At 43.0% G+C, this 144,179-nt stretch overlaps 5 protein-coding genes across 13 annotated transcripts; 4 read left to right on the plus strand and 1 right to left on the minus strand.

Annotated features, from left to right (window-relative positions):
* Positions 1 to 3,291: 3,291 nt before the first annotated feature.
* pkib (protein kinase (cAMP-dependent, catalytic) inhibitor beta) lies at positions 3,292 to 23,696 on the minus strand. 2 transcript variants are annotated; one of them, XM_056418155.1, is made up of 3 exons: positions 23,489 to 23,696; positions 6,904 to 7,054; positions 3,292 to 5,240 (listed from the first exon to the last, which is right to left on the minus strand). In XM_056418155.1, exons 2-3 carry the CDS (start codon positions 7,043 to 7,045, stop codon positions 5,158 to 5,160), a joined length of 225 nt encoding a protein of 74 aa, XP_056274130.1. In that variant the 5' UTR covers positions 7,046 to 7,054; positions 23,489 to 23,696; the 3' UTR covers positions 3,292 to 5,157. The 2 variants fall into 2 exon arrangements, with proteins under 2 accessions (XP_056274130.1, XP_056274139.1); XM_056418164.1 differs by having other exon boundaries at positions 23,436 to 23,696.
* A 3,350-nt stretch (positions 23,697 to 27,046) lies between these two features.
* serinc2 (serine incorporator 2) lies at positions 27,047 to 33,017 on the plus strand. Its single transcript, XM_056419104.1, has 10 exons — positions 27,047 to 27,154; positions 29,326 to 29,487; positions 29,833 to 30,020; positions 30,182 to 30,261; positions 30,692 to 30,829; positions 30,970 to 31,139; positions 31,396 to 31,486; positions 31,595 to 31,754; positions 31,921 to 32,136; positions 32,215 to 33,017. Exons 1-10 carry the CDS (start codon positions 27,116 to 27,118, stop codon positions 32,351 to 32,353), a joined length of 1,383 nt encoding a protein of 460 aa, XP_056275079.1. The 5' UTR covers positions 27,047 to 27,115; the 3' UTR covers positions 32,354 to 33,017.
* A 2,311-nt stretch (positions 33,018 to 35,328) lies between these two features.
* On the plus strand, positions 35,329 to 70,327 carry hivep3a (HIVEP zinc finger 3a). Of its 3 annotated transcripts, none has more exons than XM_056417100.1 (8): positions 35,329 to 35,422; positions 35,820 to 35,927; positions 56,216 to 60,392; positions 61,089 to 61,267; positions 63,776 to 63,948; positions 64,024 to 64,098; positions 65,485 to 66,038; positions 69,050 to 70,327. In XM_056417100.1, exons 3-8 carry the CDS (start codon positions 56,571 to 56,573, stop codon positions 69,539 to 69,541), a joined length of 5,295 nt encoding a protein of 1,764 aa, XP_056273075.1. In that variant the 5' UTR covers positions 35,329 to 35,422; positions 35,820 to 35,927; positions 56,216 to 56,570; the 3' UTR covers positions 69,542 to 70,327. The 3 variants fall into 3 exon arrangements, with proteins under 3 accessions (XP_056273075.1, XP_056273088.1, XP_056273079.1); XM_056417113.1 differs by lacking the exon at positions 69,050 to 70,327 and adding an exon at positions 66,594 to 67,166; XM_056417104.1 differs by lacking the exons at positions 35,329 to 35,422; positions 35,820 to 35,927 and adding an exon at positions 51,978 to 52,057.
* A 10,838-nt stretch (positions 70,328 to 81,165) lies between these two features.
* On the plus strand, positions 81,166 to 84,879 carry edn2 (endothelin 2). The gene is made up of 5 exons (XM_056414557.1): positions 81,166 to 81,681; positions 82,282 to 82,435; positions 82,617 to 82,733; positions 83,274 to 83,357; positions 83,471 to 84,879. Exons 1-5 carry the CDS (start codon positions 81,438 to 81,440, stop codon positions 83,568 to 83,570), a joined length of 699 nt encoding a protein of 232 aa, XP_056270532.1. The 5' UTR covers positions 81,166 to 81,437; the 3' UTR covers positions 83,571 to 84,879.
* Positions 84,880 to 107,214: 22,335 nt separating this feature from the next.
* Positions 107,215 to 134,174, plus strand: phactr4a (phosphatase and actin regulator 4a). Of its 6 annotated transcripts, XM_056419490.1 has the most exons (16): positions 107,215 to 107,560; positions 108,463 to 108,518; positions 115,970 to 116,014; positions 122,436 to 122,606; positions 122,686 to 122,766; positions 122,882 to 123,964; positions 124,960 to 125,340; positions 127,965 to 128,096; positions 128,559 to 129,129; positions 130,181 to 130,413; positions 131,080 to 131,245; positions 131,432 to 131,487; positions 132,092 to 132,153; positions 132,251 to 132,388; positions 132,798 to 132,874; positions 133,010 to 134,174. In XM_056419490.1, exons 3-16 carry the CDS (start codon positions 116,002 to 116,004, stop codon positions 133,023 to 133,025), a joined length of 3,180 nt encoding a protein of 1,059 aa, XP_056275465.1. In that variant the 5' UTR covers positions 107,215 to 107,560; positions 108,463 to 108,518; positions 115,970 to 116,001; the 3' UTR covers positions 133,026 to 134,174. The 6 variants fall into 6 exon arrangements, with proteins under 6 accessions (XP_056275465.1, XP_056275389.1, XP_056275317.1 ...); XM_056419414.1 differs by lacking the exon at positions 108,463 to 108,518; XM_056419342.1 differs by lacking the exons at positions 107,215 to 107,560; positions 108,463 to 108,518; positions 115,970 to 116,014 and adding an exon at positions 116,286 to 116,614.
* Positions 134,175 to 144,179: the final 10,005 nt, after the last annotated feature.

The raw sequence follows: 144,179 nt of genomic DNA on the forward strand, positions 1-144,179 counted from the left end.
TCATCTTTCCTCCCGAGGCTGCTGTGTGTCGGAGATGGCACGTTGACTTCCACGTGAAGGCTTTTCTATTTGCCGGGCTGCCCGCCTGCCATCCTCTCTGTGACCCACGTCTGCCTGGCCTCAGTAGCGGTCTCATCATCCATCCCTCCTCCCTCCCTCTATCCCTGTTTCTCTCTTTATTCCACTACAACGCTGGTTGTCTCCTCCACAACAGATCATACACTGTCGCCTGGTCCTGATGAGAGACATGAAGACAAAGAGACATGGAGATGGAGAGAGTGGTAGAGTGCTTAAAGGCTGCTGCTATTCACTTAGCTTCGATTGACAACGGATCCGTTGCCTACAACTGAGCAACCGCTGTGCATCTCTGTGAGGCAATTCCTTGAACAATTTCCTCGAGGAAAGCCAGTAGCTAACCGCTGATAAACCACGCTATTCAATTATGTAAGAAAACAGAGAGCTTTGCTCTCTCGCTGCTCTTCTTCTCGGTGGAGTTAGAAACACGGCGTCTTGTTATGCTAGATGTGTAAAAGTATGCACGGTCCGATTCACAGAACGAGAGAATAATGTCAGCGTTTAGGGCTTGTAATTCGCTATTGTTAATATTAATCTGATTTATTGAAGGGACCGTAATGTCTAGGTTCCGGCAAAACATCAGAAGAGACGGCACTTTGCCTGTGAGGAGACAGAGATATTGTGTCTGCAGCTCAAGGGCAGCTACACGCCTGACAGTATTCAACCTTCACACATGTTATCAGTATTTACACATACCAAGAGGGGCGCACGGCCAACAGACAGCCCCCACCCGGGGGTAAGAGTGAATTATCATGAGAAGATAAGAGTCAAGGAGATCTCAGGGGTGGGGGGGGGGGGGATATGCACCTGTGATGAGATCTGTGTATAAAAGATTGAATCTTGATGTGGTCGAGGAGAGTGTGGTTTTTGGGCCTCGACTTGCATGTTGAGGAGAGCTCCCCGTGTGATTGCAATCGCAGGTGAGCATTTGTACTTTGCTTTTGATCAGTGAATAAACATCTCCCTAAAGGAGAGAACTACAGCAGACTCGTATTATTGTAGAAGCTCTTCCAGGCTGCCAATTCTGAATTACGTTACACTATTCAACCCAAAGTGTTTATAGATACTGCTTAGCTTGTATATGTTATTATAATAATGACAAATTAGGAGGAAAACGGTTCATTCAGTCGAGGCTAACATGGCCCAACCTCTGATATACCCATCATGCATATGGCACTTGTCCTCATTGCAGCCTTCAAATCAATTCTTCACCTTCCCTCGTGCTCCATAAAAGCATGACTGCATACAAGGCAACGAGGCCCAATCTTCTCTCCGTTACCCTAGCAACCAGTTAAGTAGAGGCTGCCTGGGCGAAGGAGCTGCCTCGGAGGAGAGCGGGCTGCCGGAGAATGGAGGTGAAGACAGACGGGGATATTTGAGCAAAACCAATAAGTCTGAAATTGGATTACACATTTCAGTTTTTTCGTAAATAAATGGCCACTATTACCACATGCAGTAGAGCCATTGCGATGCTTATTTATACATGATGTTTCTGTTACATCGATTCACAAACCACAGCATCAGCTAACACCCATGCCTCACGCCCAAGTGCTTTACTGTGGCTGCACACAGACAAAGAGCCTTTGGGTGTAAGTGAGCATGGTTTCATCTCCTGTCAACGGGGAAGCTGGGACGCAGCCAGACAACCAGTCTGCATGATCACAAAGGTTCAAAACACATTGTGTACACACACAGACGCACACGCTCACTCTTCATCATCAACCTCCACAGGTTAGGAGTGACAGTGGAGCGAATTCAACCCAGAACTAGTTCGGACTGCGTCAGCCTTCGTCAAGTCGCTCCCATCTGCTGCACGATCATCGAGACAGCACAGGGTGTGTCCAAGTCCAACTCCTTACTGGGTTTACGCCGAAATATTTGTGCGTGAATGTGAACCCAGAACGTCCAAATCATGATTTGATGCACCGTATTTATGTAACTTACTGTATTCATTCAAATATTGTTTTAAAAAATTGAATTTAAGCCATTTTCTTTATACCAGACATAACAAAGAAATTCCCTCATGGGTGTGGAAGCATGACATGACATGACGTGGTGTGAATGATAATTTGGTGAATGTCTCCATCTGCTGCACACCCAGAAGAACTACTGCATTATGTAACGGGAGTGCGACAACATGGCTATTGTGTCTGGCCTTGTGCTCCCTTCAGGTTCTCCTGATACACTCTTACTCAACACATTAAAAAAGATCACATCAAGTAGCATTTATCATAAATAGTGACTGTAATCATGGAATAGAGCAATGTAAGAGGAATACGTAGAAATGTGTATACTTGGTGTTGTTATTTACTTTAGCTATTACCGATAGCCACATAAGCTACATTGTGATAACTTCAAAAGAAAAACAATAACATATCATCAAAATCATAATTGGACATGCAGCCATCATTCATCACTATTTAAAGAGCGATTTTAAATATTCTTAATGTGTTCCACCGATAATTCCGCACTGCACTCCTGTAACATTATCGAACTCACGATGAACAGTTTTATTCTTTAAAACAAAATCAAAATGAATGCAGCAGAACCAGAAATATCTCTTTCTATTTCACTCATTCTTCCTTTTCAAAACTTGGCACCAGCATTACCGCACTATACCCACAATGCAACTGGGACGCCAACAGTTTGGACTGTGTTATGCTATTAGCGGCCAATGTAACTATGAGCTGCTGGCCTCAAGCAGAGATAAGAAGCGGACTGCAGAGGTGTCGTAATCACATTTCTAACTTCACACATCCAGATGTGTTTTCGTGACATCAGGTATGTTGTGAACCGAAGCACGGGAAACATTTTAGACTGCGGTGGACGTCGTCGGATCATCTGTGTCAGTGGACTTTTTCCATGGCAATACATTCAATTCAATTCAATTCAGTTTTATTGATACAGCCCAATATCCCAAATTACGAATTTGCCTCCTCAGTGGGCTTTACAATCTGTCCACATATATACGACATCCCTGTCCCATCCAGTAGCTGTTGAGCGAATTCAGTGTGGACCAAAGTGGCGTTCTGACAGACTGACCTCCACACAGAGGCCTGACGCTACTGTGGCAAAAAAACAAAAAAAAGAAATCATATTATAATCATTTTCCATATTATCCTAGTTGCATTCAACGTATCGTATGTATGCTCATATGTAAAAACCAAGCACCGGGACTGAGGGCCTCGCGTAGAAATGAAACTAACCAGCACACAGTTGTATATGTAAAGCTTGTGGTTTTAATATGGCAAGTTTCACCACCAGATAGAATCGACACATGGGATTCAAATCCAGCTGAATAAAATATATGAACCACTTAGAGATCAGGACACTACAAAATACACCTCTGAGTCACCGAACCCCTCCCCCCACCACATAAAGTGTTGATCATACAGCGTGTGTAGACCTTGAGCACACAAAGTACAGCATCAGACTGTCCTTGTTGCATTTGTGAAACACATCCACGTAAAGAGACACAGCCACCGGTAAAACATCTTCAAATAGAGACAATTACAGAACAGCATTTCCTATATGGCGACAGTATGAATACAGTCTGATAATCATACAAGCAGCATGTATGACACACACACACATATGGGTTATACTACAATACACTATATATATATATATATATATATATATATACATACACAGTAGCAGTGAGTGGATAGCTGCTTCTTCGCGATCAGTCTCGCATCCTCTTCACAGCTCTGTTTGTGTTGATGAGTGTGAACAGACTTTTCTCCGCAGAAGGCGAGCGTGAAGCCATTTTTTTCCCCCGGTGCTCACATTGAGGCGGTAGTGTTGCGTGATGCTTGCTCCCGTGCCCGGTCGGCAGGCATATGCTGCCGTTGCAATAAGAAGCACGTGCGAGAAAGGCCCAAGAAGCCCTGCCGATGTTTACGCCCCCCCCCCCACAAAAAAAACAACGAAAAAAAATGCTTTTCCTGACAAAGTGTTGTTTGGTTCTGCAGATGCAAAGTCATTAGAAAAGAGTTTCGTCTTTCATTAACAGTTCAAGCAGTAAATATGTGTTAATGGTACCTCCTATTTAAAACTGAGGAAATATCAGCAGCCCAGAAATAGTGGGTAACAGTACATCACAGAGAAAGAACACCACACACGTTTTGGGGGTTGTGAGCTGGCCACTAGGCACATTTTCAGAGGTTTTGGAAAGCGAAGAGACTTTTAAAAGCAGCTTTGAGCAAAAAAAACAAAGGAAATCTCTCTTCTCTCTGTGTTATAATGAAGCAGCGTGTTCATCGCCGGCAGTGGGACACTATTCTCTGAAGGAATGTCTCAAGATATGGACGCTTCTTCCACCTCATCACCTCTCACCACATGGACATCTTTTTTTTAAAATGGATCAAATCCCTGTTCAGTTTTACCAGGATCAAAACAGTCTGCAATGAGGGGTTTAAAAACTCTACATTTACAATGTGGACACACTGTACAAGAGCCTCCCGGTTGAAAACATACAGTAGACATTTAGTGTAAAAGCCGGAGACGACACAAAGATTTTACAATTTTCTTAAATCTACTGTTTAACCTATGTGACATTTGATTTTGCATCCAGCTGGATTCAAAAGCTTTAAACCACTTGGAGCTGTGATCAAAGTACCCTCCTAATGTTATCCATGTTTAATAACACACACATCACTACACAACAGAAACCAGCAGGAAATGGACCACATTACAGTTTGACTAATGGGTTCCTGTTTGTCTTTAGTGTCAAATAAATCATTAAAAAATAGTGTACAGTGTACAATCTGTCATGGTCCGTTTGATTCTCAGCGTAGTGTCCGCGTTGAGTGTATAACACACACACACACACACACACTCTCTCTCTCTCGCGGGTTCATAACTAAGGGACGTCTGACTCTTTTCAGATCGTGCTGCCGAGTGCGAGGCTCCAGTCTCAGGGGAGTGGCGTCGCCGCTCTCCCTCCGTGGTTCAGCTGCTTCCCAAACAGACCGACGCTCCACAGATAATCGCTCTCTTTCTCCCACAGGTCGCCCTCTAGCTTCGTCGCTCTCAGGTTATCGTTGCAGGTCTCCGGGGAGTAAATCCAGCGAGCCCCCTTTACGATCCCTCTTTCCCCTCCGAGCTCTCCGGCGGCGCTGGAGGCCCCTCCGCCGCGGGTGACTGGGCACCTCCCGGACCATCTGCGCACAAACACACACACACACAAAAAGACACGAAAATAAATCGGTCGCAGTGACTCTCAAGGGACAAAAAGAAAGACGTGTGGAGTCTAAAGCTTTTGTTGATCGCAAAGCCGGTTTCAAAACCACCAAAAGTAGCGTTGCAACAATTGCTTTAAAGGAGCAGTGTGGAGGACTTATCGGCAGAAATGGAATATAATAATCATTACTATGTGTAGTGGCCATTTGTCCAATAAACTCAAATAGAATTTAAACAACAATCACAAACTAAACTAAACTAAAACTAGCATTAGAAAAAAGCTCTTCTAATATATCAAAATTCACCAAATTCCATGCGATTCAAGAATATTTTGACCTGGTCATGACCTTGACCTTGACCTTTGACCCGATCGATCTTAGAATCTAATCAAATGGTCCCCGGATAAAAACCAATCATCCCACCAAAATTCATGCGATTCGGTTTAATACTTTTTGTGTTATGCGAGTAACACGCATACAAATAAATAAATAAATACACGGCGATCAAAACATAACCTTCCGCATTTTCAATGCGAAGGTAATAAGCAATGAATAATCAAGATTACTTTACAATAAAACTAAATACAAACCTCAAAATAAATAGCTCCAACACTGTTTTCATCAGTGTACAATGACCTGAAAATAACAATAGTTATTGTTTTGACACCTTAGAATAACCCGTTTATATTTACATAGGGAGCAGGTTCTTCTACAGTAGCCCGGAAGGGACAAAACGAACGCTGGCTCCAGAGGGAGCTGTTCATGTTTTTTGCGTTAGCTGGAGGCCCAGCGTAGTTATTTTGGCGTGCTTGTAAAGGGAGGGCAGAGCGGAGGGGTGATCAGCTGGTTGCAATCTGCAAGCTCATCGCTAAAGGGCCCTAAATCATGCGTTTCTTACACATCTGGGACTAATTGAAGCTGAAGGGGGGTAATGAGCTCCCGCATCCCGCGTCATGGGGACACAATGCTTAGCTGCGCTAGTTCGTAGCTACTTACAAACACACACGACGTCGGAACGTGAGAGAGCGCACAGAGAATGTAAGGATAGAAAGAAAGAGTGAGTGATGCCAGACTTGTTCTCAATTTATTTTTGGAGCATGCGAGACACATTTTTATTATTATATAGGGATTTAGCAGCATGGACATGTTTTTGCTATCCATGCAGTCAAAAGTACTGAACCCAACAGTGCTTTAAATGTGGCACGCCTAGTGGATACACTCATGCCAGTGGTGATAAATGACTTAGGATAACTCTGGCATGGAAGAATACAGTTAGAGCCAATTCTCAAGTGACAATTCGAGCCAAAAGACGGCCCGAATGCGTCTTACAGGAGCCAATTCTCCAAAGTTAAGTCCTCGGTCGTAAATCTTTGCCGTATCTGGCAGCCAAGTGGACCACAGTATTTCCCGGTGTTTCCCCATCATCTCTTCTTTTTTCTTAAAGAATCATACATGTCAAACACCAGACGTGGTCTGTTCGACCCACGTTCATGTCAGGCAACTTTTCCCAGACTAAATGACTCAGACATTAGCATGATACCAGGACTTGAACTACAAATTCAATTTTTTTTAAAGCTGATTACAGTTTGAATTAGCCTCCGTGCTCACTATTATAACGAAGAAGAGAACATTGTGTGCTTTTTACCTGTGAGGGACATTTCAGCCAGCTTAAGAGGCAGGTCGCCGGGGTTTACGCCTGCCGGTGAGCCCAGGATGTCTGGTAGGGCATTCCTCCTCCCCGAGCGCCCCGAGGAGGCAAAGTCCAACACTGGCTCGACTTCCGTCATCTCAGGACCCTTCAACGATGAAGAGAGGGACAGAGTACACTGTGACATTTCGTGCCTCGCCGTGAAAACAGAAGGTACTATTTGGTTAGCTTAACATTTGGGCAACAGGTAGGACTCAAATAAACCCCTGGATTGTTCCCAGATTAAAAGCGTGTACATTATTCTCGTGTTATTTCATTAATTTCACAAAAAATCCAGTATATCTTTCTGTGCTAACATGCAATGTAAACAGACTATATTTCAATGTCAATTAAAGTGTGTTAACCCTTCTCTGCCTCTGATTGGTCAGTACTTATTGCCTCTGTTGGTTGGAGGAGGGAGATTGGTTCAAGAATATCAGGGAAAGCCAATCAGAGGCAGAGCAGGGCGGGTCATGCCTTTGCCATCCTAGGCACATCAAGTTTCAAGTTTCAAGTTTCAAGTTTTTATTGTCACATCCCCTTTTATACAAGTATAATCGGTTCGTGAAATTCTTATGTGCAAAACACCCGACAGCAGTAGCAGACTAAAAAAAGAATAAGAATGAGAATAAACTATACAATATCCACACACAAAAAAAGAAGAAAGTATTAACAATATATATATAAAACAATGTAATAGAATATACATCATGGCAATATATATATATAAAACAATGTAATAAAATATACACTTTTTTGAGACTATATATATATATATATGTATATACATACAATATATATATACAATATATATATATATAAACAATGTAATAAAATATACACCATGGCCATAGATATTCACAGAATATGTTCTGGTGTATAGTGTTAATGAGGGTCTCAGTCCTTGTTCAGCAGCCTGATGGCCTGACTGAAGAAGCTGTCCCTCAGTCTGTTTGTCGGCACTTGATACTGCGGTATCACCTGCCTGACGGTAGAAGGGTGAACAGTTTGTGGCCGGGTGGTTATTGTCTTTCATCATCCGTTTGGCCCTGGCCACGCACCGCTTGGTGTATATGTCCAGGATGGAGGGAAGCTCACCTCCAACGATGTACTGTGCCGACCGCACCACCCTCTGTAGTGCCCTACGCTCCAGGGCGGTGCAGTTCCCGTACCAGACGGTGATGCAACCTGTCAGAACACTCTCGATGGTACTGGTGTAGAATGTTCTGAGGATGCGGGGGGCCATGTTGAATTTCCTCAGTCGCCTAAGGAAATACAGGCGTTGTTGGGCCCTTTTCACCACCCTTTTCACCATCCCTGTAATGTCGAAGGAGGTTTCACACAGTGGCACATTCGGCTCACACAGGTAGAAGCTGCCCGTGTGTTACGTAACAAGGGCGAGTTATAAAAGCCTTTGGATTTCAGCGCCATCTCAGGTCAAGGGCTGTTTATCGAGCGGATGCAAAGATTCTATGAGTAGATGAGGACAGTTTCTTTTTGTAAGCTGTGAACATGTAACATTTCTTGAATTAATTAGAAGAGCTCATAGATGTTGCTATCTTGGCTAATTCTAAACATCAAGCTTCAAGAGAAAAGATTTATCACGAAAGCGGAGGATGTGTCCGTCTGGTCTCATGGCAACCAGCAGCTGGGGAGTCAGCTCATGGCTACACTGGTGACAGGCAGAATTACATCCCTTGTAACACACACACACACACACACGCAGCAAACCCCTGTTGCTATGGCAACGCTACAGAAAAAGCACCACTGGCAGGTAAACACATGCCTCAAATCCATTCTCTCACTATCTCACTTTCTCTTCCCAGTCTGCTTCTTTGAGTCGTGTCGCCTCCCTTTAAATATCCGTACCATTCTGGGGAGCAAAATCACATGTCCCATCCCTCTCCTTCAACAAAGGAATGACATGCATGTTAATGCGCACTTGCAGCTATAAACTCACACACACACACACATGCACAATCTAGATCTCCAGAAAAAGGGCCACAGGTTGTCCATCTGTTAGCCTCGAGCCGAGTTGTAGCATCGCCATGGAGCTCATAAAAGCCACAGTCAGTAAATTGTGACCTATATTTTAAAATAATTCCATGTGTATTTGAACACATTTCCTCTAAAACGTTCCCATAATCCTCCTCGGCTCTGTACCTAGAGTCAGGAATGGGGAAGGCAATTTAAACACAATGAAATTGTCGTCTTTACGTGACTTTGCTTGATTATTATATGTGAACCTCCACATATAATAATACAATTAATCTACCTGCAATTACTTTAAATGATTGATAGTCTTTATTTAATATCAGAAATAATGTTTATAGTTTTAAATCTGTTTGTCCGTCCTCCCCCCAAAGTAAGACATTCATAATTCTTGCCATAATAACAAATTCATTTGAAATGCTTTGGCACATTTCATTGTAACCTATCGAACACCCATATTGTCAAATTAGGGCCACAGCCAGGATTTAAATACTGAGGGCATGTGTCTTCCCAACGCATTGGAATCTTTTGTTCAGCATTTATTTGTTATAGTTTCTATATATTTTTCCATCTGGCAAAAATGCAATGTAATTGTACTCCATTGTATGTCAACATTGAGAAACGAATGATAAATGGAATATTTATTTTCTTCCACTTGCGAATGGTGATTTTGTGTAAAAAAAAAAAAACACCCGGAAAATAACCTGAATCCATTCAGCACCACCGTGTTACTTAAATCCCCAAAATGAACATAGAACTACCAAGGACATGGCCTCAGTGTCCTCAATGACCAGCATGGCCACTATAATTGAAGTGTTTACCAGTGAACCATTTTGTAGCTGCAGTACTAACTAAACTTGGCCTTTCAGTTGGATCTTAACGGAGGCGTTCTGTTTTCAGTCCAGTTTTCCTTCTCTGGCCCCACGTGTTAAAGCTGCTCTTTGTCCTGCAGCACAGCAGAGACTGAAAGTCGGACAACAGGAGTCTAATCAGGGCCGAGCAGCAGGAGGGACGCCGCTCGTCTCTCCTTGTGGTTTAAGTCCGACATGGCTTCTCAAGATGAAAAACTGACTGTCAGACTAGGATTCATCTGCTAATCTAGATAAATAAAACCAGACTGTAATGTCAGGTCTCTAATGGCCTGACCTGACACTGGCCACAATCAACCCCGGCTGACATGACAGCTGATGTGGCAGCATTTACCTCAGCAGTCTCAGGGGATTTAGTCTATACACTTGAATTAGATCATTCCTCAGTCCATCAATGATGATTCAAATGTAGTTTAGAGGTTTTGTATTGTTATGGGTTAATATGAACCAATGAACAAAAGTATAAAGCATTTGCTTCCAGTAGCAGAACCGTCAGTGGCAATCATAGCCTCCCCCAGCCCTTATACGAACAACTGTTTGGTAACTTTCTTTAAGCCTCCAGATTAAACATTGGACAGGCAGTGACCCATCATCTGCACAGGTTTATTTTAGCTGATAATCCAACAGCAGTTTAGATTGGATTAGCTTGTCAAGAAAATTGACCAAGATGCTAAAATGTGCGCGCCGCCTCAGTCACACACAGGGACAAGTTGCAGGTGTGTGACGCAACGAGGTGGAGCCAAGAAAGCCTTTTGACTGGAGAGCCGTCAGAGGTCAGGGGTCGTTCAAGGAGCAGGTGCAAACATGCCGAGTAGAAAAAAGACAAAAAAGAGCTGTCGCTTCTTTAAAACTGCCAACACGTGACAGCACTTCAATTAAATAAGAACTCATTAATGCTGCAAATTGCTATCTGGGCTATTTCTAAACACAGTGACGTCTATAATTTAGCAACTAATGTACTTGAAACACTCTCTATATTGCAAGGGACGCTGGGTGTAAATAATCACGCAGCTAAAATTGTCTTCTCAAATCTCAAACAATCATGCAGCTAAAATGGTCTTCTGAAGAAAAAAAAAGCCTTCTTCTGTGTGTCTCTGTGAACTCGGACCGCTCATAACATTCAATGTTTAAGGGTAGTTGTGAAGCACTTGGTATGATCTCCGATCCAAGCTAACGGTGCTCCGCTCAGAAGAGGCCTCGGTGGCTCTTTGAGAAGGAGCAGCTGCCTGTTTGAATGGAAATACAGGTCCGAGGAGCAGGAGGAAGAAAGCTCCTCTCAACATACATGTTCTCAGATAGAGAACGCCAGCTTTCAGCACCACGGACAGCGCTAGAAACCGAAAGAGACGCAGAGAGCTGGATAACATGCCTCTTCTTTGTGTGTAGAACATGTCAATTTAAGTAAGATACGTCATTATTCCCTGAGTGTCGACTAAATGGCACTTCTGGAACCTTTCAAAAAGAGTCAGGATCCACACTTCAATTCAGCATACATGGGTGTCGTGTCAAGAAGTATTTTTGTCGTCATTCCACTAAACTTTTGACACTAAAACAAAGAATGCGGAGCGGCAGCAATGGCCTTACATCAACAACTCCATTGTTTCTAAAAGTGTAAAGAGAATGCAATGTGTAGAAAGTCAAATAACATTTTGCCCGGGGTATTCAGAAGTCAGAATGTTGCAACTCTGACACCAACACAATAGAAACGTTTCAGCGCCAATACTTTTAAACAAAAATAATTCTCAAATGCTAATTGTTGTCTAAACACAAGTATTTGTCCAGTAACTTTTCCTGAATTCAGGTCTCAACTTTGCAGAGTTATGAATGAGATTAGAAACCTAACCCCAAAAAAACAAAAAAATCCTAGATTTTGTAATAACTATTCGTTAAATTATTAATTACTCTGAATTTATTTTTTATCTTTTGAAAATGTAGTCAACAAAAAATGTAACGTATTTTTAGAAGTAAAACAAACCAATGAGCTGACAACATATTCCATTTCTTAAAAGCCACCTCTTTAACAACACACATACACAGTAATTGTATCTATTATTAACATACAACTATTGATTAGAGCAGCTTTATCATTGTTGTTATTAGATGCAGCAGTCAGTTTTGCTAAATTGCAAATAATAAAGATTACCAGTATTTTTTAAATACTGGTCAGTTTTATGGAGATAGGCATAACAAATATATCACCAACAATCAGATACAATATCAAAATTAGAATTCAGTAAATTGGTCATTTCTGGTCATAAGTGGAGAGTTTATTTGCGTAAAAGAAGCTTTTAAGGATCCACCTTCTGTGCAAAATAAATGCATGGGCGAAGTTGTTTGAAAATGTCATGTCCATTACAGTCGGTGGTTATGTCAGAATAAATGTGACATGTCCTCTGCATTCTCATCTCCTTGAGTGATTGCAGACACTTGGAACGGAGATGTTTAGCAATAAACCCGGACCCGGCGCTGGGAAAACCACTATCTAAATGGGTCAGGAAAGCTCCATCGTCGGATTCTCAAACATTACATTTTTATAAAGCAGAGAACACTGCAACGACTTAACGATGAAGGTGACATGCACAATCTCAGGCGTTCCTCATTTCTTGATTGAAAATGCGTTCCATCGTGACATGAGTGAAACATATTGAATCCAACCATAAATCCTGTGGGGGTTTTACACCTCTGTGTGTGAGGTGTGCATATACTGTAGGTGTGAACATCAAGACCAACATGAAAACAGTCCATGGAAAAAAATACCTTACTTCGCACCTTTTCTTATTATCTAATTAATTTATCAATTGTCTTGTGTATAATGTGATTCTTTATTCAAGAGCGGAACGTACAGTAATGTAACATAAACAAACAATTCATAAAAAAATGGGTGATCACGAAGATAAGTGGGACATTGAGTAGGAATTGACATGCAAGTGCTCTCTAATGGACAATATATGCAGAGTGGTGCAGGAGTGAGTCCGACAACGCAGAAATGAGTTGGTTAAATTCCTGAAAAAATAGTCTGTGGTTAACACAAGCTGAAAAAAATATATAAATACCCCCCAAAAAGAACCATTGCATCGCTAACTTTCAGGATTGACCCATACATTTCGTGTCATCCCTGCAGCGCTCTATGGTGACACTTTTTCTAAATGATCTTGAACATTGATATTTCTGAACTGGTATTTATTGTCACTTATCTGCCAACATACGTGTGCATGTTGCTCCCACTCTCTGCAATCAGTTAATAATGTCCAATACAGCAGCCTGGGCTCTTTATCAGTCGAGCTCTATACTGACTACCAGATTCTCCAGGCTACATTAAGAATGTATTAAGTGTGCCACATGAAGATTGTCCATCTGTAAATTTCTTAAATTATTGTAGTTCTTTCCAGGAAATGTATTCCAGAATATTAGGATCACATTAAGAAACTACAGATGTGTAGGTTTGAATCGTAAGATCTGAGTGTTTCAGAGGCTTTTTTAGTTAAATAGCTTTGACATAAACTGTTGATACATTACAAATCCGAGCACAACATATAAGCTATTGGAAGCTTCCAGGGCCGTCTTCAACTAAAGACATCTTTTTTTTATTTTGTTGACTAAGCGATTAGATACAGACTGAGTTTCTTCACTCTTCACACTTTAAATTGTGTGTTTACCAGGAGTGTTCTCATAGGTTTTCTTGGGATTAAGTTATTCAGCGTGAAAAAAAGAGAGCATAAAACACAACTAATCAACGAAAGAGATCGAAGTCGACTCAGACCAAAACAAAAATTGTCAAGTAATCGATCTCAAGCAAAAATGTCAGCTCTGGTACCGGCCTTCAGACCACTCAAAGCTTTCAAAGACAATGATATATATCAGTCCTCGCAGCCTCGCAGCCGGGCCCTGCCTGCCGCCCGAGGCTGACCTCTATCCTGCTTCTCATCAGTGTAACGCTCGCCGTGTGACAGTCGCTGCACACACTGCAGCTTCACTCGCAACTCTGCATGACAAATCTCTGCATCTAACAAATGAAGCGGCGATTACGTAACACGAAACGTGATTGGGCGTTCATTTCGGGAGGCGTTCAATTGCAAATTGCCACTGTGGATGTTGTTGTTTTTCAGCGCTCATATCTCCCTCTTTATTTTGCAGCCGTGTTGCAAAGCGTCATCTAAAAATAATTCCGTGCAATAATCCAGAACTGGTTTCCCTCTTCCGGACAACCTCCCCGCAGAAAAATCCAGCCATGACATGCTCATCCGGAGTGTGTTGTTGTTGTTGTTGTTATTGTTGTGTTGCCACTGTATCTCCCCTCTCCCTGTGGTCATGACGGTTAGTCAGTTAGTGGGGGTTGAGGTCAGAATCCGACGTGCCTGCACCACGAGGAATTGCAGAAGAAATGATGTTTACACAGCCGGCGCAGACACGAGACATTTTAGATGAATAAATAATGCCTGGGATTAAGTCCCTTGCTATTTTTAGTCCCTCATACCCTGTGATTATTCCCTGTCCTTCTCCCCACTTTTTCTTCTCCTTTTTTTGTGTGTACTGTTATCCTAAAGCTTAACATGCTCTCGCTGCCATGGTAACTGCACCATTATAAAGCCAGCTATAAAATGGAGGAGGGGAGCGAAGAAAGAAGCAGACTATCTTTGTACTGCATTGTTTAGTTTCTTCAATTCATCTTTTTGCTACGACAACCCCAGATATGATGTGAACAGAGTTTGGGGACACTGGGGTAATGCAGCAGCACAATAAGAACCGTATGTAGGAACGCATACTTATGAAACATAAATAGATTTTAAAAAACGATACAAAATGCAGCATTTATGTTGCAAAAATATAAATGTATGCAGTGCAAAACAATCAAGTTATATGCAAAATCCAGCAAATGAGAAAACATGTGAAGGCTGGAGGCTCATCACGTTCACATGATCAGGTTCACAGAGTCATACATGTGGACAAAGGCTGGAAGGTGAAGCGTAGCGCTGATATCAGTGGTTGATAAAAAAAAAAAGAAGAAGTTAATTTACCGAGCAGCTGTGGGGGGGGGGGGGGGGGGGGGGGAGAGAGAGAGACTCTGATCTCATGAAACAGCGGGATCAAGCCTCCTTTTTTCTCTCTGCCTGCTTTCATATTTCCGAAGCCAGGAATCAGAGACAAAGATGTATCAGCCGGGGGAGGGGGGAGGGGTGGGGGGGGGATCTTTTGAAAGAGAAACCGCCAAAGCCTTGTGCTACAGGTCTGTGCATTTATTGTAAATTGTAAATTGATCATTTGTGGAACACAACCAGCGATTTTCTTAACCGAGCTTAGCAACCGGCACGACAAGGTCTTTCAAGCTTTGTTTTTTCTCTCCGCATGCCAAAGCAAGAGTTTCCAGTTTGGTGTTGTCACCTTAAAAAAGGCAAATATAACAAGAGCAACATTGTGAGGAATGTGTTTGTTCCTCTGGAAGTTTCCGTCAGGATAACTTCAAAGTCGTGACCCTGTGTTGCCAAAGCAAACGAGCAAAGGGTTTCACCGGTTTCTTGCTTTAAATGAGCTTGAAACATTACGAATTCATGGAGTTTATAAACTCTGCGAGCAACAGTTGTGATTTCAAACCAAATTTAAAAAAGGGCAAGAAATGAGACGCCTGCTTTTGGTTACTTCTGTGTGACATCGAGATCTATTGCTTCAAAAATTACAATGAATTTCAAGCAGTAATTTTGAAGGTTACTTTCCGATAATCGGAAAGGTTGACATGCTTAGTGAACGGTCAGTTCTTGTAGATCTTAAATATCTTAAATAACCAACTTCATTATTGCTACTCTAATAAATTAATTTCCTCCTGTAGGTAATGCTGTAACGTAAAAAGTCGGTTGCGTTGTGATGTCATTTCCCAATTATCATCACTCAGCTTTAATCTTCTTCTTTTTTTCAATTACAAGGTCCGATTTTCGATTTCGGAAACAACCCACAACACTAAAAGGGAGTAACAAGCAGTCATTGATACCATCCAGCTACGCTGTTTACTGGTCCACACAGGACCTCCCCCCTGCAGTCCTTCAAATAGCACCGAAAAGCAATCCGCCCTCTATGTAATTAACTGTGTTTTAATGTGCAATAACAACAATCCATCATACAAAATGAGGCCAACAAAGTGCTCCCTCCACGTTGCCAAATATGAGACAGATTGAGTGGGTTTCAGAAGGGTCAATCACAACAACAGAGCACCCAGCTATTTACAGTAATTAGCACACTTGACGGAGCTGAAAAGAATGTCTGACAGGCGGCGCCGGCAGAGACCTCGGGTCCGTCTGAAGAACACGTCGAGCGAGAACAGGCTGTTTTGGACAAAGCACGATTTTCTCCGATCATTAACCGATCCCGAGTCTGACTTGCGCCACTGGAAAAAACAAACATCAGAAAATCACATTGCGAATGTCCTATTTTTAGCCTGGTGGTGGCTTTGATGCATCTATACTCTCCGTTTTATAAGGCAGCAACAGATGGTGGACTCCGACGTCAATCTTCACCCGTAGTGCGTCGGTACAGAACAGGGTAAATCTCACAAAACAACCCCAATGATGTCGGCATGGCTGTTCCACAAGCAGGCAGGGTCCAACACTGGATTCAGCTGCATTATGGGAAGTGAAGGATCCGGCATTACTGGCACTCGACCCACACCAGGAACTGTAGGTCAGGACTTCTGCTTTTGCTGCGTCAAATTTGAACATTAGTTTTTTAATCATTCTCTTAAGAGATCCCCAACTTTGTGGGAGTGCAATACTCAATCATCGGAGCACTATTTTAATACCAGAGTAATGCAGACTATCAATCATTTCGTCAACTTTAATTTAGCTATGGATGATTACCTTCGCAATGAAAATGCGGAAGGTTATGTTTTGATCACTGTGTATTTATTTATTTATTTGTATGCGTGTTACTCGCATAACTAAAAAAGTATTAAACCGAATCGCATGAAATTTGGTGGGATGATTGGTTATTATCCGGGGACCATTTGATTAGATTTTGGGATCGATCGGCTCAAAGGTCAAGGTCATGAAAAGGTCCAAATCTTCTTTTTACCATAGCGCGGTCAATTTTTATCCAATTGGCATGCAACTAATGCCAAAATGTTCATAATTCAATGCCCAATCTTGTGATATGCAAAGGTATGCGCTCTACCGAGTGCCCGTTCTAGTTTATTAGTTAGTTAGTTAGTGAGATGAAACAGTTAAAAAACACAGTTACTATTAAAAAAATTCAAAATATTCATATCTGAGAAGTTGCAGGCCGAGATTCTAAAATAACCTTTTACCAAAGTTTTGACATCCATCTATCCATAATTATAGTCTCATCTCTCAGGACCCATACATCTGCTGCACCCCGGTAGCTGCAGTAAGACCCGGATAAGAAGTCTACACAAGTCTAATATGTGTGACACCGGGAGGACAGTGTGTGCTGCCGTCACATCAATATTTCAACACAAAGCCTGTTGTTTGGAAGAGTGTGACCGAGGCCGCTCTCCACCCCGGGGCCGCTCTCCGAACTAGACCATCCTGGCATCGTGCGGCCGGGTTGCGGCTGCGGACGCACGTACTTCTCCTGCACGCTGGCTGCAACCCATCGGCCTCTAACACTCTCTGACAACAACCCTTGCAAGTGAGGCATCGGCTCAGACACTCTCTCTCACACACACACACACACACTATAATGCTATAAAAGGCAGCACAGACACTGCCGCCCTGCATCACCACGTGTCAAGCTCTTGTGAGTTGCGTTCGTGATTGAAGCGCACTATACGGATAGGGATAAAAAGAGGAGCTACAACAGAAGAGGATTTTGTCTCTAGCAGTAGAAACCCTGGGATGTTCCCTCATCTTTCCATCCTGCCATCTCCCAACTTGTATACAGGTCCGTACATAACAGAGAAGGACTAACATCAATTGAACCAAACACTTCCTTCAGCTTCTCCCGGAAACTCTTACGGCGTTCCCAAAGAGCCCCACCTGCTTCTTCTGTCGGTGTCTAAATTCATCAAACCAGGGCCATGTAACTTTCAATGACTTTCGTTTTAGATTCATCTGCAGATTCTTTTTCTTGATTAATCAACACCCGAGATGGAGGTATTAGAATTCCCAACCAACCAGTACAAAACTCAAGATATTGAGTATTTTTCTTTTAGTCTAAAACATACAAAACCACAAAAATGTGCTAAAAGAGACTAAAAAGCTACCTGCGGGACAAGAGAAGCTAAAACTGGGTGATAAGTATCTTATATACATAGTAATTTGAGTCATTGTTAATATAAAAATATTGATAAGTGCAGTTTTTAAGTTCTGCTGCCGTATATTATCCCCGGTGTTGACGCCATCAATGCTCCTCTCAGAATCCACAGTCAATATGATGTGATTAATTTGGTTTCTGGCTGATGGAAATGTTAATATTTCCCTCTTGCAGCTATTTGAAGCTGCACATGTGCAAAGCGTCCAGGTGCAGCTGTGAAAGGCAGCTCCAGTGACAACCACCTTCAATGGTGCCCATTGAAGCTCAATTGGAGACAGCATTTGCACCTCTCGCCCTCTTCCAGCAGGAGCTCTTCAGATGGTCGATGTCTGAAAAAGAAAAACTTTTTTTTGGGAGATGCCGTGCCTCTTTCTAGGGCAGACGGAATTCCACGCGGTAATTACGAGGATGCAAACAAAGCAGCTGATTCTGTTGTGTGGTCCGATTACGCTGAAAAGGTCACTGATCTGTGGAATGAATGGATGCCTCTGCACTCACAGTTAACCCTTTTGTCTCCACAGAGGAGCCATCCCATCTCACCTACTGTTCCTTTCCCATCTTATATGGAGAGACTGGCAGCAGGAGAGGTGACATTGACGAACCACATAGAGCCGGGCGGAGGCATGCTGGGGGGAAATCTACACGAGTTAACCCCCCCCCCCTTGCCTCTCGCCAGGCTGGGCTGCTGGGAAAACGGGCACGGAGAGGTTGAGGTCGGAGCAGTCGAACACAGCTTCGTAAGAAACACGTCCCCTCTGTTTTTATTTTCATCCCCCCATCATCTCTGCAAAGCACAGTCACTGTCGCACGTGTCCTCCAGACCCGCAGGTGGGGAAAGAATTGACTGACGTGTTTTTAATGGCGGAAAGATAAAAGTAGCCTTGGCCAAATGGCAGCCGGCCAGTGGTCACAGTAAAGGGCAATGGGCTGTGCAGGAGCATCGGCTCAGACTAAACTCGTATAGGTCACTGGTCAATACATAGTAATAATGAATGACTGGAATTTAGCCCGGCGTATCACTGTTTCCATCATCCGAGTGGTCGAGGCCCCACGATCAATGGGAATTCGATTTTCCGCCCGGCGGGGAAATTATAAGCGACGGGCTTACAGTCGGCTGTCTTTCATCTCGCTGCAACGCAAAGAGACACGTTTCAAAAAAGGTGTAAAACACTTTTTCTTTCCTTCAACAGCAATTTTATGGCAGACAGCAAATCGTTCTCTTCCACTTTCCATCTCGAACGACAAGTCTGCCGCAGAAGTGAGGAGGGCCGGGTATCGTTTGAAATTGCCCGTGCCACAATACCGAAGCTTTTTTCGGGGATGATACCAAAATGCCACCGTTTCTGATAACTTTCTTTGGGCGGTATACACATGGTTTTCCTTGTATTTTTTTAACGTTAAAACCAAACTAAATATTCTAAATATTGTCTGAACACAAGCAGCCATAGAAGAACTCCAGCGAAACTAAATACAGTCATAAAGTTGCAACGCGTTGGATACATTACAGTGTGGATTTTCTACATCGGTTGTTTTATGGGGTTGTTATTTGCTCAAAACAATCAGCAGCAACGTATCGAATTGCCGAAATGGAGATTAGACGTATAAGAGAGGTCGTTTCTGTTCATTTGACTTGCAACAAACTGTAAAGCAGCCTAAATCTCATCCAGACATGTCCCCCATGGTTGTGGCTAATCTTCTGCCTCTGGCCCCAATTTGAATTGTGCTTACATCGTTCTGGTTGGGTTGATTACCACTGATTGTACGATGTACCAGTCTACCGATCTTCGGTCTGACTTTTGCTTCCATTTCATTTTTTTTTATCCAGAGGTCTGTAGACAAATAGAAGGCTAAATATCACGCAAGAAAAAGAAAAAAAGCTACCACGTCATAGCTAACCTATGCATACATCAGAACTAGTTGTATGTTTGGCTATTTGTGGTGAACAAACAAAGACTGGACGAACAGCTCTGCTCAAATTTCGCTCTGTGCTCAGTGTGAATGCATTGCAGTCCAAGAGCGACTGCGAAAAATAGACGAAGTCCAGCCGTATATGAACGTCAACACACAACATCATTCTGTCCAAGGATATCTGCATCACGCATGAATACAATCTGGTCAACCACAGTTCATGAGTCCGTCTCGGCTCTTTAATGAGGGAAAGTTTAAGACGGGAACTGAAGATAAGCAGCTCAGTCGTGGGCGAAGCCGCTGGAGATTAAGTGATTTCACAGGTAAGGCAGTTACCCGTTTACTGATTCCGGTTGCCACCTTTGTTCCCCGAGAAAAGATAAAAAGGTTGAGCTGACTGAGGCGGTTCAAGAGGTTAATGATGAAGGCTGCTCCCCTCCGGGACTCCAGAATCAGAACGTGTGGGCGGTGAGCGTCCGCTGTGATGTCATCACCTGTCTGCCGTCGCCCGTGTGTGTGTTAACACACTGTGACATGAAGCATGATTTCCGAGAAGGAGCCGAACAGATGATAGGAAGTCGGAAGATTCACCCAGCGGTGACGGCGTGAGCAAAGTACCTTCATTTCCATGAATAGATGTTAACTAAAGAGAGTTTAAATATGACGAGGAATGAGTGTCGTCCCTGAGCAGCATCAATACAGGGACACAGGCACATTTGAAAGATCTGAATTGTAGCTCTTTGGTTTGCTCTCTATCTTAAGTTTGTATTATATTGTCTGTCAGATAAAAGCTGTACTAATAATTGATTTTCTGTTCAACATGGATGAAGGTATCATGAGTAATGTGAAAGATGACGCCCTCAGTGACACCAAACTCCACGTGCCTTTCAGCTCCTTGATGCTTTTAGCCTCTTTCAGCTTGTTGTTTTGGTTTCATCGCACTGCTTCCATCATAGGTTCTTTTCCAGCTGCAGCGCGAAGATTTCTTTTTTAGAAAAAATATATAAATAATATATATATATTTATATATAAATAATATATATAAATATATATATAAATAATATCTATAAATATATATATATATATATATTAATATATATATAAATATATGTATTTATATAAAAATAGACATTAATCAAAATGGCAGGTACATACAAAAAATAAAAGGTACCACTAGAATAAGTAAATGCATTACGAGTGGTCGTGATCAGCTGTGAACATGGTTCAACCAGTGAGATGCTGTTCAAGATAAGCACACAGACTTCTTCGTTATACATAGGGCCAATGATGACTAACATAAATGCTCCTAGTTTTCCTACCAAGTATGAATGCCATCAAATAATACTCTAAAGCGGTCAAGTTGGGAGCCCATAGCTTTATGCACATTTTCCCTTGTTGAAGTGTTGCTTGAAATATGTATGAAGCTGAAGTTATACCTTTAAAAAGGAATCACTTCACCAGATTCCTTGAATAGTGCGCTTTGAGTCCAAGGACATGACATGTTGAAACTATGAATCTCTAGTGGAGACCAAATCACACAACTGAGTGCTAGTGTTGCTCTGTGCGTCATGGATGTGTCCATGCATGTGGCCATAACAACTGTATGAGGTGATAATATGTCGCAGCTGTGTTGACAGCTCATACGCTGCCCCCGAGTGACCAAAAAAAACAGAACATTTAATGCAGCTTTAAAAGCATCACATTAAAGGTTGGTATTGAATTTGAACCACCACTTCATTGATGCTTGTATTTACTTTATTTACATTATTGCTGGTAGGTATTTCCATGGGGAAAATAACCTCACAGGAAGTGATGTGCTTTGTGATCCCCGTGTTTGTTTTCTTTGGAATAAACAAAGAATAGCTCCGAGGTAAGAAGGAGCAGTGACAGCTAATCTGGCTGAAAACACAAATGTAAGCCAGCCATTGAACCAAGACCAAATAAATTAGACATGCAGGTAATTAACAAAGGGGTAACTTATAAATTAAAATAGGTGATTATTTAAAGCAGGGAGGCTCTTCTAGTATGCCTGCAGACCCGGACTTCATCTCCCTATATACTTGACATTGTGCATCATGGTGATGACTCACTAAAGAGCACAATCAAGAACGACGGGACTATAATCGCTCCACAAAAGAGACGGGCCGTCGTTTTACTGGTCCACATTCACCACAGCATGATGACCGAGGCTTGTTCACAGGCCTCGACGCACGAGGAGCTGAGACTCCTCTGAATGGTGGTAGAAGTTCTGTTAAGAATAAGGACATGAGGCTCACACGCACACGACACACACAAACACACACACACACACAGACAATTCAGTTTATTTGTATAGCCCAATTTCACAAATTACAAATTTGTCTCGGAGTGATTTACAATCTGTACACATAGACATCCCTGCCCCAAAACCTCACATCGGACCAGGAAAAACTCCCAAATAACCCTTCAGGGGGAAAAAAGGGAAGAAACCTTCAGGGGAGAACAGAGGAGGATCCCTCTCCAGGATGGACAGGTGCAAAAGATGTCATGTGACCAGAAGGACAGATTTAGAGTTAAAATACATTCAATGAATATAACAGAGTGTATGAAACACAGACAGACACACAGACACACTCTCTCACACACACACACACGGCCTAAAGATAGTATTCAGGGACAGTTTCCATGAGAGCCTATTTAAGAGTTTTTCCAATAGTGACATTACAACATATATATATATATACACATATATATATATATATATATATATATATATATAATTTGTTTTCTTTATTTCTTTTATTTTTTATTTCCACATTACCGATTTGAGTTTTTCAGTGGTCTAAGTGGTCAACTTTCTTTAAGAATGCAGTCACATATACTGTCAACTAACCTTAGATGTGGCCTTCCATAGAAACTGACCCAACCTTCTAACTTTAGCTCCCTAAAGCACATGGGTCTGAGGGAAATATAACCATGTTATAACGTTCACATTTAGAAAATGTTATTTTTAGACTGGTGAATTATTCCCATGTTTCCACCGCATGGTTCACAGATGTCAGGATCCCCATCTGAAGGTCACGGTTTACGCACATAATCCAGCTGCCATCCAGCTCTTTGTTTGGAGCCCTTTTCATTTAAACAGCTGATACCGACGTGGAAGTCTACATGGAGGTGACAGGTGACCAGCTGCTGGTGACTTGAGCCTATATTGTCCTTTAACATTTGCTCTAGTGTGGAGTTACATTGTCACAACTGAGTCAGAATCAACACATGACTATAATAAATCTCTCACACGAGGATGTTGTCGTTTCAGCTCGCGTTGTTTTTACTTTGTTTTGTCAGTTTCAGAGTATTTAATGTCTCCAGCCTGATTCATATCTGAACTGCACAAAAAAAAGCAGCTTTCTGCTCCATCAGCCTTTTATTGTTGTAGGTGTATGGATACGTAGGCGCACGGCAGCCGACGCCAGTTGGATGACCTACCTGTGGAGCAGAACAGGTGACTGTGGTGAAAGTGCGCAGCGACGGGCACTCACCAGCTGATGTCAGTGCGCTTCGCCGAGGAACAAAAACCGCGGAGTCCGAAGTTGGAACTAGCCACCAGCCACCATCTCCTGCAGGCACGAAGAAGAGTGAGCGCGGAGCGTCAGGGGGTCCGTCCGGTGCGACACGCCACCACACCGCTTCATTACAGCCGACACCGCTGGACCCGCGGCATCGTGGACTACAGCGCGCTGACGCCGCACTGACAGCCGAGCACCGTGCGCTCATTCCGAGCAGCAACAGGGAGGAGCGTCAAGGTGCGCACGCGTAGGCCGCAGGATACAGGACGAGACAAGAGTTGTCCTTCAAAGTAAAAGCGGAACTACTGTAAATATGTCTTTGCGTGACACACATTGTAGGTGGGAAAAACAACAACAAATGGAATCAGCATAGTCACAGAAATAAATTATGAATAAATTATAGTTTAAAGAAGAGGTTGTCTGTGATGGCTATATTGCTCGGACCTATTGACATATGCATATTGATTTTAAGTTGCTTGGTAATGCTCAGTATAGTAGCATAGTGTATCATTCTCTATAGGTCTAAAAGTTAAGATTATTTCATTGGTGGCTTTTTTTGTTTGACCCGAAGCTCTCGCTTGGTTGTGGTAAAAATAATTAATACAATCAAAGCAAAAAAAGGACACCAAGTCTGCTTTTTCAGGTGAACATATAATTTACCATAATACAGTGTAATGCTTTAATAAAACACCATTTTTAAAATTATGTTTCAATATTAGTAACTTCTTTATCGTTTGTAGTAGTCTTTATAACTTTGTAATAGTGATGATACATGAAATAGTGTTCTATCTATTTTATAGAGGTTACATTTTTGTATGTTTTGTTTTATTTTGAAGCCACAGTGGTGCAGTTTCCTGTGTGAGTCTAGCTGTCTTGTCCAGGTTTTGTTTTTGCCGCTGCTGCTCTAAAGCTTGTACCATTGTCTTTTTAGTAAGGGGTGCACCTTTTCTAAACATTCAAATATGAACAAATGGAATCGCCTTTTGTCTTTTGATCGAATCAAATCACTCAGTAATGTGTCCTCGGTCCTCAGTTATAGGCCTAAGGGTAGATTATCGTACCTCTCCTTATCTCATTATTATTACAGGTATAATGAAACTGAGGCCCTTGTATACTACTATGCACCTTCAATAAAAACAGAAAGGCAGTGGTCCATTGTAAGCAATGTCAGCTGCGTTTCACCAAAGGCTGTAATGGTTTCAGCCAGCATTTTCTTTTTCTTTTTACAGCCTTTAACATTTCTTTGCGGTTTATCTCATGGGATGAACAATTAAAGGTATATAATTAACCCGATACATCTGTAAAACACGTCACAATGGACTCCCTCCCATGCACCGACAGGCCACAGGACAGTAAAAGGGTAAACACTGCATAGTTGGTATACTCATAAGGTCCTGGGGTTATTATGAAAATATCAATAATAGAAGAAGATGTGATTTCAATCAATCCCTTGAGGAATACATAATATAATGAAGCTGTTAGGATATTAACATCAAATTCATTAGGCTGCTTATTAACAAGTGCATTCATGATTCAGTTTATTTTTTCATATATTACGAGGCTGCCAGTCTTCAGGGTGAAAAAGAAGGCTCAGAGAATCTTTGCAGTGATTATTCACGGGTGAACACCTTCATGCATCTCTGAAGGTCAGACAGTAGCAGATGGAGGTTTGCCCCCTGTCGCTTTAACATCACTGTGTGACTTTTATTGTCACTCTTGTTTACCAACTGTTTGCTGCTATACTGGTGAAACTTAATCAGTATTGTTCTTATTCACTTCTATATAATTACAGTGTCTTTGCAATGGCCATGAAAGGGCTCGTGCTTTTTCCTAGATGCTTTCTCTTTCGGAGGAAAACAACAATTAGTTGGAATGTGTCATACATAATACTTTAGGGTATTCATGTGTATAGCTTTGATATGTGTATGATACTCCTAACATAGGTTCACTCTCTTACAATGGTCTACATTGAAAATGTGCACATGTACAAAGTATCTACTCACATATATATCAAGAATAGAATAAGTTGAGGGAAGAAGAGCAACATCTTTTTTAGAAAATATTGTACATTTATTGTCAACCTAATGCTGTTCATCTGATTTCTAACTATGAATTAAATGCTTATCTCATGATGTCATTTTAAATCACAATGTAATTCTCTTCTTTGTTACTGTACAGTTATTAGCAGTGGTGGAGTACTCAAAACTAGTCTAGACAAGTAAAAATCATAATACCACAGTGTAAAAATACAGTCTTGCATTCAAAATATGACTTAAGTACAACAGCATTAGTAACAACATGAATTTAAAATACAAAAGTATCATTCTGCAAAACGGCCCATTTCAAAATATATATTAGAATTTAATTTGTAATTATTTGTACATTAAGTAAGTGTTCATCACTTTATTGTTGCAGCTAGAAGGAGGACCATTTAAATATATATACTGCAGGGTAGCGAGTGATTTTCACGACAGTCTAAGATTACATGTTACCTGATCTTAAAATGATATCTGTACATATATATATATTTGCATATGAATTGTGGAGAATAGAATAATTAGGTAACAGGGAAATACAATCCATAAGCACTTCAAAATGAATCACAGGATATACATATGTATTACTGCTGCAAACATCACAACGTTAACCAACATGACTAAATCACTCTGTGTATATTTACTGGCAGAGAACACAAAATAAGGCGCATACCTCATGTTCTCAGCCTGATTATAATGAAGGAGGACAAGGAAACATATGGGGAGGAAAACACTTAAGCCCTGTGGCTGATTTGCTGACTTTTTTACCAACTGGTTTGTATTTCTTAGATCAGAATACTATTATAGGTGATGCTGCAGGAGGCACAAAGCAACAACGTTTTTTATAAAGCAAATATTATTCTGTGGTGGTATATTAACAATAACATGTGTAATACAGTCAATACAATTAATGGCAATATTATTGCAATAAACATTCAACAGCTGCAATTTAGGACCCCATTATTCTTCATACAAGGCAAGCAGAACTTTATTTTAATAACCCTCCATAAAACATGGTTGATCTGAAATTAATTGCTTTTGCTGTGGTTTTTAAAATAATATATAATAAATGTGGCATTGGATATTTGGGATAGTTTTTTTACTTTGTACATTAAGATCCAGTTTATAACACATTTAAGGGGACAACTCGCGAAATCAATCACACGAAGCACGAAGTAAAGTAAAGATGCATTTTTCTTCCAGAATTCACTGTCGGAAGTACAAGTACAGTGTATCTTCCATAAAAATAAAACTGAGATCGTCATCTCAGGCGACAGCAAAAAAAACATTTCAAAACCCTCCAAGCATCCGTGGTGTTCCTGAAGTACATCTATCAAAACAATACAAACCAAAATAATATAATATGCCCCTGATGTGCGTGCGCACGATTTAAACTGCATAAGAGTTCGTACGACCTAGAGCTTTTATTTTGAAGTGAACAAACGGGTTTCCTTCTATTCTCTTTTAATCAGGTTACTTGACATCGCCATTTTGTCTGAGTTTCTTCCTGAACGTTTCGAGATCTCACGACTCCTGTCCGAATTGTGAATTAAACTAAGCCAACATGGGTGCTTGTTTGGCACTGGGTTCCCTTGCCAGTTGTGTAAGTAAACGTTTTTAAGTGGTGTTGTTGCTTCGTGGACTTAACGCGAGTATTTCACGACATGTTTTGACTAGCGTTAATTGAGCGATGCTTTGTTTATCAAAGAAAACATTACGTAGCGAATTAACCGATATCAAAACTGCCTTTACTGTCCACGTATGTGTGAATAGAGTTAGTTGAATAGCGTTACTAGCTAGCTAATGATAACCGCCCTGCTTGTGATCACTTTTAGACCGACTTTTGTAAAGTTTTTTTTTTCTTCAATCAAAAGTGGAAGTACAATTGAAGGGTTTCTGTTTTGTGTGAAAGCAGCTTTGTTATCATTGTGACTTTATTTACAGTTCACGAAGGTGAGTCGTTTGTTAATGTTGGAATGGATACAGTCGACAAGTAAAAGAACAAAATACACCGCTGTCTGCTGGACGTGCGGGCTTGTTCATGAAAATGCGCCATTTCCGGGTTTCCTCTCACCCTTAGGCCACGCCCCTTTTGGTCCAGGGCATTCAATGCTCTTTTTGTGTTTTTACCCGGATGTAACTTTTTACGTCTTTTTATTATTTTTTCCACAAAGAATCCCAGGTTCTATTGAAATTAAATTAAATATTTGTTTAAGCAAACCCCCAGATTGTGAAAAAATGTTAAGTTCAGTGATAATTTAATAGAAAACAAAATCTGTATATAATGTGGTACATGTGATAGATGCCATGATATGGAACACATCCATATCTGGCAAATCTGCTTCTTAAATCACCTTGCAGTAAAAAGCTGCATAATGAAGATCAGGGCACATTACAAACAAATCCACATCAAGGTTATTATTATGACCATGAATACAAGGGAAGGTTACGACATACACTGACTCCTATATCACCGTTCACTAAGGTCACTAAGATGCCTAAAAATGTTGACATTTTCCTTTAATCCACTTTATCCCCTTGACTGCGATGAGGGCCGTGGCAGTAGAGCACTTTTATTATACTTTTTTAAAACTTTCTTTTATCAAAAGAAGCTAAACCTCTTAAATGTTTAATGTTGTCTCAAGACAAGCCTAAAGGCATTGTACACATTAGTAGGCTGAAAGCTGAATTAAATCAGCAAATATTTGATGCTTTGATTAATTTTTTGTTGAACCAGAAAAGTATAGAGTTTTGAAACATGGCCCTTGTCAGATTTGCAAAATAAAACCTGTAAAAAGCACTTTAATTTTTTACATCCTGTGTTATCATGATCAGTTCTTTTTTTAATTTTTTACATCCTGTGTTATCATGATCAGTTCTTTTTTTAATTTTTTACATCCTGTGTTATCATGATCAGTTCTTTAAAAAAAAAATGTTTTAAGATTTATTTTTATTAAAAAAAACAATTTACAGGATATTTGGAGTGAAATAGCTAGCATTTATAGTTTGTTATACTGAAAGTATTATTTTACAAAAAGAAAATACACAAATGTATAACCTTATAGAAACACCACACAAGGATGATGTTTGTTTTTTTAACATCATAAGATGAAAACAAGGAGAAAACAAAACGAGACAAAACAAAAATATTACACAAACTTTTCCCCATCCCACCCCCTCCCCTTGTATGGCTCTCAGTTTCCTTTCATTTATATATCTACACAGTCTTTATACAGTTTACATACACCCATCCGTACATAAACCAATACGGTATTCACAACATATACATCAGTTCTTTTTAATGCTCTTCAGTAAAAGTGACATTCGGGGCATATTCCTCCTCGAGCTCTTTGTTGCCACGGCGTAAGCTAGTCCGAACCATGGTCACGCGATTCTTGTCGTTTACATCCAAGGCCTGTGCACTCTGCTGCATACTCGTGTTTTGTGAAGGAGGGCTGCTCTCCTCTCTCGTCTCCGCCTCTGCGCTTCAGACACCTCTCAGCCGTCTGCATCGTGCAGAAACCCAGTTCACCTCGCTGAGTGAGAGACAGAGATCCGTCACGATGGCAGCTCTCATCACAGGCCCGATGACTGCCTCCGTGGAAGCGTGCAGCAGAAGGAGAAAGATGGTGTTATTTATTCAGTCTATTATTTGTCCCATCAGCCATGCATCCATTACCCTGATTATCCCACACCCCGGAGCCCTGTCCCTGAGTTTCATGAAATATGAATCTGAATGAATTCAGTTAATTCTCTCCCACATCTCTTCCCCAGGCGTCCTGCTTGTGCGGCTCGGCCTCCTGCCTCCTGTCGTCATGCTGCCCGTCAACGTACAACTCCACGGTGAGCCGGCTGGCCTTCTCCTTCCTGCTGCTGCTCGGGACCCTGGTGTCCGTCATCATGATTCTCCCAGGCATGGAGGAGTATCTGAAACAGGTACACTATATTATATTCTATTCATTTGAATGGTCCACACTGGCCTGCTGCATCAAGCACCTTTTTAATAGTTTCCTAAGGCCCATATATCTTTTATTTTTCTTTAGCGACTTATTTCCTATTCAAAAAACCCAAACTGGAAAAGAATAACAAATTGTTTCATAAGGCTGTAACCCAGCAACAGCAATAGCGTAGAGCAGCTGGACAGGATTATGAGTTGTTTTTTTGAACCAGTACTCTCAGAAATAGTGGTCATTCAGTATCATAAAAACATTCCAGTTGACCCAGTTCAATCTTTTCTTGTTGCCCACCCATTCTTTCCTTTTGTGTGCTTCACACTGTCAGATTCCAGGTTTCTGTCTCGGTGGCACGTCCATACCTGGCATCGACAACAAGGTGAACTGCGACATCATTGTCGGCTACAAGTCGGTGTACCGCATGTGCTTCGCCATGGCCTGCTTCTTCTTCCTCTTCTCCATCATCATGATCCTCGTGCGCAGCAGCAAGGACCCCCGAGCCGCCATCCAAAACGGGTTGGTATTGTTCGCCTCAGGACCACGGCCCTGTGTGATGCAGGCCTGCTGCCCTCTGCTGGCCAAACATGGGGACTGCACACCAAAGATAGTATTTCAACAGAAATTAAACATGCCTTTTCTGTGCATAATTTTACTTCTCCCCCCCCCCCCCCCCACAGTTTCTGGTTCTTCAAGTTGTTGTTGCTGGTTGGCATAACAGTGGGAGCTTTCTTCATTCCAGATGGCATCTTTAATACAGGTGTGACGCTCACACATCCAATGAGTAACTTAATACTGGTTCCAGTTTCTTTATTGCCATGTTGCTTTCCATCAAAACCATCCAGCAGCTCACACACACACACACACACACACACACACCTTCAGACCAACATGCTGGGTTCACAAGAGCAACGCTGCAGACTCGAGTAAAATTAGCTTCAACAGTTCTACAAAATATTTGTACCACGAAGTACTACATGCTGTCAAGAACCCAACGTTGGCATTGAATGCTCAGATTTCTTCTCTTTCTTTGCTGAACACTTTAAATTGGATGTTCATATATATATATATAATAGAAGCATCCGTTTATATATCAAGCAGAACTGATACATGTTGACCTACGATGGCAACATGCTGCATTGAGCTACTAATAACCAAATGTGCTGAATTGCTGTTCTGTCTGGCCTCAGTGTGGTATTACTTCGGCATGGTGGGCTCTTTCACCTTCATCGTCATCCAGCTCATTCTGCTGGTGGACTTTGTCCATTCCTGGAACCAGAGCTGGCTGGAGAAGGCGGAAAACGGAAACTCCAAATGCTGGTATGCAGGTAGGTTCAAGCAGCATGGATGAAATGTAGAATTCGACTGGCAACGAATGCACAGGTACGAAGCCTCAAACCACGGTCTCAGAAGTAGAAACCACTGGCTGCACCACGCCACCGCCCTTCGCTTGTGTTTTTCCTCGCAGCTCTGATGACCTTCACCGTCCTCTTCTACGCCTTGGCTTTCACCGCTGTTGTGCTTTTCTACGTGTTTTACACCAAATCTGACGACTGCACCGAGCACAAGGTCTTCATCAGCCTCAACTTCATATTCTGCATCATCGTGTCCATTGTGGCCATTCTGCCCAAAATTCAGGTAATAAGAGATGTTGATCGTTAAAAAAAGATGTATGGACTTAAGCTACTAAAAGTTGATATGTGTGTCCATTGTACATAACACATGATGATTAAACGTAATCATATTACTCTAATCAGTAATATATGTATGTTTAGAAATGTCTGCTTAATCCAGATTACAAGCTAATATGGAATGAACATTTTTCCTCGTGAGAGTTTTGTTTTACTGGCACAGCCATTTATTTTCTAACTGGTCCCATGCCATGTCGCCACAGGAGGCTCAGCCCACCTCAGGCCTCCTCCAGGCCTCCTTCATCTCCCTTTACACCATGTACATCACCTGGTCTGCAATGACCAACAACCCCAGTGAGTGACACGCCTTTTATTCTGAAAGTCGGGACTTTGGGAGTGAGTAGAAAGAAAAGAGAAGAACACGCCCCTGTAACTGTTGTTCTCTGTGTTCCCAACCCTCAGACCGGCAGTGTAACCCCAGCCTGTTGAGTTTGGTCCAGCCCGTTGGTCCAACTCCGCAACCAGGACCTGCTCCGACCGCGCCGCCCGGAGGCGTCCAGTGGTGGGACGCACAGAACATCGTGGGATTGACCATTTTCTTGTTCAGCACTCTTTACGCCAGGTATTCCACTGCAACAGCTGCTGTTCCAAAGTGTCCGGTTCTCAGGATCTGTATTTTATTTTCTATTTAGAAACGACCAGAAGCTCTTTCACGTTAGTTTACATCACGACGACAGGTGTTGTCCTGTCAGCGTCAACATGACATCATGTGCTCTCACCCGCCGCAGTATCCGCTCCTCCAACAACACTCAGGTGAACAAGCTGATGTGGACCGAGGAGGGCCAGGGTCTGACCGCCGACTACGAGTCGGCGTCGGGGGAGGACGGCGTCCGGCGGGCCGTGGACAACGAGGAGGACGGCGTCACCTACAACTACACCTTCTTCCACCTCAGCCTCTGCATGGCCTCCCTCTACATCATGATGACCCTCACCAACTGGTACATGTAAGTATCGGTTCACGTCGTGTTTCGGGCTGCTCCATCAGAGACGCCGTGACCCACTCCTCTCGATTTTCTCGTCAGGCCCGACACCGACTACCAGGTCATGCGGAGCACCATGCCGGCCGTGTGGGTGAAGATCAGCTCCAGCTGGACCGGCCTGGCCATCTACCTCTGGACCTTGGTGGCTCCGCTGGTGTGCTCTGGCAGAGACTTCAGCTAAAGAAATTTAAAAAAAACGGGGAAGTCTTTCAACACGTGGCTCGTTGCCCGTTAAACCATTTTTAAAATTTTTTTAAAGAAACATGGGTTGAACTTCAAATTGATTATCTTGAGCTTACAACTCCACATTTAACATTGAAGAATGGAAGCGTAGTGGGCTTTGTTCTTAAACTTTAGGACATCGCATGTTTTGCCTAAATGTCGATCTGTGCGCCTCGAGTTGAAACCTGCCGTTTTGAAGGAACATAAATTAGTCTGAGTCTAGCTTTAATCACACATTCCAGGCTATTCCACTTCAGGTCATTTAATATCTTTCACTGTTACACATATTCAAATTGAGAGCACCGTGCCTTTTTATATAGGACGAGACCAAATGCAAGTTATATGACCTTTTTGGGGAATTGATATTTTGACTTTGCTTCACTATATATATTTTAGTTGTTAACACTTTTCCCATTCATCGTTCCCTATGAATTAGTTAGATTTTATTGAAAGGTGTTGTTCAAATTTTTTTTAATGCTTTTTTAAAATTTACACAGCGTTGCCAAAAAATAAAGCGGCTTCTCTGATTTGCACACAAGGACACATTTTAATGTTGCGTCCTCAATATACTATTTGTTCACTTTAAATTGTAATCAATAAAGTTTAAATTCTATTTGTCTTCATTCCGAGTGTAGGTGATGTTTCTGTCCTGTAGATGGAGCTCTGGGCCATCGAATTAGACTGCATGAGCTGGATTTCATAATGTAGACTCTATTTAGACACACATGGGAGTTGATCGCTTCATTATACATCAAAATATTAATTTACGGCTTCTGTTGGGGAAGAATGGCAAATGACCGGTCTCTGAAGTTGCGCTTGGACATCTGGTGACTCGATCTTAGACGCTATACCTGCAACATGACGGTGTACGTTGCTGCCCACACAGTCCTAATATGATTTGATGATTCTATGACTTCCCCAGACTTGTTTTGCATTTTTCCTGTTTCATGCAAATGTTTTTTTTCCAGCTCTACGTGTTTGTACAACTTTGTAAGCGGGCTTTCTTTAAACAATTTGAAATGCTCAGGCTAAATCCCAAAATAACCTTTTTTTTGGGGGGGGGGGGGGGGATCATTAGCAAAATATGATGTACTTTTGTAGCCAAAATCAAATTGAGCAACATTTGAACTGTAAATCACAGCTAATCAAATCAAACAGCGCTGACTAAGGTAAAAAAAACTCACTTATCGTTAAAAATAACATTAAAAAAATATTGATAAAAGTGAGAAGTCATATGCATTGTATCATAACGGAGAGATGAACCAAAAAAGGGGACATCGAGAACCAATCCGAGTGAGCGCTCCCTCTCAGCTGATTGTTGACCTATAGAACAATTTAGCACAGTGACCGTTTACATCAGAGATCCGTCCAACTCGTCTCCAACTCCAGTCCGCTCGTGCACGTTGCGTTTACCATTTAGAGGCGAAAGACATCGATGCACGGGACGTTAACACCCCCTGCTGCGCCGTGGCACTCTCCTCACACACTTGGACCATATGTACCAACAGGATGTACGCCAAAAGTTCAGATTTGGCCCTCGGTGTTACGGGTGGCGGGGACACTCCCTGTTCCAGCTGATGCTGTTATATAATGCTGAATGAGGCGCTGATCAGTTGCATAATCCAGTTATGTGATCATCTGGTCGGGGGCTCGCCGCGCTCCTCTTGTTGTGTTTTGCCATTCTGCGGCCCTCCCCGCGGAGGCCCTTTGCGATCATCAACAGCAACGCCGCCCCGCCTCCTTGGAGGGTTTCGAAGCACCTGGCAACCAGTTAAAAAAACAAGCCCTATGGAGCCCTGACACCGTGGCAATAGTCTTCATTAGGCGTCTGTATGAGGTTAATCTCTCACTTGTCATCACAGGTTTAGAGTGTGAGGGTCAAATAATGTGAGTACATCTAATCATATAATCACACCCACATCACATTCCTGGAATGTGATGTGGGTGTGATTATATATAAGGAGGGCGTATGTTACATTTTATTCTAGTCAATAAAAATACTTATAGAATCAAATGTGTGTTGGGGGAAACTGATTGCATTTTTTTCTAATGTGAGCACATTAAGAACGAGATCAGATGTTGTGATCCTAGTGCTACTTTCACGTTTAGTTTTGTTGTTTTATTGCACCATCTTTGTCTCCTGGTGCTCCAAATACGCTGAGAGACTTTCCCACACTGACCCAATTCTGAGTAAATAATTTTAAAAATATTATAATAATTATAGGAAATGAATGAAACACTAAAGCAATGACGTTTATGTCTGTTAAACCTGACTTTACGCTCTGAGAGACTCTCCCACACTGACCCAATTCTGAGTAAATCATTTTTAAAATATTATAATAATTATGGAAAATGAATGAAACACTAAAGCTATGACGTTTATGTCTGTTAAACCTGAATTGACGCGTATATTTGAATTTTTCTTTTCTTTATATATCCAATACTAATGTAAGGGGGCGGGGTCTCGCGGTAGTGCGCGTGGGTTTCAGTCGGGCAGCAGCGTGTCTATTGCGCTACAGCTGTGGCGGGATGTTGGCACCGTCAAGCTAACCGGAAAAAGGCGCATTAAAACCGGGGTTTTATTTTCAAAATAAATGCACCGAAATATTACAATTTACAGGTTTTGAACATTGCATGCCTTTTCATTTTCATGCGACTCGTGACATTATAGCGACATATCACGTTACCAAAAAAATGCTTTCGTTTTGGAGGTATCTCGTAATTTATGTCTCACTGTGTGCACGTTAGTCCGCTCGCGAAAGGTTAGTATTATTTTTTTTGCAGTGGATTACGTTATTTCTACTGACCCCAGATGCCTCCTTGCTACGTCGCCACGCTCGCTGGATTTTGTTGAGAAAAAAAAGTTGTTCCCGGAAATGCTCTGTTTTCTGTTTACCACGCGATGATAATGATGACGCGAGCGCGGTGGCAAATTGCAGCATCAACTTTCCGTCCAGCTGCCAGCATCATACGGACCATGTCGTATTTACCTCCATTATCCGGACTGGAAGATTCACGTTGTTTGAAGGTAACAACTAAGATAAAACAGTTTTATACGAAGCAAATACATTTTTTAAATTAATACAACTAGGTATCTGCAACTGAGGGTTTCATGGTAAATTAGCTTAATGACTATGTTGCTGAACATGCCAGTAGCATTGTACTATCAAGCTCTCTACAGTAAAAATATAGTTATTTATTATTTCCGGTGAAAAATACAATATTTTTCTATCAACTGTACATGCAACTGCTGTCTGTCAGAGGTTCTGTTATTTACACTACAATATAACATCAAGCTGCATAAACGTGTACCAGTAATTTCAAAGACAGACACACACTTAGGTATTTAATCTACATTTAGCGTTGTCCTTTTTTTTTTATGTCAACGCCCCAACGCTCGTGTCTTTCCCCTTTTATTTTGAAAGCTGCGTCTGAGGACTTCCTGTGTCGTTCGAGACGAACGTCGGCTGACTTGACGCAGCTCGCGAAGCCCGTGGTCGCACCGCAGAGAAGTGAAGTTGAGCATCCTGCAGGTAATATGATGTTCATTAATGGCGTCACTGAGTTATTGTAAATATTACAATATATGTGTGTCGCTTTCTTTCATTGTGAGGTTCACATGGTGTGGCAGGACGGGTGTTATCATTCAGCATATTTTTTTATTGTCGCTATATGTCCGGAATGGTAAGATAAAGGTAGCTAACGTTAAGATGGACAGCGTGACTAAACCGAAGAAGTGCTGTCCTGTGTGTAGTGAATTATTTGGGTAGCGTGTTAGGTTGGGGTGTTCGGCTACCTGAACTGGTCCTGGGCTTGTCCAGTCCCAAAGCTGGCTTCATTCATTGTCTGTGAGAGGGAGGAGGTGGAAGAGGATGAGGAGGAGGAGGAGGAGGAGGTGGTGGTGGAAAGCTGCGGCAAGTCAGCGGGTATGGGACATAACGAGACCGGAAGTGTGGTGATGTAATCTTCAAAATAAACGTCTTGAATTTGCCTTTTTAGTAGTAAAAAAGACTACGTAAATTGCTAGTTTAGAACCGCTGATGTGATGTTAAAAATACCCGTGTCACGGTAGAAAGCTTTTTAAATTTTTTTAATGAAGCACGAGTATAATTTGGTCGTTTTTGTTGTGTGTATGATGCAGTGTCACTTTATTTGGAGGCTTTGTTATTCCCGTTAGCTTGACGCTGATTGTAGTAGCGAAACTGCATGGTTCGGTCTGATGCTACTACGTAGGAGAAAAAGAAAACCCCAAATATGAATCAATATTGCCCGATTGCTTTGTTACACATGGGCGCAGGTGTTTTGTGTCTCGAATAATCGCAGCGAACCGCCTGTTACCCTGTTACACCATTTTTGAAATCTCCCCAAAAATAAAATGTACATTGTGTATCATAATTGGCTGTTTTGATTCGACAGCGTGTTCCGTTGCATTCGGCTACATCCCCGTTTGCAGCACACACCAACAAAACCTCCATTCAAAAAAATAAAAATAATAATCGTGCACTTTTAATATATTTTTTTATGAATTCGTCCGTAAGTGCGCATGTCCCGTTGAGAACATGGTGTTTTATAGACTATTGGTGTGTTTCCTGATTTAATTCAGCACAGCTCCTACTGAGCCTTGTGAGTGAGAAACCTGTAAGGTTTAATCCACTGAGTTCATGAATGCCGAATGAAAATGTAAATGCCTCTGGCTGAGACGCATATTTAGACTATATGGTGATTTAATTGAAGGGAACTTGGTGTTTCCGTGTCCCACATGTAACAGACCGAACCCCATCACGCTGCCTGCATAACGCCTCCCTGCTGCGAGCAGATTTCTGCATAACCTGCTTGCAAGGAATCCAACATGACATCATGCATGAGAGAAAAGAGTCGGGGCGGATTTCTTTTTTTTTTTTTTCCTCCTCTTTTTTGTTTTTTTGTTGTGCCTCAGGATCAAATCTCCGATAATATTACATAATCACAACTGAGCTCAAATTGGTGTGCTGATTTGGTTTGTCAGTGTCGTAGCCAAGTGGATAAGCCTTAACGTCCCCATGTTACTGTGGATTTCGCCCACCCTTGTGTTTTTTACTATTTCGATCCCGGTTGAAATCAAACAGACTAAATATGCACATTAATGCGCCTTCATAGAGCAAGAAAATGACCCACTGTACTGGATCAACTCTGCAGCCTGAAAACACTCCTCATTGCAAGGATGCCTGCTGGATTAGAGGGCATCTGAGGACAGTGCTGGCTTTTAACTTTGCTCTGCTGCAAAAACAACTCTGTACAACGAGGCATTTCTCATTTCCTCCGTGTGGATGGGATTTAGTTTATCTCAATATTTAGAATATCGCATTTCTCTTAACATTTCTTGGCACAAAGAGGAGTAATTCATGTCTGGGTATATATATGATATTTAATCAATAAGATGACGTCTATTATTATGATAGCAGCTGAGGAGGGAGTGGGCATTGGTCTGCAACTGATGATTGTTTTTTATCATCGATTAACCTATTAATCATTTTTTAAATTTAAATCTATAAAATGTAATATAAATATCTATATGCAGTTAATACGCAATTACATATCAGACAAAAGCAGCACATACTTCAAATATCTTTTGTTTCTAAATGATTTAAATTATAATTGATTTTAACAATTCCGTTGATTCATTTTCTGTCGATTGACTAAGAGATAAATTGACCCGATCGCGACCATTTTCGGTTCGTTTACGTTTCGCGCAACACATTCGGTACACGTCTGTGAGCGCAGTCCCACCGCGTGTTAAATGTGCTGTCATCACGAGGAAAGCGTCTCGTATAGAAACAAGAAAGGTGTTGTGTATCAAGAAAACTGAGAACATATTCTGTTGTCCCGGTGGCCACAATACACCGCTGTACATGTAATATACATGTAATGACCAGAGTGAAGTGATGTCTCTATCAATGCATTACAGTAACGTCCCGACAGGGAATTTCTTTCCACGAGGTATCCATGAAAAAGCCGGCCACTGTGAATGTGGTTGTTTATTATAATCTTTTCTTTTGCCGATCGCAGTTGTCCTTCACCTCAGGGGGGGGGGGGGGGGGATGCACAGGGGACATGACAATCCACGACGGCAGCAGTCGGGTTTGATGCTCGGCAAACGCATCAATCACCCAACCGGATGATGAACAGGCGCCTGTCATTTGTTGTTGTTGTCGCCGGCTGGCTGGTCACCACAACATTGACCTCATGCGTCTATTCAAAGCCCAGGATTCATCATTTGAGTCATACATTTGTCAATTTTGACCAATTCCCCCTTTTTGTTGTGATCAGTTTACTTGCACTGAGAGTAAAAACTCAACCGGTCGTGCACCGAATGGCTCCGAAAAGGAGATGATGTAATTTAGGAGGGGTTTGACAAAGGATGCTATTGAGTTGCATGATGGGAATTGTAGAATCCAATGTTTCCTCGTTGCTTTTTTGGCTGTAGATCAGGAGGGACGGCCTCTTGGCGAACCCCACTGAAGATGTGTTCAAGTGCACCAGACGTTACTTGACCCCCGAGACTAGAACTTAAGATATTTCCAACTCTGCTGTATTGCCAGTGTTTATTCCCACGACAGTGTATAGGTTACATTATTATCGTTTTCTATCAATAAGTGATGAACAGTTTGCAAAGGGTCATTTCATTTGAAAAATACATACAAACACATACATCATTTTTATCCCCAGAGCAAATTACCGAGCTCTTGTGCGTGCGTGTGGGGGTGAGTGGCGTCTGAGCAACCCGGCCCAAAAGGTAACCAAGAGTTGACCCTGCACCGGCTCACACACACACACATACACACACACACACACACACACACACACACAGTGGAGGTCTTACAGTGCGTCCTGAGGTCCCACGGCATTATAAAATGGGCATACGCTCGTGTTTTTTTAAAACTTATTTATTTTTTCTGCGGCCCTGTCAAAGGTCGCTCTGTTCAGCCAAGGGCAGCGGACATTGATATTCATGCAGCCCGTTCTTATGGAGGTCCTCATCCCTCACATGTCTGTCATTGCAGTGTCCTTGGTAGCAGGGGACGTGTGAGGGCACTTCCAGAGCTTCATCATGTTGTCCATATCACGCCGTGGAGGGAGAACTCGCAGAGCAGACGTCATATTTGAACCTTATTAAAACATAAAGTCAACGGTCTTCCAGGTGGGAGAGTAGAAATATATATATTTACCCAAGAGAATAAGTGGTCCTTCATAGCAGTGACAGTCTGACCCCTTTGAGGACAGAGAGAATGTCTTGATGACATGAAATGCATAAGAAACATGATTTAATTAACTCGTAAACACTTGGATGTAATGGCCGGGTGTCCTGCGGTCAATCTTTTTGTGTTACCTGAGCAAATATGTAACTCGAGTTACAGTGGGATGCCAAAAGTCATATTTTTTCCATGATACCTTACGATCTTCAAACAGATTCCATCTGCAGTTTTGTCACGTTGGAATATGGGGACGCAAAAATATTTTACAAGAATAGGAATCTGACCCTGTAACACCCGGTTCTGTTTCTCCTGTGTTCCGTGTCTCCTATGTCTCCTCTGTGTCTTCTCTGTCTTAATTGTTTCATTCCCTGCACCTGCCCTCAGCCACTATTGTCTCGTTACTGTCTGATGTCGTACACCTGTGTTCGCCCCCCCTATATATTGTGTCAGTCTTTCCCTTGTCTCCTGTCGGATTGTCGTCTATAGTTCCGTGTCCTTTTCCCGTCGTCCTGTCCGTGTTCCTGATCCTGCCTGCCCTGACTGACGATCCTCTGCCTGCCCCTTTTGGACCTTGTTTATTTTGCAACTGTTTTGCAACTGTTTTGCCTCATTAAAGAGTGCTTTTTGTTATTTATATTGCGTCCAGCATGTCTCTCTGCGCCTGAGCCTCACCCCGTCACAAGAACCTGACAGACCCAAGACATATTTCATATTATTTTCTTGATCAGAGCGAAAGGTAAAGATAACAAAAAAGTTGTATTTCTCTGCAGCGGCCTTACACACTGTTGTCAAACACCGATAACAATCTGAGACCTTCAGTGAGAACAAGCTTTTCTCTGAGGAGTTGCAGCATACTGGACCAATTAAAAACAATAGTTGTCCCCACGGCACACGGCAAAGCTACCCTTTTAAGAAGAAGCCAGTTCAGGACATCACAACATGCACTGACCTTCCACTGGAGTTTAAATAGGAAGTAGGAAACGACCTACAGAGGTCACTGTACGTATGGCTGAAGCTGCACGACTCTTATTGGAACAAATCTCCTCCCGGTGCAATATATCATCAAACTCCATGCTCTTGCCTACCAAAAAAAAAAAAAAAAAACCTGGAAAATATATTTTTAACTGCAACTACAGGAGTGATAAATCATCGAGTACTTGCGCAGAACCCGGCGCTTATGATTTAAGACGTGTCATGTAACCGGCACTCCCATGCGAGTGAAGTCGTGTAATGCACACGCGCGTACATCCCCGCTTAGAAAAGGGAGACGACATTCCAGCGAGTCATGCAGCGGGGGAGGGGGGACCCTCGGGTGGCCCTGTTCATCAATCAAAAGGACTTCCCCCCCCCCAGCAGCAGAGACTCGAGCTTTAGTGTCGGAACCGCCGTAAGAGAACAGATATCCTCCCACGCCGGCAACCGGCCTGAGACGACGGGAGCGGAAATTGACTCTAATCCTTGTTAATGAAAGGATACACTTGTGTGCGTGTGTGCGTGTGTGTTTACATCGTCGTCTACGCAGTTGCTTGCTCATGTGCTCGTGCACGGGGAAACGTGTTGGCAGAAAAGCTTGCACGTGTGCTTTGTGGACGCCGTATGCTCGGGTGTTAAGTGTCGTGCGTGTGTGTGTGTGTGTGGAGCAGCGAGTTGTCAGGTCCTTGGCCCTCGAGCTGCAGCCCTCTGCTGGACGTGGGCTGGCCGCCGTCAGTGACCCCGGAGGCGAGCGTATGGACCCAGCTTGGGTTTCTCTGTGAGGTGGAAGGGCCTCCGTGGAGCCACCAGCCTGTTGGGCAGAAGGCCTGTCAGCTGCACTTCTCATTCACAAATCACCTAGTGGACACACACACACACACACACACACACACACACGCGTACGAGCCACAATATGGGCCCACATTCATGTCCGAGGAGGCCCCCGCTCTCTCGGGACATGCTTCGAGAGTCACGTTTGATTCATTATTCTGGTGTTACGCTGCATATTCTGATTATAGATCAAATCAAATCGCAGGTTTAATCGAGATCACTTGACATGTTGTCATCACTCAGGTGATAACGATGTGGGTTTGTCTCTCGAGTCACAAAACAACTCGCACCATTAAATATTGATAGTAGCGGCTTTAATGTAGCGTGGACACCGTAACGCTGGAGACGAGAGCAGAGGAGTCCTTGATGCAAGGAGACTGACCGGAGGGCCTCACACTGACCTCCACAACACATCCTCTGTCCTATCCTCTGTCCTATCCTCAGTCCTGCCCTCAGTCCTGCCCTCTGTCCAGCCCTCAGTCCTATCCTCAGTCCTATCCTCAGTCCTAACCATCTATCCTATCCTCTGTCCTCTCCTCAGCCCTGTCCTCAGTCCTGTCCTCTGTCCTCTTATCCTACCCGCGTTGACCTTGTCATCGTCGATGAAGGACGGGTTCTCTCTGCTCCTCGCAGCCTCTTTTGTTCCGTAACAGACGATCGTGTCTCCTGTTCTGGACGTGTCCCTCAGTGGGTCCGATGTCCATCATCCTCCAGCGATGAAGAGACTACCGGCGACTCAGCCGGTACCCACAGGTGGAGATAAGCATCATCGCTCTGCATCGCGAGCGTATGTCCAAAGATGAACTGCTGGCTCCGGCCACGCCTGGCATCTCCACGTCCCTCCGTAGCTTCTCGGACACGTGGCCTCTCTGGCCCGCTGTGAAATAAGAGAACATATGGCCGCTCTCTCCCTGCATTACATCACCTTGATATCCAAGAAGATTGGTTTTACATTTACAGCTTGCGGGGGGGGGGGGATCCGAGATGCGTTTTCCACAAAAATTGGCATGCTTTATGTTGGTTGCTTGAAATAAAAGCAGGTTGCGATGTACTTTTATTTATTTTTTTACTCGGTATCCTGAACCCAGCGCTCAGCCCCGCCTGATGCATCAGGCTCAATAGAGTTAGTATTGATCCATCGGAGTTATATAACACCGTGCAGTTATTGAGCGTTTAAGACTTTGCATGTGGTCATTTTCAGCTATTAACTGGTTTCCATTAACTCCATGATTTAAACTTTTCTTCCTGTTTTTTCTCATGCCCTGATGGACTTTCACTGGTACTGATTTGGATTTGATCATCTTTATAGACTCTCAACCTCAGACAGTGTCTCGTCGTACGATGGCCTAACCACCTTGTGTAGTTATGATGAGTGGACCTTGAGGTGGGAAATTAAAAAGCGTTTTGTGGAGATGCATGTTGATATTTTGTAAAGTAAGGACTCCAATCAAGCAAAAGTGTAAGACTAATTTGAAAAATTCATTGGTATCACATCCCTATTTTTCATTTTCAATATTTGAGTTTGGTGCTGCTGCTTTTGGGACATTTTATGTTCTAATTTCCCTCAGACCTCTGAGATGTATTCAAACTGCTTGTTTTAGTTGACAGTTGAATACAATATGTCACAAAGAAAAGCACCAAATTGTCACATTTGAATATCTTGAACAAATAAATGTTTGGCAATTTTGACGAAAGCAATTAAGCAATAGTTTTTATGGATCCAGGAAGGAGAGAACCTGCTGTGACATCATCAGGTTCGCGGGGAGAGCATGTGTCCTGCTGGAGATATGTCATGTCATTACATGAATCCCAAGTCAGAACAAAAACCGTAAGCATTGATTATTTTAGGTGAGAAATTATGCAAGCTAAGTAGATGTCATTCCTTATGCCGGCAAGTATAATAATCTTATTCGATTTAGTTATAATTGTCGTCCATGTCCAGAAATGTGGATCCGCACAGTCTTCTGAGATGCTGGCGCTCCATTGGTCTGTTAGCCGTCGGCCTTTGTCATCGTGATGGTGGAGAGTGTGTATGCACACAGTGTGTCACAGTTTCAGTCGGCGCCCTGACCGAAACCCACACTGCCTCCCCGAAACCACACACACTCGCAGCAACAGCCTAACTTAGATGTGGGGACATATATAGCACGTGGCCGGTCATCCGTCCTATATTTAGCATTTCCTCTAAATATTCCCAACTTGTTTTCTCCAGCTTGCACAATGCCCGCCATTCTCTGGTTCTTTGTGCCTCTCTCCTTGTTCCTGATCGGGTCTGCTGCTGCTCTAAATACACACGTGTGCCACACCTTTCAGTAAATGAACCTGTTGTCGGTGAGCCTGTCTGTATATATATATATCGATACAACTATATTTAAAATGTTTAGAGTAACTACCCTTGGTTTACCTAGAATTTGTTCAAAGAGCTGAAAAATGAATAATCAGCATCGAGAGACTGGCTTTTAAAAACGATTGTACAATGTTGTTGTTGTTGTGTATTTTATTCAGTCAATCATTGCAATACAATACAATATTATATATAATACACAAAACAGAAAGACTATTGTTAGAAAAGGCATAGGTAGAAGCAAAAAATGCTTATTCTATACTAAATTATTATAATCAAATAATCAGAAAATGAATATAAAATAAAGAAAAATAATAACAGTCACTCGTACAGCACTGTTTTTATATATCTAAGTGAAGTATGAAGTGCAGAAGCATCGTCCAGTGTGTGGCACAGCTTCCAGCGGCTTGTCAGAAGGGTTCTCCTCGCTCAGAATAGGACGTTGGTGGCGGACCACCCGGGAGGAGGCGTGACTGACCGAAACTGTGACGGGATCCCTTCACGCTTTGGTGGTCCATGCTTTAGACAAGGATAATAGAGTTATCAGTGTTTTAATTTGTGATGCTTGTGTGTTTTAAATACATACAGTGACATCAAGTGTGTTAAAAGCGTCACTATAAGTGAAATGCATCACATACAGGACTCTCAGAAAATTAGAATATTGTGATAAAGTTCTTTATTTTCTGTAATGCAATTAAAAAAACAAAAATGTCATGCATTCTGGATTCATTACAAATCAACTGAAATATTGCAAGCCTTTTATTCTTTTAATATTGCTGATTATGGCTTACAGCTTAAGAAAACTCTAAAATCCTATCTCATAAAATTTTAATATTTCCTCAGACCAAGTAAAAAAAAAGATTTATAACAGCTGAGTGTTTGTCAAGGCTCAGGAAACCCTTGCAGGTGTTTCGAGTTAATTAGACAATTCAAGTGATTTGTTTAATACCCTACTAGTATACTTTTTCATGATATTCTAATATTTAGAGATAGGATATTTGAGTTTTCTTAAGCTGTAAGCCATAATCAGCAATATTAAAAGAATAAAAGGCTTGCAATATTTCAGTTGATTTGTAATGAATCCAGAATGCATGACATTTTTGTTTTTTTAATTGCATTACAGAAAATAAAGAACTTCATCACAATATTCTAATTTTCTGAGACAGTCCTGTAGTGTGGACAGAAGGTGACGTGGTGTGCTTAAAGTTCAACAGTTTATTTACAGTATTTTTATTGCTCTAATCCACCGACTGCAACTTAATAATAAATCTATATTTATAATTGACAGCAAGGCTCTTGGCTAAGTTTTAACACCACTGTCCTGGAATGCCCCAAAACATAATATTAACCATGTGTGTGTCAAAATATCTAAATGATAGAATTTTACTTTGTTATTGTCATCTAAAAACAATATAAAAATGATTAGGAAATAATGCATGATTGAATAAAAAATAAAAAAAAGCTTTTATGAAAAAGATGTTGGCATTGTTGTAATTATATATTATATTACATCATAGACAAGCTAGAGCTAGGATGCTAAACAGATCAAAGTTCCCTCTCTAATATCGCTTAAATATATTGCAGCGATTACATACAGATTATATTTGAACACAGTTATAATTTTTCTCCCCTCAATAATATTTTTTGGTGAGTAGACTTTGTACGCATCATAATGCAAGTCAATGGGATCTCCGGACAGGGTTCGTACGGTCATGGAAACCCTGGAAAAGTCATGGAATTTTAAAATAGTAATTTCCAGGCTTGTAAAAGTCATAGAAAAAACTTAAATCATAAAAGTTTTGGAAAAGTCATGGAAATTTGTTAAAATCACATGTTCATTTACACCGAGTTTGAAATAATAATAATTTTTTTTAAAGAAAGACGCTCAAAATATAAGCCAACGATAGCTCTCAATACGCAACATTTTCTACAGTTTTCATGTTTATACCGACATTTCAGTTTGGTCATGGAAATTTGGTTTAAAGTCATGGAAAAGTCATGGAAAAGTCATGGAAATCCATTAGTCAAAATGTGTAAGAACCCTGTCCGTAACAAAAGCTGTCGGCTCCGTTAGAAGCAGGGCCGCTCTCGGGTCACTAACATTACTCTGAGCAGCATCGCATGGGAACTAATTACATATAATAAGTGTCCGAGTTATCTTTTGTACATTTTTGATTCTGGACTTGTGACAAATTGCAAACTTCATGTCTTCTTCACTGAAAACCTCGCGGCTGAACTCATTGATGCGGTGGAGACTTCCTGAGAAAGTGGCAGCTAACTCTCCCAGACGGGCGACCTGGGGAATCAGCAGCTCTGCAGCTGCTGCTGAATGATGGATTGAACCCGGGCGGCTTGTTGGCACTCCAGCCACAGCCCCCCTGCATGCAAGGCAACACTCTTGCATTGGTAATTGATTAATGATTGGTTTAGGAGGGTCCGCTATCGGTCCGAGAAAAAAAAAATCACAATTATCTTCCCTTTCCTCAAGACCCAATCGTTAACAAGAAGGAAAATAAAAACATAATAAAGTACTCGACACGTGCAAATGTATTTTTGAAACGGGGTGTGTAGAATCGGGGGTGTATTATGGTCCCAGTGCTCCGGTGTACAGTAAAAATCTTTATTATTGCACCTTGAGTACACAGAGAGGCCTCTTCGGTCCATAAAGGTACATTTGTACATGCATGCATCAAGTATGTTTTTGGAACATTTGCTCGGAGGGTTTGAAGCAGCTCCACCCACCACAGCTGTACGACCTGCACAACATCTGTCGACTTCTGTTGGGAAGTCCAGGTCGTCGGGCAAGCGGAGACTATTTTTAATTTTTCTTCCTCAGATGGCTATTTGTCTCCGTGGACTCAACCTGCCGTGCGTTGGTCACAACATTGTTTTCTGTCGGGGATCAGGGCAGGTAGATAGAGGGCATCTGTTCCCTTCTGGTTGGTGGTTGTATGGTGGAGGGAGGAGGAGGAGGAGGAGGAGGGTCTCTGGTCTGTCTGCGGCTGGGCGTCTGGACGGAGGCAAGGGGACCAGTGGTGGTGGTTCTTCTTCTTCTTCTTCTTCTTCTTCCAGTCCATTCCAGTCCAGTCCAGTGGCCACTAAGCACAACCGGCCGACTCTGTAAAGATCACGGTGGTCATTCTGCCGTTTTGGTCGTGAAGTCCCCTGAACACTGCGATGCTGATGAGGAACACTGGCTGTGTTTCCTCCCCCCCCCCCCTGACAGGTGGCAGTGTGCCCAGAAACTCCCTCTGTGGCACTGCAGGATGGAGCCGGAGCTCGGCTGCCGCTCCACCGCCAGCCAACCGGGGTCGGGCCGATGTATACGAGTTCGCCAGTATTGTCCTTTTTTAGATGAATCAATTATCGAGCCGCCGCTGTGATCCTCCTCCGATGCGATGGAGCTTCGCCCGTGAGGACAGCAGTCAGTCAGGCGTCAATCAGACGTAGAAGCAGAGACTTTCATCAACGTAATCTTTCAAATCTGCAGCGAAACCTCTTTCAAAATAATCTTCTCACCTACTTTAAAGCTCCTCTAATTGATATTCCGATGCCTCTGAAGGCTTCAGGCTGGAGGCGTTGTATTTCCGTGGTTGCCGGGCCGTCCCGTCCATTCTTGTGATATCTCAGGAACGCGTTGAGGGAATTATTTTTAAAAAATGGCCCCAAACATTCACCTGAAGGATCAACTGAATATGTTTTAGTGGCTGAAGGTCAAGGTGACTGTGGACTCTTGTCCATCACATTTTCGCGAACGTGATATGTTGTGAACGACCTTGAGCTAATTGCTTAAAATTTGGCGCGGACGTCCTCTCACAACCCGTCGTTGGCCTTAACTCAAGAATTCTATCTACGAACTCTAACTACGACAATTTAAAGAGAACAAATGTGGATTCTAGTTCATTTACGTACATTTAGGAACATTCAGAAGGCACCGAATGTAGAAATAAAAAGGTTGAGAATCATTGGGGAGCTCTCATTTCTAATGTTTTCTCATGTTTTCCTCAGTGATATCATGTGACGACATGGATGTAGACGACTAGCTGCCGGAGGTAAACAACATGTGAGGAGTTTATTGTTTTTATGTTCACAATGGGGGGGAAAAAATACTAACAAGTAATGTGAAAGTTGTAGCGAGAACAAATTATTACCCGGACGTGCAGTCACTAAAGTATATCCATGCACATTGTTTTGGTTTCATGGCGTGCAGCTTCACTGTTTTGGTTGTTCCGACTCCAGGTGCATGCAGATGTTCCTAATACAACAGGAAGTTAGTTTTGTTGTTCTCTGTCTCTGATTTTGAAATAGCACACAGCAACTGCAAAGAGCTAATTCGGCATCCTTTTACACTTTGTCAAAATGTGAAAGCTGTCTTGATTTTGTGGCGTCAGATATAGAAAATCCGTGTTTGCAACGCCGGCTTTCTTGTTTTTTAAATGCGTCATATCGAAGCCGAGACGCTCGGGGGGGGGGGGGGGGGGAGGGGGAGGGAGTCAGCCCAGTTATTTACTCCGACACACAGACCATCTGACCGTGTGATAGCCTTCATGCCCTTCTTGAGCACATCGCAGCCAAGCCTTCACTTGAATCCTACGTTCTCCTGCGGTGAAGGTTACCTCATCCTGCTGCAGTCGGTCCCGATGTACATCACTTTTCAGGATTATGCAATCGATGACACGGCAGATCCAAAATGAAAAAGACAAGTTTTTACTTTACAGCCTGGCGTCGAGGGGTTAAAGGGCTCGAGCTGCTGGCAGCGTGACCCTCCGTAAACGGCGATTCTTGCACACGCACATGCTTTTGTCACGTCGCAATTTGGCAGTCGTACACAACCTTTTCAATTTCAGCGAAGCATAAGTGTGCGCTCTTTTACCCTTGAAGGACCCCGTTCTTCTCCACTGGTGTTTGTCAGCTTCAGAAGAGCAGGATGAACGCTATTCTGCAAATCAAATGGCGGCTACACATAAATTAGGTACGTTTTTATCCTCCACATCTGCATCTTTTTAAAAATAGCCTCATTACCTTCGCATTGAAAATGCAGAAGGTAATGTTTTGATCACCGTGTATTTATTTATTTATTTATTTGTATGCGTGTTATTCGCATAACTCAAAAAGTATTAAACCGAATCGCATGAAATTTGGTGGGATGATTGGTTATTATCCGGGGACCATTTGATTAGATTTTGGGATCAATCGGGTCAAAGGTCAAGGTCATGAAAAGGTCAACATCTTCTTTTTACCATAGCACGGTCAATTTCTATCCAATTGGCGTGCAACTAATGCCTAAATGTTCATAACTCAATGCCCAATCTTGTGATATGTGAAGGTATGCGCTCTACCGAGTGCCCGTTCTAGTTTCTATATGCAGCCGGTGCTAAATATTAATGTATTGTGTGGCTTGAGGTATAAAATGAATTCACCCAGTGGGTTCTGTTGGGCGAAAAGAGGAGAGTATTGTGAGACCTTATCTTTTTGTTTCCCTCCCTTCTTTGTCCTACATTCCGAACAAAAGGACATATTCCTGTTGAGGAAGTGTGTTTGGGAGCATGATGTTCACTCTGTGACAAGGCCATCCAGACAAGCCCCAGCTGCACGAGGCCAGAGAGGGCTCCACACTGGCAGCTCTGTCACCCGAGACCGATTTACCCAGCCAATATTAGTCTTCGTGTCGTGCTAAAATTATTTGACACCACACCAAAATATGTTGAAAGCAAAAAACACCTTTTATTTTCAGCAGGTGTGTGTGCCTCTATAAACAGTCATTTATCGGAAATTGCCAAGTATTTAGGATGCTATTTGTAAAAAAAAAAGAAACTTGCCATGCGCAAGTAAATACATGTCGTGTTGATGGATATATTATTAATGATACGTCGGCAGACGTGCAGTTAACTGCTCATTTTTACTGTGAACCGCGATTTTCATCTCAATAAATAGAAATGCACCTATATTAGTTTAGTTTAGTTTAGTTTATTAAGGATCCCCATTAGCCTACACCGTAGTGGAGACTATTCTTCCTGGGGTCCAGGCAAAAAAAACATTACAATACAATACAAATACATAAAATGCAGTACAGCATGATCAATTATCACAAAAACATTTAGACTTTGAAAACTACATTTACATTAAAAGTAAAATAATAATACCCAAATACCTTAAATACCTAAAATAATAACCTAATCTACTATAATTTCCTTTCTGATTATTGCGGCCTTAAGTTATATTGATATGGGTTAGGTACTCACTCAAATAGCTGGATTCGGTATCCGTGACAACGCGCCAATTTTGGTATTGGATGTCATGATTTCAATGAATAACAATTTAGTACATTTATTACTGTATATTTATTTGTTCCATGTTGTTTTGCAATGTTAGGTAAGCAATGATTGAGTCAAGCTGGATGTTGCCTTGCAGGTAAAATAATGATCCCAGCCCCCTTCCATACAGCGGCACACACCGCCGAGGAAATACTCACTCGTATCGGGTGGTTTCGGTAACTCAGGTATTGATTGAATTTCATTCAAAAAAACAATAATTTGACAATAGAATACTAGAAAATTTTTATGGGAAAACTATTGTACACGACTAACGCACGAAGAGTGCAGGTGTGGTTGACAATGGAGCGTAATTTCTTTCGTGATGAACCTGCAAATGAGTCTGAAAAAAACCCCCACATTGTCTTTTTGTTACTTTTGTTACTGCGAATATGACATTCCAGAAAATTGGCAAAAGAAAAATGTAAATTGTGCGTTTCCATCCACTACTGGTATAAACATCTATAAGGAGCTGGTTCATTGACATTTAAAAGTCGGTGGAACAAATTTAGGTTGCCTTTAAAAAATGTGTCCGGGGACAGCAGATCCCAGCCTCTCTGGCTCACGTACAGTTTGGCTGTTGATCGTCGTGCATCGTTCCTGCAAAATAAACACATAAAATGGAAAATAAATAAGCATTGGCCAGCCACATCTCCTCCCCAGGTCCCTTCATTGATGTTTTGTCTACCAGTCCACCAGAAGCCCTCCGACTTGTCCCATCACCTGACCTTCCCTGCCCACCTGCTCAGCTGATTCCACCTTCCCTCATCAGCCCTGCAGCACACACACCGGCCCCTTTCCCCCAGTCGGTTGCCAGATTGTCTTTGTTGTGTGTAAAACCAGGTTATTTTGGAGGAATACAGGTAGAATCCTACAGTGGATTGAGTTGATATCCCATCTGATGTTGGCAGTATTTAAGAGCGGCTTTCGAGGTGACTTTTATGGTCAGGTAGGAGTCTATATAAGAATGAAAACAAATTCAAATCGTCTATCGGCAGCCTTTATCCAGCAACGTCACTACCACAGGGCTTCGCTTAGTATTTTCTCCAATTTGGAGCCTCGCTCACAAGGACTCTCTGTTGCCCGGCGCAGGACGGACGCCCTGGGCGCGCTTCCATTCCCCTCTCAGCTTCTCCTCTTGCTGACCGCCTGCCTTCATCCCACCGGCTGCTCTTCCCTCAATGCTCCACATGCAAGCTCTTAGCCTGCAGTTGGTGGAAGGGGTGGAGGGGGATGGAGGGATGGAGGGTGGGTGGGTGGGGGAGACCCATGGCATAAAAGAGCAGAGAGTGATGTCAGAGCTGCCTGGACTCGTTCCAGCCGGACCCCCCGGCAGGAGCGTGGAGGCTGAGCTGTGGTGTGTGGACGTTCTCCAGTGCTGGACCCCTGTGCCCATGTCTTTTTTTTTTTTTTATGTTTTCAAATTTTCCAGGGTTTTCTCTGAATCCAGCAGCAGTAGCTCTCCGCCTATATGCTGGAAAGAGAGACCTGAATGGGGAAACTGTGTTTAAACATTTTTTTATTTTTAAATGAAGTAACCCCCTCCGCCCCCTTTTTCCGATCAAATTAAAACACCACCCGCTCGCCCGGCCCCCTCTATACCTCTCGCCGCTGTGCCAGCTGTGCAGCTCGACACCGCTGCCAAAAGAAACACACGCTGACGTCAACTTCCAAATAAGGAGCTGCTACTTCACTTTGACCTGAAAGAGAGACACTAAAAAGGGGGGGGGGGTGTACGAAGGAGGTGGAGATAGACGTGGAGAGAGTGTCCCCTCCTCCTCATTCATACGCATAATATACTCCGCTACCTGTTTGTCTGCCCAGTGCACGTAGAGCGGAGACTCGATTGCCCCTCTCTCTCCTCCGTCACTCTCATTCATCCTTTCTCTCTCTCTCTCCTTCACTTCACCTCCCTCTGGTTCTCTCTGCTCTCCCCGTTTCCAGTCATTCAGGACAACACCACCTGCTACCAGGTAAAAAAAAAAAAGAAGAAGCAAAACCCTTTGATGTCCTCTCTGTCATCTGCAGTGATTTTGATGTGTGTGTGTGTGTGTGTGTGTGTGACATGATGTGAGGGCTGGGGGGATTTTCTCCATTCACGTTCTTTGTCATTGGCACTGGCTACGTCAGTGAGCCAGTGTGGCGGTGAGAAAACCCCAAAAACAAGCCTCGTTCGTGGGATCCCACGCCGAGCAAAGGAAGACATTTGAAATGAATATTTTGTTGTTGCCGTCTTATAATCTGTGCAGAACGTGCAGCTTCTTCCGTGTGTGTGTGTGTGTGTGTGTGTGTGTGTGTGTGTGTGTGTGTGTGTGTGTGTGTGTGTGTGTGTGTGTGTGTGTGTGTGTGTGTGTGTGTGTGTGTGTGTGTGTGTGTGTGTGTGTGTGTGTGTGTGTGTGTGTGTGTGAATGAAGGAGAGGGAGAGTGTGTATAGTGAGTGATCCGTGGACTCCGTATGTATTAAAGCTCAGACTGGCAGTGAATGAGCGCCCTGTGTTGTGCATCCAACCTCCCCTGCTTGGCACTTCCCCCTGTGGACCGGGGAGCACTCCCGAGGTGCAAGCGTGCACACACACACACACACACACACACACACACACACGCGCAGAGGAATGAATGGTTGTGAATGCACCGACTCCCCGTGGGCTCTCCTCTGTCCCCGCAGAGCGCCGCCGCGATCGAGCTGCTGATGAAGCTGCGCTTTTTTTGGGTCGACGGCGTTGCTGATTCTCTTCTGACGTTGTGGTGGAAACACGGCAGCAGATGAGGGCATGTGTTGCTTCGTTCAGATTCAGGTTGACGGTGAAACTGTTTTCACTGTTTCAACAGGAAGTTGTCAATGAAATTCCGACTTTTTGCATCAACACCTGAATGATTAAAAATCATCTGAATGTTTTAGTTGTCCCGTAAGCTAATATTCAAGTAAATTTACATATATATTTAATAGGAACAAAATAAAAAGGTTTTAAAATAGTTTATTTGAGAACAATTTTGCTCAGTTTTTCAATGCACCCGCCGGTCCAGTGTTCTTTGTCGTCCCCATGCACGCCTTTTCCTCTCTGGTTCCTCCTGGAAGAACGGAGGAGGATCGCTGGACTACGGATGCAAGACTCCCAAAGTATTGATTTATTTTCTCCCAAAAAGCCGTAGCTTCGAGGAGAGAGGCACCTTCGCCTGCCTCGCTCCCTCGCTCTCTCTGTAGTCGGTGAGGATGCTGGAAGATAAATTTAGCCCTCCAGCTCTCCTTCCATCTGCTACCACATGGTTTAGGGCCGTTACCATAGGAACCACTGCTGGGTGCCCATTAGTGTGAGAGGAGGAAATTGACAAGATTTTTAAAAAGCCATTCATACAATATTCTCTTTTTTTTGTGTGGCGTGTGTGTGTGAGTGAATGGATGCAACATATCAGTTATTGTTGTTGTTTTTTTTACTCAACTTGAGAAGATGTGTTTCAGTGCCGGCAGATTGTAACTGTAACCGTAGACCCACAGTGCAAATACATTTATGTTATATTGTGTCATTATATAAAGTAGTCCACAAAGACTTTAGCACCAGATGCAATATATATTTATATTGTAAACATTGCTCATATCACCGCCTAATGCTTCTATGAGAACAGTCAACTTTCTTTCTCTCTATGCGACTAGAGGCTAATGTTCATGGAAGACGGTTGGCATAAAAAAATCCAGGTGTAATTGGTCAAATTAATCGTGACTGCATTAGATTAAAGATTAGAAGCCCTCTGAGGCACATTTGTAATTTGTGATATTGGGCTATATAAAAGAAACAGGATTCAAATGTAATTGAATTAAGGAGTGGCAGCCCATGAGTACAGTATTGTTCACAATGGCGCACTGGAACACCATAAAAGGAACAAAGTGTAAGTTTTGTCAGAATGTCTGCTGAGAAAATAGCCTATTCATTTTAGGAAAGGATGTCCGACACTTATAAAAAAAATGTAAAAAGCACTCCACCCATTTAGCTTTGCACTAACTTTTATTCCATGCTTTCTTGCAAAAACCTTTCCCTTTACCCATAATGCAACTTTACTGCTGACCAGCAGGGCAACGAGTTCATTATGTTGTGCTTGACTCGGCTAATGTAGCCTCGAGCTTTTCAAACTTGTAGCCTTCAACCGACGCCGACTCATGTGATGTCACTTGAGGCAAGGTATGGCATTTTGAACAACTCCTTCTATAGCCTCAAAATGCCTGATTCAACTTGTTCCACGTATGTCGTAGTTTACTTCCTGTAAACAAACTTTGTGTAAAATCAGTGGAGACGTATTGGTATTTGATGGATTGTAGTTTTAGACGGACGTTGGTATTCTTCAAGTAAATCTGTGTGCTTTTAATTAACCCTCCTGTTACCTTCACATTTACTAACATATTTTACCCTCGGGGTCAATTTGACCCCAGCAATTAAAACATCCAAAAAATTATTAGAATTAATATTGTTTCCCAAGTTTAAGTGTGAGGTACTTTATGTTTGTTTGTTGACTACCTAAATAGCCCTTTAAAGATATAAAAAAGTTGATATTTCTTATATGTTTGACACAGTGAAAAACAGCCTGGGGTCAAATTGACCCCAAGGAACACCAACATTAAACATTGAATGGGGTCAAATTGACCCTAAAGGTAACAGGAGGGTTAACACTGATGACGTGACACCCAGATGAGGAGAGCCTTACAACAGTTCACCTCGAGAGAATTATTTAAGGCTGAGAGCCAAGGGCAGGAGGAAAACAGCATCATAGTGGAGAAAAGAGTTGAAGGAAAGTTAATTTGCACCATAAGAGGTGCAAATTAACTTTAGTTAAATCTGGAATAAGTGTGACACATGCAAGTGGAAATGAGCAGAAGCAATGCATGATTTAAAAGGTGTCACTTGTTTTTAGTTGCCTGTTTTGTCCTGCAAGTTGTCCTGAAATGCTCTTCACTCTAGCGTGCGGAGGCTGTGAGCGTCTGATGGTCTGAACTCTCAGGCGTTATTGTCACGATGACGACTTGAGTCTGTCCGAAAGCTCTTAGTCAACACTCAATGTGTCACTGCAGGAGATGTTTACGATGGATACAAAGTGATGTTGGTTTAACATTCATCCAATGCTGGCACATATACTCACAAGTTAAACCAAAGACGGTTATCCACCTGTTCTCAGTCATTTGGATGTAATCCAGCAGCTTTGCCGTCTTCCACCAGAACGTGGGTGTAGAAACCAGCTGGTCAGTGCGTGGGATGCCATGTTTCCTGTTTCAGTACGCTGGCACAAAATAACATTGGGAGTTCTCTTCAGTATCTGCTCTGATGCCACCTTGTGTATGCACTCACAGCTAACAGACAACCCTTCCCTTCATTTGCCTGGGCTTTTTTAAGTATTACAAAACAAAGATATAATGATCCAAAGACCTCCTCTCATGTGGCAGTACTGTACGGTAGTACTAGTAAAGTGTGGTTTGCAGCTGGATGACACAACAGTTCAAACGTGAAGTTCGACTTTGAGCATGCTGAGACACTGTTCCAGGGTCACATGCCACGGCTCCTTGGTTAATCCCAGTGTAACTAATTATGCAAAGAAAAGGCAATTAAAAAAAATTATACTATGAGTAACTCCTTTGTCAACCAGGAGGATTTGTATCTGGTTTAAACGTATTTATGTGGTTTTATTGGCTTGAAAGAGTAAAAATAAATCAATCTTGCCAAAGCATCAAGATAATAATAATAATATTCGAGTGTCGTTTTTTTCTCTTGCAGAATTGTCTCGTTTTATGGGAGTGGGCAGGATTTGTAAGGCTGTCCAACAGAAACATGTTGTGGTCTACGTTCTTGAAATAAGTAATGCATCTCAGATTATGCTGTTTTGAAATGTTCCTGTAGCAGCCAGTGGACATGCCTCTCTCTCTCTCTCTTTTTCTTGGAATCGTCCTTTTTATCTGCTACTTCCTGATATATTTGTAAACAAAATTGTTACATAATCCATTATAATTTAACAGTACTCCGCAGGAAAGTGAGAGCTGAATGTTATGACACAAAACCTAAATATCTATACTTGGCAGGCGGAGGGTCAGAGTCTGTATTTCAAAGTTGAATTGTATGCACAGTTTTTCGATAATGAATTGTTTGTCTTCACAGATCTTCATGTTGAGAAGAGGGAAGAGTCAAACATTCAACTGAGCATCAGACTGTGCGGCAGCAAGACTGGCCGAGTGCGTCACGATGGGTCACTTTAAGTTCGCATGGCAGAGGACTTCCTCCACAGCACATTCTTTGATGCCGCCGTTCTACATTTGATGGCATCATTCTGCTGTCGAGCCGCACAGTCAACGCAAAACAAGTGGAAACTATGAAGTAAACTAAAGTGGATATAATTTGATAGAATTCAGGCATCTTCAACCCATTCTCCAGTTCATGATTTGGATTGAAGTCTGTAGCCTGACCCAGGCAGACAGGCATCCCACGTGTCTACCTGAGGTTGACCTTCCATTTTATGGAGGCCTTGCATAGTCGCCTGACGACTGGGGAGCAGTCCGGAGGTCAAGAGCACTGTCAACCAGAGTCTCCTCCCCGAGGACCACAGCCCAAGTCTCCCTCCCAGCCCCGGCAGCAGAAGCAAAGCGGCTCCCCAAAGCCCCATGGCACGCTGCAGAAGCCCAAAGACTCCAGAAGACAGCATCCTGAACGTAAACGCCTCAGGCACCAGCGACCGAGCATCGACTCGGATGCGGCGGTTGAACACAATCATGAGGCAACAAAAGCCACCACAGTTCCTACGTCGTCGCCAGGCTCACCTACCTCAGCAGGTGGCCCCACCCGGTCCGAACCAGAAACCCAGGAAGGCGCCACGAAACAGAAACGTGAGCGCAAGTCTCAGAGACCGGGCAAATACGTCTGCACTTACTGCGGCCGTGCGTGTGCAAAGCCGAGTGTCCTCCAGAAACATATTCGCTCCCACACAGGTGAAAGACCATATCCCTGCGCCCCATGCGGCTTCTCGTTTAAGACCAAGAGTAACTTGTACAAGCACCGCAAATCGCACACCCACAGGGTGAAGGCCGGTCTGGCACTCGGGGAGCCGAGAACTGTCGAAGAGCAAGTCACTGAGTCAGAAGACGAAACCAGACGGCTTGTGTCATCCTCTTCCCTCGCAGACAGGCAAAGCAGTGTGGCCTCAATCAAGAGTCCAGACACAGACGGGGTCAAAGATTGCACCGGAGGAATCAATGACTCGAATGCAGTGAAAAAGAGACTGGCCTTGCGGCTCAGTCGAGGAAAACATGGTTCTCGAGACTTATCTGACGAAAAGTCTTCATCTCTAATTCTAGGGAGTAAAGGCAGTACAGAATCCGGCTATTTCTCTCGCTCTGAAAGTACGGAGCAGTCACAGGACAGCCCGCCGAACACAAGTGCCAAAAGCTATGCAGAGATCATCCTCGGCAAATATGGGCGTCTCGGACACCTGCAGAGGATGTCCCGGCAACATAACCAGCAGCCCTCTGGTCAGGAGGACAAAAGCATCGCATTCACAGTCCCTAAGAAGCAGGTTATTGATCACATCACCAAACTCATCACTATCAACGAGGCAGTGGTTGACACCAGTAAAATTGACAGCGTGAAGCCGAGGAGATTCTCACTCTCCAGGAAGAATAGTTCCGAGTCACAAAAGAGTTCATCTGTGAAAGACGCAGTAATACACAGCCCTATAGCTGGAGATCTGGGCTATAAAAGCAGTGGCTCCATCACCATGGGAGTTCCATGTGAGAAATTTCATCATTCATCCCAAAATACCGAGCGGCCAGCTGGCCAGACATCCACCGCCCCTTTGGTGAGAAGTCACTCGATGCCATCGGCAGCAAGTTCGTTTGGCGCCTCCGGCGGTGGCCTCAGCAAGTTCCGCTTAACTCAGTCCTTCGATGAACGACAGCCCTCTGAAACGCAGGCGTCCCGCCGTTACCGGATGCTAAAGCGGCAGCCGGCTATTGAAATCCCGCTCGGTGCCGAACTTCCAAAAGAAGACCAAGAGGGTTCCCGTTCACTTTACACAGACGTCGTCACCGCCGTGCCTGACCGCACGCAAAGCCAACCGCAGCCGTACGAGTGCGAGGCCTGTGGCACTGGATGCAACGACTGGGAGGGTTATAAGAAACACAAGAAAAGCCTGTGCTCAGTACGTCATCCGAAAAACGAGGTGGTGATTAGTCAAACGGGGTGCTCGCAGCTGATTGACCATGCGGTCAGAGCAGGGTCTTCAGCAATGCGCAAGAGACGGAAAGAAGAGAGTTTGGAGTTTGACGATCCTTCTTCTCCTTCATTACCTTCTCCGGCCCTCTTGTCAGGGCATTGTAAAGACCAAAGCAATGTGGCTTACGAGGGCCACCAGAGACCCGCACTACAAACCTGTTCAGTCATTCAACACACTCGTTCGTTTGAAAAACAGGAATCTTTTTGCAATGATAGTCAAGGCGCCAAGGCAACAACCAACTCTCCACCTCATGAAGAATATCAACTGGTGCCTCAGAAACAACCCCAGCATTCGGCAATACTAACAACTCGGAAGCTGGTCCCAGAAATACTGGTTACAGAGGATTCATACACGAGAGCGTCGACCTCATTAGAGCCAACATCCACGGTGAAACGTTCAGAGAAACCCGACGAGTTTCAGTGGCCACAGAGAAGCCCGTCTCTGGCCCAGCTTCCCATAGAAAAGCTTCCTCCGAAGAAGAAGCGCTTGCGTCTAGCCGAGGCTTCCCAATCCTCCGGGGAATCCAGTTTCGAATCGATATCCCTCCCTCGCAGCCCGAGTCAGGACAGCAGTGCGTCGTATGCATCGAGTCGTTCCACGTCCTTTGAAGAGACGAATAGACCAGACATGGAGATCACAGCGTCAACGCCACTGAGGAGATCAAGAGCTCCTCACATGTTGGCGGTGCCTGGGGTGCATCAGCACAGAGAGGTGAGGCGTTCGGCGTCTGAGCAGGCGCCTCGTGACCCACGACCGAGCGTCCTCATGGCTGAGACCCGCAGTAAGTCTTTTGACTACATCCGTCTGTCCCCCGAGCGCTCCGCAGTTGGCTGGAGGGAAAGAAGAAAGTGTCTCCTCATGAGACACACTGCTGTTCGAGATCCAGAAGAGGAGGAGCAGCAGCAGTGTGCCACACCGAGCCGTAGTCCCGAACATGTCGGCTCCACCACATCTTCTAAAGCGAGCCCAACTTCTGTGTACTGCAGCAAGACTCCTACCTCCCCTTTATCAGGTGACGCGGTCTTGCGTAATCCAGGATTACAAGGCAAAGAGCGCTTCTCTCAGTGGAAACTCAGTCAGAATATTCAGTTGACGGGCAGCTCGGAACTCACATGTATAGATCATGTAAAAAAAGAGGCTTCGCACATCCAAACGGAGCAGCCACCCCGTCAAGCAACGCAACCCTATCCTTCACACGGAGCATCAGGGGCAGCCAGAGCTCACTATCTCCCCATGTCCACAGGGCTGAAGCTAGAGATTCCCTTACTCCACGATGATTATTCGGAGGTTCGAGTAAATCCCTCTCACATCCGGCACTCGGTGCCTCACATCACTTCCAGTCCGGAGCTCCTGAGGCCAGTCCCGTCTCCAGCCGTAGCGGTGCGTCTCCAAACGGACACACTCACCCTAGCATGTGCCATATATACCACATTTTCTCGGTCCACCTCGCCCAGGCCACAGGAGGCGGTTGATGCTGTAACACCCAATATGGGCATCCCAACGGCCGAAGCCAGAAACCAAAGGAACAAAAGTCCAGACCCTCAACCGCGGTCCGACGATGGGTTGAAGATATCAGGCTCGGGGGGCAACAAGCGCATGCTTTCCCCTTCAAACAGTGTAGAGCTCCTCCCTGGGTCTCAGCAGCAGCAGAAACGAGTAAAGGAAGAAGAGGAAGAGGAGTTGGGATGTCGTGACGAGGCAACAGTGGACACATGCAATCAGGAACTCAAAAGAGAAAATCAGACATGTCCAACCAGTGTCTGTTCCCCCATTGCACATGTTGGCTCATCATACCCCAGTCTGCTGTCCAACACCTGTAATAGCTGGTGCTATTTAAACTACATTAAACCAAACCCATCCACTCTGGATGAACAGAAGCCCTCAGTGTATTCATCGTGGTCCACCAGCAGCTATGACCCCAACCCACCTGGCCTCTCAAGCAAGACGGCTCTCTCTCTGCTGCACTGCAAGCAGAGGCTCAGCCCCTCCATCTACACCGTATCCCCCACGTCAGTCAGGACCACCGAGTCGATGGAGCAAGAGGACAACAAAAGGCTGTGCTCCTCTGAGGTAACTACAAAATAAGTACAATTGTAAATCTGTATTTAAATAACAATGTGCGTACAAAGAAAAAAATGCACAGCCACTAGAGAACATCTGGGAATTTCACATTTATTTGCCCAATCCAAAAAATAGAGGCACTAGGAAGTCTGAGAGGTTAGTTGAGATGCAATAAAAGATTTTCTTCAGGTGCATAGAAGGTGGGTTCCCCTGGTTAGATTATAACAAGTGTATATATGTGTGTGTGTGTGTGTGTGTGTGTGTGTTAATATATATATATATATATGTATATATAAATATATATATATGTGTATATTATATATAAATATATGTGTATATATATATGTGTACATTATATATAAATGTATATTTATATATATATGTGTATGTGTATATATACATATATATATATGTATATATACTGTGGTGAAGCTAATGCTCACTGATGTCACTATAGTGTACATTACAGTATCATAATGGTGTGCAAAATAATGTATTTTTAACAAAAATACTAAAAACAGTGTAAAAGAATATGGGCGCTAAGCAAAAATATAAAATATCGTAAAGAAAGTCAACTGTGGTTCTTATTTGAGCATATATTCACAATGCTATTAAACACAACGTTCAATGAGACTTCCCATTTTTGTCTCCCTGGGCATGCTGGAGCAGAGTTGGTGAATTTGCCCATGTCTCTTTCGGGTGTAGGTTTACAGCCGGCCGTACTGCAGAGACCACGAGGGAACGAGGAAGGGACCGCTGTCGGCAGATGGCAACAGGTCAGACAGAAAAGAAGAGGGGGAGGATGAGAAGAAGAGCGAGGAGGAGGAAGTACAGTCGTGCTCCATAAATAAACAACCTCCAGAAGTTTGGATCCCTGAGAGAGGGTGAGTATGAACTTATGACAGCTCAGCATTTCAGTAGAATCCAGTTTACGCGTGACATAATGTCCATATTTACAGCGTTACCGCCCCTTATTCCTGCTTGCGTCATATATCTGGGAATGTTGTGGAAACCGGTGTCTGTCCATCACGTTGGAGAGGCCAAAAGGTCGTCCGTCTGCATCAACAGAGAGCGTCTGTTGAGGGGCTAAAGCAAGGAGACTACCTTTTTCCTTTTGCACTTGTATAGATTAATTTACACCACCCATCACCAGCCAATCACATAGAGCAGAGGCACTGACACCAATAGAATGAGTAGAACATATTCACAGTATATACATCTACACACATGGCATCAGTCCTCAAAGGGAGCCGGCCATACTGAACGGGATGAGAGGTCACCAAAGGGAACTCTGTTGGTCCTAAAACAGTCGTCGGGTACCAATATGAACCATTTCTTTAGCGGAAGTCATTTGCCCTGTTCACACAAAGGCTGCAAAAAGTCAAGTCAAAAGAGACGTTTTAAGACATCTGGACAGAATTGTTTGTATAGAATATATTAAATAAAAATACAATAGGCTGTAATGCATCAACACACATCCAACAGTGTAACCACTGTTCTAAATCAGGTTACAATACAGCATATTAAATGGGATAATCAAATTAAAAGGTGTGTCACCATATTAACCAAACTGAATACTATATATATATATTTTTTAAATATATATATATTTAAAAAAAATTATATATATATATTAAAATAAAATATATATATATAAATATATATATACCAGAAATCGACTCACAACGAGTTAAAAGTGAACTGTGAGCAACACACTCTGAGGTGTGTTTCTATATCAGGAGACATAGACAATAGAGGACTCTTTGTGTTGTCGGTCAGGATGCTGTGTACAGTATGATTCTCTTTTTCAAGTTATTGAATTTAAATGGTGAAAGTCACGGTTCATAAAGGTCATTTAATCCATGTAAAAAAAAAAAAGATAACATGAACAGCAATAACTGATCTTGAGGTCAAGTTAAATGCGGTACGCACATTTGTACGGCGTGGCTTTATTTTGACACAGTTCTGTTATTTATTTATCTTAATTAAAGCTCACGCACTTCTCAAATTAAATTTGCAGCGAGGTTAAACCGGACACGCTCAGTCCGCCTGATACCCATCAGAATGAAACGCTGCTGCGATGCGGCCGAGTGCAGAGAGCTGCCATCTGTGTCTGTGTGTCTGTGTGTGTGTGTGCACAAATCCCTGTTGTGACTCACGTTGACGCTCCTCACAGCCGTCCTAAAAGAGTGAGTCATCCTCGCGCCTGCTCGCTTTCTCCTTCGCTGTCTGTCTGAGGGACAAAAAGACCAAACTGAGGCGGAGAGGAAGTTGAACATTACTGTTTTCTGTTGTTCGGGAAGGCGAACAACAAAATTGAATTAAACTGAATTGAATAGATGTTTTACAGTGTAGAGTAAAGTAAGAGGAAAGTGTCCCGCCATGATTACCTTCGCATTGAAAATGCGGAAGGTTATGTTTTGATCGCCGTGTATTTATTTATTTATTTATATGCGTGTTACTCGCATAACACAAAAAGTATTAAACCGAATCGCATGAAATTTGGTGGGATGATTGGTTATTATCCGGTGACCATTTGATTAGATTTTGGGATCAATCGGGTCAAAGGTCAAGGTCATGAAAAGGTCAACATCTTCTTTTTACCATAGCACGGTCAATTTTTATCCAATTGGCATGCAACTAATGCCAAAATGTTCATAATTCAATGCCAAATCTTGTGATATGCGAAGGTATGCGCTCTACCGAGTGCCCGTTCTAGTTTTAAAGTGTTTCTCTCTCATTCACTTTTTCAAGACCGTAACAGCGACCGTTAACAATACCTGCCGAGTTCATCCAGCCAAACCCGGCCGCTTATAATCGGAACGATTGTTTCTCGCAGGAATGTGTTTTCATTTTTCTGTGTTTTTTCATGCTTATTTGGAGCAGCAGCTGGTCTGGGCCCCGGGTTTCCCTCCCTCTCCGGCCTGTTTTTATTGGCCGGCTGCAGAAAAAACCCCAGACCGTGGGCCACATCGTAGGCTCCCCCTTGTTTGGACATGGTGGTGTTATGAGCTGTGATGGGGTTATAAGGCAGTGGGGAGGGTGGGGGGTGTCTGGTTTTGGGCTTTATGAAAGCTGCTCTGTTGAAGCTGAAGTGGGCGCCTCGCTGAGGGACCCTCAGTGTACATGGAGGGGTGGACCCCGGCCCAGCTGCCACAGTGTGAGCTCACTGTGTCGAAAAAGGGCCAGACGGATTGTGTACTTACACTGGGTAAATAGTCTCTAAAGAGCTGCTTACAGGTGCTCGAGGGCCTGCAGACGGTCTGTCGGCTCCAGTTGCACTCGTATTGATCGTGACCGTCATCCCGAGAGGAGCGGCATCAATGGACATCTGACAGAGAAAAGCTCCGAGGGCGAAACTAAAGCCCCCGCCGCTCTCTTCACACCCACAGATCCACCGAGAAGTATGCGCCCGTGCCCGGTGGAGGTGGGGGGGAGTGCCAATGCGAGGACTGTAGATTCCAGCTTCAGAATGCCACCGGCGTGCCGCAAAAGTGCCCCCGCGGCATCACAGGGTCGCCGCCGCATAACTGCCCACGCGCCGCCCTTTCTCCCGAAGCCAGAGGTGAGGAAACCACGAGCGGCGTCTGCGTTCATCGTGCGTCCATCGCGAGCTCATCCGGTCTGCTGTGTTTCACAGGAAGCCTCATCGAACACTTCAGATCAGAGTCCCGCGGAGAAGAAATCTGTCGTGACCCGGATGGCACAGATGAAGGTATGCTAGGAAATATTCACCACGAGTGGCACACATTAAACAGCAGGCTTTTGTTTATGAGACAAAGAGGATGTGTCAGTGACATGGTCCTGCGCTCTCTTTTTCTTGTACTGGCTTTTCCATCTTTTTTTTTTTTTTAAGATTTATTTTTATGAACAACACATTTGAAATAGCCAGCATTTACAGTTTGTTATACTGAAAATATTATTTTACAAAAAGAAAATACACAAATGTATAACCTTGTAGAAACACCACACAAGGATGATGTTGTTTTTTTAACATAAGATGAAAACAAGGAGAAAACAAAACAAAACAAAAACATTACACAAACGTTTCCCCATCCCACCGCTTTTCCATCTTAGCTCAGTATTAGCATCCATGTTAGCTTCCTGGTTATTATCTTCCTCTCTGTGCACACGGACCACACATGTTTGACACCTCGCTGAGGAAGCAACCAAACAAATATCCACCGGGGGAAAGTGTTTCAGCTTTAGATAGATCACATGAGGCTGAAGCAAATTGCAGAGGGTCCAACGATGATTTCACTGCGGGCGGTGGTGGGCACCAAGAAGCCTCTCCAGCACCATCACACATGGGAGGGTGAGGCGACCCGGGGTAGTCGTTGAGGCCAGATGGTGCTGACTTCTTTGGGACGACCAGGCACACGCGTCTTCCTTCCACAGCACACCCCTTCACGGCAGTGCTTTGACACAGTTGGTTTAGTCCACATTAGATTACATATCTGAGCAGTTTTATCGTATAATGTGCAGCGTGTGGGTCTGACGGATATGAGAAACATTGACCACTATTCACTTCATTAGTCCTCTGCCCACCAGGATCGGCTGTCATGTAGCCGTTGTGATCAAGGTGGCTGGTCAGACCGTGTTGCTATCTGGTGACCACAGCTGTAACCTGAGCCACACGCGATCGTCTATGAATTGATAAATAACAGCGCCCCAACTCTGTTGACTTCCACACTTTGTCACATTGATTGAGCCTCTACAGTTCACGTTAGTGTGAAGAGAAATGTAAACATTGGTTCTGTGCATATCAGAATCTGGGGCATTTCAAGATGTAAGATATGTGGGAGAGGAAACATGGGAGAGGCTCTTTTAGGTGTTACACCCAGGGAACAAATGTGCGAGGCTGGTACTAAGCTGCCACAACGAGGCCACCTTACACCTTTACGGGTCCATATGATGTCCTGGATGATATGCAGTTAGAACTGGCTCGACAAAATATATTTTTTAAATAGCCCAAATTAGGAAGAACTCTGTATTATTTATTAATATCTCCCAAGTCCTTGATACTGAATTAATTTAATGACAATATGGAGTTGGTGTTCGCGTAAGAACATGAGTTGAAGAGACTTTTTTTCTGTCCTAGGAGTCTGTGAAGAACGTTTACTCCATCCAGACGAACAGAAAGATCCTCAGCAGTCCGATCGGGGGGAAAGTCCTGAAGAGGAGGCAGACGACGGCAGACCCGATGAAGAGGGTCGGGCCCCGGTGGCCGAAAGCTCTCGCACTGCCTCCTCGATGGAGCCTGAACCCGGCCGCTCCGTCCCGCTTTCCCCCGAGGGTTCGACCCCGCAGAGCTCAGCCGGCGCCAGGCGGGCGTTGTTCGCCCGCAGGCGCTTCGACGCGTCGGCGTCGGCGTCCTCCGGAGGCTCCCGCTCTCCAAGCGCCCGTCACCCCCGGAGTCCGCGCAGGGAGCCGTCTCCGCCTCGTAGCCCGTCACCCGGAGGTCGCCCCTCCCCCGCTGCCCCCTCTTCACCCGGTTGTCATGTCTCCACCTCCGCTCTGAGACCAGTGTCCCCAGTCAGAGGTATTTCTCCTGTAACGGTCCAGTCCTCCGGGCCTCCGGGCTCCCTTGCGGACGCCTTCGCCCCGTCTCAAGCTCGTCTTCACCCGGGAGACCCGTCGTCTCACGCGAGAGCGGTGAGTCGCTTCAGCATTTGTATTATCTTTTCCACATATTATCTAACCCGGCCATTGTTTTGGTCTTCCTCTAAATCCGCCACGGCTCTGTTTTTTGCCGTGTGTATAATTAACGCCGGTCACGCCGCGGCGTTCCTTCAAACCGCAGTCTTCCCTCACCTGTGACTTCCGTCTCTGTTCGCCACAGGTTTTTAAATACATCAGCATCTGGCCCACGAAGCTAATCGTGTGCGGCCCAGTAACATCCCAGTGAGTCAACATCGAGAACAAATATACATAGGCCGGTACACATGAGACTATTCGCAGGCCCAGGGTTGCCAGGTCTGTGTGACAAAACCAGCCCAATGGCCAATCAAAACCAGCCGAAAAACCAGCCCAATATCAGAACTCAAAATATGCCCGTGCTAAACCATATACACTGCTTTTAAAGTCCATGTCCATGTGTGTACGTGCTGATCTGGAGTCAGTTTGGTAGGATTTGGGTATAAATAAATTATTTCATTTAAAATATGGATTTTTATTTGAAGATATTCATGTAATTTGCATGCAAAATAGGTCTACCCGAACCAGCGGACAACAAATTCAACCCGCGGCAACACTTCAAAAGTAGCCTAATTCCGCGGGGAAACCGCGGACCTGGCAACACTGCGCAGGCCGGTCGCCGAGCTCCAGAAAGAAGAACCGCACGTCGACGACAAAAAACCACGCGGGTGAATCGGTTCCCCCGAATTAAATGAACACAAATAAAAGTTTATTTTCCAAACTTGTGGTGATGTCATGAAGTAACCTCACACTTCCTCCTTACACTCATATAGGTCTCACAGGAGGAGATAGAAGTTCACATTCTCTGCACACAAAGACACACCTGTTTACATCTGGGTGTGTCTAGTTAGGGGGAGACGTATTTTTCCTCGACACTTTAACCTGCTGGAGATTCACTTTGGTCACTGCCTTGTGTATATATTTAGTTTCCTCTGTATATTTAGTATTTTAGTATTTCGTATTACATTTTTTTTTGTTTTGTGTTTTATTTTTATCTTTTATTTCTAATAATGCTCTAATGTGCACCTGCTGCTGTGATCCTGAAATGTCCCCACTGTGGGACCAATAAAGGGTTATCTTATCTTATATTATCTTATTTAAATACCTACATATTGGATGGGTACATGTACAGTATGTGAATATTTGCTCAAATAAGAACCACAGCGGACTTTCTTTATGATCTTTCATAGATATATTTGCTTACGGCCCATATTTTTACCTTCGCATTGAAAATGCGGAAGGTTATGTTTTGATCGCCGTGTATTTATTTATATATTTATTTGTATGCGTGTTCCTCGCATAACAAAAAAAGTTTTAAACCGAATCGCATGCAATTTGGTGGGATGATTGGTTATTATCCGGGGACCATTTGATTAGATTTTGGGATCGATCGGGTCAAAGGTCAAGGTCATGGAAAGGTCAACATCTTCTTTTTACCATAGCACAGTCATTTTTATCCAATTGGCATGCAACTAATGCCAACATGTTCATAATTCAATGCCCAATCTTGTGATATGCGAAGGTATACGCTATACCGAGTGCCCGTTCTATTTTATACTGTTTTTAGTATCATTATACAAAATACAGTATTTTGCACACCGTTCTGATACAGTAATGTACACTCTCGTGACATCCGTACACATTAGCTTCACCACAGTATTTATACTCTGGTTAGTAACAAGGTATAGCAGTACAAAGACACCAATGATATGTTTGGGGTCATTTCGACACAGTGACACAATTGAATAACTGTAAAATGTCCCGCCCACTTCATATACATAAATAAAATACATGCTAACGGTTTAACCGTGAACCTTTAAAGCCACCCAACAGTGATGTCACCGTACAGTACGGCTGTACGGTGACATCAGGCCACTTTCATATGTGATCCTGAATCAGACGCGGGTATTTTTTTGCAATGGGACCTCAGACTGAATAGTATTTATTCGACTACTTTATTCTGTCGCTTCCTACCGACATCACAATTCTGCGCCGTTAAGCCAATCACGTGACGATCCCACCACTCCTGGCTCCCACTTCACACACACACACACACACACACACACACACACACAAGTAGCAGCCCCAAAATAAAAAGCACTATTTATAAACGTAGCTCTCGTTCTCCTTGTCCTCCTTATGTTCCGTTCCCACATCCAGTCCATGCTTCCACTTTACATCAACTTACTGGACTCTCGATACCCAAACTGATGCACACTGAGGGCTTCTGTTCCTCCAGAGTGGATGAGTTTGGTTTAATTAAACGGCCATTAGTCAAATAAATAAAAAATCTGGAGCTGAGCAATAAATCCAAATTGAGCATAAAGGCTTATAGGCAGTGTATGCAGTGAGAATAGTCCGGCTTTGAAATGTGAATAATGTATGAACTGTCTGCACCTCTGTCGGTGACCTGAGGTGACCCCCACATCTCATACAGAGTCACACTCACAGAGGCCGCTTCACAGTAATTACACTTCCACAAGACAAGTCCGTTTAACACATCTATGAGCCGGGTGCTATAACTTCCAGCTCTTCCGTCATAACTATTGATCGACAACTTTATGTTAGTGGTTGTTCACAACACTTTATTTATTTATTTTTCACTTATTTATTACCTTCGCATTGAAAATGCGAAAGGTTATGTTTTGATCGCCATATATTTATTTATTTATTTATTTGTATGCGTGTTACTCGCATAACTAAAAAAGTATTAAACCGAATCGCATGAAATTTGGTGGGATGATTGGTTATTATCCGGGGACCATTTGATTAGATTTTGGGATCAATCGGGTCAAAGGTCAAGGTCATGGAAAGGTCAAAATCTTATTTTTACCATAGCACGGTAAATTTGTATTCAATTGCCATGCAACTAATGCCAACATGTTCATAATTCAATGCCCAATCTTGTGATATGCGAAGGTATGCGCTCTACCGAGTGCCCGTTCTAGTTCCCCCTTGTTTTGTTGCAGTTTGTGGATGACGTCGGTCTGACCCGCACCGCCCCACATCCCACGCGGCCTCGCGGAGCCCACACCCTCCTGAGCCACCTCCCTCTGCACTCCCAGCCGGCGGGCCAGGACCCGAGCCTCCTGATTCCCATCGGGGGGATCCACATGATTCAGCCGCGGTCCACCCTCCCTCTGTACAGCCTGGTGATCAGCCCCGCAGCCGCCGCGGCAGGCCCCGTCGGGAGATCCTGGAAACTAAGCGACCCTCCGAAGGGGAGGTTCCCTCCGCCGCAGCGCCAGGATACTCTAAAAGAGGCGTCGCCCGGCGGCCGGTCGGACGCTTTATCGCACAAAGACAGTCGGGGAGGCTTCGGCGTACGGCTGCCGTCCAGCGCCGGGACGGAGGCGAGGCCTCCGGAGGTCGTCCCGGACGCACATGTTACAGAGGTGTGTGTTTACCCCGAGTCCACCCAAGGCCAAAAAAAGGCTCCTTCCTCCCAGACACAACTCTGATAGGAGGGAGAGTCTGAAGGGGCGGCGCAAAAAGACTGAGAACCAGCGCCTGTTGTCAAAACACGGCGCTGGTTTGGAGACCGAGGACAAAAGGCAAGAGCACTTCAGCACCGCTTCTGAATGACGCTGTTATGTAATTATATTAATAATATATAGACACTATGTTAGATATGCAGTATGTTTTGTAAATCTTTTTTTACCCTCTTGTTTGATGTCATCGGTGTTAATTTATTTACGTGCTAATATGCAAATTCTGTACTATATGCAAAAGCAGCTGGAATGAAGATAGACACAGTTTTAATCAGTTTCCTTATTAACCCATTCGACAGCTGTGATATACTATTGCTGTGTTAATGTACTGTATTACCAAAATGGATATAGAAAGGTACCGCAAATATTTATTCACCCCGACCAGTATTTTGAAGTGCAATTTTATGTCGAGATTGTGGTATGAAATGTCATTCTTAAAAGGCTGTGATTATTATTATTTGTCAGTTTTTGTTGTTGTTGTTGTCGTCTTTGTTTGAGTTCAAAGAAGCAGGGTTTACGATCACCTCCTTTTCTAATGTCTTCAGGAAAAGAAGTTTCACAGGAAGACATTTGGAGTGCACTGACAAATAATTTGATATCCAGAGGAAACTTGTTTCACGTACATGGTAGCTACGGTACAAGTTTTTTTTCATAAAACAGATACATGTATTTTTGTGTTGTTGCTTTTATAAATGATACAATCACTCTTGTCATCTTCATGTTTACCATTAAACTTCTCATTTTTACAGATTTATATTAAAACTGTGTTACACGTGTGGTTTTTCTTTGCTCAATAAGTTCTTCCACTTCTTTTTCAAAATTCTAATTTATGGATGGAAATCGATCGCTGCTTGGAAGTCAGGAAAAGCACACAAAGAAATGTGAAACGTAACTGTTTGTGGAGAAGAATTATTGCACATTTAGAGTGTTTAATTTGTGGTTTAAAGGTCAGCTGCCCGATATTATCAAACACCTCCTACAATCAACCTGCCAGACCTTTGTGTCTACATCACATATTGACACAGGATACTAGCTGCAGAGTATTCCAGTTAACTTTTAAATGCACTGCAATAAAAAAAATTTAAAAGCTAATCAACACATGGCTGTTGCCGCACAGTTTGAAAAATGTTCCACATCCTTTGTTATGTCTCCAAAAAAAAAAAAACTTTAAACCGTAGGATCCCAGAAAAGAATTTAAAGGTCATGTGTAAACCAAGCAATTTTATAATCCAACTGATAAGACTAAATATGATTTATAATAATGATTATTGACAACACATGTTGACTCTTCACACTCTGCTGTGTGCATTATCCAGAGAAATTAGGATACTTCATTTGGGGAAAAGACTTTGCCGTTGAATTTTCTTACAGCGTAATCTTCAATGTGAGGATAACAGAACTAGAGTTGTTGGGAAAACAACAACAACAAGAACAACTCTTTCTTGGGTCCATCTGACCCTTTAAAAAGCTTAAAAATATAAAGCCTGAAGAGCTTTATTTCGTTTTTCTAAAACCTGTGAAGATTGACTGTGGCAACTCTCTGTGTGTGTGGTAAGACTCAAAGTGTACTTGGTGTTGAAAGTCCACCACTTAGAAGAAAAGCAATTCTACAAAAAAATTAAGTAGTTTCGTCTTCCTCGATTTAATCTATTATTTATTGTAATTGTGTGGCGCTTTACTGGATCATTCTTTTCTCTCCGGTGCTGATGTGGCGGTGAACGCAGCTTGTCTTTGTTTCCCGGAGCTGCAGGTGTCACATGTGGCCACTTGGTGGCAGTAGAAAGCTACTTTAGGTCCATCTGGGCTCATCCTGCCTGTGTGCTGAAATGGATGACGTCACACACTGAAGGTAGCAGACCGCATACTGTTCTCAATCAAGCTTCTTTTACATATTTATTTCAAAGGAAAGACACAATTGGAAAATACTTTTTTTATTTTTTATGATATGGTACATTTTGAGACTGGGCTGTTTTGCATCCATAAAATGTCTTCTTTCAGATTAGTGGAAAGAAAACAAGCCGAAGTACACATTGAGGGTTTATTAATACTTTGTCTGTTTGCGTCTGGAGATTTTAGCATGTCTTCAAAAGTTACCAGAATGCCTACATTTGTTTATTTGATCATTTCATTTCATTCAAAAGATGTTCATCTTCAACTGGGAGTGGTCCGTGGGGATATTCATTTGTTAATTGTTTACCCTATTCTTTTGTAGTGTCATGCAAAATGTATGGAATTTTACAAAACATATCTTGGGCCGTTATTTTTCTAATAAATTTGTTTTCTCACTGAGACAGAAATCCCACTTCAGTAGCACTTATACACCAAACCTCTAGTTTCAATCGAGTGGCGGCTGGTCGAATCTGTTTTCGGTATAGGGCCATCCAATCAATTTCAGCAAACATCCCAGTATGATTCAATGCAAAAAAAGTTGTAGTTAAATATTTAACATTTATTCCAACACTGACATAATAAGGATATCGTATTCATACAATTCAGTATATATATATATATATATATTCTGTATAATATTATAAATAAATATAATATAAATATACAATATAAATATTGTTTAATATGAATCACATGTATATAACATCTAATAGAACATGTTTGTATATTAATTTGCCCATATGAACCTTTTATGAGTTGAGCACATAGATGTCAAAAGGTTGAATTCTTATTTTAAAATGAAGAATTGAACTGTTTGACATCTGTTAAATTCTAAAGAATTCAACACAGATGTCAAATGGTTGAATTCTTAATTACACTTTTCTGAAAACTAGTAGTTCAAAAAATAAGTTCCTTACTTGTTTTTTTACCCTGCGTGTCACCTGCGTGTCGCCTAAAAGTTTATCGTGACAATTGAATTCTTTTTTAATGATTCACTGAATGTTTTATGATAATTCCTTCCTTCTTCATACAAATGTCCCCTTTGGCTCCACAGCAACCAGAACAACAACGGCCAAAGACTCCCTTGAAATTGTGTGTCATATACAAAATGTGATTTACACAATATGATTAAAGATAATTATTAACTGACCACCGTGACGCATTTTCAAAGGCGGACTGCGGTGATAAGATTCACTAGAAGAGGCCATGAAAATTAAATCATAATCATGACGGGAAACATTTCAGAGGGATTTTTTTAAACGGAGTTCAATGTGCGTTATGAAAACCAAACGAGAGATATGGATTAGCAGGAAGACTTCGATATGGCAGCAACATTGCGTTTTACAGCTGTTAACATTCCTCCGATGCTAAATTAAAAAGCGTGTAAAGGGGGTCACAACCCCGACACCTGAGCCAGCTCCATTCATCGAAGAAGACCATGGAATACAACTGAAAGCTAGTTGCCGGGATTAAGAAGATGAATGGTGCAATTCTTAATCAGCTCCTAGTCCCATTACTCAGAGCTATGTTCATCTTTTAACTGGTCTCACTGGCATCAGAACCTCCAGGTGACTGGTTGTTGCAGACACCCTCATCACTCGTGTCACACCGAAACCGCCTCACTGCGGTTTACTTTAGTTTCGGTCTTTGTAAAGGACGCCGCTATCAAAGCCTCCTTCTGCTTGTACATGGGCACATATTCTTTACCTTACTCATATCAGGGTCTGGGGGGGGGGGGGGAGGGGTCACTATTCCATGCTCGTCTTTTACCTCAGACGCCATCAACACTTGCCTAGTAGCTTCCTGTCTTTTTACACATTTCTTAAAGATGACGTGTCTGCATTTTCCTCTCACATCTCACATTCCTGGTCATTGTAATGATTTACAGAAGAGGGATTTCTGCTGGTCTCAAACGGAAAAGTGTGTTGAAGTTAAATCTTCTGTCTCCTGTATGCTGCACATTCCATATCGGCCCAATGGAAACAAAAGAAACAAAAGGGTAACTTTTTTAAGAGTTTTAAAAAAGTCAACCCTTCTAATTTTATGCCAGTAGCTACCTTTTATTACAGGTGATGCATTTCGCATTTCAAGTTGCATCCGCTACAAAGCCCTGATAAGGGATTTAATCAGCAGAATGGCGTAGTAAAATGGCGCTGTGCCAACGGCTGCTTGTTTCAGTAGTGGCGTTTTGCTTTTATTTTATTGTCTTTTTTTGCACTTTTCCTCTCTTTTTCTTTTTCTTTTCTTTCACGTTTGTCTTAGTTACGGTCGGACACTGGACCATAACTACTTTTTTCGATAATTCTACTGTGGCTTTTGTTCACTTTGTCGTGAGTATCGGAGAGCCTGCAGCAAAACAATGACGGGGACCGTCGTCTACTCGCGTGCTCAGCTGATCGCGCTGTGCAGGCCGAAGCTTCTGCCTGGAGACAGACCTGTGATCCCGCTGGAGCTACGGAGAAGGGCTCGCGGTTGCAGATCGGGTGTCAAGCGGAGGGCTAAAACGAGGAGATACAAACCCTCGGTACCGTCGATCATAACGGGGAACGTGAGGTCTTTGGCGAATAAGACGGATGAGCTCGGCGCGCTGGTAATGACCGAGAGGATCTTCCGTGAGAGCAGTCTCTTGTGCTTCACTGAGACGTGGCTACACGCGGACTATCCGGATCACAGCGCGTCTTTGCCCGGCTTCAGAACTGTTCGGGCTGACAGAGACGCTACACAGAGCGATAAGAAGAGGGGGGGCGGGATCGCTGTTTATGTGAATGAACGGTGGTGCCACCCGGACCATGTGTGCGTGAAGGAGCGCTTCTGTAGCCCGAACATTGAACTGTTGGCCGTGGGGATGCGCCCGTACTATTTGCCGAGAGAGTTCACGTCCGCCATTGTGGTTGTCGTGTACGTGCCGCCATCAGCTGACGCTGAGGAAGCTGTGGACACCATCCACTCCACTGTGTCTGCTCTGCTGAATCATCAGCCTGGAGCATTCATGGCTATCACTGGTGACTTTAACCACACCACATTGGAAAAAGCTCTGCCAACCTTCCATCAATACATAGACTGCCCAACAAGGAACAATAAAACTCTGGACTTGCTGTATGCTAATACTAAGGACGATACAGCGCCACTGCCCTTCCCCTCGGCAGGTCTGATCATGACCTGGTCCGCTGACACCCAGGTATGTTCCTCTGGTGAAGAGGCTGCCGGTGACCACCAGGACTGTGAGGAGGTGGTCTCTGGAGGCTAACGACGCCTACAGGACTGCTTCGAGTCAACGGACTGGGATGTGTTGTGTGGACCGCACGGGGAGGACATCAACAGGATGACCGACTGCATCACGGAATACATCAAGTTCTGTGAACACACCACCATCCCATCACGGACTGTGCGCTGCTTCCCAACAACAAGCCCTGGATCACCAGGGACCTGAAGGCGCTTAACATGAAGAAAGCTGCTTTCAGGTCTGGAGACAGGGATGAGCTGAGGAAAGCCCAGCGCAACCTAAAGGTGAAGCTCAGGGAGGGCAAGGACTCCTACAGGAGGAAGCTGGAGGCCAAACTCCAGCTGAACAACACAAGGGAGGTGTGGTCTGGCATGAAGCAGATAACTGGCTTCAAGGTGGGAGGGAGACAGCCAGGGGGCTCCCTGGAGAGGGCCAACGAGCTGAACTGTTTCTTCAATAGGTTCAGTTCACAGCCCTCCCCCGTCTCCTCCACACATCACACCTCCCAAACACCTCCCCCTCTGTCCCCCCTGCTGAGCTGCACATCCACCGAGCCCTCAATAACAATGGGCTCCTCCACCTTCCCCCTCTCTCTGTGACGACTGACCAGGTGAGAAGACAGCTGGAGAAACTACACCAGCGCAGAGCTGAAGGTCCTGATGGCATCAGCCCCAGGGTCCTAAAGACCTGCGCCACCCAGCTGTCTGGTGTCCTGCAGCGCCTCTTCAACCTCAGCCTGAGGCTGGGGAAGTCCCGTGCTGTGGAAGACGTCGTGCCTGGTCCCTGTCCCCAAGAAGGCAACACCATCTGGCCTCAACGACTACCGAGCGGTCGACCTCACCTCGCATGTGATGAAGGTGCTGGAGAGGCTGGTCTTGGCCCACCTCCGCCGCAGGTGAAATCGTCGCTGGACCCTCTGCAATTTGCTTACCAGCCTCATGTGGGAGTGGACGACGCCATCATCTACCTGCTGCAACGAGCTCAGTCGCACCTGGATGGAACCGTGTCTCTGTGAGAGTCACTTTTGACTTCTCCAGTGCATTTAACACCATCCAGCCACTGCTGCTGAGTGAGAAGCTGCGGGTGGCCGTGTGGACGCGCCCACCATCTCCTGGATCACTGACTACCTCACAGGCAGACCACAGTTTGTCAGAATGGGCGTGTGCTGTCTGGAACGGTGGTCAGTGATGTTGGAGCCCCACAGGAACTGTTCTGTCTCCTTCCTCTTCACCCTGTACACCAGTGACTTCCAGTACAACACGGAGTCATGCCATCTGCAGAAGTACTCTGATGACTCTGCAGTGGTCGGGTGTATTAGGGATGGACGGGAGGAGGAGTACAGGGCAGTGGTGAGTGACTTTGTAAAGTGGGCCGATGAGTACCACCTGCGGCTGAACGTGGCCAAGACCAGAGAGATGGTGGTGGACTTCAGGAGGAAGGCGACAGCTCCTACACCTCTGAGTGTCCTGGGAGTGGACGTGGACATGGTGGAGGAGTACAAGTACCTGGGCGTCTCCATCGACAGCCGACTGAACTGGAAGGCCAACATCAACGCTGTGTACAAGAAGGGGATGAGTCGACTTTTTCCTGAGAAAGCTTCGATCCTTCAACGTGTGCAGCAAGATGCTGGAGTTATTCTACCAGTCGGTTGTGGCCAGTGTGCTGCACTTTGCCATTGTCTGCTGGGGAGCAGCATCGAGCCGGTGACACCAGCCGCCTTAACAAACTGGTTAGGAAGGCTGGCTCCATCATCGGCTGCCAGCTGGAGCACCTGGAACAGGTGGTGGAGAGGAGGACGTTGAAGAAACTGGTGTCCATATTGGACAACCCGGACCACCCTCTCCACCACCTCCTACAGGGACAGAGGAGTACTTTCTCCAAACGTCTCCTCACGCTCCGCTGCCACAAGGAGAGATACAGGAGAACATTCCTGCCGACGGCTATGAGGCTCTACAACAGTTCACCTCTTGCCAGATCACCCTAACCCTTCTTATATTTGTGTTTTTTATTTTTATTTTTATTCTTGTGTGTTGCTGCTACTGGCTCGACAAATTTCCCCTTGGGGATTAATAAAGTATATATCTATCTATCTATCTATCTATCAGAGAAGAAGCTGCAGGTGTGTGGACGTCAACAACACCGCGTTGCCCAGCAACGTAGCGTTGACTTCACCCTGTGGCTGGTGTGTCAAAGATGGGCAGGCTCTCATTTTGGATGGATTTTGTGATATCAATGACACGGCGTACACGTGGTGTCCATAGACTTCACATTTATTGTCGGTTATTTTGATTTATTTAGTTTCTTGTTAATTCGCGTAAAGCTACACTGAGGCCGCTGTATATTTTATATATTGTTTTCAACTGGGTTGCTCGTTCTAAATAACTTTAATTTGATATTAGTTTGTGGCAGTAAACTTTTCAAGCGTTTCTTTCTTGCAATGCACAAAGCCGGTTTACACCGTCAATGGTGCTCACATTTGCTTCCCGAAATTTGAAGTAATTTTTTGACACAATGGGCGCCCATTTGCAGACCCCAGCAGGCTTCTTATTCCCGTCTTCTTATAGGCTACCACTTTCGGAGGCCGAAATGATGAATGCAGCTGGCAGATATTATCAGCTGTTTCTAGCTGAGTAAGTGAAATGCTCTAAACATAAAATAACCCACAACATGTAGCCGAGCTATCTAATGGTGTGTTAATTGTGAGCCTTTGAAGTAACGCAGTTCACTTCTGATGGGAGTAGGTTAGCTATGCTAGTTAGGGAACATAAACACATGGCTCTTTACTGGCTAAGCTAACGTAAGAGCATATAAACACGTGACTCTTTACTGGCTAAGCTAACGTAAGAGCATATAAACGCGTGGCTCTATAGCCTACTGTCTAAGCTAACGTAAGAGCACATAAATACGTGGCATTTTACTGGCTAAGCTAACGTAAGAGCACATAAACACGTGGCTCTTTACTGGCTAAGCTAACGTAAGAGCATATAAACACGTGGCTCTTTACTGGCTAAGCTAACGTAAGAGCACGTAAACACGTGGCTCTTTACTGGCACAGAGAGCTAACATTAGGCGATGTTGTTTCTTGCCATAGTTTCTGCTCAATAGCTTCAGATCACATTTTTATTTGGTTTTGCATGTTCACGGTTTCCTGAATGAGATGACTTGTTTGCGTGTTATTGCGTCGCAGCCCGTACGTTTAACCTCACACTAGAGGAATTTCGAAGGATTCAGCAATCAAGGTTCCGCTATTTGTTTATCATCGCGCCGCTTCACATTCCTCAGCAGCAGCCGGAAGATGGAAATAGATAAGGGCACATTTTTTGACACTGTGACTGCAGTTGCGACATTTTCCTTTGCCGCCTTGTCTGGTGAAAGCAGCAGGGGAAGGAGACCAGGGGGTTCCATCAGATTGAGACCCTCCAGTCTGCACTGCTGGACAAATATTTGCTCTTTGATGAGTATTGTTCTTCTTCACTGTACCAAATAGTTGGTCAAATGCCATGCAGTCCCTCTGCGCTGTTACATCCTTTTGTCATTTCCCTCCACCACCTGACCCCTATTAACTATGACCATACACTTTTTGAGGTTCCAGCATGTGTTTTTTCCTGTTTTTGTTAGTGTCTCTTTCTATCTTCCGCATTCCTGCTGGAGCCATGATGTAAAATGCGTCAAAGTTTTTAAAATGTTCCATTTTTGAGTTGAATGAGCTGAACAACTGTAACCCTTCCTGTTTCTTATAGTCATATTTTTGTTGTTGGTCTGGCTTCTACTGCGGTTGAAATTAAAACCATGTATGGTAAAGAGTGTGTGAAACATATATTTATACTAATATACCTGAACAATGACCCATAGAAAACTCCCAAAATTGCTTGGACTTCCAGAGAAAAAATATGAATGAATTGACTTTTCCTGCATGGAACTGATTAATATTTGTTCTTTGATTTTCCTATGATTATTGTTGTCATACAATATGTATACAGGAAACACTAATAAGAGGTTATGTTTGCATACAATATTTAGGTTATGGAAGTTCAATGAATAAATACAATTAAAACATGTATTCAAAGATTTTTTTTCTCAAACTGTGCATGTTTTATTTTCATTTATAATAGAACACAAAGGTTACAAGAGTTTCAGAAAAAAATGTGAGTTTAAAATATGGGTCTTTTCTGAAAGCCATAGTGTAAAACACTTTTATAAAAAAATATTTAAGAAATATACACTACCGTTCAAAAGTTTGGGATCACCCAGACAATTTCATGTCTTCCATGAAAAATCACACTTTCATTTATCAAATGAATATAAAATATAGTCAAGACATTGACAAGGTTAGAAATAATGATTAATATTTGAAGTATTAATTTTGTTCTACAAACTTCAAGCTCAAAGGAAGGCCAGTTGTATGGCTTATATCACCAGCATAACTGTTTTCAGCTGTGCTAACATAATTGCACGGGTTTTCTAATCAGACATTAGTCTTCTAAGGCGATTAGCAAACACAATGTACCATTAGAACACTGGAGTGATAGTTGATGGAAATGGGCCTCTATACACCTCTGGAGATGTTTCATTAGAAACCAGACGTTTCCACCTAGAATAGTCATTTACCACATTAACAATGTAGAGAGTGTATTTCTGATTAATTTAATGTTATCTTTATTGAAAAAACAGTGCTTTTCTTTGAAAGATAAAGTCATTTCTAAGTGATCCCAAACTTTTGAACAGTAGTGTACATTTGTTAATCAAATACAATTTGGAAAATAGGTACTTTTAACAATAAAAAATGATAACAGATAACAGATGACATTAAGATAAGGATGTTTAAATTAAAGAGCAACGTGGGGTAATAAGTAAAACTGTACACAATATACAATATGCAGCCTATATCACAAATATTATAATTAAAATGTTGATTACTGTAATGTCCTGGCTGATTGCTGTGATATGAAGCCTTTAAAGTCAGTAGAATAAAATAAAATAAATAATTTGTATTTTAAAATACATATACATGCTCTCTGCATCGACCATGTTGTTGTCAAAGTCTCATTCCAAGTTCATCAATCCATCCATTCTTCTCTGTGGTATCCTGTTAACAGATGGAAACACTTTATTAGTTCCTTATGACCTGTGGATTTTAATTATATAACTCCTTCTATGGCTGAAAAGAATAAGGAATCCAGAAGAGTGTTTGCATGACTTACTGTAACTGTTTAGACTGTGGGGGCAATTGGTCAAACTCGTGATAACTGTCTGTGTTACTGTCAAGAGAGAGGCAGCGTAAACAGAAAGAGAGTGTGAGTGTGTGTGGTGTGGTTTGTGTGTGTGTGGGGGGGTTACAGAAAGCTGATGTGGCAGCCGGCTGCGTATCTCTCTACGAAGGTCAAAGCATGTTACACGCTTAGATATGTTTCTGTGACAGTGTCGGGGCGAGTGGGACGATTGTGCCATGACCTCATCTTCATTTCCTGGCTGGGGGGTGCCAACAGCTCTCCTTGCCTTCATTGTCGTCATATCAGGCCGCGTGGCACATGCAAGCCCCTCCGTCTGTTCCAACTACTCATCTCTTCCTCTGCCGCCTCACCCGATTCCTGCGTCCCCGACGCCTCTGGAAAACGAAAAAGGAAAGAAAAACACAATGACAGTTGTTGGCTGCCGGACTTTTTTCCAAGATGATTTTTATTATTCTGCATGACTTGAAGCTTGCTGCTTCAACAAATAGTAGCACTAATCAAGAGAGGCAGTTTCCAGATTTCTTGATTTCCCCTATTATAATCCACGAGCTGTCTCTAGGTTGTATTAAAGTATCATGGAATAGCACGCAGCAACTTTAAGGACATTTTCTCTTGTATTTAAATTAAATGTTCGTTAATGCATTTTGTCAGTATAGTCATTTCTTGAAGCTTCCATATCTGGTGGATAGACAATTCAGTAGAGCACAGTTGTAAATATATGAAAAATGACTTTATATTTTCTAAGAATATGGAAAAAAATGTTTCGTGTGATTAACACTTTCCATGACAACTGAAAACACACCATGTCTGATGAAGCCCATGAGAGGCACCTAAAGGCTCAAGAACCAAACGTGCTTTGAATACATTTATTACCAGTTTTAAATCTGCTTATGATCGTTTTGAACCAGTTAATTTACATGTTGTACACTGTGGGGAATTATTATCGTGGATTTGTTCATAGATCACACTGTATATATTAATTGTCTATGATTTTTTTTTTTTTTCATCTTATTCTCTAGTGCAAGTACTGTACTTAAATACAATCCTGAGGTACTTTATCATGAATATTTAATTTGTTTTTCTGGTTTACATTTCAAATCCACTACATTTTGCAAGCCAATGTTGTATTTTTTCCACTCAATACTTATTTGTATTAAATCAACTAATAATTTAAGACATTCTGTATTATCATTGATGAAACTACCCGGCAGTATTCATGAGTAGCAGCTCCACCTTTCTCAGAGACGACATTATAGATGCGTACACATTAATACTTACAATTAAATTCCTTATGCTGAACTTCAGCCTCTTAAATCCACGATCCACCACCTGTAAATCCAACATGTTCTTACTGCCCTTCTCGGCCTTTTGGGGGCGCTGACGGGACTGTTTGTTTAGGTCACTGATGGAATGTGAGGAGGGCAGGTGGAGTGTGTGTGCGTGTGCGTGGTGTGTGTGTGCGCGTGTGTGTGTGTAACAATACTGCTCTGAGTGACGAGTACACTGAGGTAGGAGGGCCATCATGATATCACTCGCAGGGGGTTGTATAAGTAGATGTCCTGGCAAGAAAGTGAACACAAAGCACCTGTTGCAGCTCCTCAGCCTCGACACGGTCCAGCTTAAAGACTCGTCTACACCTCCTGGAGCGTGTCAACTGACCGCTGCTGCCTTCACACATCAGAACATCAGACACAGGATGAGGACCATGGCTTCTTTCATGTGCAATACGATGGTTTTATTCTTCATCTGCATGGCTCTGCAAGAGAGTGAGTACCTTTTATTTTGGTTTCTTGAAATTCTAGATTAGATTTCTGTAAAAAAAAAAAAAACCTTTTGTAGATTGTAGATTTTTGATGTATACATTTTCTTCCATTATGAATACTTTTTGGGCCACATGCAATGAATTACCGGGTCTCTCTTGGCTAGTTTCGGTAAAGTTTGGAGGGTTTGAAGATTTTCCAAAATAAACAATGTTATAAAAATAGTCAAAACAACACAAATTAGTTAGAGCAAAAGAAGAAGATGCTTGTATGACTTTTTTTTATAACCAGTAACGACAGAAAGTATAATACAAGAACTGTGTTCAACCTTCCAGGGAATGTATTTACCTTTGATAACCCACCTCTTATTGAAAAGCAATCACATTGCTGCCACAGCATAATTGATATGACCACTTCTTGCAAGGATGTTTGCCTGTTCCTTCATTTTTAAAACAATAAATATTTTCCTCCATTAATCACAACCTCATTTGTTTCAATGCACAACTGGGTGTTAACCCACCAGGTGGATTTCTCTGTAGTCACAAACTGTCACCGCGAAGGATTAGTCGGCACTTTTTAATCTCGGGATCCTTTGTGTTTTTCTAGGTTGTGGACTCCCGTTATCAGACCGGGAAGAGCTGCCAGCTCAGGCTGCTCACAAACACCGAGTCAGGACCAAACGCTGCTCCTGCAACAGCTGGGATGATAAAGAATGCATCTACTTCTGCCACCTGGATATTATCTGGGTCAACACACCAGGGTGAGGCATCAGAGGACTTCAGACGTTCACTCAGGGAGCTGTTTTTTGTGACTAGACTGGGATTTGGATTAAACCCCCCTAATCCTGACCCCAACGGCACTCTGTCACAGTTTTCAAACTAATATCAGATCCCTCCTGCTTTCTCCAACCCTGTCCTAATATCTTTCGTTTTCCTTGACAGTAAGCTCCTTCCTTACGGCCTTGGAAGTCCCCTGTCTCGTCGGCGCCGCCGTTCAGCTGAGAGATGCGAATGCCGCGACTCGGCCGATAAAACCTGCTCCGGCTTCTGCCATGCAAGGTAACCGCCCTTCCCCTGAATCTACCTCGACTGACAACAAAGCAAGACTGTCCGATCCCGTACACGCTCCTTTGGATGCTCGATAGTATCAAAGCGCGTTGATGTCGAAAATGAGTCAGAGTGCAGGCAAAATGATTCAGTGTTTGATAAGGTGACTACGGTATAAGGGTAGTAGTCATGGGGGAAAGGATGGCCCACATTTCCTTGGAAGCCTTGAACGAAATCGCAAAGAAATGCTGCTATATTTAGAACGTTTAGATTCCTGCTTTTGCTCAAGGAAAGGTTTGTTGCGTCCTTGAGTTATTGCGTTCATGAAACCACGAGTATGGATTAGTCACCGCCTCTAGATGTTATCAAGGCATCTTGAGATATATTAGTTTTTCAATTCCCAGAAAATTGCTTCCTGGATTATGAACCACTTTTGCTTCAATTAACCTAATAATGCCAGTCCAACGCGTCAGATTGTCGAGGTTTGATTCCCAGAGACATTGGGAGGCTTACGTGTCCTGGTTTTAATGCTGTTGTTGTATCTCTCAACAGCTCAAAGACTCCAAGGACGAATGTCGTGGGCCCGTTGGTGCAGTCTGCAAGCACAAACAGCAACACATTGCTGGAATCCTTCAGGTACGTGAAGAGGGATTTAAGGATCAAGTTTAAATCCATATTGTGCTTTGTTTGATGCTCATTTATAGAACATATGACACTTACCCTTTTTTTCTCTTGTTTTATTTTTGCAGATCTGTAGTCAAGTCCAACTTTGCGGTCGCAAAAGAGGTTCTGTCATCAAGCAAGAACGCGGGTGGAGTCCACAGACTGAGCGGCAGAACCAGGAGGTAGAGGACGGAGCAACCACCAGAAAAGGCTAAACCTCCATGGATCCAACCTCCGTGGGCCGGAGACTCCTCCGGCTCCCTTCAGGGTGTTAAAATGTGTCAAGAGTCTCACCAACTGTGGAGATTGAAGGATGGCAGGAAAAAGAGGCAGTGGGTCAAACATTCGATCAACAAAACAGAGTTTGGGAGGACTCGCCGCTCAACGAGACAAAAGCCCGACCGCAGGAACAATGCTGGGTGGAGACGCGGAGAGCTATTTCTTGAACTCTCTTTGAACCTTTTTGAACTTAACAACAGATGCCAAGAAAAAAAATCCATTAAAGCCAAGGACATGGAAGCTGGTGTCTGTCCTTTTGGGGAATGACATCAAGAAAGTTTACAATGACTAACAAACCAGTCGCTGATCCAGGGTTCCTTTGTTTTCGTGAGCACACCTGGGACTCGTCTGATTGGACGGTTTTAAAAACACAACTCACCATCACTGAAGATTATAGAATCGTTATATACATCCCAGAGTCATATCAGCTCTGTAGTTAGTTGGGAATTGTTTGTCAATATTTACTCTAGTGTTTCCTTGATACTAATATGTTATACTGCTCTGTATCAGAGCTTGAATCTGCTGCTCTACCGAGTCTTTAGGGCCAATAAGCAAATTGCTTTCTAATTATCAGGCAGTACTTGAAAGGGGGAGATTGTTCACTCTTGGCACATATGGCCTCAGTGAAAAGAAGGTCATCTCTTTGGGATTTATCTCATAAACCATTCGCTTTATACAAGGTCTATTGTCACTCACTTTCTGCTCTCATAACAACAACATTAGGTCTATTGTGTTGGCCCAAGTGTTTATTGCATAGCTCCAGTTTAATGTTTTGATTTAAGATAAGCCAGAAGGTTTCAATGGCTTGCAGCTTGCCAAAAAATGCAACAATTGTTTTTCTCCCCTGACAAATGTTCACTTAATTCCTCTGTAATTAGCCACTGGGAAACAATGACTCGCGACTTGTGTTTTGCACATCAAAAGCTATTTGTCTGTGGCCTGCACTTTTGTATTTGCCATAAACGATTTACTCCGCCGTTTTGGATTGTAGTCAACTCACAGACACATGGAAATATAAACCTTCTTTGTCCCTGAAAATATCCATCCTCAAATATCTCAATGCTGTATATGATGGACAGTTTACCACCTTAGACATTTACCGCTAAATGTTGAATTGTATATATATTAATTCAGAGATGTATTTATATTTGTATGAATGATGCACTGAACTTTTTAGGAGAAAATAAAAACTCAAAGGAAAGATCCCGACGCAGAATGGTGATTTTATTCTATGACTTTGATAATTAACTGCTGTGTCATTCACTTGATCTTCAGCTTCACTGTATCGCATGTTCCAGAAAGTCATTGTTCTGCTTCACTTTTTCAAAGTCAAACTTTCGCACCACTGAAAATGACTTGAAGGCCGTCGCTCACGGTTCTTTTACTCCGCTTTCTTTCTCATCGTTTAAAGTTTGTAATATTGCCACAAACAAAGGAAGAGGACGACATGGTGTCGTGGCTCATTGCTCAATAAATGATGCTTCTTAAAATACCACAGTATAAAAATGGGTTAACATATTTGAATATGATTTGTGAGAGTTTTAAACATTTCAACTGCCTCATTCCAAACATATAATCATCCTGGAAGTGCTTTTTTTCAATTCGGCCTGACATTTTTATATTTTCTGTGCCATCTTCATTTACTCTTACCCAGTAACAAATATACTGATATGAACACATCTTAACAGAAGAAAAACATGTTTAAAAAGGTAACAAATTTAAAAATTATTCGAAAAGCCCTAGTGGTTGCAGAGATACAGCCTTTTTAGTTTGGGTATGCCATAAAAAAAGCTTGGTGCTTAAAAGGTTAAACTTATTCAATACTACAATGACAGTGCACTAACATGATGACAATGTTGTCATTGGGTTTACTGCAGATTCATGTTCACTGTTTTTTTTATTATCGAAAGAAATACTGAACTTCGTACTGACACTTTACATAACACATTATGTAAATTTAGTCACGTGTCAAAAGAACATCGACCCTAATCTTTATTGACTTATCTCTTGTTGCACTGTCACATCTCTGGGTGTAACACTATTAAACATCAAGGGGAACGTTTAAAAGGAAACAGATAGTATATATGGTTATAATATTGGCCTGTCATAGTTTAGAAATTACATTCTTACTTTTTCTTCTTCTTTGATCCAGTAAGAAATTGAAAATTAAGGAAATTAGCTTTTTAGTTCATTGAAGACCAGTTGTACATCCTATAATCTACTCTACCGTGGTTGAGGTTTATCTCAAGTTCTGTATGATTCTAATGTGATTTATGTGTTATTGGGAAAAATATTATCATGAACAGAAGTTCTGAAAGACATTAAATAGCCCTGAACTTTAAAAGATTCACATCTAATGTTTGCTCCATATAAAACACTCTGAACAAAACACTTTTGAAGACTATAGACTCAGACTTGGTGCGGAGCGATTAGTCTAAAAGTATTACCTACCTCCTTGAGTGCGGGGATTGTCCCTGATTAATCAGAAAGTGAACATCAGATTAAACTGCAGTGTGATGTATCCTACTTTCACAGTTCATTGAAAAGGGTAATAACTGTAGTACGTTAAAACCATAAACCCATTTTACTATTTTTTTAACTGGTCCAGCAATGAGGGAAAAAGATGCTGACGACAGCCGCCTAATGGGCTTTAATGTAATCGAGCAATTACGCTCCGTCCACTAAAAGTGGACCGGATCAAGCGAAAAGGTAAAAACCTTTTATTTTTCTGTAGATCCTTTCCATAATGCGGTCGTTGGCAACATTATGTCCCCAATCGATTAAACCGCGGCTCATTTGAGAGCTTGGGGCCCGTTTAGCAGCTGCAGGCTAAAGCGTTCTAAAACAACAAATTTCATAAAAAAAAAAATCCTCATTAATCACTTGTAGTCAACACATGTCGTCAACACATGTTTAAAAGTCCATTAAAAAGAGCGGGGAATTGAGATCTACAACCTCTTTGCAGCTCTTGACTCTACCTGTTTGATATTATACCATAATGGACCTGCAGCCTAATAATACTTATTTACTTATTTATTCTTAAAGAAATAAAAGGGAACCCAAATTGTTGCAATGACATGTCAGTGTGAGTGTGACTGACAATGTTTCAACACTTTTTCACGCATCAGGGAGCTTCATAAACATACAGATATGATGAAGGAAAAGGAGATAATGGAGGAAAATAGCAGAAAGAACTGCAGTTTTGGGGTGAATTAACACAAATATTCCACCTGACTAATTATCCCAAATGACCAGAGATGAAGATGTGCTTCTCTATCTGTGTGAATGCCCTTTTAAAGCCTGTCACCAACATGCAATGTCCCGCATGTGGGGTCCTGATGATGCTCTGATGATGCAGAAGGACATCCAAGACAACGTCCAATCAATCTGTGAGCCTTCATCTTTACAGCTTGACCAAATAAACAAACCACAGGTGTGAAGGCCCCCTCTCCGACCGTGTTGTCGTCAAATAGCACAGCGAACTGGCTACGGCGTGTTTTTGAGATGGACTGGAACCGGGTGAAACATAATCATATGATTGGCTGAGAGCACGTGCGTCGCACAGCGCCAACTGCTGGCCGTGAGTTCGAAGCTTCGCGCCACTGAAAATGACTTGAAGGCCGTCGCTCACGGTTCTTTTACTCCGCTTTCTTTCTCATCGTTTAAAGTTTGTCATATTGCCACAAACAAAGGAGAAGAGCGTTGACATGGTGTCGTGGCTCATTGCTCAATAAATGATGCTTCTTAAAATACCACAGTATAAAAATGGGTTGAAAGGCAGATGCGAGGTGAACTGTAGAGAACATAAAGAACATGTTGCACCATAAACATCTAACTTCAATATTGTTCCATGCAGAATTAAATTGATGGATAACCCCATATATACATGAATTGGGATTAGGACGGCCACCTTATGCATGTTGCTGTCACTAAAATACTCATACCCGTTGAAGCCTTCACTTCAGTGTAAGGTATTCTCAAAACTGGGCACTCTGCAGATGGTGGAATGGATTAAGTTATCAACATTTAATGGCATAATACTAACATACAGTACATCAGCCTGCAGGAAAACAATCTGCTGGGCCGACTTTGAAGTCTGGCTCAACGTCCAACAACAGAACGGGCACGCAGTGGTCATGCTGGATGGAGTATGTGTTTACTACATGGAGCATTTCTTTATACACGATGTACTCCATGGTGTTGAGTCTGTCCCCTAGTTGCTCCACACACTGATGTTTACTTTAGATAGGCTGTTCTGCAAGAGGGACGGGAGCGCGCACAGAGTTTATTATGGAGTATGTCGGAGGCTTTCATTTATCTTCAGGACGTCCCAGGTGACAGGTCAAGTGTGTTAAGGAATGACAGATGATAACACCAAGTCAATCACAGGTTATTAATATGATGTTTGCTTGTATTTTTACGTGCAGTGCGAGTGGCTTGTGTTGGTGTAAGCCAGTAGGAGCGGAGGTGTTGTGGGATGCAAAAGCGTAGCGATAACACACACCTGCGTCTCCATTACTCAACCGAGCGGCATCCTCGTCATTTACCCTGACGTCAGTGAGAGCTCAGAGGAGCCAGCGGCCGCCGCCGCCGCAGAGTGTGAAAAAGCTGACTAGGAATGAAAACAGGATGCTTTTTCTGCATTCCTCCCCGAATTCCTTCAGCGCAGGAGAGAAGCGGGAGCGGAAAAGAAACAAAGGGAAAAACAGGAGCATGTCTGCTCTTTTGCACAGGGCACTGATATGGGCTGGATGGGGGGCTGAGATTGCATCCTTAATCACACTGTTGTCATAACACTAGTTGCATTGTTTTGGATTGTTTCGGTCCTTTGCCCCCATTTTTCTCCCTGAAAAGCTGACTGATAATAAATCACGATTGTGTGATTATAATTGTTTGTGAAAGTCTCACTGTGCTCCAGCCTTTTTTTTGCAGACACACATTTAGGGTTAGGGCATTGGGCATTATGAGCATTTAGCAATCACATAACTTAATTTAGGGACTGTACTGAAATTACTATGATGGGGAGCGGGATTACGTCTATACGCTTTATTTAGATGTGATAACGTACAGCGGAGGCTAATTGGAAGGTTATTAGAATTGCAGACATTCAGTCTGCAAGCAACTATTATACCCTAATTACATTCATGATGGAGACATACAAATGATGAATTCCATGCCAACGTGCATTATATAATTACCTTCGCATTGAAAATGCGGAAGGTTATGTTTTGATCGCCCTGTATTTATTTATTTATTTGTATGCGTGTTATTCGCATAAGTAAAAAAGTATTAAAACGAATCGCATGAAAATTTGGTGGGATGATTGGTTATTATCCGGGGACCATTTGATTAGATTTTGGGATCAATCGGGTTAAAGCTCAAGGTCAAGGTCATGGAAAGGTCAACATCTTCTTTTTACCATAGCACGGTCAATTTTTATCAAATTTGGCATGCAACTAATGCCAAAATGTTCATAATTCAATGCCCAATCTTGTGATATGCGAAGGTATGCGCTCTACCGAGTGCCCATTCTAGTTGCACATGTTTTGAGTGTGGTATCGATGAACATTGTCCATACATTGTACAGTTCAGGTGAAGTGTAGTGAGAGCTGTAAGAAGAAGGTTTTTGAACTCTTATTCTACTTTTCTGGAGGGGTCGACAGTTGAAGGTGACATGGAGGTAGAGATCAGTTATGGTGGTATAACAGACTCAGCTGAACATGACTGTATGTACAGTATGTGAGTTTTGGAAGACTTTTTGGGAAGCTCACACTGATTTGCAGCTTCCTTTGGCCTGAATGATGAAGTCAGTTCGGAACAATTTGTGAAAAAAACGACTGCAACAACATTGAAATTCATACCAAGAACCCTCTTGACAGTCAGACACGGCTGTCTGTTTAGTTTAACACAGACACACTTACAGAGAGACCAAAGGTGAGCCGAGTTTGGCGTCACACACTGACTTCCTGTCTGCGTGGAACCAAACTCCTCTCTGAATGCAGGACAGGAACCGGAGAGTGCAGAGGGTGGATTAATATTTAATACTCCACACCAGCGACGTCATGCATGGGCTCTGTATCCAAGAAAACAGGACACCGCTTGACTCATCAATCGGTAATGTCATCGACACGGACGATCTCCAAAAAAGGAATTGCATTTCCACCTGCAGAGAAACACACGGAAGTCATGCAATAGGAATGTTTATCCCCACTCCTCTTTACGTGGGGTAACCACACAGTGTGTTATATATATATAATCATCAAAATTAACCCAATAATACATTAAATATATCCCAATGTATGGTAATCATAGCAAACAGTTGCACTTTCATTATAATAAAGGCCAACTATAAATGACAATAAACTTGAAAAACGTTTGTTTGTGATGCAGATTTTGGTGGAAATGACACTAGCGTGATGGGAAAAAACAATTCCTGGAACTGTGACAGGATTGTCATCCTCTGCATGTAGCAAAGAACACCTTTTATGATCCGCTGTGCAGAACCAGACTTAGCCATTACAAATATAGATATTTTTATTGAATCATGCAAGGGAATGTTGAAATCTGAATATGAGGTGCTGAAAAGTCAGAAAAGAGCATTCTCTCCTTTCCCAAAACCGACTCCCCATCCTCCAGAAATAAGGGTCGGATCGCATCAGCATCACTGTTCGTAAAAATATGATACCGTGGATAATAAAAATATATATATTTTGAAATATGCGGTGACATTTTTTTGCACACTATGGACCTTTGTGACACATGAACTGTTTTTGTGTTTTCACTTGCAGTCTAGCGATTACAGTAAAAGCCGGCGTCGGTACATTCCTGCTCTTCCTGGTTTTGTTTGCAGGGCTCGGGGACCGGCTGGGGACAGACTGGCCTATCAGCACCGCCGGTTCGAACATGCCCGCTGATACCAAAACATAAAGTCTAGTCATAACCAAACAGCCAGGACCAGCAGGAAGGAAGCAGCCTTTGGTCAGGGAGAGAGGGAGACGCATAAATGGCCAACTTTCAGTCGTTTCAAATGTCAAAGGTCAGGACTTCAAAGTACTCGGCTTCGCGGTCCAGAGAATGAACGGTGACATCGATGTTTTGAATAGCTGGCATTCCTGGAGGCTTCCTCACTAAGCTCAAAGGTGAGCCTCATTAAGAGGCAGCACTCAGAACATTCAGAGACAAAAGTGTTTACCGTATATATGCAGTAGTGGGATATATCCTGTCTGTGTAATTATTCTTGGAGAAATGGCCCCCCCAGACCGCCAGACATTCCTTCACTTGCTTTAAACAGACATCTGCATGTCTTAATACAACTCCCTGGCGTGCCCGTACTGGACGCCATTCTTCACGTTTAGAGCTCGAGATCGTCATCCGCCTCTGTATGCGGGCACACGTACGCCAGATGTAGTCTCTCCGTAAACAGCCACTGTCCTCTGTGCGACACGGCCGATCGCAGATCTTAATTTGCCATTCAGACACCTGACGATGTTCATCTGCAGTCAGACGTCGTAAACACGGAGCAGGCGAGCGCGTGGCGAATGCCGAGGACACGGGGTAACGGTGTCATTATGCACGTCCACTGGGGCCGTGTCGATGCATGCTCTTATCATGCAGTGTGTGAAGCAGAGCAATGTGTTATGCACATGTATGAATGCATTCAAACATAAAGACAAACAGAAAACTCGGTTAATAACAGGAGCGTAAGTTGGTTTATTACGTCTAACACGCACGTCATTACGAACATTGAACACTATAGTATAGTACTACGATATTTAGAAAAATTATTCTTATAACCGTTAAAATAATCCATACAACTAATATATATTTAAGATAATTAATACAATAAATAAAATGTATATAATTAACAACGAAATTAATTTGGATTCGGATTTTTTGCAAACATGTGTTTTATTACAACTATTTTGCTATTTTATTAAGAGCAAAATAATAGGGACTTTAAGTCTATCAAGACATAAGAGGAAGTCAGTTAAGAACCAAATCACAACTCATCATGTTTCCAATCTAGACAAGACATCCTGAACAATGTTTGCATGTTCAGGATGTCTTGTCTAGATTGGAAACATGATGAGTCACTGCTTAATGTGTTTGATCTGGCCGGAGGTTATTTATTATAAAGGATTATTGCAAATAGGCAGGACTCCTGAATCTGTCCTGATAACTATTATACATTCCTAATGAAGACATTTACAATTTTTGAGTCAGATGTTAAAGGACAATGACCTTATACGGCACAATTGAGGGGGAGTATAGTCGGAGTTGTAAGAAAACGTTTTAGAGCTTTTATTATACTTCTGTTGAATAGTTGACAGTAGAAAGTGACATGTCAGTCATGGTGGAATAGAAGTAAGAGTTTAATGACTACCGATGGCCTCAGCCGAACACCATTCCATCCATGACTGAATGTGTGTGAGCTTTTGGAAAGCTGTGACAGATCCCACTGATTTGCAGCTCCTTCGGTCTCCATTGATGAAGTCAGTTGGGAGCAATTTGTAAAACAGCGACGGCTTTCTTTGAAAGACTTCACAGAACATTGACACGAAGAACACTCTTCACAGTCGGACAGTTTAGTTTTACACTGACACACTTATAGGGTGAGCCGAGTGAGGCGTCACACCGTCACACACTGACTTCCTGTTTACAAGGGACCAAACTCCTCTCTGAATGCAGGGCAGGAACCCGGAGAGGCTGCAGAGGGTGGATTCATATTTAATACTCCACGCCGGCGACGTCATGCATCGGTTGACTCGTGAATTGGTATTGTCGTCGACACAAACAATCTCCAAAAATGGAAAGACTTTTTTACTGTAGACAAAGTCATGCGATAAGAATTCCTTCCACCATTCCTCTCGACCTGGGGTGGAAACAGTGCGGGGGGTGGGGTGGGATCCACTCAGTTGTTTATAAAGTGCTTCCTCACCTATTACATGAGAGGGCCATAAACATTCGAGGGCCATAAATCCGCCAGAGGGACTGATAGAGAGGCAGTGAGCAGCGGATCAATGGGATGCAGTGGATCTGTCCATTAATCAGACTGGAAACGGGCAACAGGCGTGCAGCGCTTGTTTGGTTTTCGAGAGAAGCTCGCACTCCCGCAGACCTCCGGAGTCCTCGGCTCACACCTCATCCAACAAAGCTGTGTCATTTCCCCAGTGCACGAGATTCCCATTCCCCAGAAGACATGCTCTTCGTCATCTGATACTAAAGACCTGAGCCTCACCTTCTCAGAAGGTCAAATAGATGCTTTTTTTTACGGGAATTATTTTGACTTCAAGGAAACTGTTTTGCATATTAATTCTTATCATCCAGGCAGCTCCAGTAAGTAACCAAGAGTAGATTAGATTAGATTCAACTTTATTGTCATTACACATGTACAAGTACAGAGCAACGAAATGCAGTTTGGCATCTAACCAGAAGTGCAACAGAAAGTATCATAATAAATACATGATAAACAGGTTATAAATATGCGATATGCCATACCGGCTTTTATCTAAGTGATCAACACTAAGTGAGAGGAATTCTGTTCAAAAGGCAGTCAACCAGGATGTCAGGGTGAATCACAGAAATATCCTAATACTCAAATGATAATAAGAAACTGAAGAAATAGCTGATTAGGATATGTAAGGAAATAAAAGTCAGCCAATACAGGTTGGGGGATTTTTTTCTTCACTTGAATTAAATGTAATACGAACCCAACATGTTCTCATTTCACCTCGGCACATATTTACGCTTTCTTCGGACCCCATGGCGTCACTTTCTGACATACTGGTTTCAACTTTTAAAAAACAGCTTAACATGAGCACAGAAAACACACCACAAACATTAGTTACTTAACTTTGGGACACAAAACACCAGCCTTCTGGTTAAAAGTCCTGAGTTTTGGGCTCAACACGACGATACTGTGTGAGTGTGTGTGTGTGTGTGTGTGTGGTTTTATGGTGATGAGGGAACGCATCCACCAGAGCAACAGCATTTTGCTCATTGACGAAGTGGTTTAATAATTAACACTTGATAACAGTAGATAAACACCATAATGGATTTATGACTCTAATGCAGAGGTACTCAACAGGCGGCCCGCGGGCCGCATCCGGCCCGCGGACGCTTATTTTGTGGCCCCCGACATGCCTGTTTAAAAAAAAAAAATTAATGTTTTTTTTTTTTTTTTTTTTAATACATTTTTATTAATCCCCAAGGGGAAATTAGTTCTCTGCATTTAACCCATCCTTAGTTATTAAGGAGCAGTGGGCTGCGGTGAGGCGCCCGGAAAGCAACTGGGGGTTCAGTGCCTTGCTCAAGGACACTTCGACTTGCAACTAATGGGGAGAGCGGGGATCGAACCCACGACCTTGCGGTTGAAGGACGGCCCTCTTACCCCACTGAGCTACAGCCGCCCCAAAATAAATGCATAATTATAATTAGCCAACCAAAATCGTGTGAAAATTATTGTAGTGCGCCTTTAATTTAAGTTCCCGCTTTTTTATCGCGCCAGCTCATCTGTTAAAATATTTTGCACCTTAATTAATGATGGCGACAAATAAAAGGAAAGTGGATGACGAAAACAGGGTTTTCAACTCTGCATGGAAAAGTGAATTTGCTTTTGCGGAGATACACGGGAAACCAATGTGTCTCCTCTGTCAAAAAACAATATCTGTCTCAAAGCGAGCGAATTTACAACGCCATCACGAACAGCTTCACCCGGAGTTTAAAGATGCCTCTCCACCTGGCAGCGACCTGAGGAGAAACAAAATACAAACGTTGCTCAGTGGGTTTCAAGCCCAGCAATCCATGTTCCGCAGCGTTGTTAAAAGCAGCGACAACGTGACAGAGGCCTCGCTCAACATCGCCTGGAATATTGCGAAAGCCAAGAAGCCAGCTACAGAGGGAGAATTTCTTAAAAATACATTTGCGGACTGTGCGGAATCACTGTTTTCAGAATTTAACAACAAGGACGACATCATCAGACAAATCTCAAAGCTGCAGTTGTCTGATTCTACCGTGACCAGGAGAGTGGAAGTCATTTCAGACGATCTTTTATCAAAGTTGCTAAAAGACATTGAAAGTGCCGAGTACTTTAGTCTAGCATTCGATGAATCCACCGACCGCACAGACATCGCGCAGCTTATAGTCTGGGTGCGCTTTCTCAAAGGGGACACATTTGCCGAGGAAATGCTGGCTTTGCTACCGCTAGCAGGGCAAACACGGGGAGAGGATATGTATTCTGCAATGATGAGCTTTTTTCACGGACCAGGCAAAAACATCAACTTAAAAAAGCTGGTTTCTCTGACTATTGATGGGGCTCCTTCCATGGTAGGAAAGGAGAACGGATTAATTGCTTTGCTCAGAAAAGATCCTGAAACGCCGGACTTCTTCTCATATCACTGCATTTTGCATCAAGAGCAATTGTGCAGCAAGCTGAGAGGTGGAGAGCTCAAAGTGACAATGGACTCTGTGACACGAACAGTCCATTTTATTCTTGTACACGCATTGAAACACAGACAGTTCCGTTCCTTGGTCCAAGAGTTTGAAAGTGCATACACTGACTTGGCGATGCATGCGGAGGTCAGGTGGCTTAGTCGCGGAGAGGTCCTCGATCGCTTCATGGAGCTGCTACCAGCTGTGCGCATATTTTTGGAAGAGAGGGGCCGACGTGATTTACTGGCACCCCTGGAAGATGACACATTCATGCACAACACCGCTTTTCTGACTGATATAACGCGTCACTTGAATTCACTCAATCTTAAGCTTCAAGGAAAACAAAAGGTTCTGCCGATGATGATGAATGATGTGGCTGCATTTGAAACCAAACTGAGCCTGTTTGCGCAGCAGCTTGAGGTAGGAAATTTCACACACTTTCCTGTTCTACAGGCCCAAGTGTCACAACCAGGTTCATTTTCACCCACCCCTTACTGCGCCTACCTCATGGAATTGAAAGAGGAGTTTTCCTCCCGGTTCACGGACGTTAAATCCTTGGAACCCGTGCTGGCATTCACAGAGAATCCCTTTGCTTGTGACGTACAGGCTACTTCAGTCTCAGTCACATCTGGGCAATTTGGAGTCGAAAGAGCTGCGTTTGAGGAACAACTCATAGAGCTGCAGCACAACAACATCCTCAAAGAAAGACACAAGGAGGAGAGCATTGACACATTCTGGATATCCTGTGTTCTGAGGAACACAAACCCTGCATTAATCCTGTGTGCTCAGAAAATCCTGACCTGCTTTGGATCTACTTATGTGTGTGAAAGCTCCTTCTCTGCCATGGGAATAATAAAATCAAAGCAGCGTTCCCGTCTAACTGACAGACATTTGGCAGACTATCTCAGAGCAGCTACAACTGAGCAACAACCGGATCTGAAAGGACTTGTGAAAAGAATGCACACTCAGAGCTTTCACTAGGAATTAGTAAACAGTTGTTTGTTATATTGTTATTGTTATTAATATTTGTGAAATGCAGACTCAGAGCTCTCAATAGGAAAAGTAGCAATTGCAAACTTTATCAATGTCATCAATGCAAAGCTATTCACTCCAGTGTTAATAAAACATCAGCTTGACCAACACTTGTCATCCTTGGAAAAGCAGTCGCTACACTACATTTGTTACCGAAATTGAGAATATTTGTTAAATATTCCATGATGCTTTGGAATGCATTAAAAATGACTAGCAAGACAGCATATTAAACAGCAGTAGTAAATACAGTGAATAAAATGGTACAAATATATGTTAATAATAATGTGTGGCCCTTTGCACCTGTTGTGGTTTAAATGTGGCCCTCTTGGCCTCCGAAGTTGAGTACCCCTGCTCTAATGAGACCAATGAACACATATTTTATATGTTAATGAGGATTATGCATCTTTCCTTGCACAGATTTTATCTTTTAATTAACGAGGTTAATGATGTCTCAGCGAGTTTCCCAGTAAATTAGTTACAGCGAGCCGGTACGCTGCGTGGGAACCGGCTCACCTGAATGGAATGCAGCCATCGTTAGTGTGATTGGTTACACCTGTGCTGTGAGTGTGATATGAGTCCTATTTTCTATTTGTTAACGATCATCACAGCAGTTATTCATTTTTCAATTTGTGCCAAACACCTGGGCCCTCATTCAAGTACATTTTCTGAAATAATTAAAATGCTCATGGGTTTTGTAATAATGTATCACTGCTGAATCAAGAAGACAATTGCATATTTTGAGACTCTTATCAGAACACTATCATCACCGCATAAGGCAAAATAGATGTACAAACTAGAACTCAAAACTTTCAGGGAACTTCATGACAAAGTTTAATGTCTATGTACTTTTCTGGGAAGTGATAAGACTTGAGATGAAACATAAAGGCCAGCCATTTCTGTTAATTCAACGAGAGATACGTATGGAGTTATAGTTTATCATCGTCCTGCAGGCACGAGTCCTAAAAACCAGAAACAAGTCAGCAAAGCTCCAGTTCTCTCCGCTCAAAATCGAATGAGTTGTATATAAATGGGTGTTTGGTTAGAGTTTTCTTCGTGATGGTGACGTGAAGTCACGCGATCGTGGTGTGGTTTGTTTAAACAATTTCCTTTTTTACTGCTGACGAATGCATTTATTTCAAAAATCATGAGAAGTGGAGTTTATTTGAAAAGATGATCTTGCTGAACGTAATGTGTAGGTATCACAAACCACAGAGTTTATTTTCGGCAATAATCCGAAATCCAATGCACGATTTCCTTTGGCTTTTTGTCGAGGGAACCAACGCGATGTTAACTTCTGAGGTTGGCCGAGACAAATATGTCATCAGGATTAATGGTCAACACAACGGTAAACACAATAAGGCAGCTAAACTTCAATTATTAAGGCGGCTTTATTTGTGCTATGATCGTCGGCACAATACTATCTAGTATCATTTTTCTCAGCCGCCCTCCTGATTTGATTTTTTCTTCTTCAATTTTACACTGTACTTGATCCAAAAATGTGGGGGGTAACCATTACAGTGACCTGTGGATACATTCCACCTCAGTCCTAGACACCACTAACATGTCATTACAGTACATGTGAGGGGAAACCAATCTAAAGCCCCACTGGGAATGTTTATCCTTTTATAAACACCACAGACACAGCCTCAAACCTCCATCTTATCAACCTGTGCTCTCACAAATTCCATAACTTCAGACCCCTTTGTTTAATTTTCTAGCCTAAATATATCTGACACTCTGCAGATCTTTGGGTAACTAATTATAGTCCGAGGAATCTCCCTTCAAAACAAAGACCCTTTTTTCTCGAGCAACAATTTTATCAAGTTTCCGTGATGCTCCAGCTCCTCTAGGTCTACACCCATCCTCAGCTGCATCGGGCGAAGACGCCCAGAGGGTGGGGTGTGTGGGGGGGGGGGGGGGGCTTCATGTCCCTGATGACAAGTTTGGGGCACTGGATCCAGCTGTGGATCGCAACTACCCTGCCACACAATATCTTACAGTACTGAAGCTAGGTCACCGCAGAAGGTCGTACAGCAAAATTAATCTGTGCGACATATTTTGGCTTCTTCTGGGTGATGCAGTGACTGTCGTGGTGTGCTAGATTCTCTCTATTCAATTCAATTCAGTTTATTTGTATAGCCCAATTTCACAAATTAGTCTCGGAGTGCTTTACAATCTGTACACATAGACATCCCTGTCCCAAAACCTCACATCGGATCAGGAAAAACTCCCAAATAACACTTGAGGGGGGAAAAATGGAAGAAACTCCTCTACTGCTCTTGTTTACTGGCATTCTGTTCACCTTTGTGCACCATTTAGTTTAGTAAAAAGCTTTTAAAGGGGGAAAATAAAGCTTTATGGACAATATGTTCACACAAAGATTGTCACGGTGCTATTAGAATGGACCCAAAAGCACGACTCAGACAGGAATAACAAAGATGAATGTCTTTAGTCGAAAACAGGCTGGGTCAAAACCGGGAGATCAGTCCAAGAAGCAAACAAGTCCAAGAAGGGGCGGGGCAGAGAATCAGAGGTCAGGGCAGGCAGGCAGGGTCAGAACAGGCAGGTCAGGAATATACACTAATAACGCTGGAACACGAAAACACAAGACAATCTGGCAGAGGGCAAGTGAGGGAACCTAAGTAGACAGGGACTAACGAGGGAATGGGCAACAGGTGAGATGGGCATGAAGACCAGGTGAAGATAATGAGGGACTAACGAGGGAGTGATCAGAGGCAGGTGAAGGGAGGTGGACTGACGAGATGGGAAGCAGGATCTGGAATGACGTGATAGTTAGAGACAGGATGAAAACAACTAATAATAAAAGGAAAGTGTGGAGCTAAACTATTACAAAGATGTACTGCACCGTCGACTTCTGTCTCACAACTGTCTCATAACTGACACTCTCCCCCATGACCTCCAGCCCATTGGGGCGAGTGGTCGTCCTGTAACCACGAGGTAACCGGTTTGATATAGCTCAAGTGAAAGTTCAGACAGGAAGACACTGTTTCTAGTCTCTTAGTCTTGCAGCAATTACTCCATCAGCTGATTGGGGTCCGGCAAGATGAATGAACCAACCAATTAGAGGCAGCACAGGTCTGTAAACCAATCACAGCGTCGTTGGCAATCTTTTAAATATGTTCTCCTCTCTGCTGCTGTCGGTGGTCATTTCAGCTCTAGTCGATGCGACCCGCCACCACCCCAGACTCCGCCAATCGGTGTTACGGCTACTCTTCTTCTACACCAGTGTCTGGACTCCATGGGGGGATTCTCCCTTCACAGATATCAGCATGTCTACCCCCAGCTTATCCTAATTCAGGATGGAGTCCAATCACCAAAAAGACTTTGCACTATCAAAATATGCGATTGTAAATGAATTATTGTGAAACTCTAAATACCCGTCTCTCCTGATTGAACTCCCCATAGCTGCATGTCGACGTGTCCTTGAGCAAGACACTGAACCCCCAGTTGCTCCCTGGGCGCTTCACTGCAGCACACTGCTTCTTTATTAGGGTGGGTTAAATGCAGAGAAGAATTTCCCTACGGGGATAAATAAATGTGTACATATCTTTCTTTCTTTTCTAAACTGTCTGCAAACTATTCCTCTGTTGTGGAGCAGTGAATACGACTCAATACAGCTACTAATCCACATTAGCTTCCTCCAAGGCCAGCACTTGCAAGATGAGTCAATGGCATATATTTGCAGGTCAAAGTTTACCAAAGTTGAACTCAAGAAGAAAATATTTGGATTTACTTTGTCCTTGCAAGATAATTTTCTTCTGACATCACAGCAATAACAGCCCTTGAAGGGTAAGTGTGCCACTTAATCCTCCCATTGACTCACACTAACGCACAAAACGTCTTTAAACTGTGTTTGTTCCTTACAGCCACATTGTTGGCTCTCGTGTCTGTGAGTCCATGAACAGACGTTCATGGGTTCTGGGAGAAAGCTTTTCCTTTTTCTTGATTCTGTTAAGATACAGCGTTTGTAGTTTTCCTAAACTCTTTTATACGTCATGGAAATGTTGTGTTTTCTTTTGTATCCCTAAAAGATTGTAATACCAGCCTTCAAGCTCCCAAATTATCGCAGCTATTTAATCCCCCTGTCAATTGAACAAAAACATATCTCTTTCTGAGCCACATCTTGATGAACTGAGTGTATTCCCCATTTTCTTTTAGGTGGTTTAGCATTGTAAATATTTTTCAGGCGCCTGATTAAGAACAATAAAGGTTCAATAGAAGGATGCTCAGACAACCGGCTGATCCAAAAACAGCTTTCACTTGATTTCAGGTCCAGTTTTACCCTCCAGACATATTTTAATATTCTTTCTATTCATTTAAGTTTTTTTGGTTTGTTATTTACTATATTACGTCGGGGTTTTTTGAATAAAGTTGGAAAAAAATAAAATTAAAAATAATAATACACTCATTCCACACACAAGGGAATGTGAGCGAGAGTTACAGATGTCATGTTGAAACCAATCGTAACCCGTACCAATGAATAGATTAAAAGAGTTTAAATAGATTAAAAGAGTTTAAATAGATTAAAAGAGTTGGAGGTAGGTTCATCTGGTTGTAGATGTTTTCTCTGACTGAGGTATGTGTGCTCCTGTGTGAACCGGGTTATGATGACTTGTTTCTTAGTTTTGGTTTTATTCATGCTGTGATCTAATAAATTATCTTTCTTTTTTTTAATATATTGTCTGTCACTGTTTTTATGTTGTATTGTCTGAAACTTTGTGTAATGTGTGACTGCTGCTGTCTTGGCCAGGATTTTTAATCTCAATGAGGCATTTCCTGGTTAAATAAATTTTAAATAAATTTAAAAAAAACATTTAGCCATGTACACTTACTACGTTTTCTATTGGGACTACAAGCCTGACATACTGAGTATATTATATTGGAGGAAGTATTCAGACCATTTACTTGAGGAGAATGTCATATTGAAAATGACCCACCCACATAAGTGTGCAGCAGATCAATTAGAGCTAATTGTAACTGCTTTGTATAGAAATACATTATATTCAATAGGATAATTATATGTATTTTTGCTGCTTGTTCTTATCTTATTAGTTTCCACTTCACTAGCTCACGTTATGGTTTTGACCAAACATCCCATTTAAGCAGTAACATTTGAAGTGTTTTTTGGCCTAATTTGCAGAGGACTGATGTGAAATGTGTTATACTTGATAATAGCATTATTAGATCATTTGGTGGAACATGGTAATGAACCTGTGCGGTGATTGATAATGGTGTTATGTGTCATTGGAAGCTGTCATTGATTGATATTGTCGTGCAAATTTCGAAAGGCCAGTATTGAGGATTATAATCACGCCACACACACACACAATCAGTTTTTCAGGATTGCTTGGCATTGGCTTATCTACTGTTTGAGTGAAACCATGATACGGCCGTGTATAATCTGCCTCTGTGTCCACAGCGATGAGCGTATTGTTTTCCTGTCTGTTTCCTGCAGGGTGACAGAAGGAAAGTGTAGGCGGCTCTATTATCAGGACAGTGTTTCACCCTTGATACCAAATATAAACCACACTTGTGTTTTTGTTCTGTCTCTTTTTCCACCTTTATATCAGGGTTATGAAGTGTTAGTTGTTATTCTAGAGAGTGAGCGTCTCTAACAACAGGAATACCACTAAAAGGATGCATAGCCTCGGTCTACAATTATAAACAATAATCACCATCACCATCATTTGGGCTTTAGTTAACTCCACTCACATTTATTTTAGTATCCACTGTAATGAAAAGTATGCGTCTATTACATGATGATGAATTAGTGTTAAGTAGATCTGTTACCATTCTGCAGGGAGGATGGAAATACATCCTCCAAACGGAATGTATCCACAGAGAGTTCTAGGTGTTACCAACAGGGGGCGCACCATCTTTTAACACAGTATCGCGATGGCAGTAACTGTCGTACTACTATACTGTAAATACAATATAGAACAAATATTGTAGGAGACAGCTGGGCATGTTTAAAAATTAACCCAAAACAAAATCTTAGTTTACATACAATACACACATTTACAAGTACACATACCCAAGTACTGAACTTTAGTACAACTTTGAGGTACTTGAGTATTTTCCTTTTCTGCTCTACTTTATTGAAGAGGAAATATTGGGAAATATTGTACTTTTTACCACGCTGCAATGATCCATCTGCTTTTTGCAGATTGAGATTTTAAATCAATATAATGAGCTGGTATGCCGTGAAAAACTGCCAAGTTTGAATAATTTTATTTTAGTTCAAGATGTATACAAAGAAAGAAAGAAAGAGCAAGAGCAAACAAAAGAAGATTATCATAAAAGTCAGGCTGGAGAAAATATGCTAGTAATTGAATGTTATCTTTCTGCTTCTTAGCCGACATTCAAAACAGCTACAACCACAGCTATTTAGATAAATGAGTTACTGTAGAAAGTCATAACTTATTAAAAATATATGTTTGGACAATTTTTCTTCTTCACCACAACATGCTCCAGTTCAGTACGTCTGAAAGTCATGAATGTGTAATGGCTCTTCAAAATGCCAAGCAAGGCATCTGGCTGCCACAGTAGGGTCCTGACTGCAGACCATGAAGCCTATCTAGCAGCTTCTCCCAGGCCTGTTTGTAATAAGGGAGAACAAATGCACACTTTTAGTTTTATTGCGAACGTTACATTTCAAAATGATGAATGTGATTCAGGACTTTTTGTTCGAGAGCTGCATACACTTCTATATCTATTGATTTGTATCAAGTAGTTGAGTGAATTGAGACATTAATCAGCACCTTTTCCGTCTTATTCATCCAGAATAGACCAGACCACATTTTTCACACAGGAAATGGGGCAGCTAAAAAAAAGACATGGCAAGAGCTGTACTATAAATCCGCTGACTAATTATAGATTTGAAGACATGGGTGTAGCTAATCAGACCGCACATCTATTGTGCAGACGCCATTCGCCATGAAATGGTCAGACCATCCAACATATTTATAGTTTGGCTTTTCAGGGTTCAGTGGGGCAGGTTTCCTCTGTTTGTTCACTGCTTCTCAGTTTATTATGAGCCATGCTAGATCTCAGGCTGATTGGCAGTTAATTACTTTAAGAGTAAACACACCCATGATGGGAGGAATCTGCCTCGTGGAAAAACACAAGGAAAAGGAGGACGTGTGCAACATGTTCAAGAACATAATATTTCTGTCACTACTATCATATCCGCAGGGAATTATATACTGAATCAGTATCAAGTCGGGAGCAGGTTTGGGGCTATGATCCTAATCCTTGAAATGTTAATTAATACTGGCTATGTTGTTGTTTAAATCCTGTTTTCAAAGCTCGGGTTCTGATCGGCCTGTTTTTTAAATGTGCGGTGATGAAGTCCTTGCATTTTAGTCAAGAGTGTTTCTTAATTTTGTGTGTGTGTACATTTCAGCTGAGGATTGATAAGACACTCTGAAGAAGTGTGTGTGTGTGTGGGGGGGGGGGGGACATGACTGGAGCACACTGATTGTGTGGCAGCCTTTAAGTAGTGCAGACAGAGCAACATGTCAACACCACTCTGTCTTCATCAGAGTCAACATGGACAAAGACACAAATACAGTCACTTGTCATTGGATAAGGTTATCCTTAATAACTCAAAAAAAACTCTTAGGAAATAATATGGCCATGCAAGCAATATTAATATAGAACTTTTAAAAGACATATTTGAAGGTGCACTCTGTCTGGCATATACAGGCTTAACAGTTTAACCAGAACATTGAAAGCTGTGTAGGTGACAAACAGCATCTTACAATTATTTTGGGGGGAATACGTGATGGAGTTTACGTCATATTTGATTGAAAATGCATTGCAGAGGTGGAACAAGTTCATTCTATTTGATGTGTAATTGCCAATTTGAATGGATAAACCGAATAGTATCACCTCCTTTTCATTTCAATGCTATTACCCTAGTATTTTAACAATACAAGATCTGACCCACTGTCCTAAACCTCCAGCCTCAGCCAGCAAAACCACTTTTTTTATTAACACAAAAGTTACTATAAATACAGTAGGAGGGTGGGGAGCCCTGTCTGGGGCAGTAAGGCTACACTGGGTCCACCTCAAGGTCACTGGTTTGCTTTTGTGTGATTTTTCTTTCACACGCAACAGTTCCTTCTACTGGTCAGCAGAGTATTCAGTCGAAAAAAATGCCAACTCTACACTGGGAATGGCGACGGCAGTTTTTCTCACGGCAAGCAGTGCTGTGAGAAAAGGTGTGTTTACTTCATAAAATTAGACTTACATGAATTGAACTGCTTCAGTATCATCGATGCTTTGTTCATTGGATTACTGCAAACATTAGAAGTGTGTCTGGAAAAGGATCTTAACCCTCCTGTTACCTTTACATTTACTAACATATTTTAACCTCGGGGTCAATTTGACCCCAGCAATTAAAACCTCCAGAAAATTATTAGAATTAATATTGTTTCCCAAGTTTAAGTGTGAGGTACTTTATGTTTGTTTGTTGACTACCTAAATAGCCCTTTAAATATATTTTAAAAGTTGATATTTCTTATATGTTTGACACAGTGAAAAACAGCCTGGGGTCAAATTGACCCCAAAGAACACCGACATTAAACATTGAATGGGGTCAAATTGACCCGAAAGGTAACAGGAGGGTTACAAATTTACTTCTGCTCTTATTTGTTTGATTTTGATTAAAACATTTAAATTGAACAAGTAGTATTGCAAAAAAAATCTTCAGTTGTATTTATTCCTGGGATTAGGTAGATGTCTTTGTAAAGATGAGCTGTGGATTATTTGTTTCCAGACTCGTTGTACGTATACTCAGTAGCAGAGTCGTTACCAGCCCAGTAGATGGCAGACACATCTCTGCTTCTGATCTGTGGTCTTCAAAAGCATGAATTGTGCTCGTCCCACGTAGTTGGACAAATGGAGGAAATCGCAGTATTCATACTTTTGATTGCTGGACCTTCTGCAGAGCAAGATATGTACGCATGCTCAAGTTTGAAGGAGAGTTCAATCAGACCGATTTCTGTTGAATGCAACTCAAAATGTAGATAGCAGTGCATTTGAAGACTGAATATAACAATTTTACAAAAAGACAAAATCTTTATCCATGTCCTCTGTTCAATATGTCTTATAAGGCAAATTGATACACACCCAACCGTTGTTTTTTAAATATTGTCATTGGATTGTCACCTTACTTTTTGACCCAAGAGAGCAGCTTTCTGAGAAATCTGACTTTATATTTCTATTTAAAAAAATGTTGCCAATAAAATACTGCCTTCCTGTGCCATCAAGAGCCCCGATCTCACACAAATACCATGTTCAGGTTCAATTGAGTTTGTTTGTCCCCTCTCCCTTGATTGAGTCTCATGGTGTGGAATTGCCTGACTGTAACCAAGACCACTGTCATATTTTAGTTTCCACACCATAACTATGTGTTTTTTTCATTCTTATGGCCATCATTTTTACAACACTTTTACAAATAAATTCTGCATCATGTTAGAAACCAACCCCTCCGTTCACTCTGTTAACCCTTTGGACACAATTCAAAAGGAAAAGATGTAGAAGATTAGATGAGTGTAGATATGTAATTTATTCATCCCCAGGAGGGTAATGTATTTGAAGCAGCAGCAAACATGTTTATAATACAATACAGTGAAATAAACTAGTAGGAAAGGACATATTACATTTAAGAAAATTTAAATAATAAAGGAAATGAAAATGTAAAAAAAAATTACAAAAATTAAAGTGTATAGAGTGCATCTAATTATATACAAAGTATTAAATGAAAGTTGTGCAATGTTTATTGATGTTCAATTTGAGGAGGATCTGGACAGAGGTGATGTATGCAGTCTAATTCCAGTTGGCAGGAATGATCTCCTGTATTTGTCCTTGTGACAGCAGAGCAAATGGGTGCGGCTATTATGGATGGATTCAACTGAACTCGAGGAATCCAATACTTTTTTTTCTTCTACCACAGTTCGAAGATTACAGGCCAACACAAAAAGTTATTATCAAAACAGCTAACACATATGCAAGGTAATCGGGATATTTAATATTATATGTATTTCATTAAAATAACAACAGGGAGAAGCTTGCAAAACCCAGGGAGTTGAGACTCGCGGTGAGCGTGCCGGTGTTGTCTACATTGAATACTCCTGTGGTTGTGGGGATGAAAGAGAGAGACATGAGAGAGGGATACAAAGACAAAAAACAAAAATAGTTTGACACACCCATATGGACTGGAAACTGAATTGGGAAATGAGGTGTGGTCTTTGTTATGTTCAGTTATGGAACTTTATTAGTTGTGATCATCAATAATGTTTACATCTTTGTTTAGTTGTTTTACATCACTGCATAACTCCTGACATGCAGCATCACTGCAGTATGATTCCTTATATGTATATATATATATACAATATGTATATATATATATACACATATTGTATTATTCATTGTATTAAAAAAATATGCACTATATTATACATTGAGCATTACATTTCATTTAGCTGACACTTTTATCCAAAATGATTTACAATGAGTGCATTCAACTATGACCACACACTCAGAACAACAAGAATCAAGAAAGTACAATGTATTCAAGAAAGACAAATACAAATTTAAGTGCCATTTAAGTGCTACTATAATAATAATAATTAATAATAAAGCTTATTCATATAACACAGATACAAATGAGTCGTATTGTATTTCACAGGGAGACATACACATAACAAAGGGTAGCATTAAGTACACGCACATTTCTACATAAATACATATATACAAACATATCTGAATAAATCCGAACGTGCTCTATAAACTACAAGTAGCCTACAGATCGGAACTAACAGGAAGTCACTGCTTCTGTAACGTCCGGTGTATTTTTTGAAGGCAATTGTCTTGTGCGCAGTTTTTGGCAACGCCCCTATTATGACGCCTCCTCTCGTCCGGTTTGCAGGCGAGGCGCAGTGTGGTTGAAAAATAAAATGGTCCTATAGATGAAACGGATGTTACGCGACTCTGATTAAACGGCTCTGGTTTGCATCTCCCGGTGGGGGAACAGCGGCTCCTCTGCTGAGAAGTGCGCATGCGTAACATTATTTAATCTTCCTCCAGATTTAACGCGCAACACCTTTTGACAGCGAAGTATTGACACATATTTAAATACAACATTAGGCGGTTCCCTCGGTACTTTGGCGTTAAATCCAGGCGATGCTGGCAGGTTTGACCTTTTCGCCCGCTACATAAAGTTACATTCGCGACTTTATTTGGGTCGAAAGGTATATTGGTGAAGCTAGTTCCGCCTTATTTTCTCCCGACGATGGACAAGTGTCAAAAGTAATCGGGGACGACACGCAACGAGACACGGGGACACAGAACTTGTCTCCTACCTCCTGGAAACACGTCCCCACAAGTTAACCGGTGACAAAGAAAAGGTGAGTAGCCTCTGCCCGCCGTAATATGTGGTGTTTTTGAGCCAGAACGACAAGTGTGAGCTAATTTACGTGAGCTAACGCGGCCAGAGTGGAGCAAGCTAACTACCTGTTGCTCTGCAGCCAGGGGATTAGCATCACGGCAACGCTCTTTGTAAAGCGTCTCTAGCTTTAGCTCGCAAAGCTAAGTTGGAGTTTGTCAATTAGAAGAGAGGGGACACCGACAATCTGTGTAAATGACCGTCTTCAGACTGTTACTTCCCCCCAGTTAGCATGTCATCCGCTAGCTGTTACCTGAAACATTACCTGTCTGCTAGCTTGCTGATGGACACGTTACGTCAGTCAACAATTGTGAATACCTCATATGTTGTTTTTCTTTCTTATCGTTATCTAATCTCTATTTGAGTACGTTGTTATTGCTTCTGCTGTGTTTATCATGTAAAGTGCATTATTATTATTATTGAGTTATCATAGTGGACGTTAGTTGGCTGTCTTTTCCCCGAATCCCTTACTACCCGTGTGAACATTAAACCGTATTTAATTTGATTAATTTGTCGTTTGCTAATTCTTCTAACTTGGTACTTTTGCATCTGAGGCGCCACTGAGTCCTCAGACCTTTTTGAATGGCGGCCGTGGCATATTAAATTGCAATTGGCTTCAGGTGTAACTCTTTCGGCTGCAAAGGGAAGCAACTTGCGAAGCATTCCTCTGCATTCCATTCACAGGCCCGTCTACTTGTTCCAACAAGCACCGAGTGCTTTGAGTACCGGCTGAAAGCGGTAATACGCCCGATAGGACACCACAGACTAAACGAGGGCAGACAAAGGGAGCTGCAGCTTATTGTATTTGTTCTAGCTAGGCAGCATTGTATTCGGCTGAGCCGTGTTATTGTGTTCTGTATACAGATCGTGGAATGCTGCATCCGAGAAGTGCTAACACCTGGCTTGATCAAGCAGAAGAGGTATTTGTACATTGTAGTCTCGGTCCAAATGCAAAAAGCTGGATGACAATTTTGGAATGAGTTTGATAAACTGATGGGGATGGGGCATGTTGCAGCCAGGAGTGTGTGTGTGTGTGTGTGTGGGGGGGGGGGGATCAGCTGGTGTAAAATGGACATTAGCATGGCTCACAAGTGTCATCTTGTTCGCAATAACATGTCTATTGGAGCGATATGTCTCAAACTTATTTACAATTTGTATGTGACATGTTTTTAAAGGGCAGAATGTTTTCTTACCATTGTATGATAGGAATTTGTTCATAATTTGTGTGCTATTTTTTATTTTGTCCTACTGCACATAAAGGAAGGAATACAACATCTGGCACATGTGAGCTGCATTTTAGATGCAAATAATTTTTTCTGAAACTTTTAAATGTTAAACTATAACTAACAGTTTTGTGTATTCTCGGAAGCTGTAAGGCAACTATATTTGATTCGCACATTTCAACAACGAGGCAATACAAAGTGATTCACATAAAACCATTAAAAGCATCAAAACATAATGCGAGATTTACAAACAATGCAATGCTGTTAAAGAAAAACATTGCAGTAATGAGAAATTAAAGTACGTTCTTTATTGGACAGGAAGCTGGTGCAAAGACCTCAGAGCTGGAGTGATGTGATCCACATTGCTGGTCTTGGTGAGGACTGGAGCTGCAGCGCTCTGAATCAGCTGCAAGCTTTCTGACTGACTTTTTACAGAGACCTGTAAACGCACCGTTACAATAGTCAAGACCCCTGAAGATGAATGCATGGACAAGTTTCTCCAAATCCTGTTGAGACATAAATCCTCTAATCCTTGATATATTATTCAGGTGATAGTAAACTGATTTTTGTAATCGTCTTCATAGGGCTGTTCAGATTATGTTCTGAATCCATAACTATACCTATATGTCTCGCTTGGTTTGTTGTTTTTAACATCAGTGATTGAAGCCGAGCGCTGACTTTAAAATGTTCCTCCTTGGGACCAAAAACAATTCCTTCCGTTTTATCTTTATTCAATTGACCCACATTTTGGCACATCCAGTTATAGTCTTCAATGCATGCTCTTGTATGGGATTATAGTCCTCTGGAGATATAGTTATGTCGATTTGTGTGTCTGCATAATTATGATAACACACTTGTTTTTCATAATCTAAGCCAGTGGAAGCATGTAGATGTTGAACAGAAGAGGCCCCAGTATTGAACCTTGGGGAACAACATGTCATCAGCTCTGATGTGTACTTGGCTACAGACACAAAGTACACTCTGCTTTCTAGGACATTTTGAGATGGGGAACAAACTCAGTGTCTGAATTTTGGTAAAACAAGTTTCTACAGTAGAAATCAATAGAAAATGAATGCGCTTAGATGTTGTTCGTTTGTATGAGCATTTCCATCTTGTGAATCATGTAGGTCTTATATAATCAGAGGCCATTATCAGCTAGTGGTCAACAGTGACGTCCACACATCTCTCTTCCAAACAAACTCCAGCTTGGTGCTGCATTCAGTGATTGCCAAGTCAGCAGAATGAACGTGGACTAATGGCTGATTGTACTCCGCTCTGCAGTGCTCCATTCTTTTATTCAATGCACACTGAGTTCTTGATGAGCTCATTGTACAGTGAACACAGAGGATTGTGGAACATTTATAAACTACCGGAGCCGTGCAAACAGCACATTTTATTTTAAAAAAACTTTTCAAAATCGTTATATCTATTCAGCATGTCAGCTACTTCTAAAGCGTATCATTGAGCATTCAAGTTATTATTTGATTGCAAAGGAAACATGATTAGTTATCATAAGAAACTTTGATTTCTTTAACATCCACATTAGCAAGGTTGCTTTACAGATTGGATAACTAATATTATTACAAAAGTTATGACGCTAGTACAACCGTACTGTGGCTTTTCTAATTGTTTTATTTATGAGAGAAGTACGCCCTGTTTACCAATGTCCTTTTTAAAGAATATATATGTGTGTATAATATATAAATATATTATTGAAGATTTTAAAACACCGTTTTATATATTTGGTAATTATGCAAGAAGCAAAACGATTCAAATTATATATATATAATATATATATTATATAATATATATATAGAATAGAATATACACTTTTATTAATCCCCAAGGGGAAATTAGTTCTCTGCATTTAACCCATCCTTAGTTATTAAGGAGCAGTGGGCTGATGCGCCTGCGCAACTGGAAGCAAGTGGGGTGCTCTTGCTCAAGGACACTTGACAACTAACTATGGGGGGGAGCGAACATCGAACCCACCCTGCGCAGGTTGCCCTCTCTTACCCACTGACCACTCCCGCCCCCATAAATATATATACATACAAATATAATTTGATTCGTTTTGCTTCTTGCATTACCAAATATGCACATTTATATAAAATGGTGTTTTAAAATCTTCAATGATATATTACTTCATTAACTGCTTTGCATTATGATGCCAACATGCACGCCATAACTGCCAGCCTCTTGTTCAGTGTCATGCAGTAGTCTGTGTGTTTTGTTATTTGACATTTTATTGTATTGACATTTTAAAAGCAAACACCGGTGCGCTTGCTCTTTGGGCACATTGTTTCAGAAGATCCGGATAGTTTCTACTTTGAAGTCGCACCCTTTGTGTCATGTGCCACAAAACAACTTTCGTCTGAATTACAGGAGCCCGCCTCCCATGCTGAATCCAGTTCTCTTTATTAATCCTCGAAAAGGTTGCACGCTTCCACTCGAGGGAAAATACTGCAATATCCGCTATTCCTGATCCTGTGACCAAACCTGAAAATCTGGAACACATTTTTGCATCGCATCACATTGGCCTGAGTGGCAAACAAAAAAAATGCAACAGAAGATAACAGGCTATCTCCTCCTCAACCTTTGGATGCTGTGTAAATTAACGACAAGAGGAGGTGTGAACCTGTGAGGGTGTGTACACGTTCACACGGTAATCTGAGCGCATTACAGAGCGGGGGATTGAGTCTCCGGGCTCAGCTGCTCTAGTCTAGCGGCTTTTCTGCACACGCGGCAGTGTTCATTAACTCGCCCGTGTTTGCTTTGCTGCCGGCCTGCACCGGTTGGCTGTCGTCCGGGCCCAGAGGATATTCGAGAACAGAATTGTGGTGCTGAACTTTATCTAGTGAATTATTTGTGAGTTTAAGTACGTATCGACTTCTCACTCTTTTCCGGGCAGGTTGCTATCAATAATAAATGGATCATGTTTTTATTTATTTTAAATGGTAATAAGCTAAATCTAATGTTCTTTGTTAATTGGCTCAGATATTGTGTATTAGAGAAAGTTATGACGTAGAAATCCAGACAATAATCCACCAGTCTGTGTGTTCAGCATGCAACGTCAGTTTCAACAGTTTTTCCCCTGGCATGTGCCCTGTTGACAAAGTGAGTGTTTTTGGTCTTAATCATGTTAAATTCAGGGAAAACCTGAGGGTGATACAGGGTTCGTACGCTCATGGAAAACCTGGAACAGTCATGGAATTTTAAAATGGTCATTTCCAGGCCTGGAAAAGTCATGGAAAAAACTTAAATCATAAGAGTTTTGAAAAAATCATGGAAATTTGTTATAATCACATGTTTTAAATAATTAATATATATTTTTTAAAGAGACGCTCAAAATATGAGCCGGCGTACACTCTCAATACGCAAAATATTCTACATTTTTCATGTTTATAGCGAGATTTCAGTTTGGCCATGGAAATTTGGTTTAAAGTCATGGAAAAGTCCTGGAAATCCATTGGTCAAAACGTGTAAGAACCCCGGTAATATCTAGCAGTAATATTCACAACGGAGGTATACTGACATGTCGTCTTGCTTGCAGCTGGTGAGCATGTGTTTAGTGTACACTGTACACCAAGACTTGTCAAACCAGTTGGACCGAACCAATGCTGACCCGGCAGAGGGTTGTCTGCACTTGAGAAACCTGAAACTAGCTTATTTAAAAGTTTAAGCCACAGTTTCCTCTTTAATTTCCACGTGAGGAAATTAACTCTTATTTTAGGATTTTGCCGATGGGTGAGACGAGGATCCGTGCTACAACCCAAAAAAATGCCCTCCAATAAATTGTCATTTAATAGTGAGCATGTTTTCAGGCTAACGTTAACTTTCTTTTATAAAAGATAAATAACCCCTGCACGATGAAGGAAGTTGACGTTTGTGTACTCCTGTTAAATGTTCTCGTTATATATTTTACAGGTGTGCTATATCTTTGTTTACCTTCTGGAACCAGAAATCACAGCCAAATGTCACGGATTGCCTTAATGGGGAAGCTTTTTATACACAATCAATGATCTTCAGTAGAAGTAAGTTGCTGTAACAAGACAGCCAAACTAATAATGTCTTATTGCCCCTTTTTTATTTTACTTAATTTTTACAGCTGAATTCACAGAAAACGGTGCTTTATCAATCCAAAAGAACCTGGTGGCCGAGTCCAGCTGATGGGGAGGTGACATGTATGCCTGCCGGGCTACACTCTCCCTTTTATGCTGCAGTGTACACATTGTGCGGCCCGTTCGGTCACACAGGCCGGGCTTTACCAGTTTGCTTTCAGGGGACTTTTGACATTCCAAAGTGCAGCCTGATCCTGCTGTGAGGACCATCCCCTGTGTGCGCGTGATGTCGCCGCACCTCATGATTTTGACCAGTAACAGGCAGGTTCATCGTTTGAAAAGTTGCTCTGTGGGCGACTGGGACGGACCAGGCACATTGTGTCATGTTGGTCAATGTCAGTTGCTTATCTTTTGCTCGTAATTGTGATCTTGACACTGATTGTTGCCCTCACTCTGCCACTTTGTCTTCACCCTCCTGTCACCTTCACTTTTACGAACATATTTTACCCTCGGGGTCAATTTGACCTCAGCAATTAAAACCTCCAGAAAATTATTAGAATTAATATTGTTTCCCAAGTTTAAGTGTGAGGTACTTTATGTTTGTTTGTTGACTACCTAAATAGCCCATTAAATATATAAAAAAGTTGATATTTCTTATATGTTTGACACAGTGAGAAACAGCCTGGGGTCAAATTGACCCCAAAGAACACCGACATTAAACATTGAATGGGGTCAAATTGACCCGAAAGGTAACAGGAGGGTTAAAGCAGCAGGAAATTCAACTTAATTTTGCGAATTCCTAACTCAACAGTGTTGATGTTGTTGCTATCCGTTCCTTTTTAAGTAATCGATTTGCTTCCCTATAATTAACCATCTTTATTTCCCGTTTGAAAGCATACGCTCTGAACTGGCATATAATGTTTCATCACTGACTTTAAAGTGTGCACAGTCCTGCTCTTCAGCGTGCTCCTTGATGTGTGATGATGATTGACGGATCATTAATCGGCTGGTTGAATGATTCAATTCAGTTTATTTGTATAGCCCAATTTCACAAATTACAAATTTGTCTCGGAGTGCTTTACAATCTGTACACATAGACATCCCTGCCCCAAAACCTCACATCGGACCAGGAAAAACTCCCAAATAACCCTTCAGGGGGGAAAAAGGGAAGAAACCTTCAGGAGAGCAACAGAGGAGGATCCCTCTCCAGGATGGACAGAACAATAGATGTCATGTGTACAGAAGGACAGATTTAGAGTTAAAATACATTCAATGAATATGACAGAGTGTATGAATGATCTGCTGACTACCGCTAGGGAATGCAAGGCCTATTGGACGTCTGCAGAGCTCCACCTGTAGGTGGACCAGAGCGATGTCGCCGCTCTCAGCGTCTCCTCGCCCCTCGGTGTGCGACTGCAGACGTGCCTCACATTTGTTGGCCGTCTCCCACTAAATGCCACGGTTTTAAAATTAATGTCTGCACATTTTGCAGCGCCTCTCTGGCAGCGCCCCAGCTTCAAGCTTGTGTGCAACGCTTCCTCCGCTCGGCCCTTTCAGGGCGCTTGGATCTTCAATCGGATCCTAGCGCGGAAACGAGATGCACACGTGATAAGGTTGGATCGTATCGAGATATAATTTGTACGCGAAACAAATTCGTAAAAGGGTTCACAGACCTGATGCGTTAAGCAATACCCATTTTAACCTTCTTTATGAAACGGACCTTCCTGAAAATATCCCTGGTTAACCAACGTAAGCCTTTCAGTGGCAACACCCTTCTAGTGAGCTTTTCTAATTTCCTGTAAATTAGCATCAATACTTGTGAGCTCTCTTTACCCGTCTCTGCTTCAAACACACACTCACCGTGACATACTGAACTTGTTTTGCTCTTCATTAGATTGCCTTAAACTGTTGAGGTTATTTGCATTATTTCGTTCAACACGCATTTTGGTATACGACCGCCAATGAAAACATTGTACCGGATTTTTTTTCCTGTCTTTTTAGATGAGTTGCGCAGTAAATCGCAACGAACAGAATCTCGTTGTTTCATTCATACAGATAGATGTGCATTTTTATTTATTTATTTATTCATGCGAGTGTGTAATTGGTTTGCCTCAGTTTTTCTAATGGATTTAAGAATAAGAATATACACTTTTATTAATCCCCAAGGGGAAATTAGTTCTCTGCATTTAACCCATCCTTAGTTATTAAGGAGCAGTGGGCAACTGGGGTTCAGTGCCTTGCTCAAGACACTCTGACTTGCAACTATTAGGGAGAGATCGAACACTCCACAACTCAAGTGCTGCAGGACGACCCCCACTGAACTAATTAGTGCACTATTTGTGTCTTGGCTAACCCAACAGAGCTTTGTTCTGCATCAATTTTCTCCCCATAAATTGCAGAGAAGATCCAATTTGTTGAAGCGCCCTGAGAGTCATTTCCTGATTTCCTGACTAATAATTAAAATGTTGACTCTTCAATGATTACAGAAACTTACATTAGTTATTCCAAAGTAAAACTTTAATCGTCTTTCTTGAATGCCGTAGTCTTCCCTTGACTCAACCTTTACTTTAATTTCAGTGTATTCTTCTTTAGTTTTAGTGTATTCTTCTTTAATTTCAGTGTATTCTTCTTTAGTTTTAGTGTATTCTTTAATTTCAGTGTATTCTTCTTTAGTTTTAGTGTATTCTTCTTTAGTTTTAGTGTATTCTTTAATTTCAGTGTATTCTTCTTTAGTTTTAGTGTATTCTTTAATTTCAGTGTATTCTTCTTTAGTTTTAGTGTATTCTTTAATTTCAGTGTATTCTTTAATTTCAGTGTATTCTTCTTTAATTTCAGTGTATTCTTCTTTAATTTCAGTGTATTCTTCTTTAGTTTTAGTGTATTCTTCTTTAGTTTTAGTGTATTCTTCTTTAATTTCAGTGTATTCTTTGCACTATCTGTGAATTGGGTTAGATTGTTTTCAGAGGGAGCACACATGTTGACAATGTGTCAAACAACTCTTGTATTTATACACACCCACATATTCTCATGACGTGTCAAATTATTGTTCTTGTGAATAACATAATCCCTTTTGTTAATTTATTTCAGAAGCTACTGACTGCTGAGTTTTGGACACTGTGATGGAAAATCCTGGTAAGAAGATTTTGTTTTTCAATTTTATATGTATATTTTGTAGTTTCATTACTACAAGTCATACGTTTTTTTAATTTAATTGTGCTCAATAGCAAAAATATGTCGGCAAATTAGAACATGAAAAATCTAAAGATCGTTTCCATATTTTTTGCATAAAGATATGAAACAAACCTCAATATAATTTGTGGTTGAAGCGTGCCATCTGATTTTGGTTCCGTGTGTATATGGGCTGTAGTGAGACTGGTGTTATCTAAACGATAGTATCGTGATGACAGAAAATGGTGAGTCAACAACAGTGTTGTGTTATGAAGCTGTCCATTAAGGGGTTGTCCCTGTGACGCATTGTTCCCTTGACACTGCAGCTCTCTGATTGGCTCTCACCCAGAGGACACACCTGTAGGTTAGCAGAGCTGACAGTTTCTCTCGCTGTCACTCGTGGCCTCGCGTTTATTTCACCTCTGTCCTCGATCATTGACGGACCTCGACATACCTCGGACGCTCTCCTGTATCCCAGAGAATCTTTTTTCTCAAGGCTGATCGGTTGCAGTGTATTTGCTCGTGGGGACAAACCCAGGATGGCTGTTCAGTCTGAATGTGTTTGTGAGTAAACCTGCTTTTTACCTGACGGTGGCTGTTTAAAATGCTGAACATTTGTATTTCAGCTCATTTAAACTGTAATATTATTTTTTTTTGAATGACAATCATCATTGCTGAAATAATGGTTTTATAATTATTGAGATCAGTTATTGTTTTGGTCTATTCAAATTCCAAGACGCGGCATAGCTCCGTGATCCCTTTATGCGCACCTCGGCCATGGCAGGAGGCTTCCTACACATCCCAGTGATACCCTATGTCCTCCTTGGCCTTATTCTAAAAGTAATGTGTGGTGGGACAAGAAAACACGGCTGTGTTAGGAAACTACATCACTTCACATGTCCTTGTAATTTGATCTGAAAGGGCAGAGTCATCTTGCATGTTGGCTTGTGTTACATCATATTGGTATTTTAATTTGTTCTAATTGTCCTGACGACATGGTTGTATTTTAACGTCATGTTCAGCTGGGCGATACGTTCTCATGTTAACCCTCCTGTTACCTTCACATTTACTAACATATTTTACCCTCGGGGTCAATTTGACCCCAGCAATTAAAACCTCCAGAAAATTATTAGAATTAATATTGTTTTCCATGTTTAAGTGTGAGGTACTTTATGTTTGTTTGTTGACTACCTAAATAGCCCTTTAAATATATAAAAAATTTGATATTTCTTATATGTTTGACACAGTGAAAAACCGCCTGGGGTCAAATCGACCCCAAAGAACACCGACATTAAACATTGAATGGGGTCAAATTGACCCTAAAGGTAACAGGAGGGTTAAGAGTGTAATGTTTAAAAGCCTTAAAAAAAAGTGTTTGTCTCCATCTGCTGCTGCTGTCCGGAAAGAGTGAAACTAATTTAAGTGTCATGAGTCTTAATCGAGTAGATGTCATATTTTGTGATCCCTCTGTTTACTCATGATATCCTGCATGATTGTCCTCATTACCGTCCTTTAACCAAAAGGCTGGCTTAAGGTCCTGCATTCCTCACATTCCTGTCCAAAGTTGTGCTCGGGGAGCAACACTGATGTGGCATTATATGAACTCGGCTTCTTAGGATGGATTTAATTCCCTGAAGACTCTGTTATAGCTCACTTTATCGCTCCTTACCAAACCTCTTCTTTTGACCTATCTACTACAGCCTAATGTAGTAGCATACTTTGTGTTACGGTAATATATGATTTTCATCTCCCTGTCATGAGAGAAAAAAGTTAAATTCCTCACATACAAGTAAGTTTAACAACTAATGATCACGTCAACGGCTTGTCCTTTGAGCGGACTTTGTTCGTTTGTCTTCAAACCAAGTTCTGTCTCATTAGCCGTTTGAAGAGAAGGTTAACCTCCTTTTTCACATTTCCATTAGTACCTCTAACGTGCAGGGAGGATCTCCTCTCACTCCCGCACACTGATTACGCATAACCTTATCACAGCGTGCTCCAATGGAAAGGTTCAGACTCTAGCTGCCTCGGGTCCGTCCCGTATAGACGATGTATGGGATATTAAGGCCTTCCTCTCGACAAGTTCTGGTTGTTGGTCTGTGTTTGGGACTCCTACTTTAAGACACTCTTGGATTTGTTTTTAAAACAAGATTGAAAGAGATATAGTTTGTCAAAGTAAGAAGTGGATGTTTCCAGTTAATATTTTCTGAACTTTTCTCTGAACTAGTTTTCTTAAGATACAGCTTCAAATTGGCAACTGGCAAAAAACAAGTTTTAATATAACAATTCTTACCCATATAGTAAAAATAAATCTGTTGTCGTTGTAAAACAGAGGTGCTAATATCTGATACAAGTGTTCTTAGTTCACGATGCATTTCATAGTTTAAAGGGACAAACCCTGGAGAGTCATTAGAGACTGTCACTTCCTCTTCTCCGGCTTTGAGCTCCACCGTGGATCGGTTCACCTTCCTCTTCTCCGGTTACCTCACGCTGCAGACTCCGCCCCTCGCCCTTCAGGGAGTAGTGTTTTGTCAGTCTGTGAAATGTTGCTAGCAGGGGGCCCGCCGCATTGCAAATCCCTCAAAGCGCGCCTGCTGTGAACTTTGCCCCGGGAAAAAAATAAATAATCTGCTCTCTGGAATGAAAGGCATCTGCTGGATTGACTTATTGGCCTACCGTGTTTATGAAGTCGGAGCTCCCAGAAGGGAGGGACCGAGGAACTTAGCGAGTGCGTTTGTGTTTTAAAGGGAAGGAAAGAGGGAGGAAGCGTGGAAGAGACCAAATCACTGAAGGCTGAAGGGTGGGGGAGAGCAGGACTGTTGAGGCGAGAGACCAAACGACACAAGTGAGCAGTCAAGGCGGTCTTGAGTTACAGACGCTCTATGTCTGGTTGGAGAAGGGCGAGGTGGCGTTAGGTTTTCCTCTCCTGCCTCTGGCCTCGGGAGAGGCGGGCCGGCTGGGCCGGGAGCTGTAACATGGGAAACGGCGCGAGCAGCGAGACTGTGGCCCGGCAACCAGCCCCACGCAACACGGGTGAGTCAAAGACCAGCAGCTCGGCGCTACATGGTTGCCGTGGACACGTTGACCCGTTTTTAGATGGGTGAACGGCAAGGCCGGCGTGCGTTTGTCCAGTATGGAAAGCCGACAAGCGGATTATGATTTCAGGGTGTTTTTTTTTTAGAGCGTCGAGCGTCGAGAAGGTGGCAGGCACAGGCTGGTAGAGAAGAATGCATGCAGATGGAATGTGGTGATTGTGAAATGTACAAACCACACGGACATCTCCCCGGCTGCACTCGGCGTACCTTCTCGCGGCGGACGCCAGCTCTCCCCTCTGTTGTTGTTGTTGTTGCATTTTAATTCAAATGACGTTGCTACTCAAGTCGTGTTGTCGTCCACGGATGTAATGAGAACACCGAAGCCCCAGTGTCTCTGGTTCACAACAGTTTAAACTTTCATAACCAGTTTTTGCTTTCAAAAGGAGGATCCTCTCTCAAATGCTATTTGCACACCTACAACTTCTCTTTTAATAGTGTGTAGCTCTAGGAATCCAGCAACTCGTCTGCCTAATAGTCCAGCCTGTAATGGATCCTGTGAATTCTGGCCTACTGTTGGTTACGAGGAGCTGTCGACTCATAACCAGGGTTCGTACGGTCATGGAAAACCTTGGAAAGTCATGGAATTTTAAAATGGTCATTTCCAGGCCTGGAAAAGTCATGGAAAAAACGTAAGTCCTAAAAGTTTTGGAAAAGTCATGGAAATGTGTTATCACATGTTCATTTACGCCGAGTTTGAAATAATTAATGTTTTTTAAAGAAAGACGCTCAAAATATAAGCCGGCCTCCGCTCTCAATACGCACCATGTTCTAAATTGTTCATGTATACACCGAGATTTCAGTTTGGCCATGGAAATTTGGTTTATAGTCATGGAAATTCATTAGTCAAAATGTGTAACAACCCTGCATAATGAATTGGATGAATATTTGCTTTGTCTTTTACACAAGTAATATGAGAACATCCTCTTTGCTAAATATTTGCTCTCCATGCAGATCGTATTTTTGCCTCTGGTGTTCTGTGTCGTCGATGACGAGGCGTCACGTGAATGGCACGAGCGGTATGGACCGCTCGACCGGAGGACTTGGAGGCGTTGCCTCACTGGCATTCACAGACGGCGACACGTTGTTATTCCCGTCTCTGGCTTTGATGAAACGCGCTTTCCCTGTTGAGTCGCTTCACAGACGCATACCTGAAGCCTGGGTGTTTGTGTTCGGTCGGAGCATCGTGAGCTTTTTTACTCCTCTCCGCTTTCACCTCCCTCGTTTGGGGTCGGAGCCTTTTTTTAATTCGCTGGCGGTCCTGTCAAAAGCGGCCATCTCGGATCGTCGGGCTCTGCTGTACAGGGCCACCGCGTCACGCCATTCTGTTGCAGACGAGCAGTGTCCTCCCAGTTGACAGCCACACCACCTCTCCCAGTGCAACACCCGCTGGTGTGAAATAGCTGCGAGGGCCAGTACACTGCGCGGCGTTCACCTCTCCATGCCCGCATTTCATTATTAGTTTTTTTGTTTTTCATGAACCGACATTGCTGCAACAGTGAGTCAAATATGGTTAAATGTCAGTTCCTCGCATAACAAAAAAAGTATTAAACCGAATCGCATGAAGTTTGGTGGGATGATTGGTTATTATCCGGGGACCATTTGATTAGATTTTGGGATCAATCGGATCAAAGGTCAAGGTCATGAAAAGGTCAAAATCTTCTTGAATCGCATGAAATTTGGTGGGATGATTGGTTATTATCCGGGGACCATTTGATTCGATTTTGGGACTGATCGGGTCAAAGGTCAAGGTCATGAAACGCTCAACATCTTCTTTTTACCATAGCACGGTCAATTTCTATCCAATTGGCATGCAACTAATGCCAAAATGTTCATAATTCAATGCCCAGTCTTGTGATATGCGAAGGTATGCGCTCTACCGAGTGCCCGTTCTAGTTGGTCGTGTGAAGACGAAGCGGCAGTTAAAACGGAGGTCAAGGTCGTAGAGGACGCATCTTTCTGTCCTGCGATGCAAGATACAGAGTCGCGTTGCAGTAGTTTGGAAATGCCCCGTGTCGTGTTTGTAGACGAGCTGTAGCTGATTACTGTGTCGTGCTCTCGCTGCCTCCCTCCCTCCCTCCCTAAGCCCTCTGCCTTCTGTGGAGCTCTCTGCTTGCCTCCACGCTATCATCAAGAGTTTCAATCGTAGCCTCGCACCAAGTTATCGCCGTCTTTTCCGACGCACACGACCAACGTAGGAATGTTTGAGTCACGGTTTCTGTCCCGCACAGCCACGTACTTTTCTGTATAATTCTGACATTCCTCGGTAATTCCACTGGTTTTAAAACGCAGATATCAAAACCTTTTGATATTGGTGGTAAAACCCGACGTGTTCCATGGACCTTTCTAAACTCGTCAATGCCATGCCCAGAAATCACATGCATTCACACTACCCTGTAAATAATACCAGAAGAAGCTCTGCCCATATTTTACTGTCTGGCTCTCAGATGAAAGTTGAGTGGACTTTGGACCCACATTGTTTTGATGTGTGGTTGTTTCTTATGATTGATAAGCGGCAGCTCAGAGGCGCGCTCTACTCTATGTCTGGTCGCGCATACCTAGGAATCTAGACGCGTGTCTGTTGCGGCCTCAAAAGTGGGACTATTATGTTTTTATTTTCGATGATTGTGTCTGTATTCTGAAACTAAGGATGCACCTTCTACATATATCTAATGCTTCAGGTTTGGCCGGTATTGCAGCCCACTTATTACTGCATCATAGCTGACTCATGTGTTGTAAACTGTGTTTGTTCATATCCTTTAAATAGAAAAAGAGCCCTCGTGTTCAGGACTGAGTCACCTGCACAGAAACGTGAACTGTATGTGTGCTGTCGTCGAAGGCCACCGGCAATTACTTGGCATCCGGATGTGGTCATTTAGGGAGACCGAAGATTAAATTCCACCGTGCCGACTTTGTTATAGAGGCTTACCAAGAATGCTGTGGTTCGCCTAAATAATATGTTTGGTTTGTCAACATAGCTGGGACGTATCGGTTACATTCACATCAACACGATTGATTGATCTGGTCAAGAAAATGACTATACTGAAGGTTTTATGAGCATTAATTCTGAAGTGTATTATTACACTGTTGTAACTGATGCGACTGTCCAAAGAGTGTTGCTCTCTTTATGCGTGACATTGTTTGCATTGATTTTGCTTCGGCCTCCTGGGAAGATAATAAACCAATACCGACTGGAAAATATAAGGCTTAACGTTTGTGAAATCCCTCTTTCAAACATATTTTTCACAGTTCAATCTCTGAGTCATGTGTCGTTTGCCTCGGTCATTTTCATGCAGATGATGAGGTCGACCTGCAACACGGCACCACAAAGGGCGAAGAGGGAAGCTCTGGTGGGGGAACGCCTCCGACCAAACGCAAAGGCAAGTTCTCCAAAATGGGGAAGATCTTCAAGCCCTGGAAATGGAGAAAGAAAAAGCCGAGTGATAAGTTCACCGAAACGTCGATAGGTATGCTGGATGCAAGGACTTGTTAGTTCCATCTTTTAGTTGTGTATCACTTTATGCTGATTTCTTTGGTTTTTTTCAGCCTTGGAAAGAAGAATTTCCGTTCGAAAAAGTCGCCAAGAGTTGGTCGCCAGAGGGGTTTTAAAGGATATCCCAGAAAACGGTAGGTCGGGCTTCATAGTTTTTTGTCGAATATTTTACGGATTCATATTATTTTGAATTGGCTCCATTGTTGATGACGCTAACTGTTTTTCACCGCTTGTTTCTTCATGGGACAGAAAGCAATGTTAACCACTCCAAAGTTCCGCCAGTAAAAAATGGGCACCCTGTGCCGATGGACGTGGACAAGTTGTCTGAACAAGGGGTGCGAGTATCTCGAGGGGAATCTGACATCAAGGTGACTTCGCTCAGGCCGCCCCAAGTAGATGACCGTCGAGGCCGAGTGCCGTCCGACGCCTCTCGCAGTAACCGGGCGCCCCTCGACGTGGACTCTCACGCACGTCTTGCCGTGGACGCAGACAGACGGAGCCGTCTTCCGTCGGATGTCGATAAGAGAGGAGGATCGTTACCCCGAGGACCTCCGCAGGACGACAGACACCGCAGAGAAGAGAGGCGCGATGGGAAAGACGACCGGGAGGACAGAGGAAGGAAGAACAGGGAAGACGTAGAAAGAAGGGACTGGCGAGAGGAAAAGGAAAGGGATGGGGGAGTCGACCGCAGGGAAAGGCGAGAATGGAAAGACGATAGAGAGAGGAAAGATGAAAGAACAGAGAGAGACAATAGGGAAAGGAGAGATCGGGAGGAGAGGGAAAGGAAGGATCGCGACGAGAAGGAAAGGAAGGATCGCGACGAGAGGGAAAGGAAGGATCGCGACGAGAAGGAAAGGAAGGATCGCGACGAGAGGGAAAGGAAGGATCGCGACGAGAAGGAAAGGAAGGATCGCGACGAGAAGGAGCGCAGGGAGCGCGACGACCGAGAAAGGAGGGACGACAAAGATAAGGATCGGCGGCTCGATGCGCGAGGCGAAAGAGACGATCGGGACAGGAGAGATGACCGAGACAAGCGAGAAGACAGAGAGAGGAGAGAGGATAAAGACCGATCCGATGCCAAGAGAAATGAAAGAGAGCGACGAGATGAGCGGGAGAAGAGGGAGGAGAAGGAGAGGAGAGAAAAGCCAGAGCCTCAGCGGCCTGTGGACAACAGGCGGGAGGTCGTCAGGCCCGTCTCTGAGATGGACTTGAGACCTTCTCTGCAGAAGTCGTCCTCAGAGGACAACAAGAGGGCTCGCGCAGTCTCCGAGGCCGACCAGAGGACGACCCTGCCCCGATACAGCCAGGCTCCACAGTTCAGAGAACGCTCCGGTAAGATCTTTCTCTTGCTTGAATTACACCGGCTAACCGTGCCTTTTTGATTTTCTACTTTTATAACCTTCCAGCTTGTGACATTAAACTCGTGTGGAAGTAAAATGACCTAAATCAGAGGTCCCCAAACTTTTTCCTCTCAGGGCCACATAACTGTTCCCTTCTCTGATGGGGGCCGGGGTCAGTTTGTAACAGAAAAAGTGTGACGATCGCAGGGGTGCCTCAATGTAAACATTTATTGTTTTCCAGAAAGCCACACATAACCAAATATTAATAACCCTTTCCAGGATCTTCACATGTTCTATTTGTAAGGGTGCTAATCTAGGATTTGCGTAGCCAGACTTTAAAAAAAAAAATCTAAATGTGTCTCTGGTATTGTTCAGGGGGCCGGGGGCCAAATGTGGAGGCCTTAGTTTGGGGACCACTGACCTAAATGTTAAAAATTCACCAGTTTATGAAAAGCTGTTAAATACACCGTACTTGTTCGTAAGATATCGCTTCAGCCTGGAGTTTGAGATGTCTCTGTTGTACACCGAGCGTTTCTGTTGCGCTCGGTTGGCATGTCAGTGGCTATAATGATTAATTTTTTTCTTTGCTACTGCCAACCCTTTTCCCAGGAAGTAGTCAGTGAATGTTTTGCTGTGATGAAATACTAACGTGTGCGAACCAAAGTCTCCCGATGGTGCTGTAACTACACTTTGGGTAAATGATTGAACCGTGTTTTATGAAGCCAACCAAGCTCAACAAACTGAAACACTCTCTATCAAGCTATTGATAATGCAGAATCTACAGATACTGCATGGGTTTAGATCGTGTCTGCTGTGCGTGAACTTGAGACCGTCTGATATCTGCTTGTGTAGAAGGTTCACGACCGGCGCATCTTTTTTCCTAGTATATCGCTGTAACAAAAAAACGGTAGGAATCTTTGGGATGTTTTTCTAATATTGCATTTGTGTGTGTGTGTGTGTGTGTGTGTTTGTGTTCACTCTCTGTAGAGTCCGCTGGCGTCCGCTTTCCCTCCGACCCTCGTCCACCGAAAGACTCCCAGCATGAACACTCATCAAGCAAACAAGCTCTGCTGCCCCCTAAATGTCTCACCACAGCTTCCACCGAGTACGGCAGGAGTCCCGCCTCCTCTTCTTCTTCGTCGTCGTCGTCTGCCTCTTCCACCTCGTCGTCCTCCTCTTCTGTTCCCATAGCTGTGGTCAAGCCCCCGCGGACGGTCTCCCTCATCGCCGAGGACCCGACTCAATCCCCCCTCGCTGCTCGTTCCTCAGCCGACGCCGTCGTGCCGCCGCCCGTCCCGCCCCACGCCAAGCAGGCTCCCGTCCCCCCGCCCAAACCCGGCAACCGCAACAGCAACCCTGCACTAATTGGTGAGTTTGTTGGTCTCTGCGGTTTGGGGATATAGCATTAGCCTTCTTCTGTAAACAGCTGGTCTTCCTGTTTCTTTCTTTATCAAATGACCTCCAAACTGAATGTCTCGGGGTTATGATTTGGCCTGTTTATATTCAGTGTTTGGGAAACGGTGCCATCAAGATGCATGTTAAAGGCTGGATTCAAATAATGACCGCCACAGACGGCCATATGCCACTTGGCCATTCGAGCGTCAGCCCAGAGTACTGTTGCAGTGTTTGCAACTAGTCAAACTGTCACAAGGTGAGTTATATACCAGGTGAATGTACATTACATTACATGTCATTTAGCAGACGCTTTTATCCAAAGCGACTTACAATAAGTGCATTTCAACCTAGAGTACAAACTAAGAACAACAAGAATACAGAAAGTAACATTTCCTCAACATAGTCGAACTACAAAAGTACCATAAGAGCTATCTAAGTGCCACTGAAGTGCAAATCTGTGTTTTTAATCCAGATATAGTCGGAAAAGATGTGTTTTCAGTCTCCGGCGGAAGATGTAGAGACTTTCTGCTGTCCTGATGTCAGTGGGGAGCTCGTTCCACCAATCAGGAGCCAGGACAGCAAACAGTCTGGATGTAGAGTGATTAGCTCGAGGTGCAGGAGTCACAAGTCGATTGGCTGTTGCCGAGCGGAGCGTGCCGGGGTGTACGGTGTGACCACATCCCGGATGTAGACGGGGCCCGATCCGTTCAGAGCACGGTACGCCAGAACCAGTGTTTTGAAGCGGATGCGGGCGGCCACCGGGACACCGGTACTCCTTTTACAATCGGGTGTGAAGTAATTCCTGATTAATCATTTTCACGGTTGGAGAGATTGACCCTTAAATATTCTCCTTTCAGTCGTTGGCCCCTTTATTCAAACAGAAAAACCGTTTTGAGGTGTCAAATACCATCACGATGCAGATGTGACCTTTTGAGTATTCTGGCAAGACCCCCACCGAAGTATCGAGTGTCAACAAGAATAATAATTCAACTTAGAGAAAGTCGGTGACGGCTATGTTTGGTCTTTGTGACGACGTGTTGTGAGGATGCTGCAGACACTGAACTCTTTTAAGACTGGCCTAAAAACCTTTTTATTCAGGAAGGCATTTTTTACCTTGAGTTAATTTATTGTCAGCTATTACATTCTTATTTTTTTATTTTCATGGGTTGCTTTAACTATGTTTTAATCGGTTTTATTTGTTTTCACTATATGTGTGGCACTCTGAGATTTTTTGAAGGAAGAGTGCGATAAAAATGAAATGCATTATTATTATTGCTGTCAACGACGTCCAGGCCGTATGTCGGGCTCTTTTGAACTCGTGGCCGTAATAAATCTATTTTGAGCCTCGCGGTGCGGCCGCGGCTCGTTGCTTTGTCGCTGTGTGTTGCCAGTATCCAGTTTCTGTGTGTACAGCCACCAGTTTCTGGAGAGCAGACGTGCAGCGGCTTGTCTTTACATCATTTGTATGCAGTCCCAGCAACACGTCCCTGGAGGTTAGGCTGACACTGATTGTCTTTTAGTATCTGATATTCTTTGTCCCAGAATGCCGTCACTGCGTTTGTTTACAGCCCATCCCGGCACGCCGCATGTGGCGGTGACGCATTCCACAACGGTTTGTCAGGCGAGGTTTCTATCCACGCGCCGCCGCCTCGTTCATTCAGTCGGCACAGAGTCGCCGACCGTCTCTCTGAGATTACCGGCGCTGGAGAGTTGATGAGTGGAATCGTGCATCGGTGACTCCGAGATATATCAAGGCTAGATACGTCAAGGACTTTGTGCTCTTGTAAACAATTTAATCATAAACACATGTGTTGTTTGGATATGAATGCTTCTGACGGTTGCCTGCCGCGCTTTGAGGCGGTGCCTCGTGAGAGACGGCACAGCGAGCACTGAAGAGCCAAGGTCACGGCCAGCACTGCGAGCCACCTTCACTTTGGGGAACTGTGGGCGTTTTTGCTGATGTGAGGTCCTGGGACAGGGATGTCGTATGTGTCCAGATTGTCAAGCTTACTGAGGCTAATTTGTAATTTGTGATGTTGGGCTATACAAAATATACTGAATTGAATTGGTGAACAGCCGCAGAGAAAAGAGTCTCTGAGTCTGTGGCCGTCCCTGACCAGCCAGGTCAGTCCCCTGAGCTGACTGTGCAGACTCCACCCATTGATTAGTGTTAGACATATCTGTTAGATCATTATGAAACTGTGGTCGCATCTGCCCTGAAACTCATGCCGATGGATTTTCCGATCGGCTGATCTATCACTCGCTCCAACAAGGGTGATAATGGTGATACTGGAACTGGTTTACCAAAATGAATGAGCAGGAACCTCAGGAAACTGTAAGTATGTGTGAATGGGAAATATCACACTGCAGTGGTACTTTATGTGACCAGGAGAATGAACATAGTAATTGTTATCGTCGTGTGTTCCGAGTTAATTCTCCACAGAGGCTGTTTAACTTCCAGGGCAGGATGTGCACTCTGCTTCTGGACGGTGTCCAGCCAAGACGCGTGTTATCCGAAACCGCCCTCTTGAATTTCTCTCCCAGCTCGGAATTCAAACCCCAGCCCTGTCCCTGACATCTTCACTCATTTTCGCCAGCGTCCTCATTGAACAGAGGCTCTACGGTCAGGCAGCCCTGCCACTGGACCAGCTGGACACGCCAGAGCGAGCTCGGCCTCTACCTTTCTCTCCCCGTGTACACGCGGCACAGGGCCGTCCGGGCCCGCTCAGGTACCCGGCGGAGCAGCAGATCTCAATCCATCTTAACCAGCGCCTGCGGCTCGGTTGCATCACGTCACCGCCTCATAGCATCTGAAGCACCTCACCTCTAACATCAACACTGCCAGCATGTGTATTGCAGTTCTAATGAAACTCTCACTGCTGCCAGGAAACATTGCATGGAGACTGAATGGACCTTTAGTCTGCTTGAGTGCATTGAAGCTGCGTGTGTTGATCCGTTGGATGTTCCAGACTGTTGATTCATTTGTGTGTGTTAATGCATTCGTCGCCCTCCGCTGACTCCGAACCAGCTCAGCAGTCGCATCTCTTCCTCACAACTAAAGCTGTTTGCTTGTTTGCTTGGTTTTGTTCTTAACACATAATTTCCGATTGAATGTGCTGCTTCGTGTTCTGACTGCAGGTCATCATCCTGTCCAACATCTATTGATTTCTGCTGTTTTGTTTCTTCTTTAGCTGCTGAGGTCTTGCAGCCCGGCAGCGGCGTCGTCACAGTGCCGGCGCCCGCCAAGCGCTCGCCACCGACGCCACCCAAGAGGATGACCCCTGTGACCAAACGGCATACCGTGGACCCAGAGCTTCACAGTCCGGACCCAGAGCCTCCCACCGCTGACCAAGCGTCTGCCCCCGCACTAGTGCCCCCTGCTGTCCTCAAAGGAGATGGCAATGAGGACAAAGCGAACGCAGCAGCGACTCGAGGCTTCATTGAGTCTCTGCCGTCGCCACCGTCCCACATACCGCCGTCTCCTCCCAGGGTTCAGTCCCTCCAGCCACCCAGCAACTCCTCCTCTGGTCCCGCGCCCGACGTGAAGACCGATCCCCCCAGCCCCACCACCGAGCCTCCCGGCCAGCTTCCGGCCGTCCCCCTGCACATCCTCATCCAGAGAGCTCTGGCCGGCCCCAGCCCAGCGACGCCCAACCCCAACGACTCCCAGAGGGCCTACTCGCTCCTCTTTGAGTCTCCTCCAGATTTCCTCACCGAGACTCACAGACACTCTCTTCCTGTCACCATTGAACCTCTCAGGCTGTAAGTGTTCCACATGCTGTGCAGTACATTCCTGTATAGGAACGTCTCATTGCTTTGAAAGGCGAGGATGAGCTAACTTAAGTTCAGCCCGTCATTTAGAAGCTCACCGTGTCCAATTATTTCACCTGATTTGGTGAAATTCTTATAGCCTCACTGATGATAAATGCATGTATTGTCACCATGGCGACAAGGGGTTAGCTCTCGACACATGTCGTTTTAGAAGCTTGACATGCTGTACGGTTAGTTTTAATCTGCAAATAAGATGCAACATAAATTAATCTTGGTTCCACTTTCCACAACTCAGCTGGGTTATCTGCCTTCTATCATAGGTCACAACATATTATTGGGTTTCTAAATTACTGTTCATGTTGAAGGCATTTCTTATTTGTTCTAGAGCCTATCTTAAATAGATAAATGTATAAATTGAAGGTTTAAAAAAAAAAATTATTTACTTGTACTGTGTCAAACACATATGGTGCTTTAGCTAATCTCTCAATCAAAGATCTCATGTCATTCAAAATCAACTCGTGGGGGTTATTTTACTAAACCAGGACAGCCCCAGTGACGGCTGCATTTGGATCGCTCTCTTCAGAAGTGTATTTATTGTATGTGTTGAATACGCTATTTAATTATATTGTTCATTTGCAAGACACGGCAGAAATCTCTGAGCTATCCTTTGACATTGTTTTACAAAATTGGATTTGTTATTTCTCTAACTCTCAGATTTGCGCTGCCCCCATTTCAAGTACATCTTTCAAATTTTTAAAAAAAGACGCGTTTTCTGGGCTCTTGACCTGAGGTCAGCCTGTTGCTCCTCCGCTACAAGCAGGGGATCAACACTCTTCTACCAGCCAAATATGAATTTTTTAGAATTGCAAATTGCCTGACGAGTCGTCTGCATACCAATTGAACATTGTGGCTACAAGAAGCTTAAAATGATTGCAGTTTATTCTCACAGCTTTAATAGATAAATGTATAAATTGAAGAAGCTTCAAGAAGCTTAAAATGATTGCAGAGTCTTCAGCTCTCTCACCGCTGCACTTGTTTACAGGCAAGAAGACGATGACTTTGACATGGAGGAGGAGATCCGGAAGCTTCATCCTCAGAGGCCTCCTCCCCAGCCTGAGCTGGAGCCCCGCAGCAGGAGGGGTTTAGTAGGAGACCTCAGAGTGAGTGTCATCCATGAAGGCGGAGGCCCCGGGGACAGCGAGGAGTCCGACTCCGACGGCCCCATCCTGTTCAGAGATGGCGACGACGATGACGACGACGACGACGACCCCCCGAGTGAGTTGGTCTTTCTCATGCTCCTTCATTTTAAATCATGCGTGGGAGACTGTAGATACAAGCGCCTTTGGTCTCTAAATGTACCTCCTTTAAATCTCTTGCTGGACTTGAAATGTAACCTCTTTTTTTTGTACTTCCATGTCAAGTGTAACAGTTTTAACTTTCATAAAAGTTTGACTTCTACGGTTTTGATTACTGATTTATTTATTGTACGCTTCCCTGTTGTAGCTTGTGAAATGCTGAAACATCCTCGATGCTTTTCTGAGTCGTTTTGACAGCAAATTAATTATCTTTGGGTTTTGGACCGCTATTTGAGGATTGGACTTTTAAGACCTATCAAATTGTTCTGGGCACCATTTCCCTCAAGTACCTGAAGGCTAAGAGGATATTAAACTCTGACCTTTGTAGACTTCAAAGGGTTTTCCCAAAAGTAGCTACAGACCATCATGAAAATGATTGAACAATAATGAGGCAAAGAGTTTCCTAAGAAGCTCTAGAACCTGCTGCAGGAATCCTTATTTTTTTGTTTGTTCATTCTTAAGTCCATTTTTTTTCTTCTCGAGTCCACACTGACATTCTGTGTTCAAGTTGTGCTCGACTCAAAATGAGTGATGGCGTTTCCATTAGAAAAACATGGCTGTATAAATAAATGTGTGGTCTGTGTAGCAGGTGGGCTGGCAAGTCGTGTGAAGAGGAAGGGCACGTTGGCCCTGAGGATGGAGAGACGCGAGAGGGAGGAACGGGAATCTCAGGAGAACCAGGACAGCATGAGCTGGCAGAACCGGGAGCAGTGGACGGCAGTGAAGACCAAGATCAGCTCGGCACTGACGAGGTAACGGACCCACGTGGCGTCGGCTCACTGTCGCGCATACGGATGATTTATATCGACATCGTAAAAATTGGATGGGGCAAGTCACTGTCATCCAATGCAATCTGACATATTTCATACATTATTTGTAGTGTAGTGCATATTGTTTGAGGCGAGTCAACAGGAGTGACCTGTGGTTTGTGTCTTCAGGCGGCTGAGTCAGAGACCCTCAGTAGACGAGTTGGAGCAGAGGAACATCCTTCAAGGTAAGACGCTCCCTTCATCCCTCATTCCTTCATTCAGAACCACGAACCATGTATTGCCAAGTATGTTGAACATACACGGAATTTGTTTTTGTGCGTGGTGCCGGACGGTTTGGACCGGCTGCCTCTCTGAAGAGAGTATACGTACATATGCATGTTCATAAACATGCACATGCCCTCTTTTTATCTGATACACAATGTTTTAAGCATCTGGCTCCAGCTGTTCAAAATGAATTCCTTCTCCTGATGCATTTTTTTAAAACGGTAAACACATGAAACCGATGAGCAGTTCACTGCAGACCGAGTGTCGTGGATTCCAGCCGACACTGAAACAGAATCGCAGCATCACTGTGATCCCAAGTTGGATTCTTCGAAATCGAGTCCCGACTTCATACGTTGACCCGGGCCTCGTGGCCCCCACACCGTGGCCCTCCTGTCCTCCGACCACTCGGCCAAGACGACGCCTCGCACCCCGCGCTAAAACAAAGCGCCGCCTTGTGCCGAACACGGCGAAGATTTAAAAGATTTGGTTTCCGCGGCTCGGGTGAAGTCCACCTGACTGGCTGCGTTGTCTCCCTCTCTCATGGAATGTCTTTTTTTCCTGCAGCCAAGAATGAAGATGACCGACGAACGGAGAGATCTGAGATCAAACGGAGGCTGACGAGAAAGGTCAGGATGTAACAAAGTCCCTTCGTTATGCATTCGCAGGTTGTTGTTGTTGTGAAACGGATCTCACTACACACGCCCCTGTTCACTCTGCCCTCAGCTGTCCCAGAGACCCACAGTGGCTGAACTCCAGGAGAGGAAGATCCTGCGTTTCCACGAGGACGTCGAGAGCACCCACGCCCACGACTACGACCGGCGGGCGGACAAACCGTGGACCAAGCTCACTCCCGCTGACAAGGTGAAGCTCGACGCCGCTCTGCGCGCGCGGCTCCTGCGGCTTAGAGCTTCTTAGCGAGAGCGAGCCTCAGCCCTGTGCGCCGTTCAACAGCTGAGGATTTACATCCCACGCACATTCGGTACGGAGGAGGAATGCAAAACGGATGCTGCTTCATGGCTGGGCCGAATATTACCAAGGGACTGGCCAGGTCCAGGGAAGCTCGGGGAATGTGTCGCAACGGGAATATGTTGGATATGACAGGCATTTTATTTGGACTAAAAGTTCAAACCTTTATTTTCAAGTTGGTCAGGAGCGTAAACGAAACTAATGTAAGCGTTTTCGTCGCTTTGATCTCGGCCGTGTTCCTCGCTCTAAATGGATAAAAGCGTTCCCCGCTGAAGTGCCGTTTCTTTCATGTCTCTTCTCTCAGGCGGCCATCCGCAAGGAGCTCAATGAGTTCAAGAGCTCGGAGATGGAGGTGCACGAAGAGAGCCGGATCTACACCAGGTCAGGCTTGTGTCCAGCGCCCACCGATGATTCGCCTCAACAAGTTTATTCATCTTTTTGAAGATTTTCTGAAGACGTTTGCAGCCAAGCAGGCTCTGGAATAACCTCTTTACCGTTTACCTCCATTTCTACCAGGTTCCATCGGCCTTAGAGTGTCCATGCTGACCAGTACAGCACTTGGACTGGGGACCAGTGCGGAGTTACTCTCCTCACTGGGAGCCGAGCATGTGGCCCATCTGGTTAGTTCTCACTGACCGCCTGCTCGTCTGCCGCAGCCGCAGGACACTCCTGTCGCTGATTACTGGGAACCAAAGCGAAATATGCCACGAAAACAGTTGAACCTACGGTAGTTTCCTCAGAGAGACTCCGGTTCTCGGGCCGAGGAGGTCGAGACGGGAGGAGTTTGTCGGCGCGTCCGCGACGGAGGAAGCCGTGTGCCAACACTGAAAGAGGGAGAACCCTTTAATCTCAGGGCGAGTTGGATTGAACAGAAAGGAAAACTGTCAGAGGGTCACCGCCCCGTGTCCCTCGGGGGGGAAACTAAAGTCCCCACCGTGCCTTCCCCTGCCTTCTATTTCCTCCTCCTTGCGTAACAGGAAGAACCCCCGTAGCTCCCGTTGACGCCATCGAGTCTGAACTCTTGTTTGTATACATGTTCGCGTTCGGTGCGACAAATGTCGACCCCGCGACCGGCCTCGCGTGATCTCACACACTAATTTAAGGTTCACACGAAATGTGAAAGCCTTCCCGTGCAGTATTGTGCTTTCTCTGTAAAACTCGGCTCCGTTTGAATCAACGGTTTGAGCCTCGTGTTTAACCCCCTCTGGCGCCGATTCCGACCTAATATCTGAAAGTTTGCATCTTACTGTATTTTGTTGATCGTTTAAATGATTCTCATGGAGCACGTATCGCAAGAAAAAAAATTCTAAATAAGGCACTTTACGTTCCTTAATTGGTTGTGTAGAGAATTAAAAAGTTTCCGAGCCTATAATTCTGTTCATAATTGAATTATTCAAGCATGAAAATGTACATATTTTTATTTTCCTGGCTTGTTTTATGGTACTTTATATATGCAAGTCCACAATCGGCTGCAGTTGTATAGATCAATAATGTAGATGCGATTGACTTTATATTGTACATCCACAGTAATGCTGACATGTTTTAATTGTAAAGTAGTCATGGTACAAAATGTTTTCTTTCTTTTTTGATACTGAGATCTTTAAAACGTTATTTGCAAAGCACACTGGATAAATTAACAATCCACTACGGAAAATAAAATAACCTGTGATTTTCATTTCAATCTGGCGTGATTCTTCTGCATCTTATATCGAGAAGTAATTATGTAAGGCGTCCCAATCTCCTCACGCCTCCTTTGAGGCGCTCCGGTGAAGTCGTGAGGGGTTCAGGGACAAATCGTTGAGTGGCTGAAGGTGCAGCTCGCACACAGTTTGAGCGCCTTATGAACACTTTGCCCATGAGAATTACCCACAATTCATAGCAATGTGATGTTAAACATGGGGTTACAGTGTGGAGACGTGAAAAAAAGATACAAATCAAAGGACAACACAACAAGGATTAAAGATGTAACATTAAACACTTGAAATCGGAAGAATGGAATCAGAAATTCTGACACCGATTTATTCATCAAACATTTCATTTAGTCATTGAAGCTGTTGTGTCAAACTAATACATACATTGTTTCAAATGACCGCTCATAAAAGCCTGGAAGATGTTCTTATCAAAGAGAAATGAGTATAACAGACAACCACAAATGTACTTTGTTTACGTTGTCATGGTGACGTGATGTATTTCAGTAAAGTGCCCTCCCAGTTGTATGGGGGGGACATGAGGATTGGGCCTAAGTGAACGATATGTACATGGCCTCCTGAAAATGACCAGATGAGGGCAGTGTTTTATAAAATGTGCAGATTAATTCACAAACCGATCTCCACCGTCTCAATGCAGAGATCCAATAATATGATCCACGATGAAGAAACCCTTCATCCAGCTCTTCTTCCCTCAGATAGTGGACCTGTGTGATAAGTGCGACTGACGTAGAGTTGTTTGTCCCTTTAAACTCCCCTGTGATGCTGATTAGCAGCAAACGGACGTGGAGCCAGTCAACAGGACCAAGCTGTCCTCCACTTAGTGTCCAGACTAACTGAATGACGAATGATTAGACGCGTTCACCTTTTAATCTGGTTAAATGTTTCAGTATCCTCGGGATTGGATTCAATCTATTGTCATTGCAAAGAGTACAGGTACACATGCAACTAAATGTGTTCTCTGCATTTTACCCATCCTTAGTTATTAAGGAGCAGTGGGCTGCAGTGATGCGTTCAGTGCCTTGCTCAAGGACACTTCGACTTGCAACTAATGGAGAGCGGGGATTGAACCAACAACCTTGGGGTTGCAGGACGACCCCCTTACCCCACTAAGCTACAGCCGCCCCCCAAGAAGACTATACTCCAACACTAGCAGGTGTTTAAGTACAAAAAGTACATTATTAATCGCTTTTTAATGAGTGAAAAAAAACATGGTATCCAACAGTACGGAAAGTATTATATAACATGTATAGAAATGAATTTAAATGAGTTCCACATTTTCTAGTGGCAATATTTAAAGCGATGAACACATTAATAATTATAATTTAATTTAATCCACATCTGACAAATGCTCTAAAAGGCATAACTTGCTTATGAACATCACTTACAATACTTGATCTTATGTGGAATATACCACACAACTTATTAACACACAGCTGTATACACATTTACATGAGTCAGCATCACCAGAAAAGCCTTTATGGCAAAAAGTTGCTGGAGCCGACGGCATCAACATTTGAGCCCCGAGGTCAAAAAGGTTACGAACCCCTGGTCTAGTCCAAATGACTTGATGGAGCACTCAAATGTTTTTTTGGCTTTTTTGTTGTTTTTTGACAACTGTTACCTTGGAAACAGCAGTCGATGAAATTGTTTCATCTTAATATCCATTAAGTAGCAGTTGTGGAGCTTTTGGTCAAATGGGTCATCAGTTTTATCTATATTTGAAATCTTTACTGTCATAATATAACAGCAATATTTTTAACGTATTAAATCTAAAACGTCCATATAAATCATACTTTACTCCTCACATTGGCGACTTGACTCAAAAGGCAAAGGACTACCTCTGAGTGGGAAGTGCTATAAGATGAGCCACATCACCCCTGATCTCATATTGAATCTGCCTGTCGGTAGTCGTTAATAATAAAGTCAAACCAGCAGTGATTAAATGCAAATCCACGAGGCCTCATTTGATTAATTCCCTTCCTCGGCTGCTGCCGTCTTTTCCATTCACGGCACATCCTCGACGTGAACCATTCTGCTTCATCTCGCAGGCCGCGGCTTTCATCATCGATGTAATCTCGGACGTGATGGAGTCGCCGGTGCTTCAGAAGGAGAGGCGGTTGTCTCGGTGCGCCGGGTCAAACTGCGGGTCTCGTGAGGTGTCTCCGGTCCTTCACAGCCGGGCTTAAACGAATCCTATAATCACGTTCACTGAGCATGTGCGGAACGTCAGATGATTTCATTTCTCTCACTGCTCCCACCCTACCATTATTTAAGCAAGCCCTCAAAACACACCTCTTCCAACTCGCTTTCACCTGCTAATCCCTTCCCCCGATACGACTCATACAGCTTCCCCAGTTTGTTTTCCTTTCTTTATGTTACTGTTCCTGTTTGTTCGTCTTGTCTGCTTTCTTTTTGTTTTGTTCTGTTTGTCTCTTGTTCCCTGTAAAGCGTCTTTGGGTATATTTAGAAAAGCGCTATAGAAGTCTGAATAATTATTATTATTATTTCTAAACTGGCGAACTCGTCGTCACACAACCGTTTGCTCGGTGGAACGTGTGGCGAGCCGCTGGTATCCTGGCCAGTAGCCCGAATACCTCTTCGTGGTTTTGTTAGACAGCGAGACATTCCTGGTCCCCAGAGGATGCATCCTGATTACTAGCCATTTCTGTTAAGCAGGTTTAACCTTTTTTTGTTTCTGCTGCCATGTCTTAACAACCATTATATGAATTGCCTTTAACCAATTAGTGCATGTATGGCGCTGAAATGACTGACTGGACCCCTTTGGTGACTTTTTATCAAGCGCAACCAGCTGGTTGAAGGTGTCACCTGCCTTGACGAATAGCTCAGCAGCAATAGCTAAACCGATTGGTCCAGACATTCATGATGACCAGATGGTATGCCCTAATTACTTTCATTTGTTGTTTTCAGCAACCCATCTCAAAAAAGCCATTGGATGGATTGCTGTGAAATCTGCTTCAGACGTTCGAGTCGGTGTAAACAAAGCAGCGAGCGGCTTTGGCCAGAAAAGAATCGATGAATCGGATGCAGAAAACCTTAAATTATGTTAAAGGTCGAAGGTTTCTTCCCTTTTTCCCCCCTGAAGGGTTATTTGGGAGTTTTTCCTGATCCGATGTGAGGTTTTGGGACAGGGATGTCTGTGTACAGATTGTAAAGCACTCCGAGACAAATTTGTAATTTGTGAAATTGGGCTATACAAATAAAGTGAATTTTTTAATTTTTTATATAGAATAACAGAATAACACACGTCGGCACAGCCCTGCCGGAAGAGAGAGATGTGTGTGTGTGTGTGTGTGTGTGCAGAAAAAGAGAGAAACGAAGACCTGTGCTTTCATATAAACACACATCGATGAAACATCTAATAAATCATCTAATAATTCCTTTCTTTATGTTACCTTTGTCCTGTTTGTTCGTTTTGTCTGCTTTCTTTTTGTTTTGTTCTGTTTGTCTCTTGTTCCCTGTAAAGCGTCTTTGGGTAGGCCTACTTAGAAAAGCGCTATAGAAGTCTGAATTATTTTTATTTTTATTATTTAATCCACTTTTTAATATAGACGCTAAAAGGCGTCTCAGTATCAGACACTGACGGCGTTTCTCAATTCAAAGTACACGAGTACAGACTTGTGTTCTTTTGGAGTCTGGACTTGGGAGTCCAGACTCCGGAGGACGGGAGGACGGTCTTTCTGCGATTGGAACAGCAGCTGACTTGATGACGTCACCACATCAGCTGTTCTTGCTCCTGGGTTTACTTAATTATTCACTGTAAATTATCTTTTACAGTCAAATAAACAAAACATCCTAAAATTACATTCCGTGACTCAACAACAGGAGTATTTATAAAAAGTCATCTGTCAGTTTATTTTCTCCTCCGCTACTGTTTCCGGTTACTGGTGAAATGCATTCTGGGATATATGCTAGCCAGAGTACGCACAAGTCTCCTCTGATGCGTCCTCCGGAAAGTGGGAGGATCAAGTCACATCCGGGCATTTTGACCGTGCTTTGCGAGAAGCGAACTTTGAATTGGAACATGTACCCGGGCTGCGACTGATGACGTTTCACGAGTCACGAGGACACAAGTAGAGGAAAGTACGCACAAGTACGCTGATTGAGAAACGCCGTGAGCGTCGTGACAGCAGCGACATTTCATGACCGTGGCATGAAACGTGGGCGTGACCCCCCCACACACACACACACACACACGCTGTTAAAGGCGGCGGGGGGGGGGGGGGGTCACGCCTACGTGGGGCCTGAAGGCTCTTTGCTGAAACTCATAAACATCCTGAACACAGCGAAATAACAAGGTAAAATACCGGAGGAGGGCAACAACACACACTTCTAGTGGGTTAGAAGGGAAGATTGAGAGAGATTATTTTGGCATTAGTCTATTGTTTCCTGGGGAAATGCTGCATATAATATACCTTTAAGCTCAAGCACAGTAGCAAAGTATCGCCCTGCCAACCTGCGTGCTCATCTGAAGATGCGAGTTCCTTTTTCTGTTGATGTTAGTGGAACAAACTCTGTGGAGAGACGAGAGAAGCAGCATTAAATACAAGTTAAAGTTAAAGTGTGTGTCCTTTCCCGCTTGCAAAGACGCACACATTACTTATAAGTCTTATGCATTCATAAATAAGTAATACGTGAATCACTTTTGACAGTGAATATGATATAAATCCTTAATTTTTTGATCGGGACGGCAAGTCAAGATATTTATGAGACGAGTACTTTTGGGGATACATCAAGACACAGTGTGACACATAATGAACAATGTACGATTTTTTATTTTTTTCTCCTCAGTGAGCGAAACAAAACGAGAAAGTAGGCTGCTCGCGTTCCCAGGTAGCGGCTCTGCGTGAATGTACAATTAGCCGTGAACTCCAAATGCTGACAGTGACTGTTGATGGTGAGTTATTACGCAGAGAAGGAACCGTGAGCTGAACTCGACTGTGTCTCTGTTATTAGCGTTGAATATTTATGACCTCACTGGGGCAATTTGTCCTCCCGGGACTCCTCAACGCATCGAGTTCTGGTGGCAAGCGGCTACAGTTAGATAACAACATGTAGAAACTCAACACGCCTCCTTATTAAGCGGCCACGATGTGACTCGAGATCTGGGATTTAAACTTTTTTTTAACATGGGATTCATTATGTCTAATCATTATAATAATCAAAAACCAAACGCTTTACCATGACCAACTTCTGCTGCACGCGATAAAGCACGCACGACGTCACTGTGAAGAGCGCATCTAAGGAGCTGGAGGGTAAACGAGGCAGAGGGTGTGTGTGTGTGGGGGGGTCATCACTGAATCATTAGAAAACGCTGGAAGTTTCCAAACGGCAGCTCCCCATGGGACTGGTGGGGGGCTGTAATTACATTTTGTGAATATAACAAAGCGTGCTGTCATTCTTCGACGCCATGGCGACGAGCGGGCCGGGGGACGCACCCCGGCCGATGCGTGAGACGCTCGAGGATGCGAACGCTGCTCGGCCTTGAGATCAGGAGAGTGGGTCCCGCCTGGATGACAAGGGGGTCGTATTTGGGGGGATGAAGGTAGATGGAGGAAGACATCGAGAGCGAACATCAAACCTACACCAATTCTGAAAGACATGTCCTCCCCAGCAGGGATCCTGTGTGGCACCAGTACAACTCCCAGCATGATTGATCTCCACAGGAGGTGGAGTGCTGTTAGTTCAATTAGCTGCTGAGATGTTTGACCTAGAAGGAAGGAGACCAGAGCGGGATTAGATCAGCACCAGAGGGTAATGCGATACATGATGCTTTAAGTATTCTCTGTGCTTGAAAGGTCCCATCGCTTAATTACCCAGAAACCCCGTGAACACAATACCAGCAAAGTGCACACTCAGCGTATTGTCCTCGTCTGGATGACGGGGAGCAGGGAGACGAGCTGTCGTGTTATTTAGCAATCAAGATCGTTTTGGTGGGAGTTACCGAGATTTTATAGATGGATTTTAAAACATACATAGCCTATGGCACTTTGCTTGGTGGTTCCAAAAAATACATTTGAAAACTCCACCGCTTCATAAAACTGTTCATGAGGTCTAAGGATTATTAAACAGTTAATAATTTCTGAGAAAAGACATTGCCGTTGATTTTATAAACTCTTTGGTTTTCTGTGTAAAATCTTAACTTGAAAAGCCATAATTTGTCAAATATAAGCGTAGACAAATATATAGTTCCCTCCCTAAACATGAATAAAATGGAAATAAAGAAGTAAAATGGCTCATAAATGAGTAAATGATGTTGCTGCCAGAACTGAACCCCGAGGTAACCTACGCTGCCACGGGGAGAACGTAGAACGGGCGGATCGGAGACGGGAGATCGAACCCCGGCCCCTCTTACTGTGAGGTGATGTCATTCTCTTCTGAATTCTGCACGACATTCCACGTTGATGGGCACGTCCAAGTGGGAGGAGACCCCGGGGAAGACCCAGGACACGCTGGAGGGATTACATCTCCTGGCTGGCCTCCGGATCCCCCAGAATGAGCTGGAAAATGTTGTGGGTGAGAGGGAAGTCTGGGTCAGCCTGCTGGGTCTGCTGCCCCCAAGACCCGGTCCCCCGAGTAAGCGGATGAGAATGGATGTATGGATGGATTCCACCTTAAACTCAAATGAAATTAAGCCAATCACTTACAATATTGTTTGCTTTTAAATGTAATAAAATCCCTTGAGGCTCTAAATCAGACCTTTCAACGGAAGTTTTTTATTTTCCACGCAGCCAATCTGATCATTTGCCTTTCATCCGACTGCTGGAAACGGGCCTACCTCACGCGCTGGGATCCGACACTTTGCATCGAGAGCCCTAGTGAAAACCCCCCCAAAAAAACTGTTATAAAAGCAATGATAGCTGCACAGAGAGATAGACAAATACATGGTGGGCAGAGAGAAGGAATAAAGCACGTGAAAGCCGGAGATGAAGGAGTGAATGTGGGCTGTGGAACTGAAAGCTGGAGTGTTCATACTGAGCCTTTCTCCATGAGGGCTGCGCTGCTTCCAAATAAGATTGATCTCCAATGACAACCCATCAGTTCTCTTATTAGACGACGAACTCTTTGCTACCCTCGCTGCACACATTGAATTCATTTCACAGAAGTGAAAAAGAAGAAATACAATTCTCTCCATCTGTTTCCTTGCAGCCAATCTCTTCACGGCGCAGCCTCCATCCAATCTTATACGCTCGGATTTTTTTAAACATTACCTTTTTTCTTTTTTTTTACAAAAACCTTTACCCAAGAGCCCCTATGTGTGCTGTCTGCCTGCATTTGAGTGCTGCTGACGGGGCCCTCCTGTCCCCACTTTCTGCTCCAACAGGCGCGATGCTAACTGCGGTGTAATTAGAGGGATGCCACCGTAATGCCTGGCAACCCAGACTCATTAGCAAAGCTTTGCTGCTTTTTCTATCCGCAAGGATCCCGCACAAAAATATGATGAGCTCGCCGAGGGATGAACAGATGTAGAAATAATTCTCGATTCGCTATCAGTCTTGTGACTGAGACTTGGCTTTTCCTCTGGAGGAGAGGGGGGGGGGGGGGAGCTGTAACAACACATTGTACGCCAAAAAGGAGGGGGGTTCATTCTATCATCCACAAAGCACACGCTGCAAGATCACGTGACGCAAAGCAAGCGAAAGCAACAACGGCGTGCGATACGGCGGTTTAGGAAACGAGCGTGGTTGGTGGATGTCGACTCGACGGACTAATTATTCTTGTGACTATAACGACTCACATCGACGCCTCACGTGACCAGAGAGTGACCGGCGAGGGGTTTAGGTCCAGGATACTGTTAAGTTGTAATAGTTTATTTTGATAACATCTGCAGAGGTCTTATGTTTTAAATTAATACATATAGAAAGATATTATAATAGAAAATATTAGGGAGAATATTGATATTGTTATTAATGTATTATGGAGCATAGGGGTAATGTTTACTCTATGCAAATGTAAATGGCAAGAATTAATGTATATTGCATGAGAGTGACTGTATGTTAGTATTATAGATTGACGAGGCCGGTTGAATTCCGTCAAGTGACTGACAATAACAAGGGACTTTTATTGTGAAAGTGACTTTAATGCGGACAATAACAAGATGGGACTCTTATTGTGAAAATACTTGTTTAGCGACTTGACCGGAAGTGGCGTTTTGACCGGGGCCAGGGACATTGAGTATAAAACTCCGTGGATTAGAGAAATCGGGTCTCTTCCACAGGTATTCTCGATGCCGGAAGGAGGGCGGAGGAGCCGATGAAGAGCACGATCGTGAGCCTTGAATGTTTGTTTTACCCTTCCTGCCATTAAATGTTGATAACTTAATTCACGCGCGTCCGGAAGCCTGTTTTCCATCATTTGCGAAGTGCCCAGTTTCAGAACTACTTTACAATACCAACAGCCAGCGGCCTCCTGGACTAAAGTCATCCACCTCGACCTCCACCCTCACCGCCCCAGACATTTCCACGACATCAGTCGTCTCTTAGCGTGTAATAAGGATGCAGATGTCTTTAGATTGCCGTTGGTGGCAACATAAACACGCTGCAGGATGTCTCCATGCGTTGGTGCCACATGCCAAGCAGCACTGACAGAGTGGTTGATGCAGCATCGGGGCTGAGAGCAGGTTGAGCATTCATGTCGTATAAGAGTTGTGCAGACCGTGCATATAAAATGCCTTCGGCACGTTTTTTTTCTCTCTCCACTTAGTATCTCATATTATAACTAGAACGGGCACTCTGTAGAGCGCATACCTTCGCATATCACAAGATTGGGCATTGAATTATGAACATTTTGGCGTTAGTTGCATGCCAATTGGATAAAGATTGGTAAAAAGAAGATTTTGACCTTTTCATGACCTTGACCTTTGATCCGATCGATCCCAAAATCTAATCAAATGGTCCCCGGATAATAATCAATCATACAACCAAATTTCATGCGATTCGGTTTAATACTTTTTGAGTTATGCGAGTAACACGCATACAAATTAATTAATAAATACACGGCGATCAAAACATTACCTTCCGCATTTTCAATGCAAAGGTAATAAACAGGAGCTTTTTAAAATTACTTTTACCCTGCATGTCACTTAAAACACTGTCAACGTCTCAATGAGATAATCTACTGAGGACCCATTAACATTCAGCAGCTACTTATAATTCACCTGGAATCGTTATGCCTGAAAGGATTTCAGCCGCTCTGTGCACAGACAGGAAGTGGACGTGCAGTCGCTGCCAACAGCAATTGTACAAGTGAGAGATTTCATCTAAAAATGACAGTCTTTTTTGATCTGGTTTGTGAATAATGACACCGACGATGCTGTATTTCATGGTGTTAGTTATTTTTTCGCAATGGGAAATGTGACTCACGGTTGTTTATTTTCTTCTTCTTTATTTTTATTCTAAATATATAAGAAGTAGCCCAGAGATCTCCCTATACTTGCAGATACGAAACTGATGGTAACCCTTCAAAAGAATAAAGGCTTATTAGACGACATTCAAAATTTCTTACAGAATTTCTTTGATTGAAGATATGAAACTCCCAAGAGAAAAAATCACATAGATAAATATATAGTCAACATTCTGATATATTAAATCAGAATTATGAAAACGTCTGAATGGCAGATCAGATATTTTGCGTGTTATCACGTAACTTTGATATGACATCGTCAATTTTGCGACACATTCTCTATGGAGGACTCAAAATGACTTAAGTATAAATAAATAAATGCATGAATAAATACAAGAATAAATGAATAAATGCTTAAATAAATGTATAAATAAATAAATAAATGTATAAATAAATAAATACAAGAATAAATGTATAAATACAGAAATAAATACAGCAATTAATATATATAAGTTATAACTCAACAGGACATCATTAAATAAATGTATTTCTACATTTCTCTATTTCTTCATTTATTTATATCTCTATTTATGTGTCCACACGTATTTCTTCATTTA

The sequence above is a fragment of the Pseudoliparis swirei genome, chromosome 1, assembly GCF_029220125.1.
Source record: "Pseudoliparis swirei isolate HS2019 ecotype Mariana Trench chromosome 1, NWPU_hadal_v1, whole genome shotgun sequence".
In the NCBI taxonomy this organism is placed as follows: domain Eukaryota; kingdom Metazoa; phylum Chordata; class Actinopteri; order Perciformes; family Liparidae; genus Pseudoliparis; species Pseudoliparis swirei.

Excerpts from the sequence above, each read along its gene's own strand:
- pkib (XM_056418155.1), bottom strand. The coding sequence starts at position 7,045 with ATGACGGAAGTCGAGCCAGTGTTGGACTTTGCCTCCTCGGGGCGCTCG. Across the intron at positions 5,241-6,903 it reads GGCTGAAATGTCCCTCACAG|ATGGTCCGGGAGGTGCCCAG; the intron begins GTAAAAAGCACA and ends GTTTGTGCGCAG.
- serinc2 (XM_056419104.1), top strand. The coding sequence starts at position 27,116 with ATGGGTGCTTGTTTGGCACTGGGTTCCCTTGCCAGTTGT. Across the intron at positions 30,021-30,181 it reads CGAGCCGCCATCCAAAACGG|TTTCTGGTTCTTCAAGTTGT; the intron begins GTTGGTATTGTT and ends CCCCCCCCACAG. Across the intron at positions 30,830-30,969 it reads CTCCAAATGCTGGTATGCAG|CTCTGATGACCTTCACCGTC; the intron begins GTAGGTTCAAGC and ends TTTTCCTCGCAG.
- hivep3a (XM_056417100.1), top strand. The coding sequence starts at position 56,571 with ATGGAGGCCTTGCATAGTCGCCTGACGACTGGGGAGCAGTCCGGAGGT. Across the intron at positions 60,393-61,088 it reads AAAGGCTGTGCTCCTCTGAG|GTTTACAGCCGGCCGTACTG; the intron begins GTAACTACAAAA and ends TTTCGGGTGTAG. Across the intron at positions 64,099-65,484 it reads CCCGGATGGCACAGATGAAG|GAGTCTGTGAAGAACGTTTA; the intron begins GTATGCTAGGAA and ends TTTCTGTCCTAG.
- edn2 (XM_056414557.1), top strand. The coding sequence starts at position 81,438 with ATGATATCACTCGCAGGGGGTTGTATAAGTAGATGTCCTGGCAAGAAA. Across the intron at positions 82,734-83,273 it reads TCCGGCTTCTGCCATGCAAG|CTCAAAGACTCCAAGGACGA; the intron begins GTAACCGCCCTT and ends ATCTCTCAACAG. Across the intron at positions 83,358-83,470 it reads ACATTGCTGGAATCCTTCAG|ATCTGTAGTCAAGTCCAACT; the intron begins GTACGTGAAGAG and ends TTATTTTTGCAG.
- phactr4a (XM_056419191.1), top strand. The coding sequence starts at position 119,023 with ATGGGAAACGGCGCGAGCAGCGAGACTGTGGCCCGGCAACCAGCCCCA. Across the intron at positions 119,081-122,435 it reads ACCAGCCCCACGCAACACGG|ATGATGAGGTCGACCTGCAA; the intron begins GTGAGTCAAAGA and ends ATTTTCATGCAG. Across the intron at positions 122,607-122,685 it reads GTTCACCGAAACGTCGATAG|CCTTGGAAAGAAGAATTTCC; the intron begins GTATGCTGGATG and ends GGTTTTTTTCAG.